The sequence below is a fragment of the Dipodomys ordii genome, unplaced genomic scaffold (genome assembly GCF_000151885.1).
Source record: "Dipodomys ordii isolate 6190 unplaced genomic scaffold, Dord_2.0 Scaffold3, whole genome shotgun sequence".
Taxonomy (NCBI): domain Eukaryota; kingdom Metazoa; phylum Chordata; class Mammalia; order Rodentia; family Heteromyidae; genus Dipodomys; species Dipodomys ordii.
Genome location: NW_012267219.1, coordinates 34,194,688 through 34,338,866, shown reverse-complemented (window position 1 = coordinate 34,338,866; position 144,179 = coordinate 34,194,688). Strand labels below are relative to the sequence as shown.

General features: G+C 40.1%; 1 protein-coding gene across 4 annotated transcripts; it reads left to right on the top strand.

Annotated features, from left to right (window-relative positions):
* Positions 1-65,034: 65,034 nt before the first annotated feature.
* On the top strand, positions 65,035-135,193 carry Igf1 (insulin-like growth factor 1 (somatomedin C)). Of its 4 annotated transcripts, XM_013020140.1 has the most exons (5): positions 65,040-65,102; positions 70,123-70,279; positions 120,581-120,762; positions 122,382-122,433; positions 134,863-134,912. In XM_013020140.1, the coding sequence occupies exons 1-5, from the start codon at positions 65,040-65,042 to the stop codon at positions 134,886-134,888; spliced, it is 480 nt and encodes a 159-aa protein (XP_012875594.1). In that variant the 3' UTR covers positions 134,889-134,912. The 4 variants fall into 4 exon arrangements, with proteins under 4 accessions (XP_012875602.1, XP_012875616.1, XP_012875594.1 ...); XM_013020148.1 differs by lacking the exon at positions 122,382-122,433 and having other exon boundaries at positions 65,035-65,102; positions 134,863-135,193; XM_013020162.1 differs by lacking the exon at positions 134,863-134,912 and having other exon boundaries at positions 65,037-65,102; positions 122,382-122,709.
* The last annotated feature ends 8,986 nt before the right edge of the window (positions 135,194-144,179 follow it).

The following is a 144,179-nucleotide window of genomic DNA, read 5'->3' as shown; positions in this document are numbered from 1 at the left end:
AGAAATTCATCCATTGCTTATGGGAACCACCTCTTCTTCCTTTTCCTCCTATCTGAGAATCTTTTTATTATGGAGTTGACAATCTTCCTCTCACTCTTCTTATTTCAGGACCATTCTTTTTTCCTCAAACTCTCTACAGAACCTGGAAATTTCCCTTAGTGACATGAAAGGCAGTTCCTTATTTGCTTGTCTCCCGGACACATACCTGCCCAAGTAAGGAAGCAGGATTTTGTTCCTTGTTTAATTGGGGGAACACAGGAAGAAAGACAATATAGAAAATGATCTCGCTACAATGGCACCTGTGTTTCTTTCCCACTGGGGAGCTATTTCCCTCAGAAACTTCTCAAACCATCTTTTCCAGTGGTCATCTTGGTTGTCTTTGCCCTGAGTGCAGGACCATAGCAGAAGCAATATAAGCATTTCAAGAGGAAGCCACAAATCTGGAATGCAGATGTGTGCGTGTGTGTTTAATTGGCTCAATATGCTCCCATTTACTTCAAAAGATAGTTCAAGTAGTTATCAATAATTTAAATCCTGCAGTTTTAACATTAAGTTAGGATATTTGTTATCTCTTTAACAAAATAATGACTCTTAGCTGGGCGCTGGTGGCTCACACCTGTGATCCTAGCTACTCAGAAGGCTGAAATCTGAGGATCATGGTTCAAAGCCAGCCCAGGCAGGTTTATCTCCAATAAACCACTAGAAAATTGGTAGTGGTGCTGTGGCTCAAGTGGTAGAGCACTAGCCTTGAGCTGAAGAGCTGAAGAACAGCACCCAGGCCCAGAGTTCAAGCCCCATGACCAACAAAAAAAAAAGCTCAAAATACTGTGTCTTTTGCACACCCATGTTTGTTGCAGCACTATTCACCCAGCAAGATTATGGATGCAGCTCAATATAATTGATGAATGGATTAAGAAAATATGGTATAGACAATATACAATGGACTACTATTCAGCCATAAAGAGGAATGAAGTTATTTCTTTTTAAGGTAAATGGAGGTCATCATGTTAAACAAAGTGTTGTATTCCAGGTTCAGAAAGACAAAGATCACATGTTTTCTCTCATGTGGGGAAGACAGACTTAAAAGATAATCATACATAGATATATGCTTTACATGATTTATTAGAGAGAGAGAAAGAGCATTTATTATAATGAGACTCTGAAATGATTAGGGAGAAGAAAAGGGGAAAAGAAAATGATAAAAGATGAATGATACAAAGATTCATTGCATCTGTAAATAAAGAGGTTTAAAATAAAACTTTGTGAAAGCTATCAAACAGTACCAGGTAGAAGAATGGGAAAAGAGAGAGTGATCAAGGGATTAAATTACAGTGTATACATTGTATAATACCATGGTGAAGCCCTTTTGGACAATTAATATACCCTTAAAAAATAAATGACAGGAATGTGAGATGGGACCTGCCTATTCTATTGTAGAATAAACTGGGAGGGAGGAGGGTAAACAGCGAGAGTGAATATGGCTGAAGGACTGTCTGTTCGTGTGTGAAAATAGAACAATGAAACCTGTTGCAATTCAACGAAGGGGGGTTAATGAGGGAGATCATAGAGGGAGGGAGGGAGGGAGTCTAACCAAGATATAGTGTAAGCAAAGATGGAAATGTCACAATGAAAACTCACATGTACAACTGATATATGCTAATAAAATGGCTTAAAAAATACTGTGCTTGTGTTTGCTAAGTGGTGATATTGGAGCTGACTAGCAGCCTTTCCTTCAGTCATACGCATGCCTTCTTTCCCATAGACCTCAGCTTGTTAGCTCCCTAATTCTAGATATATTTGGTGACAGATAACAGGTATCATGGTAATTACAATAGTATTCTATTATCATCGTTTTAAGAGGAAAAATAACGGTCCCACCTTTCATGTGCAGAACTTAAAGACAGAACATGAGTGCATGTGTACTTCAGAAAAAAGTGGGAGTGCGAATGTTTTCTCATGGATGTGAGAACTAGTGAGGCATAAGTAGACACTAGCATCAGCCACATAGTCCTCAAGGCCATATGTGATTGTGGAAGCCCATTATGTTCTTTACTTCAAAGATCATCTAGATCATCTAGGTTCAATCTTAATTAAATCTTCATCACATCTCTAAACGATAATGATCTAGATAGATTCTGTGGCTGGATTTGTCTGGGTTCTACCTGTCTACTATAGTTAAGATGAGTTCCCAGTATAGTCATATTTGAGAACCCATAGTGAAAGCATAATTCTGCAGAACAGAATAGGAATTTGAAGATAAGAAGAAGGACACCTATGCTGTCCAGTGATCACCTGATGGATAGGCAAAGAACATGTGGTCAGGCTGTTGTATTACAGTGGGAGGAGTCTGTGATTGAGAAAAGGATGTAGCAGTTCATTCAGGTGTGAGATGCTCTTGGGAAGTTTCTTTAAACAGATAACACTAGAGCTGATTCTTAATGAGTACCTAGAAGTCAAGTAAAGAAAAATAAGGAAGGCTCGTTCCAGATAGATAGGTTATTCTGAATAAATAACTTAGAGGCCAGCAAAATCATGGTGCTGTCTAGAAAGCAAATAGTAAGCTGCCAATTAGCAAGCAGGAAGAGATAAGAGATGAGCTGAAGAGACAGGTAAGGGTAAGGCTTTGTGGGTCATGACTAGGAGCTCAGATTTCCCTTCCTAATCATGATTAAGCCTCCAGAGCACTTCAAAGCAAGAACCACAGTTCCTAGTTAAAATTTTAAGATGATCTTAAGGAAATAAGAGAGAGAATAGTTTCAGGGAAACTACATAAGAGTATCACAAAGGTCAAAGTAAGAATTAGCTAGGAATTAACCTACAGCAATATAAGAACATGGAGAGGGATGGACGGATTTAACACCTGGTTAAAATAAAATCTAATAGCTTGTAGCAATTGGTTAAACAGGGAAATGAAGAGTTTTGGATAAGATCAAGAAGCCAAGGATGATTTCCAGCTTCATGAATGGGCAATGCCAACTAAAATAGGAAAGACCAGAGAGAGATGAAGAAGAATTTGGCTTCGGACATGCCGATGCTTAGATTCCTGTAGAATATCCAGATGCAGATACTACAGGTGTCCCGGTAACTTGTAAGACCTTCAAAGACCCATCATTCCTACTTCTGGAAACACCATTCCACATCATAGCAAATATACTAAAATTTAACCCACTTCCCACCTTAAATATAGCTTTTGCAGTAAAATATTTGAGAGGTTTTATAAAAATAATTTTGATTTTTTTGAAATTATTCGCAGCTCATGTCATTTTCAATTGGTTATGGTTTTCTTAATTTTCTACAAACTGAACTCTCTTAAGTAATAAATACAATTTGGTAATGAAATTGACATAATGTTATAATTTCATAGAATGCTTACTTAATTTTTCTTTCACAGAGTTGCTTTTGCATTTTGAATTTCATTTCCTTTATTTAGGTCATCCTGGCACTGGTAAACCCTTAAAAATCTCATAGGCTATAAGCACATAGCCCATGCAAAGTAATTACAAAATTGCCTTCTGAGCAGGCAGTTGAACATGTAAGTCTGATGATCATGGAGGATAGAGTTGTTTTTTTTTTTCCCCAGGGCCTTGCGTGTGCCGGGCGGGCACCCTTCCACTGGGCTAAACCCCCAGCCCCAGGATAGAGTTTTATAAAGCCAAGATACATAAATTCTAGGTTAAACCATAAGAGTGAACTTAGTTGCCCCAAGAAGAAAACATATATAGAAAAGGCAATCAGCCTAAAGCAAGTAAGGATTCCAGGATTCCTCTGCCTGAGTCAGAGGAAAGAGAATTTCACAAATGAGATGATGAGAAGAGCTGGAATATTCAGAGACGGTGAGCCGAGAAACAAGGGAGCCAAGAGGAGCAAAACCCACAACTGGGGCCATTCCAGGCCATTTTTCTGGTCTAGACTCCAAATCCTGAAGTGTAAATAAAAACGATTAAGGAATCAAATATCATAAATAATTATACAAATGGTGTCAAATGAAGAGGAATGCTCCATTTAATAAAAGGAGGAGTGAAAGTCTGCCCAGCTGAGGATCTGCAAGCTCAGCTAGTGTGGGTAGACTGACAGCATGCACATCTACATATGCTCATTTGCATATCTACCTTGGCATGTCTCCCCAGGGGACTATAAAGCACAGCAAATGACTGACTGTTAACCTAACCTTTTGTTTCGAATGTAAAATGAGGCCATTAAAGAATTAAGGGAATTTAGAGATGGATAAGATCTCTATCTCTGTCTATCTGAGTGTCTTTCTCATTCTCTCTGTCTCTCATTTTTGTGAAAAAAAACATTTCAAAGAACTGACAACACATATATTCCATAATAGTGAAAAAGAGATTCTCCTTATTTGGGGTCCAATAGTCTTTTGACCCCCAGTAAGTCACATAAGTTGAAAAAGAGGAAAAAGAGAAAGAAGATAGGAAAAAGAGGGTCTAAATCTTGAGTGTAATCATGTATGTATCCAACAAACATGTGTAGATTCCCTTCTCTATGCCAGGCCCAAGAGCTCTATGTTCCTATGAACATGATTTGATATGTAAAGCATCTCTCTCTCATTCTCTCACTCTCTCTCTTTCCCTTAAACTCCCAACTCTGAATGTTGCTGACCACTCTATCTGAAGTGTTTCCTTCCCACCCCAAAGCAAATACGAATTCAGTTCACTCTGGGACCTGGGGTTGGCTCTGGGATGGAAGTGGGTTTGGATTAGATGTGTGGTGTGAGCTACAGAAGATGAGAAATAAGCACACTGACGTGATCTTGTATTAGTCAGGAAAAATTCTAAGAAACTGTTTTTACAGAGAGAGGAGTGAGAGGGTTTTTTTCCCTTCTCTATTAGACTTATATAACTTGTAAAATAACAGGTTGCCATTTTAGAAGAGTTGGTGTTGGCATGATATTATCACGAAAATTACACAAAACTATCCTTTTTAGAAAATATTACTTCAGGTTTTAGGTTAAAATTTGATGCCAAACACAGATGACTAGTTGGTTTGTACAATTATCGCCTTTTTTCTTAGAAGTAAGGGCAAAACCTCAAAACATACCACAGCAAAACAGCTATTTCTGTCATTGGCTCATAGGGAAGGGCATCCATAAACCTTTGGAAATTAGCATCCCCAGGAAAATCTATTTGACAAAAGTCACAAGGAAGTTATTAACTAGAGTTAAGACACTGACAAGAGATATTATTAATGATCTCCTCAAAATTTCAAGCGCACTTAACTATCACATTTCAAGCCTCATTATTGATGACTTAGAGAATATTAAATTATTCTACAGTAGTTACTCGGCTGGAGATCAAATGAAAAACAACAAAGAGAGCTTAAGTTCTAGGTAATTCCATAATTCTTCAGGCGACGCAATTACAAAGTTAGAATCGTTAGCCTTTCTGTCTCCCCTCTCCCCACATCTACAAATTCCTCATAGAGTTGGTTTCTTCTCATTGTTAATTATTCTGTTTCTCTTCCAGATGCTGACACAGGAAAAAAGCAAAGTCAGGAAAATCCTCCAAGTCTTGGCTTTTCCAACAGTGGTTCAGGAAGTTCAGTTTCATTTCTGATTGGAACAGACATTTTCAAGTACACTAGGTCTTTAAGTGCCATCCCTCAAAGACTATTCCACAAGACGCAGGGCCATTTTCATTCCCACTCAAATCTTTACTCTGGGGATCTTGACTCAACTTTCAGCTTGACACTAGGTAAAAGCTACATTTCACTTTTTTTTTTTTTGGTTGTTGTTAATGCCCTTGATAAGTGGTGGAGCTTGGCCACGATATTGGGTCATACTTTTCAAAGGTATGTGTAGGTACGGGTATCTGTGTGTGTGTGTGTGTGTGTGTGTGTGTCTGTGAGAGGAAAGAGAGATAGAAAATGTATATATCTCACATTTATACATAGATTTTTACACACATACGTGAGATTATGTGCATCATTTAATCTATTGTATGTCTTTTCAGATGTATGTGTTTTATAATTTTTCTTTTCTCAATTGTAATGTGCATGGTTACCTAAGACGCTGTTGCCTTCAGAGCCCAACTTTAACAAATATGCCTTAATTGCCCACTACTCGCGCAGCACCCTGCTGTGAGATGCACAGGCTCACCTGCGAAGGTCAACTGGAGGCATTCCTCACTGTCAAAGTGCTCTAGACATCCATGGGAGCCATTCTGAGCCATGCTGATACTCTCCATTAAGAGTGGGATCAGGAGTATGTCAGGGAGCCTATGAAGCAGAGCAGAGTGTGACATTGAACTCAATGTAGAAGGAGTGAAGGGAAGAGCAAGCGAAGGTTCCTAGGGGAGGTGCCACTGGTACTAAGTTAAAATTAAGTAAGCAAAGGCCTGTTCAGCCGTGACTACAACACACAAGGGCTTTTGTACATGTTTTTCCATCTTTCAATGCCTCTTAGAAGGAAGAAACTGAGGCTAAACCTGAACATGAACTTGAGATTCTAAGTTCATGTCCATTACTATGGTGTTGTCTGTGAATCTTTCTAGGTCCTAAACTCTTTTAGGCATTCTCTCTACCCATAGAAGTATGACAAACAATTTGCTATTGCTCTCTTTGTCCCATGTTCTATGTGGTCAATGTTATGGCTACAGCATATCATAATTTTTGAAACAGATGCCCACAAGCTCAGCCCTCCTCTTACCCACAAAACATGGCACTCAATGAATAGATCACATCCTCTGGCAGTTTATTAACATATTTACTTCCATGCTAATCAGCTCTCATCCATAATGAGATAGAGAATTATTTTTCCTCTTCAGAGAAGATCAAAGGATTCTTTTCAGAGAAATACCTATGCTAGATAGGAAATGTCTTAAGAACTTGTCTTAGGATGTGTTGTAGGAATTGTGTGACAACTGGTGCTAGAGCTTCACAGAAGGAGGCTTAGTAAATTCACACGAGACAATGAGAATTACTTCTGAGATACTTGAGCATGAAAGGGAGAGAAAATGAGAGGGAGTATAGGTTAGAGAGGCAACTTTTATCTCATGATTCCCTCATCAATATGACAGTGACAATACTTGCATTAGGTGTTATGAAGAATCTACAGATGATTTATTGTATGCTATCTATAACAGAAAAGCATCTGTGGATTTGGGACCTGCCAGGGCAGGTGGAGGGGTAGGGGTTGTCCTAGAACCAATATCCAGGAACTGGAGAGATACTGAGGGACAAATGAATTTTACGAATAAACTAGAATTCTAAATGATCAAGCAACGTGGCTATAATCTAGCCTTCTTTAAGTAAGGAATGAGATGTGGACCTAAGACTTCAAAGGCTCTGCTCTTTCTCTGGGTATTAGCCTTTCACTGGGCAAGAAGAACCATGAGGCTTCTTTTGTATTCTCCCCATTGGCCTGACTAATTGTCTACTGAGGAGACTCAAGTGACTTTTACTAGGACAGCAGGAGGCAACATGTGTGGGATGCCTGGGCCATGCTCAAGTCCTTTTGGCTTCAAGCCAACTGGCATGGGAGAGCTAGCAACTTCTGGATGTCTCTCCAGGAGCCTGTCCTTTCAGTCTCTGCTCTGGCATGTGCCTCTGTGTCCACATCTTCTAAAACATACCCAAGATTTAGAATAATGGCGTTCCAGAGGGAGCTGTCGGTGAGTCTGAGCCTGGAAAGAGGTGGCCCGGCAGACTAGCCTTTGACACAATGAGCACAATGAGTAGGGAAGGACTAACATTGGGGCAAAATAAAAGAAAATGTCCCCAAATAAACCAAAATCTTCTACCACAGAGAATAGAAGCTGCTGCTACTATGAGAGAGAAAGGAAAGCGGGGACAAGGAGGAGAAAAGAGAGAAAGGAGAAAAACTGGAAGGAATAGAAAGGAAAAGAAAGGAGGGAGAAAAGTACCTCATCCCAGTTTGGAACCTATACCTGAGGGTAAGAATGCTAACGTTCATGTCTCACACTGCCCTCACCTCATGGTCTTGTACAAAACCTTGCATATTCTTCATCCTGCAATGCACATGGCAACATCTTCCTTCCCAAGTCTTATGAAAATTACATGCCATGATGGGTGTAAGACTCTAGCTCAGTTCCTGGTATGGGACATTCATATAATAACTTCTAAACATTTTGTTCCTTACCCCAAAGACATGAGGCGGAACAGAGGGAGGGCAAAGCAGGGCCTGCAGGACCTCACATGCTTCTCAGAGGCCACGAACAGATCCCTGAAGAAGTTCAAAATGCATTCTGGAAAAAAAAAATATTCTGCAACCAAAAAAACTCAGATCATTTCTAGAACCCTATCCAAACCAAACTTTCTTGAAGGTCATAACGTGTTCTGAGGTTTCATTCCACTATTTTTCACTTATACACTCCTTAGTCCCGCAAGGGCTGAGCTAGTTCAACATAGCCAAATACCACAAGGAGAGAGAGGCCCAAACCCCTTTTGCCCTGAATGCACTTCCAGCCCAACCGAGAAGTGAAAATTCTGGAAAGCTCCAGGAAGCCAGCAACCCCAGCAGGCACCTCTCCAGAGTAGTATCAAGACAATGGTCTGGGGGAGGGGGAGTGGATTAGGGACTCAATAGTCTGATTTTTCCAAAAAGGAATCTTCTTCCACCATGATCAGTTCATGGTGACAAATTCCTCAAATGCCTGGACTCTGTACTTCTTCCCAAAGTGACTGTGTAAGTGTGAGGGGGAAGGAGTAAAAGTGATGGGAACATTTAAGAACGGAGCAAGACAAATGCTTACAGAGGGAGAAAGGGAAAGGAGGAAATAGGGGGAGAGAGAGACAGAGAAAATGGGAGAAACAGATAAGAGGGTAGTAAATGAGAAAAACAGTGGAAGAGACAGAAGGAAGGAAGAGAAAGGGAGAGCATAAATTTTTTAAGGCAGACAGAGGCAGGCTATTTCCTTATATGTTAGGATTATTATTCTATGACTTAGTGGTTTTAGAACTCAAGGAAATTTGGGGGTAGATCATATACTACTTACTGGCTGGGGGACTTTGGGAAAAATAGTTAAGCTCACCAATTTTTTTTCCTTTTTTCTTTTGCAAAACGGAAATTGACTAGATAATGCAATGTTGGAACACATGATGCTGCTATATAGCAATCATGCAGTAAACAACTATAATAATAAAATTATTACTGAGAAGATTGCTCTAAAAAGATCTGTGGCTCTGAATAAAGTATTCATCACTAGCCTGGGTAGTTGCCAAGGGAAATACCTGTTCTAGAAATCTCCATACCTAGAAATCTCTGAAATCTATCTCTGATGTTCTGGATCTTACAGGTGCTCTTTACCTGCTCTCAGTCTATATGTCTTCCCCGTGAACTGAAAAAAAAAAAAGAAAAAAGTGCATTGGTCTCCTTTGTACCCACTTCTCACCACTTACTAACCCTCTCGCACATGGGCACACTCCTGACCAAAGTCACTAACCAGAAACATTTATTGCCTGTGTTCTAATCAATGGATCACAAGCATGAGGACAGGTCCTATCATGGGATAGAATTAAAGTAAGATCATGTTGACCATGACCAGTGGAAATAACTCTGAGCATTTACTCCCCTGTTAGTCCTATGGAAACTCAGAGTGCTAGGCTCTACCCAAGAGTGTCTGCTTGAGGTCTAAGAATTTGCATTTAGAGAAGATAGTGATGCTCTGGGCTGGGCACCACACATTGAGAACCTGTGGGTTAGGGATTAAAAGTGTTTACTCATGGCCATAGTAACTACCTTAGTAAGTAATAGCACTGGGAGCCACTCTACTGAAACAGGGTAAAGCTTGTCTCCTAGGACTTTAAGGAACTGGAAAAAGAGATTAACCTAGCTAATGGGTCCCTATTTAGTCTGAAGGCCCTAAAGAGTAAGGAGTCAAGTTGCCTGAAATACAGAGTCCCTTTTCCCTCTTTGCAAAATAGCATTGGGCTCCCTCCACCCCCGACCACAGATATCTAATTAGTATTTATCAACTGAATCAAAGGAAGGAACCTACCTGTGCACTGCAATCACTTAATATTTATAGAGTACTAACTTTATATAGACAACTTTGAAGGGCTGCAGCCTTCCTAATTTTTTTTTTACTGATTTACCACAACTTTTATGCATACAGATCTCTGCACATAAGAAACTCTGTTCACTAAAGTGTTTGCCCAAACTCCTCTTTTTTGCTATTAGTTCCTTAGCTCTCTCCTCCTTAGACAAATGACTTGTGGTAGTATTTTATAGAGAGATTATGAACATTTAAATGGTTTTGCCCATTATGCAATTACAGATGTATTCATCACTAGCATTCTTGTCTTTTCTTGTTTTGAAAGTAGAAGCAGATCCTTCCACCTGTCTTCAGCCAGCCCTCGCTTCAGTCTACTCAGGCAATTCAATCCACTAACAGTTTCCTTCTGTCCTTCTCAATCTGGAGCTTCTGCCTCTTGTCCAATTCCTCTTGTCAAATGTAAAGAAAGAGGGAGAGCAGGGAGGAAGAGACTGAGACAGAGATAGAGACAGAGAGAGTAAGTGAAGTATACTAGCTGACATAATGCCTCCCCTTCTTCTCTAAATCTGCTTGTAGTTTTTGCTGTTTTTCTCTCTAAGTTCCAGGGCAAGTTCTTGGAAATCCAGGCCACCCCTTACTGATTTCATTTCCTCCTTTCATCACCCATGGTAGCTGGCCTCCAGCCACCTCTCCACTTACTCTGTTCTTGTCAAGGTCAGGATGACCTCCGTCTTTACAGCTCCACACACCTTACCTTACTTGACCTTCCTAATGCATTTGGTATTAAGGGACCATTCCTGCCTTGCAAATCTTTCAATTGAATTGAGCCCACCATCCAACTGTCTCCCACACACAACTCTGCTCAGTTATCCTGTGGGCCTTTTGGGCTTCAAAGTGCCAAAACTGAACTTGTCGTTCCCTCCAAACTAAACTATCCTCTCCTATTTCTTGTTCATGACAACATCATCATCATTCCCAAACTCACCCAAACCAAAGACTTTGAAGTATAAGTCAATCTTTCTTTTCTGTCCAGATTCAACTGTTCCCTGAGTCATGCTGCCCGTATTTCCTTAGAAACTCTAGGATTCTTCTAGGTCTCTTCTGTCCACGCCTGCTGCCATTTATTTATGTATTGTGAGGATATTACAACATTCACCTGAATTCTTACAATAGTCTAAGTGGTGGAGCCATTTCCAGCCTGCCCCTTACCACCAAATAATCTCTCCTAAAGTCAGTAGATAGCAACAAAATGAAGGGGACAGACTGTCTAGGTTTAAATTTAGGTGCAACCTTTTACTAGCTAGGTGATATTGAGTGATTCATTTGTCTTCTCGGTGTCTCAGGTTTTCTTTGTCTCTAAAATGAGAATGATAAACTTTCTAACAGTTCTTCTGGTATTAACTGTCTGTATGTTATACAGAAACAGTGCCCTGAGAAACAGGTAATTTTTTTCCGTGGTTCATTATTTTTGCTACTTAATGCTAATTATCAAAACATTTTAAGCATTTAAAAACAACAAAATGAATTTGATTCAATCACTCCACTTTAATTGTGTAACCTTGCCAACATGGTCATCCAATACTGCTCCTTTCCTGATCTTCCATCTCTCGGAGGTCTGTTGCTTTTTCTACTATATAGATGTCACACAGTTCAAACCATGCACTCTCAAATTTCTGAAATTCTTATGTGATTGATCTGTGCTTTCTATATCCTTATGCTCCCCCTATGCCATGTAAACTATTCATCCCTCAAATTCCTTACATCATCTCTGAAGTCTGATGATTTTACACCACCCATAAATAGAGAAAAAAACATTAGTAACTTCTAGATGACTTATATAATATTTACTTTATACATTCTTGAGTAAGATATGTAGGCATGTGGGTATCTACATATATATCATGCTATCTTGCACCTATATGTTTAGGCATGTGTCTCTTCTAAAACATAATTCCTTCAGGACAGAATCTATCTGAGTTATCTCAGAGTAGATAAGAGTTGCCATTTAATATAACCTTAAAACACTAATGTTTTATATTCTTTTGTGTCTCATATTTTACAGAATGGTGTCAGTCGGAGAATTCAGGGCAGCTTTGTGTTTGTCAAGCTGACCAAGAAAGTATGGTAGAAGAATTGTTTTAGAATTTATAAGCCCAAGTCTTAGGAGAACTGGCAGCCTCTTCTTTATCTCTGTTTTAAAGCAGACACTATATAAGAATTCATGACACAATCAATGCAGTAACGATATTATAAGACACCATGGTGGAAATGAACTTTACAACTTGGGGTGGGGGGAGAGTTGGGGGTAGGGAAAGCAGGAGAAAACAAGGGAGGGGGTAACACTGTTTGATAATACACATACTCATTACCTTACTTATGTAACTGTAACTATTTATGCACATCACGTTTAAATAGAAATAAATAATAAATCAATAAAAATAATTCAATGATACAGACAGCCATGATGTAAGGAAACAAGAGCTTACCAATCACTGAGGACCCAAGGATACTCAAATAAGGCTGTTGTCTTCACATCTTTGTCCCTACCACCATCTAGGGGGCAAAATCACAGCCCTGCATCAGAGTTAAGTCTTTGACACCTTACTTTACCAGGAGGTACCTGAAGGTGTCATAATCTTTGTACTGAAAACCCTTCAGTTCTAGGCGATCAGGAACAGTGGCCACCCTCCCTTCCTTATAGATACCACTGTCGACACGCTCTCCTATATCTCTGGGGTAGGCCATTCAACTGTTGCCCCCCAGAGATCTCTAAGTTTGGAAAAGGATACTTATTACTTCCAAGGGTAATTTCCACAGAGAGCAAAGATTCACTCTCTTTTCTATTTCTCACTTGCAGTTAGGCCTAGCCACACGGTCCAGGACAGCTTGCCAGAGGTTATACAATGAACCCAACTAATACAATGAAGATTTTCCCCAAGTTACATAACATACATTCCCTGTAATTATTCAATTCCCAGTGAAATGAAAGCCCAAATGTTAAGCCCCAAATAGAGTCCCTTTTGAAAGCTCAAAGTACAAAAAAATAAATACATAAAATGAAAAATTCTATCCTCTCCAACTTATTTATCCCTTCAATCTCAGCCAGATGATATTTGGCTTCCTTCAGCATCTCCTGCACTATGTTTCTCAGGAACTGCTGAAATTCCTTTATCCCTTAAGGGACAGAACGTCCAACTCTGCCACACATCACCATTTAGAACCATCACATGTATATTTGCACATTACGGTGACTGTTTCTGTGAATGTTAATGATTTCTCAACCTCCTCTATGAGTAATTCAAAACTAGTGTTGTCAACTTCAAATCATTATGGACATATGCTGGTACCTGGAGAAAGAACACTAAAGGAGCTGAGATAGGGAATGGATCAAGATGGCAACTTGAAAGATCATTCCCACCTACCCGAGTGAGAAATGATAAAGTCTCATGGACTTGTTTTAATTTGGGACTCATCAGTATCCATGGAAGATGACTCCAACAGCTTGAATGTCCTCCACAAAACTCATGTTGAAATTAAATGCCATAATAAGAGTTGATTAGACAATGAGGTGTTTTAGTACCAAAATGACTTCACCATTATAATGAAAGTGTACTAGTTATTCTGAGAGAGAGTTCCTGACTCCTGATCCAATGGGTAAGTTCTACCTAGATTTTTTTCTGACATAATATAGCACAGCATAAAGGTCTTCCCCAGATACCATCACTATGCTCTCAGATTTCCAAGCCTCCAAAGTCATGAGCCAAGTAAACATCCAATGTTTATAAATTTCCCAACCTGTGGTATTTTGTTATAGCAACAGAAAATAAGTGAAGGCAATGACTGCTCATTTCCTGTTGTTGGAGGTTCATAAAATTTCTCCTTATATTTCAACTGTTTGTGTGTGTGTGTGTGTGTGTGTGTGTGTGTGTGTGTGTGTGTGTGTGTGTCCATTCTTTGTAGCCAGAAAACCCTGACTGACATATCATTCTTAGGCAATTTCTTATTAGGGAAGGTACTTTTATATACACTCAAGATGGTATTCATTGAAATGCCTGAAATATCTTTTTTTTGCCTGAAATATCTTAAACAGACTGGAGAAGCTATCAATAAAGCTTCCATTAAATGTAGTAAAAAATGAGCTTGGAGAACATAACTGGGTAGATATGAAGATTTAAAAGGATTTTTTAAACTTTAATGACTAAATTGCATTTTTACTCATCCACTTTTTAAAATGTTAATACTGTGGAATCTATAATAGTGTTTCTATTTTTAGGGGGGAAATTTCTACAGACATGAATCTGGTATGATTTATGATTTATGACATTCTAGAATGCTCTGAAGTATATCTGCCCAGAAAGACAGCCCTTTTTATGGTTTCCAAACTATAAACATGTAAAATAGATAACTTCTAAACAGTGGATCAAAAGGCATTAGTTGCTGTGAGGTTTTATTCTTGTTGTCTTAAGTAAAATAAAATTCTAAATTAAGTTAGGGATGGCAGGGGAAAGAGAAACTCCCTGTTGATATGGAGACAGGGAGTGTGGATCTCATAAATACATTTGTCCCCCAACCTATCAAGTCTCTCACCAAGAACAAATGTCATAACTGAGAGAGGCCCTTTCTCCTTCATTCACACTGTGGTCCAAGTATAGAAGTCTGAGTCTCTTGTTTGTGGTCTGCACAGAGGCCAAGCTGGAATGTTTAAACAATATTTGCTAAAGGTTCAGAAATAACAAAAAGAAAGAAAATGCTGATGTAAGCTGCAGTCCTCCTAGTCTCTTCTTTCTAGGGGAAATTCTCTTAGAATTTCTGTTGTGACACCTCTATCACCAGTTACGTGGCCCCTGCCTTCCAGTAAATATCCTGTTGCATTGCAGTTTATCAACCATCTGTTACTTCATTGCATCCATTGGATTTTACCTTTCTCCACTAGAAATGTATAGAGACTGTCTTCCATATTGGTATGGTAGATTGCTTTGTGTGTGTGTGTGTGCTAGTTCCTGCATCTTGAACTCAGGCCTGGGCACTGTTCTTGAGCATTTTTTCTTTTTTTTTTTCCCTCTTTTGTTCAAGGCGAACACCCTAACACAGCCACATCTCTACTTTTGGCATTTTGAGTGGTTATTTGGAGATGTGAGTTTCACAGACTTTCCTGCCTAGGCTGGCTTTGAACCATAATTCTTAGAACTCAGCCTCCTGAGACGCAAGGATCACAGGCATGGTATGGTAAATTTATAAGTATAATTCTGTTGAATAACACTTCCTCTCTCTTCTACCTTAACATAGAAATAAGCTGAAATAACTCAGAAATAAACTGAAGTAATAACACAAAAATCAGAAAATATAAAACACTACCCATTTTGTATGATCATAGCCCCAACGTTTGGGTCTGCCTTTACATATTTGACATCATATGGAAATTGCCACTTTGTAAAGTTGCTTCCTGGACCACCACACAGGTTTTTGGGCATCTAGACCTCAAAACCAAAACTAAGACAAGAAAGCTTAATATATACACACATAAACACACGCACACGTGTATATATAAAATATAGACACTAAATTCTAATATATAACATGTAATATATAATGTACATAACTATATAATTATATAATCTATATATACTAGATATCAATATATTATATAACATAAAACAATATATAATATATACTGTATATTACATAGAATAGGTGTATATGTATACATATTATATGCAATATATGATATGTATTTTATTTTACATTACATATGCCATTTCATTTTCTAATTATTCAATTACTTGACATTTGAGACAATTTCTTCTTCCTGAGAAAAGCAAACCTTCCCAGAGGACAAGACATACTCTGGGGGTCCCCACAAAGTCATATGAAGGTACAGCATTTGGGCCAGGCTGAAGGGCAGGTAACATGTGCATCCACATAAAGGCTGAGTTAGGGATGGCTCCCTGCTTGGGTTAGTGTTCTATAAGAAATGTCCTAAAATTCCTAGTCATGACTGAAGAAAGGGCTTTGCTTCTTTTTTGTACTGGTCCCACAATTCCTGTAGCTGGCCTTACTAAATATGAATACAAATAGCACCAATAAGAGGACATGGAATGGGTCTTGTCCTTCCAGTGGTCTTAGAGGAAATGGCAGAAACTATTTTAGTAGCCATTACTACGAATCCCATCAGATGACAGAATGGATGTCAGAACCATGAAATCAACAGTCTCTGGTCTCTCAGCCCCATAGAGAAGCGGCTGTTTTGTACAACTCTAGAAGGGTCCAGCTACATTATTGTCTAGTTTCAGCGATCTCTATCCACCTTTTCTTTTTTAAATTTTATTTTCTTGTAAAGATACCGTATAGAGGGGTTACAGGTACATCAGTGAGGTAGTGAGTACGTTTCTTGTCTAGCATTGTTACCCCCTTCTTTGTCTTTCTCCCACGAACCCTTTCCTCCCTTATCTTCCCCACTCCTCTCCCCATATGAAAGTTGTAGAGTTCATTTCCAACATAGTGTCTTGTGGGTATCATTGTTGCAATGGGTCATCCTGGGTCATTGTTTCATCATTTTGTTATTCCCCTTCACCTCCCCAAATTAGGTAAATGTATATAGAAGGTGCAAGGTACCAAAATTAAATACAGTGACAACAGGGATACACCGTAGGAGGAAGAACATACAAAAGAAACAATCACATAGAAAAATCATATAGTACATGATAAACAACAAAGAAAAACCTCTTATGTCCATATCTTGGGGTTCATTTCGCTTAGCACAATCTTATATCATCATATAAGCTTTTGAGCTTTTCTGCTCATCTGATAAGATTATCCTAGATGTATACTAATTATTCAAGTAAGCGAAACCATGGGACCTCTATTTCCTGGGGTCTGGCTTACCTCCACCTTTTCTTTTAGGTGAACCATCGCTGGTGGTTTGCCTGCCATAGGATGGATAGGTCAGTATTGGTCTCCCAACTAGCATACTCTCCCATAGCTCCACACACCCTCCAGAGCTTGATCCCTCTTCCCTGGCCTTTCCTCTCTTTCTTGTGTGCACTTAGGCAAAGAGAAGGCAAATGATCAAAGGAATTCCCAAAGAGCAGGTGCTTAGAAAACTACAGAGGTTACAGACTACAGAGGTTTCATAAAGAACAATTTTTGTTATAAATTATTTTTCATAATTCTAGTAGAAAAAAGAAAACACTAGAAAGACCAAGCTGGATGGGCTGGGAAGGTGGCTTAGTGGTAGAGCACTTGCCTTGCATGCCTGAGGCCCTGGGTTCGATTCCTCAGCACCATATAAGCAAAAAGAAAAAAGCCGGAAGTGGCACTGTGGCTCAAGAGGTAGAGCGCTAGCCTTGAGCTGAAGAGCTGAGGGACAGTGCTCAGGCCCAGAGTTCAGGCCCCACGACTGGACCCCACCCCCCAAAAAAAGACCAATCTGGAGTGTCTGGGTGGTTGGAATGGAGAGAGAAAGAATAGTGGAGGGGTGAGAAAGAGAGAGAGAAAGAGAGACATGAATGCACAGCAGTGGGAAAAGGACCTGGAAAGAATGGATGAAAAACCCAAGTGAGGAGAGAAATGACACAATTAGAGACATAATGGGCCAGTGACATAGTTATTTAGTGCCTTTATGCTCTACTCAAGGAGGATTAATTTGCTACTCAGAATTTTGATGTGTTAACATGTGGTGCCTGAGGAAAGGAACACATTGTTCAAGCTCAAGGTCATTGAAGCCACATTCAAAGGCTTTTCCCAGTAGAACAAATGAAGTCCACCTCTGGCAAGACTTTCCCTTGTATTCATGTGCAGTGATTGCCCAGGCCCTGTGGAGGCTTGGTGGTTGTTTGGGAATTCTTTTTCTACTAGAAGATTTAAAAAGGGAGAGAGAGATCTTACAAACTGAGCCCCTGGGGGTGGGGGTCACATCAGATGGGAAGTATGAATTTAGTGTGGAGGGGGAAAACAAAAACATCTGAACACTTGGAGAAAATTTGAAAACAGAACCATCTGTCACATAATCAGATCCAGTAGACTCTTCTACTTTGTACCACCAGCTGCCATCAAATAAGAGATTATGAAACCTTGAAATGAATGCTTCAATAAGCCTACTTTCTTGTTTCAGGGTGAACTTGGGGCAGAGCTGCAAAACTGTTGAGGCTGAGATGCTGGAGTCCTCTTACACAAGCAAGCTTTCTTTCCTTGCATATGCCTCCCTTTCAACTTGGTCATCCACGGTGGATATGGAAAGGACCCTAAGCCCAGACATGAAGTTGGAAGGGAGAAAGAGAAGCAGTCCCCACGGCATCTCTGCTTCTTTCCTGTGAATTGTGACGTTGACTCCCACCTACTTTACTGTCCATTCCCTCACCTCCCCCTTTTGGGTCCCCCATGACCCCAAAGGCAGGACAACTTCCCAAAAGACATGGAAAGAGAAATTGCAGCCAGGACTGAAATGAGCACTAAGGGTCAGCATCCTATGGCTCTTCTATTTATTTCTGATTGCCCAACTGATGGAAAAGGGGAAATAAAGGCATAGAGAAGCAATCAATAGACCAATCTCAGTGAGAGGACAGAGGGAAAGAGAAGAGATGTTCTTTCTACTCTTAACCTTTCAACTTTTCTGATATCTTTGGTCCATCTGTAGTTCTCAGTATTTTCAATGGTGTTGTGTTGATGAGGGCTTGCTCATTTTGGTAACTGAACTATTTTTCGATGTGGGCACATACAAGATTCATGTTGACCAGAGTCTCACAAGATAGCACCGACCCATGGGAATCTGCAGTGCAAAGTTTGATCCAAGTTTGATTCTTGCGGAAAAAAAAAAAACTAGTAATCTCTCTCCCTCTTCATTCTTGTCTGTTCTTCTTCTTTCTTCTCTTCTCCTCTCCTCTTCTCTTTTTCTCTCTTTACTCACACCTAATCCATCTACAGGTGTTTCTGCCTCTGACTCCAAACATAATCCTAAACTTCTCTCCACCTTCCTCTTCCCTATCTCCTAACTGTATTTGCCCTGCCTATTCTTGCCTACCGCATTCCCATCTCCATCCAGCAGGAGGGGGTTCCTGGAGATGCTTGACTTGCATGATGTCTTCTCTTTCGAACTGAGAACAGAATGAAACTCCACCACTTCCAGTGTGATCTGCCCTTCACACAGACGTCAGCCTCATTGGTATTGTTGTCTCTCATATTCACAGCACTGCAGAGACACAGGCCTTTGTGGTTCTCAAATAAAGCAGGCTGGTTGGTGCTAGAGGTCATAACACCAGCAATCTCTATGTCCAGGATGTCCTCCTCCTGAGTGGATGCTTTCCCCACAGTTTCCTCCTTGTGTTGATCACTCATCAAAGTAGCTGTCACACTCGCTCCACATCATCTTGCTATGCCCATCAGAGAAATATTGAAGGCATGGTGAAAATAAATAGCTTATTTATTTGTTGGTGCATTGTCTGCCTCCCTCACTAGAATGAAATATCACTGAGGCCCAGCAATGTTTCAGAATTATTCACTCCTATGCCCAACTTAATGCTTAAAAAACTTGTGAATTGAATAGTTCACCTGGCTGGTAATTAGAGATTCAAAGCTGAGTACCTCACCCATCCTATTGGTGTAGAAAGTTCAGTGGTTTCGGAGCACTATACGAACTTGGTTGAGTAGGTCGGGTCTGGGTTTTATTTTTGACCATTATGCGTGGAAATGCTTATTAATAAAAATGATTTTCCTGGATCATGTAGAGCCCCTCTTCTCACTGGCGTATCGTAATGAACACAGCAACAATACCTGTGTGCTTGTGACATGCCCAACCCTTTCTAAAGTGTACCCACCTGAATGGCGATCTTTGCTCCTTTTGCAGCAACCCATTGTAGCTGTCCAGAGAGAGGCTTAGTGACATTAGCTGACTTCCCATAAGGGTCCAGAGACAAAGACAGAACTTCAGCTAGGCGCGCTTTGGCTTCCATCTCTGCCAGATTGTTTGTCTCCTTATCTCTTGTTTCTCTCACTGCCCCTGGGAAGTCAGAAGGGGAGGATCAAGATCCCAGTGACATTCCAATGATGTTTTTGGATGATGCACATGCATGCCAACCCTGCCTGGGAAAGCCCTGTGTGTCTGCCCAGCTCAAACAGGATCACATAGAACTCGCTCATGCCACACAAGAGGCAAGAGGGCTCTTCACTTGTTGCCTTGTAGATGGCACAAACCAAAGAAAGACCTACCTACCCTGGTACCTGAGCTGGGACTTTTTGAGGCTCTCTGACTCTTCTCCTTTGCCCATCACCCTCTATCTACTGAGTCACCAAGGAGGGCCAATTCACCAACCCAATGTTATGTCTCCTCTTGGGCCATAGTTCATTCTTAGCTGCTGCCAGACTGTTGTAATTGGAATCTCCAGGCTACTATTTACTAAGTGATGTGTGACTGTGACAAATTATCTAACTCCCTCAAGTCATAGTTTCCTAAGCCCTCGAATGGGAGCAGTAAACGAAACTAACCTTGTAGACTGTCGCCAGAGTTCAATTTGTCCATGTGTAAAGCTCTCGTAACAGAGGAAGTATGGAGCTATGAGCCATAATTATTATTCATATTCATAGGTCCTTAACAACCCTGCTTTACATTGTTTTATCTCCTAATTATTCTGTCTCTAGTTTTGTCCTGAATTCTTTTTGTTTGTTTGTTTTTGCCTTTTCTCTATCCCATCCAGAGAAATCTTTCTCATACATAATCCCAACTGTGGGAGCGTATTTCCTGCTCGAAAACCTGTCTTGATTTCCAGCTCAAAAAGAGGTAAGAATTCAATTTGCTACTCCTGCCCCCTCCAACCCAAACCACCCTCCTTCAGTTATATTGAGTTACACCCCTTCCCCAGAGGCGTTAAGTCCTAGCACATACCTTTGACTTGTTCTATTCTGTCCTTTCTGCTGAACGTGTTTTCCCCTCCCAAGCTTTTGCCTGGGAGACCTGTACTCAAATTCCAAGAGTGATTTAAATGTCATCATCTCTGTAGGGTCTTTACTCACTCCTAACAGAAAGCAGTCCCTTGCCAGACACAACCTTACAGATGCCTGACATCACTTTCTGGAGGCAACAGTTGAACACTCTTCTCCCTGCTCAGCTCTTAGCACCACAGTGAGTGGTACTCAGTAGTATACAAGAGCCAGAAACTAACGAATGATCCTGCATTCTCTCCTCATTCTTACCACTACATCCAAACCATTTCTATCCATCACATCAATTCTGGCTCTCACATATATCCACATGCAACTAATTCTCTTCCTTGGTGGTTATTAGGCCACCATCTCTAATGTGGACACTCTCCACTGCCTTCTAACTACAGTGCACTTGCCAACAAAGAGTCTCAACAAACAAAGTGGAGCATGTCACTTTGTAGCTTAGATTCCTCAGTGGCTTTCCATTGCCCCTTGAGGGAAATTCACTTTACTCTGGCCCACAAAGCCATGAACTGGCAGGGTCTTAGATCCCCTTCTTTTTGTTTACTCCTCAGGTCTCAGGTCAGTGCACTCTTCCTTGTCTATTTTTTGGGGGGAGAGGTCACTCGCATCAATAATGTTCTGTTTTGGCTCCTCAGTTGTTTCCTGAACAACATTAGCATGTGTCTTCAGTTCTTTGCTCACTCTTGTTGCTTCTTTCTGTCTGTACATAAGAAACTTTCACAAAGCCAATTACCATGTCTGTCTTTTCACAGCAGTAGAATTTAAGAGCAATATCCAGAAGACAGCAAATCCTCAATGAAAATTTGTTGAATGATTATTGAAACTAGCACTGGACTAAGCAGTACTCTCAGCTCAGGCCTAGAGAGATGGATTCAAATGCCAGTGTGAGAACTCTATAAACATTTGTACTTCAATCTATAAAAATGTGTAGTCCTGACCTATAGGAATGGCCTGACCTTTAGGAATGACATACATCAGTACAACTAACACTGTTCCTGAACCTTTGAATTTCATTTTCCTTGTAGTATGTATACAGTGTCTATTTGAGAAAAAATAAGTAGCAGAGAAAGGGTTTCAAAGATGCTTTAAAGAATCTTGATTTGAAATTTTTATTGCTTAATGTCTCAGAGAGAGGAGAGAAGAGGAGAAGGGGGAGGAAGAGAGGGGAGATTAGAGGAGGGGAGGGGAGAAGAGAGGACGGGAGGAGAAGAGGAAAAATAAAGATATTCATAAGAAAACCCAAAAAGAAAGAAATGATGGCTGAAGATATTTAAATGGCCTAAAGGATTAAGATATTACTTATGATTTTTCACTAAAGAGGAAATTAAAGAGGTCACATTCTATTTTAAAATGTTTAAAGGAAGGAAAAATAAGTTCTACTCAAATTGATGTGTTGCTCAAAGGTGAAGCTGTAGCAGTATAGTGTGTGTGTGTGTGTGTGTGTGTGTGTGTGTGTGTGGTGTGTGTGTGGTGTGTGTGTGTGTGGTGTGTGTGTGTGTGTGGTGTGTGTGTGTGTGTGTGTGTGTGTGTGTGTGTGTGTGTGTGTGTGTTGGGAGGCTTGAGAAAAAAGCAGAGTGTTTGGCTAAACAAAACCCCATCATACAGAAGTATACCTTTGCTGATTGGCCCATGTATGTTACATATTTCTATAAACTTCTAACTCCAGCAAAGAGCCATCTAGATTAGATTCCTTCCTTCCTACTTTTTCATCCCTCCCTCTTTCCTTCCTTCCTTCCTTCTTTCCTTCCAGTCTTCATACCTTTTTTCTCCCTCTCCCCTCCCCCCTCACTTCTTCCTTCCTTTTACCCTCCTTTTCTCCCTTCCTTCTTCCCTCCACAAACCATATCAGCCACTATTCAATCAAGGTGATAAAGACATAGTTAATCACTAAATCTATAGACCAATATCACTGAGCCCACAGCTGCACTGCTCCAGAGGCAGATTCAAAATATAGCACCATTGCCACGAATTTGACCTATGGTGGATCACAAGGGGACAAGAAGAACGGCTTCTCGTGGTGACAACAACTACCTTAGATTTGGAGGTGACTTGGAGTTCAGTGCACAATCAGATAAGAACAGGGATTCCAGCAGAAGTGACATCCACTAGAGAAATACAAAACAAAGAAAGGCTTCCCACTGGAGGGCAAGTTTGAAAGGGGTGTTGATCCAATATTCTGTGTTTCTAAACTGCTTTGTTAAATGGCAACCCATTGGTACAACTACTTAAAGATAATGTTTTTTAAACACTGAGAAAGAAGAAAGAAATGAAAAGGATCAAAGTACCAGAGAGAGTTCAAAGGATCTTAAAGCCCCAACCAACCCTTTAGGGATGGATGAAGAAGCAGGCATTGGAACAAATTCGGGGCATCCAAACTGCATCGGCTCTCTTCTCTTCCATCCCACCTTTCTCCTGAGCTCTACACAGTCATCCTGCAACTCCTCATGGAAGGAAAGTGCAGAGCTCTCTCCAACAGCGAGTTCAAAGCTTGCTGGGTCACAACAAGCAAGTACCCAGATTTTTCTGAATGCCGTTCCTCACTGGTAAAAAGAAAGGGTAGGCTGGGCACTGGTGGCTCACACCTGTAGTCCTGGCCACTCGGGAGGCTGAGCCAACCTGGGTAGGAAAGTCCTTAAGCCTCATCTCCAATTAACCACTAGAAAACTGGAAGTAGCACTGTGGCTCAAAGCGGTAGAGCGCTAGCCTTGAGCTGAAGAGCTCAGGGACAGCGCGCAGGCCCTGAATTCAAGCCCCATGACTGATTAAAAACAATTAAGAAAGAAAAGAAAGGATAGACATTATCCAAGGTAAAAGTGGTATGAGCAGAGGGGGTAAAGCTACACATGAGAGGTCTTGTCACAAAACCTGTATTCACAGTGTCATGACTGCTCCAGGGTAGCTGGCAAGCTCAGAGCCATCCTACCTCACCTAAATGGCAGGGTCCATCCTGCCAGAGAGATTGGCCTGTGGCTCTGCCACTCACGTTTGCCACACCCCCTCACCATGCAGCACTCTGCTCTGACACAGGCCGACTGAGACTGGGGTGGACGGCTGGCTGGCTGGTCATGCTGCCCTGCCCTGCTGTGCATCTGCCTAGGCTCAGGAAGATGTCAGCGGGAAGCCGCTCTGACTTCTTCTCAGGCACAACCTGACACTGGCGTTGCTTTCACCAGCTGGTAGAGGAAACATGTGGAATGAATTAACAGAGCCAACCAGGAAAGCAGCTGCCATAGGACTTCAACAGGGTCCCAGACACCCCTGTCCAGAACTGCAAAGGATTCCTCGGATGCACAAGAGCTCCTTTCCCCACCCCCAAAAGAACTGCCCCTTGGCCAACCCCTGGGACCAAGAAAGGCAGGATTTGAACCCAGGCAGTGTGATTCACCACCGAGGAACCTTCTGGGAAGGTCATGCTCAGACCTCAGCTTCAGGTTTGCAGGTCAGCAACTTATACTAACATTCTTTCCAAAGCTAAGGGTGAAGAGGGAGTCAAGGTTCAGAATATCTGTGGATGTGGATTACTCTTGGAAGCATCATTTGTGTGTGTGTGTGTGTGTGTGCACGTGTGCATGCATACATACACGTGCATGCTGGTCCTAGGGCTTGAACTCAGGGCCTGGGTGCCATCCCTGAGCTTTTTCACTCAAGGACAGCACTAAACCATTTGAGCCACACGTCCACTTCTGGCTTTTTGGTAGTTAAATGGAGATAAGAGTCTCATGGATTTTCCTGCTCAGGCTGGTTTTGAACCACAGCCAGCTGAGTCACTAGGATTACAAGCACAACCCACCAGCCCCTGGCTTCTATTTTGAATGCAGGGTATCATTCTACTAGGCAAGCCCTTTGCTTGGGTAAGTTATTATTTGGGGAGAGCATCTCAAATTGTTGGTTTTTTTTTTTTTAGCCTCAGACCATGATCCTCCTACCTATGCCTCCTATTGGTAACTGGAAACAGCAGACATTGCAGGTATGCATCACCACACCCTGCCTAAAGTACCTTCAACACAGCTGCACTTTCCCCCGATGCAACAGAATCAAGCTCTGCACTCGATACTAACTCTTTTTCTCCTTCCCTTGGCCAAACTGTTCCAGCTCTTCAACACAAGCTTCTCTCTTGCGCTGGCCTCCCTGGCTAAGGGTGGGTTTTCCACAGAGGCACAGTGTGCTTTGCCAGGTGATATCCAGGTTGGGAAGTACAGACTGTGCTGTGCTGACAGGCATCTGCCAGGCACTCATAAACGTCCAATGTAGAACATCCTCTCCTTCCCAGGTACATGGTGCAAGGGGCTGATTACAGAGCAAGGAAGATGAGAGACAGGGAGTCCCTGCATTTAACAAGGCACTTGAACTGCAGAACAATGGGAGCTCTGTTAGCTCTCTCTCTGAAGTGGAGATTGCTGTCTCCGATCTATCTGGCTGCCAGCCACACCTAAGGTTCTTTTTGTACTGGGTGAATTTCTTTCCTCCTTGAGGAAAGATAGCATTTAGGCACTGGACACGATCGCAGAAAGATAGATCCAGGTATGGAGATGCCACAGTGAACCCATTAATGTATGCGATTAATGTGTATCAATAATGCTAATGCAATAATGGTCATATCAGTATTGTCAGAATACAAAGAAAAAAGGAAGAAGGCGAGCAGAAGTTTGGAAGAAGGTTAAATCCAACCAGCTCTCAAGTCTTGGATAACCTTTGGAAATCCCCGTACAATTGGTACCTGTTCCCTTCAAAGCTCCATACTCCTCTTTCCTGCCACAGTGGGCTTCGAACATTTTCCCCAGCTCCACTAGGTTCCCTCCAAAGGTGATGCTCCCCTCCAAGGACATCTCCATAGCCAGTCTCTGTGATTGATGGCCGCCATCTTCTCTCCTCCCATAGGGACCTCGGAGTCTGGCAACCCTTAATTGGGTTGTGAAATCATGTGGAGGAAAAACACCAGGAGACCTGGGGGTACCGCTCCAGGATCACGGAAAATACTGATGCTGTAAACTGAGGAACATAAAGGTATCCACAAATAAAAAGTTCCAAGATGGGTGTGGCCCTAGACTCTGGCAAAATCCACCCCCCCCACACACACACACCATCTTCCCCAGAACCAGCCACTGGTAATAGTGGATTCCCAATCACACAGAACTTCCTTTCTTGTACTGTCCTAAAAGGACTGTAAAATACATATAAAATTACCATATTCACCCTTTATTTTGTGCTGGTACTGGGGCTGAAACTCTGAGACTGGGTTTTGTCATTTAGCTTTTCCACTCAAGGCTGACTCCTTACCACTTGAGCCGCAGGTCTACCTCTGGCATTTTTTCTTGTGGTTAATTGCAAATAGAAGTCTTTCTTTCCCTGCCTGGAATGGCTTCAAATCATGACTTTAGACCTCAACTTCCTGAGCACCTAAGATTACAGGCAAGTGCTACTGGTACCTGACCCATTTTAACCATTTTTCAGTGGACAGCTCAGTAGCAAAGACCCTTTTCATCTTCAAGTGAAACTCTATATTCATTAAGCACTGTCTTCTCTCTTCTCTTCTCCTCAGCCATCACCAAATACTACTCTAACTTCTACCCCTCTGACTTTGACTAATTTAGACCCCCATTTAAGTGGAAAATCACATAGTATTTGTCTATCTGTCTTACTTAATTCAACATGTCTTCAAGTCCTATCCTTAATGTAACATGTGTCAGACTTTCCTTCCTTTTCAAGGCTGGATACTATGTCATTCTATGTACAGACTACATTTTGATTACCTATTCATTAGTCAATGGATGCTTGGGTTGTTTCTAGCTTTGGCTACTAGGATATGCTGTCAATTCACTTGGGGGTATACAATCAGAGATAAAAATAATAAATCATATCACAATTCAAGGATCACTTTTATGAAGAAAACTATATATTTTCCTAGAAGCTGTATGATTTTACATCCTATCCACGATGCAAAATGATTTCAGTTTCTCTGTGTTCTTGTCAATACACATTATTTTCTAGTGTTTATTTGTTCATCTCATAATTGGCCTTTCACTCTTTTGGTTTTCCTTTCAAATGGGCAGGTTTTCTTTTCCAGTGCAAAGAATTAACCATTACTCTTACTGTTTGCTTACCATCTAGTATGTCCCTTTGGGTGACAATGGAAGTTTTATAGACACTCTGCTTTGTGATGATCACAGACTCTATAGGTCTGAGTAAGAACCTGGGATGCTTTTTTCCAGAACTCAAAGGTTTAAGGGAATCCAGATCTCTTCATTAAAAAACATACAAGTGGCAGTTATTTCCACTTTTGCAAAGGACAGCCATTTCCCATTAGAAGGAGGGAAATAAGATGCCAGGAATAATGTAAGGAAGAGGATGAAAGGCAGACCTTCGCAAACTGTATTTTCTCTCTGAGGAGTAGTTGTGGCTTTGTGACCTCTGCAGCCACGAGGCTCATGGAGCCTCAATTCCTAAAATCAAGGGAATGGTCACACATGTGTCATGTCATTGGTGTTACACTTATATTCAAATATGTAATATATGTAATACTATGCACATATATAATATATGGAACAAGCACATATACAACAGATCCCTACAAATCAGTACACACACTTAGGATCCATACATAGTTCCAAAACTGCTTGAAGGTCATCAAATATACTGAACTTTTACCTGAGTCTTTATTTTTTCACTTTGGATTCTTTCTTCGCCCTCTTCAAACATGCAAACATTATCCCCCTTAGAACCAATGTAGCCCCTGTGAACTACTTCGTAGATATTTTCCCTACGCTGATATGACCACATCCATAGACACAGGTTCCGAGACATATGGACAGTTGTCACAGCCCTGATAAAAAGTGGAATATTGCCTATACTTTCCAGTATCTTGACTTGCACACTCACTATTGACTCATCGAATTCCCTCCAATTGTATTGGCAAACTCTGAGCCAATCTTTGTTAATGGCTCAATACATGACTAGACTGTAATTTTAGCTGTAATTTATTCAACCAACCACCTTTGATGGTCCTTCAGTTGTCCTGTTCTCCACATGGTAGCTCAAGTGTGACTCGTAAATGTTGATTTCCTGCTCACTGCTCTCCAGAGATTCCATGTCTCATGAAAAATAAGATTCAAAGGCCTCATGATGGTCTCTAAATCCCTAGATGATCTGTGAACTCCTGTTCTCTCAGGGTGCCTTCTGATGTAGTATTATCAGCCAAACCTGCTCTGTTCCAGCCATACTGTCCTCATTGCTGCTCTTCACACACAATCCTCTTGCTCCTATCTTAAGCCTTGTATTTGTTATTCCCTCCAATCCAGAACACTCTACACAAGTATCACATGGCTCACCCTCACCTCTTCCTGTAGTCTACCTCAGCAAGGTCCTCCCTGTCTTCCCAATCAACAAGTAGCACCTCTCCCCCACTACTCTCTGTTTTTCTTCTATACTTCATTTTTTTCTCCCTAGTACTTAACACTTGATCCATTAGATCAGGCATCTGTTTACTAAATTGTATACCTCAATTTCTAAAACAGTACCTGGGACTTGATATGTTTCATAAATGTCCATTGGAAGAATCAGTGAATACATGAGTAAATGAATGAAAAACCAAGTTGGTAGGTCAATGTGGTAGGGTGTGAAACATCACAGGATACAGAATAGCATCAAAGCAGGATTAGAACAGACAGCTCTCATGACCATACCCAACCCAAATATCTCCAAAGTCCTAGTGAGGATGTAACACTGAAATTTATAGTTTGAGAGTTACCAATCAACCACAGACACACATACATTCTTAACTCATGCAAAGCTCCAGCCAGAGGGTATATCAGAACTCCTGTGTGAATGACTTCTTTGTTAAATTCAGACACAAATTCAACTGATCCCATAGCAAAAGATCTCAGTGTAGTAAGTTATAAAGGAGTAACATTGGTGGCAATATAGCATGGTAGCTGAGAATGCTGGCCTTGGAGCCTGATTCCCTGGAATTAAATCCCAACTGTCTACAATTTACCTCTGTGCAAGTATAGAAAGATAGCTTAACCTCCCTGAGCCTCAGCTCTCTAGGGGTCAAATGGCAATAAGAAGAGAATCTATATTAAAAGATTGTTATAGGAGGCAACAGCAATCACCTCTGTTACAGTTAAGAAGAAAGACTCTAGAGATAGTCTACCTGGGATTAGATCCTGGCTCTTCAGGGTATTAGCCTGTGATCTTGATGAAGTCATGTAAGGTCTCTACAACTCAGTTTTATCACCTACAAAAAGAATAATGAGAGAGTTGATCGTGTTGATCAACAATCACTAAGTCCGCAGAAGTACTGAGCAAAGAGAATGCAGGCTTCGCCCAGGGCCTGACATGCAGTGAGCAATGGCAGGAAGGAAGACAAGTGCATTTGGGATATTAAGACAGAACAAAACCTAGAAGGGTTGGTGAGGGGTCTGTGGTAGGCTGTGCTACTAGCATAGGGAAGATTATACTTGTTTGCTTTGTAGATGGAGGACTGAGTCATTTCATTTTGGCCAACAAAATGTGACCAGAAAGCTATGTATGACATCAAGAATCAATGCATGGTTGTTTCATGATCTCTTTTCCCTGCCCTCAGCAGGTTGTGAGATGGCATTCCCATCATTCTGTGATGATCATCTTCCTTTTGCTAACTTGCTATTGATATCCCATGCGTGAGAAACAAACTTGGTGTTAATTGCTACGCTCTGGAAGTGTTGCTTGCTGTGATACAACCTGACCTAGCCTAACCAATGCTGACAAAGGCAAAGTAGCCTTGGAAAAGATGAGACTTCGGTTGACACTTCAAATGTCGAGCTAGTTAAGCAAAGAAGGTGGCAAGTCTAACACACACACGTACGGAGAATAACATGAGGACAAGGCTGAGAGGCATGAAATAGAATGAGATGTGCAAGGTTAAAAATCCTTTGGCAGTGCTAGACCCTCAATTCAAAGAGAAAAGTTCAGGAGGTGAGTCTTGTGAGTCAAATTGAGTCCTTGAGTGCTAAGGTGTTTCAGGTTGGGGAAATGCTTTAGCCAAACCCATTACCCTTGTGGGGCTCAGGCTCCAGGACATGTGTTTTGCATGGTATCTACTCAAGGGTCACAGAGCAACAACTAGATCTGGAGTACGGAGGTCCCTTCCTTCTAAAACATAATCTCATAACTCTTCCACCTGCTATTTCAAAACCAAGGTTGAGCATCTTTAATCTAGAAATCTGAAATCCAAAAAAAAAAAAAAAACTGCTCCACAATCCAAAACTTTTGAGCAACTACCTGTAGCCACAAATAGAAATTTCACACTTGGCATCCTATGATGGGTCACAGACAAAACCAGGCTCATCAAATTCTTTGAGGGTCATATTGAAAAGATACATTGTACTCATACACTGACATGTTGAGTTATAACCCTTTTGGACAACTACATAAAGACTTTTTTTAAGTGAATGAATAATAAATAAAATTTCCTTCAGGCTAGGTGGGTACGGTATATGTGAAACATGAATAAATTCTGTATTTAGATTTGGACCCAATCCTCAAGATATCTCAATATGCATATTTGTGTGTGTGTATGTGTGTGTTATGTATGAATATTCTAAAATCTAAAACACTTCTGATTCCAAGCATTTTCGTGAGACATCTATTTGGGCCACCCGATTCTAAGCCTTTGGTAAGTACTATTCTATTTAATCATCACGGCAATTCTTTATGGTAGGGATGGTCAGGATTACTCCCTATATACAGATGAGGAAACTGAGACAGAGAGAAATGAATGACTTGCTCAAGGACTCATAGCTAGTTCTATTCTAGATGTGAGGTAGGCTGAATTCAGAGCCAAAAGGCTTGTGTGCTGCCTAAGCTGCTTCTGTGTCACACACAATGGCTATCTTTCTATCTCCTTCAGTATATCAAAGAACCAGATTGTCCTAGCTGTGATCCCTCCAGGCAAACAGAAGTGAGGGGCCTGTGCCCATGGACATGAAGGCCTGGGAAAGCCATCTTGCTTCCAACAAACAAATGTAGATGCTTCTTATCTAGCCAAGTCATTCCCTGCTAGTGCTTCCTTTCTTTGAGATTCAGAGGGTGTTATTGGGAGATGATGGTGTCAACCTAGATCAGCATTTTTCCAGTGGGAGTGGTGAAAACACTGCAAGAGGAGCTACTGAGCACATAGCTCCAAGGTCCAGCAGGAAATGCTGTTTCCCCTCTCCCTCTTTGAACACTCATAAGAATGTCTTCAGTATTAAAGGCTCTGAAATGTGGAATGGTGAAGATAATGCTTGCCCTAAACACAAAGTTTCCCAAGCAGATTTTTTTTTTGGTCAGTCATGGGGCTTGAACTCTGGGCCTGGGCACTATCCCTCAGCTCTTCAGCTCAAGGCTAGCGCTCTTACACTTGAGCCACAGTGCTCCTTCCAGTTTTCTGAGTGGTTTTTGGGAGACAAGAGTCTCACGGACTTTCCTGCCCAGGCTGGCTTTGAACCATGATCCTCAGATTTCAACCTCCTCAGTAGCTAGGATTATAGGCGTGAGCCATCAATGTCCGGGCTCCAAGAAGATTTTTTAGCAAGGGAACTTCCCCTCATCCTTACAATACAAGCTGAGCCTTCTAGTTCAGGAGCTGGAGAAGCTTTCTAGTACTGATGTTATCAACTTCCTGCCATGAGTTCAGATCCAGTGACAACTATGTCTCCCGTTTTGTTCTCCCTGGATATAAGAGCAGAGGTACTTCTGGATATTCTAAGACTTGGGGATTCTAGATCCCATATTCTTCTGCCTGTCCAGTTACTTATTCCTATTATTTCCACTTCCCTCTCTTATGTTTCAAATCAACACCCATCCTTATACCACCACCATAAACCATTTAGACATTGTCAGCTGTCTTATCCTAAAGAAAAACTCTCCCTAGCCCTTACTCCTCCTTCCAGCTATAACCTTCTTCTGCTTCCTCCAAAGCCAAACTTCAAGACAAGAGTCTATTTTGTGTCTCACATCTTTTCTCACATATTTATCTACCATGATTCTTCAACCTGGCTGTGGACTCCAAAACTCTACTACTTCCAAAGTATCTCTTGCTGGGGTCATCCACAGACTCTAGGTCGCTAAAATCCATCTTCTTGCAGCATGCCACATTGCTGATGGAGCCTTCTTTCTTGTTGTTCACTCATACTGTGGTTTAAGGAACACAACCCTCTTGGGAATTCCTTCCTATTCCTCTGACAGCTCCACCCAAGATATGTATCTCTGTCTCCACCATAGAGCGTCTGAATCTCTCAAAGGGAATTCCCACTATACCCACAGCAAGTATAGTAAGCAAATCAGAAGCCCATATGTCATTCTTACTATCTTCATTTCCCTACTTTTTCTTTCCTTTTATCCCCAGATTATAAGTCAAGCTCTAGTTTCTATTTATTTCTTACATATATCTAGGTCTCTCTGTTCTGACTTCATGCACCTTAGCTAAAACCACCCTCAGCTTTCATCTGCTGGACTATGACATCTATTCCCCATTGCTTCTCCTTCTAATCAATACTAGTTCTTTCCCTGGACCCAAGATTGAATTATCCTTTCCTTAAAACCCTTTGGTAAACTCCTGGTAGTTTAGGCTGAAAACTGAGGTCCTTAACATGGCCTACAAGATTATGATCCTGGATTATCATGGTTTGGAAGTGGTTTAATTGTGTCCTCTCAGGGTTCATGTGATGGAGGCTGGTCCCCATTAGGTCAGTGAGAAATGGTGAGGTCTTAGGAGACAGACGTAGTAGAAGGTGCTTAGGTAAGTTGAGGGCATTCCCTCAGAGGAGACTGTGAGACTCCTAGATGCTTTCTGTCTGGCAATGCAATCTTTTCTTCATATGCACACTTCCACCACAGTGTGGCACAGCCAAAGGGCCCTCACGAGAATTAAGCCTACACTGGTGCCAGGCTCTTGGACTTCTAGAAGTGTGAACTAAACACATGTCTTTTCTTTGTAAAGTTAACCATCTCTGGTATTTCATAGTAGTAAAAGGAAACAGACCAAAACACCCATTGAGTCCCTGATCCTCCTCCCAGCCTTACCATCACCCTGGCTCTTGGCTGTGATGGTAAGTGATGAATGATGACAAATAGTCTGCCAAGTGCAGGACCGTCTCCATAGCAAAACCTCTGTTATCCATCGTGCCAAGGATGAAAACTCTGAGCTAAGCTAATAATTCTCACCAACTCCTCCCCCAACCTGTTAACAGTTGGTTTAAAATTTCAGGCTTAAGCCAATCAGCATAAGGCCTCCACCTGGCCACTATTGGTCTATGGGTGAGCACATGGTCCAAATTAAATTGGACTTCAAAGATTCTCTCTCTCTCTCTCTCTCTCTCTCTCTCTCTCTCTCTCATACACACCCACACCCTCCCCCCCACAAAACAAACACACACCCTCAAGAAAGCATCCCACCCCACATACTAATTCTTGGAAATGTCTCTGGATATTGGAGTATAGGAAAAGGGCATCAACGCAGAGAGAATTCAGTGAGGCAAGAATTTAATTCTGTAGAAAGACATCCTATTGACAGGAAACAAGTAAACAAGTAATTAAGTGTGGTAGGTGGGCCAGTCCACCCAGGTGTTAATCTTAATGGGTTATTGCCCCTCAATCGGACAGGTTCATGGTGGTGTGTGATTGGCTAGTTTGAAAGGGTCAGAAGTTTATCTGAGCAATCAATCAAAACCAGGACAACTGATCAAAGCTGAAACTTGTTAGAAATTCTTCCAGCGTGTGTGTGTATGTTTGTGTGTGTGTGTGCGCACGCGTGTGTATGTGCGTGTGTGTGTGCGTGTGTGTGCGTGTGTGCGTGTGTGTGTGCGTGTGTGTGCGTGTGTGTGCGTGTGTGTGCGTGTGTGTACGTGCTGGTCCTGGGGCTTAAACTTAGGGCCTGGGTGCTGTCCCTGAGCTGTTGTGCTCTAGGCTAGCCCTTTAACCACTAGAGTCACAGCTCTACTTCCAGCTTTTTGGTGATTAATTAGAGATAAGCATCTCATGGATTTTGCTGCCAGGGTTGGCTTTGAACTGAAATCCTCTGAGCTCAGTCTCCTGAGCTAGGGCTACAGTCATGAGCCACTGGTGCCTAGCAGGAAAACAATTCTTACTCAGCTGGCACTTTAATACTTGAGTCATACCTCCAATCTCTAGAAAAACATTTCTTATAACACGATGACGCTTAACTAAAATAGCTTCTTGTAACATCATAGCTACCCTGAAAATGGCGGTGCTTATGTCCAGCAACTGCTTTAACAAAGAATATTCTAACTCCTACATACTAACAAACATCTTTATTTTTTTAAAAAAAAGAGCCTACAAACACATGTTTTACCATGGTTGGTAAATAGCACAAACAGAAAACCTCAACTCATAGCATTATAGAGCTTTATCAACCAAATCAGAAGCTTACCATTCTGGCTAAACTTCTTATTACATGAGATTAATAAACCTCCTGGCTGTCTACATTAGCTCAAATCATATTTTTGTTACATGAGATGCTATCAAATTGGTCTTTATGGTTCTTTTTAGTCCTTATATTCAGTGGGCTTATGATTCTACACATGATCCTTGTAGACCCAGCTCTCTTAAGAGGAAAGGGAAATAAATCTAGTTGAGTGAGTGTTGGTAGAAGAGGGCAAAATCTCTTTTCATCTTTCCTCCTTAGGGAAGCCCACATGTTCTATTCTTTTCAGATCTATCTCAGATACATTCAGGACACTATGGAAGGCATATCATTTATTTTACTAAGAGGCTGGCAGGTGTGTTTGTGACCCCAGCGACCTTACCTTCTGCCTTTTTCTCTGGTTTCAACCTCAAACAGATGCTTCTTCATCCCTTGTGGTCACTGAATAGTCAGGAACCATCTCTCCATCATGCATCATTGTCCGCCCTGGCTCTAGCCACAGTACCAGATAACAGCCAAAAGACAGATGCTGCTGTCACTTGTTTTGGGCCATTAGATGATTAATTTGGGGACAAGTTAGACTACATGGCTGGGTTCTGTGTGAGAAAAGCATTTGAATCCTACCAGTGATGTCTAGGATTCTCCCGTGCTTATGATAACCAGCACTTAGCAGCTTTTTACATATGCATCTCGTTGAATCTTAGCAGTCACTCCCTACCCACTCCCAGCTGCAGACCTTCTTAAAAAAAATCTTATTTTCCAGATGAGGTAACAGGCCAAGAGAGGTTAACTAATTTGCCAAAGTCCACACAGCTGGTAAGTGAAACCCTGTTTCCCAGGTCATAGAGAATCAAGGTAGAAGCCCCTGTGATTTATTTTGCTTTAATTAAATCGGTCTTTTCTAAAAATTTCAATTAAAAGTAATAGATATGAACGATAACCCAACCAAAAGGTGTAGAGACAGAAAGCCTCTTTCCCTTGGGCCTCCCTTTCTAGTGGTCCCCTCCAGGCCTGCAAGGATTGACATTGCTAGAAGTTTCGGGAACAATTTTGTGAAAGCTCTCTTTGAAGTGTAAAGATGTTGTTTCTCCTTTTAAGTCATCTTTTCCTGCCTTACTTCTTTCTCAGGGCCTGATTTATCTCCCTCACACAAATCATCTCTCTGCCTGGCTGCTGACTCTTTGAGACCTCCCTGGACCTCGTTGCCTCTTTCCAGAGGGCAGGATCTGCCTGTTGATACTTTCTGCACAGACTGTGTGGGCACATTCAAGGAGGAGGGCTCAGCCACCAGCATCTTGTGATGAAAGACCAACAAAACAAAACAAACCCCCCAAAAAAGAACCCTGAAAAGCAAATGTTTCCTAAATAGTCCTTCTTGTGGCCCTACTAGGCAGCTGCCCTTTCTCCTGTCTGAGACATCATCATAAATTTACAAGCTCTGCCTTGTTGCTGAAATGTCAGGGTGAACCTTCTGCTGGACAGTTAAATAAAAGCACCAGGTCACTGGCAAGGAGAGATGTTCCCAGAACTCTGAGTTCTGGACCTCTGTAAGTGAAGACAAGCCATGGGGTTCATTTGGGGTTCCACCCTTTGTTGTATTTTTCTTGGGAGCTACATAACTTTGGTTGTTGTTTAAATGTAGTTATCTCAACAAAAAAAAAAATCTCACCTTTCCAATAGGGTCTTACATGTTGGCACTTACAAATGCTTATTCTGTCTGCAAGTTCCATTCCATACTAATCCCAGTCCCAATACCATCTCTCCACTGCACGTCAGACACAATAGCATCAGCCAAAGTAGAGTGCCAGAGTGACAAACTTGTGTGTGTGTGTGTGTGTGTGTGTGTGTGTGTGTGCCAATACTAGGCTTGAATTCAGAGCCTACATTTTTTTGCTCAAGACTTGTGCTCTGCCACTCAAGCCCCTGATCCACTTTTAGCTTTTTCTTTTTCTTTTTCTTTTTTCGGTGGTTCATTGGAGATAATAATCTCATAGACTTTCCTGCCTGGGCTGGCTTTGAACTATGATCTTCAGATCTCACCCTCTTGAGTAGCTAGCGTTATAGTTTGAGCAAGGGGTGTCTGACTAGTGATAAACATTTATTCCTCACAAATCCAGATGGACATTGGGTGGTGGGTTTGGAGTCTCTTCTGAGCCAAATCAATACTGTTCACATCTCAGAAAGAAGCCAGGCTGTGTCCCGGGTAAATGGAATGAGTATGCTGAGTACACACTTGCAGGATTTGGTGAATCCGCTCATAATCCATTCTGACTTTGACTAAGTGATTAAAGTCGTCTTTCCAAGATAAAGTATAAAATGTAAAACTCTAATCTTGTTTTAGATTCTTCTGTCTCCTTCATCACCTCCATTTGAATGATGCTTCTTTCCTCCCTGGTCACACTCTACCATCCCCTACCACCAGAATCCTTGCCTTCATTTCAAAATTTAGACTTCAGCGGCCTCATATCCATTTACTCTTGGGCCTTTGTGAGCACCTGGAGAAGACCATGTGTTACTCACTACACTAGTTTCAAGAAGAAAAAGAGGGTGAACAAGTGCAACAGTGGTACTCACTAAACACTATACACTATACAACGTGTGGGTGGGGAAAGGAGGGGAAAACTGGGAAAGAGCAAGGGAAAGGGTGACGTTGTCCAAAAGAAATGTAGTCTTTACCTGACTCATGAAACAGTAACTCCTCTGTATATCAGCTTTATAATAACAAAAAATAGGAAAAAAGAAGAAAAAAGCCAACTGTAGCTTTACATAGAACCATGACTACCCAATCACAGACCTACCACTAGAGCTGCTTGCCCAAGTTCAGCCTAGATAAGCAAACCACACTGAATCTGAGAAAGTGTTAGCAAGGATGCATGATTATACTTTAAGCTATAGAATATTAGGGTGACTTGTTATGCCAGTATCACACTCCTGGTCCATATTCTTGACCACTGATTAAATTTATACACTTCCAGGATATTGGGAGATAAAAAGAAGGACCTTTATTTTTTCCTTTTGCTTTTGTGAGACTTCCAGGTAAAACATCGGATGTCCAGTTAACTGACATTTCCAGTAAACACTGAATATTTTTAGTATTAGTATGTAGCAGGAAAGATTGCCAAGTATTTGTCCAAAATTCAAATTTGACTTGGCATTCTATATTGTTTGTTCAGCATGACAGTTCTGTCCCTGTAATAGTAACTCTGGTTAATTCTGGAGAAACAGATACTCTACCTCTTCCACTTTATGCTTAAGGTCATATTCTATCACTTCATGAACGTTACTTGCACTGAATGTTTAGCCCACTTGTTTTGGTTTGGTTTGAAGTGCCTGCCCTGTGAATCTTTTTCTCCAAGTTCCAAATCAGCAAGATGAGGGATGGAAGACACATAGAGATGTTCGTGTCCCACATTCAGTAATGACACCATTTCTTGTGAAGGATGATTTTTTAAAAAATCTACTTTCAACATACTGAAGGTAAACAGAGTAACTTCTACCAGCGTACTGAGATTACAATTGGCTTCTTACCATTCCTTAGTTTGTGGCAGGGCTATATCTTTTATTGTCAATTTATTAAAGGCTTCAGCTTCAAAATAAAACTCATGTCCAAGGGGGTCTCTCATTTTCCCTTTGATAAATGGGCATAATTCACTTCTCTTTAATGTTATTCCAAATAACATTGAGTTACAATGGGGTTTTTGTGATTTAAAAAAAATAAAACATTTCTGAAACTGTTCCTATCTTTCCAGGCTCTTACTAACAGTTACCACAAGCAACATTCTCCTGGGCACAAGTTTGCCTGTAGTATAGCAAAGATTGAAGAAATAAGTTTTGTGGCCTCTACTAGTTGGATTTGAGGGAGGAAAGGTAGCACCTAAGTTCTTTTGCACAAAAAACTTCATTAAAGAAATGGCTGATTGATGAGTGAAGAGGAGAAGAGCGGGCAAATGTGGACAAGAATCCAATGTATATCCTATAAAATACATAAGTGTGGGGGAAGGGGTGGATAGGGATAGGATGGGTGGCAATGTTGAAAGGGTGACATTGCAGATATATTGTATTCATAAATGGCTTTGTTAAGTGCCAACTTCTTTGTGCAACTATTAAAGTTAATAGAAACTTTTTCTCTTTTTTTGTCAGTCATGAGGACTGAATTCTGGGCCTGGGTGCTGTTCCTCAGCTCGTCAGCCCAAGGCTAGTACTCTACCACTTGAGCTGCAGTGCCACTTCTGGCTTTTTCTGCTTATGTGGTGCTGAGGAATCCAACCCGGGGTCTCATGCATGCAAGGCAAGCACTCTACCACTGAGCCACCTTCCCAGCCCCAATAGAAACTTTTTGAAAAGAAAAATTAATAGATAAATAAATACATGGCTAAAACATAGCATAGCAACTAATTCATTGTAGATTCACTAGGACTTTTCATTTGTGTGTTGGTTTTATTGCTTGTTTTGTTTTGTTTTTGTGCCAGTCCTGGGTTCACTGTCTGAAGCTTTTTCTTGAGACTAGTGCTCTACTGAGAGAGCCACAGTTCCACTCCTGGCTTTTTGGAGGTTAATTGGAAAGAGTCTCACAGCTTTTCCTGCCTGGGCTGACTTAAAACTATGATAAGCTATAACCTTCCTGAGTAGCTAGAATTACAAGTGTGAGCCACCAGCACCAGGCTACAGTTTTTTTTAATCAGCATTTTGTGAATAACTACTATGTGTCAGGTAACTCATACATGTTATAGTTTGGGTCTAAAATGTCCACCCACAGTCTTATGTGTTGAAGGTTTGGCCTTCAACACAGCAGGGTTCAGATATGAACCCTTTGGGGAGTGAGTGGATCTCAAAGGACTTTATCAATGGGAGAATCCACTGATGGCTTCATAACTTAATGGGGGTAGTGAAAATGATAGAAACATTAAAGGGTGGTGCACAGTGGAGGAAGTAGGTCATTGGATGTCAGTGGGCTTCACAAGTAATTCTTTCAAGGTTATATTTCTTCCTACCTTGGGCCTGAAGTCTACTTCCTGAGGTTGTGTTTATTCCCATATCTAAATATGTATGCTGTTTCTCAGGTCTTAGGTAGACTATGCCTTATTCTCTTCTCTTCTCCCACATTCCTCCCATCTGCAGAATTTGAATTCTGGTCCTTCTTCTGGTTCCTGGGACCGGATCACGCTGCATGATTCATCACAGACCTCATCTGGATGCACCCTCATATCTCACCATCAAAATAGCTCCCATTCTCCTCTCCCCTATCTTCTCTGAAAACAGCCAGAACCCCCAATGGTGGGCTATAGTAAGTGCTTCTACATCAAAAGCAAGCAAAACTTGGCTTTGCCGATCCTTTATCATAGAGAAAAGGGTGTTTACAAGATATTGAGAAGGAAGAGCAAATGGTTCATTCTCTTCGCAACACCTAAAAAATAAAATATAAATATACATTAGCTTTTCATATTGGAACAATTTAGTTAAAGCACATGAAATCATAGGCATGCTACCTACCCAAACCTGAACTTCACAGCAGCCTAACATTTCATTCAACCTGCCTCTCCCATGAGAACATGATGATCAAAGGTATCATAGACTGCGGGAGGAAAATTTGGAATTAAGGAAATATGACATAAATTAAAAACTTTAAATAAAGATTAATATTATAGCCATGGTAGAAAGCAGTATAGAGATAGATGTGCAAAGTAAATGACATCAATATATCAAAGAGATACTTGCATACCTGTATTTATTGCAAAACTATTGACCATGGCCCAGATCTGAAGTCAACCAAAATGACCAAAATGTTCATTGGCAAATGAGTGGATGGAAGGGGGTAGAATGTGTGTGTGTGTGTGTGTGTGTGTGTGTGTGTGTGTACAGAATGGAATATTATTGGGCATAAAAAGGATAAACTATTGTTGTTTTCAGCAGTATGGACAGATGTTAAGTAAAATTAGTCATGCTTTAAAAAAATACTGCACTTTCAAACTCACTTGTGGAAGCTAAATAGTTGATCACTGTTCTGCTAGAACAGAAAGTACCCAAGGCTGAGAAAAGAAGGGCAAAAAGAGAGTGGAGAATGAGTATCAAAACACACAGAGGAAAAGTGGTTGAAATAGCATATCACTCCAAAGGGTTACAACTGTCTACAGCCATCCTGCATTTCAAAACGAACAGAGAAGAAGAGGTTGGGTCCTCACACAGAAGTGATCTTTGAAGCTCTAGACATGCTGATTATCCTGATTTTATTCTGATAGTTTGTGTGTGCATATTTGAAATACTGTGTCCCATAAGTAAGTACAAACATTTTTAAAGATGCAGACTGGGACCAAACAGCTCTGTGGAGGACAACCTTTGGCCAGCTCCTCTCTTATTGCTGAGGATACTGATGGCCAAGGAGAAGAAGGACAACTGGGCACACACTTGTTCACTCCTTCAACAAAAGTACGTTCAAGCCCTGCAGCATGCTAGGCATCGTGATGTCAACTTTTAACATTATTTTGACACCTAACACATAATCTCTGTCCCACCCTCCATTTTCAGGAAGGTCTTTGGCAATCATGGATTAGCTCCCGGTTTTGTTTTTTTTTTATTAATTTGTTGCATGGCCCTGGGAGACATTTCAGATGCTCTCAGAGTTATCAGTTTCTGCACTGATAAAATGCAACCTATGGCATGAGTTGATTCAGCTAGCAAGTGCCTCACTATAGGCAGACTTCCCCCAATTTTTTTCATAAATGCTTTTCTTACTCCCTACTGGCAGCCATGGCCCCAGAGCTCATCAAATGTGCTCAGGTGCAAGAGATGCTTATATTAAGTGGGATGAGTCATGGGCATCCAGTTAAGATTTCTGATCTGATGTGTGCTTAAACACTTCAGCACTTCTGGATGACTCTGACCCTGAGTGATCAATGCTACTGTTTGATTTCCTGTTCTATTTTCAGATGGATAATAAACACACCAACATCACAGTGTAAGATCAAAATCGGACTGTCACACTGGACTTTGCCACCTCCCAAAGGCCTTGGCTGATCTAGTTACTGGTTATCATTATTTGCTGACAAATCTGCCAAGAGAAGGTACTCTCTTGCCTTGATAGAGGAAAGAAAAATTGAGAACCATTTTTGAAAGACAATGTAAACCATCTCCCAATATGCATGACATATCCCCTTAGAAATTGACCACTAAGAGTATCTGCTAAGAAAGCATTCTGGATTCAGAATATCTGGTAAGGAAGTAACTTATTAATTGCTTGTTTATTAAAAATTTGAGAGAAATCCTCAATATCCAACCAGAGAGTCTTGATGAAGAACATTTTAGCTACCCATAAAACAAACCCAAGTGATTACTGGACATCTCATAATAAAATGAAAAGGTTTAATCCATTGATGAGTGAATATAGCTAATAATGAAATAGCATAATACTTTTTAAAACTAAATATACTAAAGGCTTAACCACTGTAATAACTGCATGAAGAAATTACCAGTGACCTTTGTCTTCCTCTGTGCCTTTATATAGTCTTTTCCAAATTTTCTATTAACTTTGTAAAGTACTGATTCAAAATTAAGGACAGTAGCAGGATGCTTCTCTTTTTTGTCTCTGGGTAGTTGCATTCTAAATAACCCTTAACATGCTACCTGATGACAGGGAGGATTTCTGGGAATGATGGAGTCACTGATGGCCATTGTTGCATCATGGTTAGGAAAAGTCTAAAGATCATCCTTGGTGCTTCACTGTTCTGTATTTGGCACAGGCATCTAAGTCTACTGGTAAAGGATTCCTTTGACAGACTGCATTCAACTCAGTACACAGTACAAAAGAATATCAAAGCAAGAAGAAAGAAATGTTAGAATTCATTGTTCACCCCTCCTGACCCTTTTCTTAGCTGATGCATCCAAGCTCAGAGAAACCGAGCACTGTCCTGGGTGTCAAAGATACCCATGACTTTTATACATGCTACCCTGGAGCAGTACATTGGGCTTCTTATGACGAATGGGAAGACACTATCACAGACAAGCAGACTGCTCACAGAGCAACAAGGTGGTATAGAAAAACAAGCAAGATTAAAACTAGCAGCCAGCAATCCTCTTTGGAGAAGCAGTCTGTTTCAAGGGATGCTTGATAGTGCCTTTGGAATAGAAGCTTAGTCCTTGGAGCCATGAAATGTCTGGTGTAAATGGTTTGAGGATGGGGTCAGAATCTCTCTACATAAAATTATGTTCACTCCCAGGAGAGGAAAGTATAGAGAGAGAGGGAAGAGATTTGAAATATTGGTTATAAAATGTTAGCAAATAAACATTTTTTATGTGAGGTTCATGACTACTTATTCTGGAGATGGAGTCTATTAGCATAGACTTTCCTGCCTAGACTGCTTTCCAGCTGTGAACCTCCAGATCCCAACATCCTGAGTAGCACCCAGATTTTCTCAGGGTTTTAAGGAAAATTATTCTGGAGGAAGAACTGTCAATTTGGACTGAAAAGTGCTGAGACTATAAAAAAATTATAAACAGTGTTCAGAACTGGGATGCAAACTGAGCAAACACAGACTATAGTTTAGAGGACATAAAGGGTGATTGAGTGTGTGGAACCAAGAGGCAAAGGAAGAACTGAGCATGCGGGAAACCATTCCTAAGGAGGAGGAATCTCACCGTGCCAGGCTGATTTCAAACTTCCTGTGACCCCATAATAGTTGAATGTCTCTCCTTTTCCCCTCTTTGAAATGTGGATAAGGATTTCTCTGTATCTGTCCCATATTATATATATATATATATATATATATATATATATATATATATATATATATATTCTTAAATATACTCTAAATATATATTCTTAAAAAATAGGAAAATTGAGGCAAGGCTGGGGTTGGGAGAGATGGGTAAGAATGACAAAAGGGATGACATTGATCAAGATTTAATGTATTCAAAACCTCCTTTGATGAATGGCAGCTCCTTTCTACAACTACTTAAAAAGATAAAAATACAATGTATAAAGATGCTACACTCCCCAAATCCCAATTCAGAACTGCAAAGATGAGAACCTCAAATACTACAACTGTTGCCCACTGATAGCTCTCAGTTCCCAGGTCTCTAGAGTGATTGCGCTTGACTGAAAGAGCCACTGGGTTCAAAGTCATTTTCCTTCTCAGGGACCATCTACATTCATGGGCTCCTATAGAGACATAAAAGCTCAAGTCTCTTTATTCTAACTTGGGCCAACCCTAAAGGACTGCCCCGGCTTCAGAGCTCTCTGTGGCTTCAGCTAAAGCTTTGTTGCAACTGAACCAGAGACCAACTTTCCTCTTTTGCTTCTTTCACTTCCTCCTGGATCCCATAGCTCCCAGAAAACTTCTGCATGCAAATCTCCATTACTGCGTCTTCTGAGTCTTTGTGACACACCCAAACTATAGCACTATTCCTGACCAGGATGAAAATACTGATACTGGAATGAGACATTTGCAAAAATGGTGACCTGGGAGCATTCAGTCATAAGCACTTGGCTGGAAAAAAAGAGTAGAAGGAATTTAATGCATATAAACAACCTTTATTGAATGGGTACTGCTCGTTGTGGATAAAAAGATAAGAGTCTATTTATATATTAAAAAAAACATCATCTCATAAAGGACATAGGTGCTAGGTATTGGTGGTGGCTCACGCCTGTAATCCTAGCTACTCAGAAGGCTGAGATCTGAGGCTCATGGTTTGAAGCCAGCCCAGGCAGGAAAATCTGTGAGATTCTTATCCCTGGTTAACCACCAAAAAGCTGGAAGTGGCGGAGTGGCTCAACTTGGTAGAATACCCACCTTGAGCAAAAAAAGGGAGAGTGCAAGACCCTGAGTTCAAGCCCCACAAAGAAAAGAAGAACAAGGAGGAGAACCGAGGAAAGGAAACCTCAGAATGAAAATGCATGCAATAAAAGCTATAATAGCAAAAGATTTTGACAGGACTGTAGGAATTCATAGCACCAGTATCTCTGTGCTTGGAATTACAAGAGCCTGTGAACTACATAATGCAGGTCAGTAAACGTTGATAAAAATACTGAAGTAGGGGGAAATGTTAAGTGATGTAGGATATAGGAAAATTAGGTGCCATTGAAGGGATTCAAAAAATGGACCATCAGAGTTCAATTTCCCATTTTGGCAAGATCACTCACTACAGCTACATTTTTTAATGTGATTTGTAGAAGTTGCATGACTAGAGACAGGGCGATCACTCAGTGTGGACATTGCAATAATCCAAATGACAATTATGATTTGCCATTATTTTTCAGTGACAAGGAGAAAGAGGGATTGTGTATCTCTTGCCCTCCTTCTTGCCAAAAATGAAGCCATCTAGTCTGGGCATTCCATGCTAAGTGTGTCTGTCTCTACTGAATAAATTGAGCAATTAACTGATTAATCTCATTTGCCACTGAGAGGCTGAGACAGCAGAAAAATAACAATTCACCAGTTTCAGAAGGGCAAATTCGTTCCTCTACCTTCAGTTCTCCAGAGAAAAACAGTTCCTCAAAATGAAGATATATGCTAATTAGGCACTTCTATGACAAACCGATGACCAGCTACATGTCGAAACATTCTGGGCACCCCTACAAGAGAAGCCATCCTGCAGGCTAACAGTGCCAGGACCACTTCAGTGGTTTGGCAAGGATGAGAATACTTTTATTGGCCACATGTTATCAAGAACATCTAGTATTTCTTGAGTCAAACTTTATTTATTATTTGTGTTTGTCTGGACATGGATCTGCTACTGTGTCTTTGACAAAAAGCAATAGAGAAAGACAAACACCTAGAGGGGGTCACTTTCATAATTGGCTTGGAATGGAATAATCATAATTCCAGGAGCATCTGAAAGGGGAAGGGAGGCCTGTGATTCCATTGGATTCAAAGGTAGGGAAGAAGGGAGGGCCTATCTTGTTACAGCCATTATAATGTACACACACACACACACACACACACACACACACACACACATACACACCACAACTGCAATTCACTTAATGTATCAACTTCTTCAACTATATATAAACATGTTAGAATGAGATCACACAACCACTTTTAGTGGGGGGGGGGGTTGAAGTGTTTATCTTCCACCCTCTCTTTCTTCTAAGTTCCTACATCAAGGAAATCACTGTTGTTGGATCCTTTGAGCCATTCCAGTATGTCCTACTCACTCATAAGATATGGATGTACTCACAGGTAACTGTATGCCATTCCATTATTATGAATAATCATCTTAATTTTTTAAATTTATTGTTGAAGCCCCTTCTGTTAATACATGTTTATCATTTAACCAGCTCCTTACCGATAAGCATTAAGATTGTGTCCAACATTTTGTGGCTATCATAATTTCTGCAGTGAATACCCTGGTGTTGATATGTATATAGTTATCAAATATATAAATTTACGGAGTGTGGAATTAGAACACGCAAGGGTAAATGTCTTGAAATGTTTGGAGGATACTGCCAAATTGGCCTTATTATTTTGCTCTTGATACCCCACCATTCCCCTTTCTACTTGTAACATCTTTATCACTGTGCTTCAGGGATTTTCCCTAGCAATTGGCATGCACCTGAAGATCTGTCAGAAGCTGAGGACTGATGTTTCATACCTGTAATCCTAGCTACTCAGAAAGCTGAGAACCGAGTGTCATTGTTCAAAGCCAGCTTGGGAAGAACAAAGTCCATGAGACTTTTATCTCCAATTAGTTACCAAAAACCCAGAAGTGGAGATGTAGCTTTAGTGGCAGAACATTAGTCTTGAGCAAAAAAAATCTCAGGGATAAGGCCTAGGCCCTGAGATCAAGCCCCAGGACTGGTATATGTGTGTGTCTGTGTGTCTGTGTGTGCGTGCGCATGAACACACACACACACACACACACACACACACACACAAAGATACATGATATATGAATCACCCAGGTCCTTTGCCCTTGGGCAGGCCACAGGTCTGTGTTGTCTCTTAAAGGTACCCAGTGCGATTGAAAGTCTGGTCACAGTGCTAACCTCCTTATTCATGTTATTAATGCACACGTTTGTCACTGTCTTCTCCTCCTTCCTCTTTCTCTTCCCCACACCCCATTTCTTTATAAGGATTGCTTCATGCCTGAGATCACCTCCCAAATAAATTACTGCTGTCATCTGAGTGTGTCACCAAAAGAACTCATGTGTTGGTAATTTAATCCCGAATGCAGCAGTGTTGGGAAGCACAGCCCACTGGGAGCCCTTGAGACCACGAGCCCCTGCCCCCACCATGAAGGCGCATAGACCTATCAAAATGGCTTACTCTCTCACAGGTTTGCTCTCCCACCTTGTGCATGTGAAGACACTACAAAAAGGCCTCACCAGACATTACTTCCTTAACCTGGCGATTCTCAGCTCCTAGAATCATAAGAAACACATTTCTGTACTTAAGAAGTTACACAGGCCAGGCACTGGTGGCTCATGCCTATGATCCTAGCTACTTAGGAGGCTGAGATCTGAGGATCGTAGTTCAGAGCCAGCCTGGGCAATAAAGTCCATGAGATTTTTATTTCCAATAAGCTACTCAAAAAAGCTGGAAGTGGCACTAGGGCTCAAGTGTTAGAGTGCTAGCCTTCAGCCAAAGAAGCTGAACAACACCCAGGCCCTGAGTTCAAGCCCTAGGACTAACACACACATACACACTCCTGCGCGCGCACGCACACACACACACACACACACACACACACACAGAGGAAGGTACTCAGTTAAATTGTTCTGTTGTAATATTACAAAATGGACTAAAATAACTACTCTATTCAAATACTGTCTCAAATTCAGCTTCTGGGGAAATTCAGCTAAGAGGTACCCTTCAAAAAAAGTAATAATAATTTATACTTCCTGCCACAATATCTGTTCCCCATCCCTGCCCTAATTCTATTGCTACTCCAACTCATCACCATTCATTCATTCCTTAAATGTCTGCTGAGTAGTTTCTGTACCAGTCACTATTCTGGCCTCTCAGTGCAATGTAGACACTGGAGATGACATATTCTTTCTCTACTGGCTGTACTCCTTCCACAGTTAAGTTGACATCTGTCTTAGTCCATTTCATTCTACTACAACAAAATACCTAAGGCTTAGCATTTTGTAAAGAAAAAAAGTTCATTTAGCTCACAATATTGCAGGTTGAGAGTTCAAGATTTATTAGCCCCTCTTGTCTGCTACTAGCAAAGGCCTTCTGTCAGGATCAAAAAAAAAAAAAAAGAAAAGTAAAAAGACAGATGGCATCACCCACAAGAACAAGTATGAGATAGATCATATGGCAAGAAGGGAAGTGAGAAAGTAAGCCAAGACATCCGAATTTGCTCAAGAATAATGGCTTTCCTGGTAAACAATCATGTCCATCAGGATCTAAACCACTTCCTGCAAGACAAGCATTAATTCTTCCAAGCATGCTGCCTCCGATGATCTAATTATTGCCTCTTAGTAAGCCCCATCTCTGGTAGTTTCCACTTCCACACAATACAGTCTCCTTGGGAACCAAGCTCCCAGTACCTGTGTCTTTGGAAGACCAGTTCATATCCCAGCCATGGCAACTGGGAATGTTCTTTGAAGGATGGAAATTTTAAGAGTCAGATCAAGGGCAGATCATGAATTAGGATTACCAGCAAGGTGTCATCAACAGCAACAGTACTGCCCATGGATTCCTTCCCAGGTTTGCTAAGACTCAGACTGGGGAGAAAAAGCCATGAGAGACCTTTGAAGTAGGTCCAGGGGACCTGGAACCTAACATAAAGCTTCAGAGATCTCACATGTAGATCTAGACTACAGTCTGGTCCAACACCAAAATGAATCTGCACACCAAACAATGTTGTCATAAGGCTACAACTGTTCTGCTGTCATGATTTATGGACATGTTTGTTGGGTTTTTTTCACACTGCTTGTTTTCACAATAAAGAACTATTCCCAAAGCTCTCATTAATGAAGGCATTCTTGTTTGCAGAACAAAAAAGAAAGAAAGAAAGAAAGTCACCCCTACTTTGGAGAAACCCCGATTCTGCCTTCTGTGTTTCCAAACCAGGGCTGCAAAGTATTTTGGGGGAAGTCCTTTGTCAGGACTTCATCTGCAGCTGAGCTATGGGTGGTCTAAATAAAACTGATGTCTAGTCATGCTTTCCTTATTTTCTCAGCAGCCATTATACACTTACTCTTCTCTCTTGAAATCCCTTGCTCTTCTACTTTCTCCCTGGCTCTAAGCCCTGGAGTCTCTTTTTTATTTTAAAGGAAGGGGAGGAAAAACTGGGCAATCCAAACATGGGCTCCTCCATCCATAAATCTCTGCACAACTGCCTCCAGCCCTGCTCTTCACAATTGGTACCTTTTACCTGCAAATCTGTTTTCTCTGGTTCTTCAGCTTGTTGTACTGGCTTCCACTTCCCATTCCTCCTCTATCTCCTGCTTTTATGACTTCACTGCACTTCTCTGTCTGGCAGCATCTAGTATCCACTCTGCACCAGCTCTGTGCTTGGTTCTGAAATACAATCGTGAGCCCCAAAGTTCCTAGCTTAATGGAGCTGCAATTCCAGAGGAAAAGGGAGATGTAGATAATAAATTGAATAAACACATGAACAAATAAGCAGACAAATATAACCATAGGAGTATAAGGTGGTGAAGAGTGATGAGTTTCCGGAAGGGAAAACAGGCTGCTCTCCCAAGAGTATTAGAATGTGTTAACAGACAGCTGGATGAATTCTGGGTAGGCAGAATTAACAGATACCCTCCAAATTTCCTGGTTCTACCTTTCTAACCATTATCGTAATTTGTCTTTTGGATCCTGACATTTAATATGGTCATTGAAATGTCTCAAACTGATATCATCATATCCCTTACCTCTTTATTTCCTAGTCAGTGTGCTCAGTAAGAAAAATAAGATGTTTATTATCTTCTAACTCCTCACCTCGGAAAGAGTAAGTAATGAAAGGTAGCGGGAAGAAGCCACCAAAGTAGGAATGGAATTAAGATTCAGAAACAGTATTTGAGAATGCTGAGGGGGGAAGCCTGTTGGAAAAAGATGGTCAAGGTTCATAAAAATGTCTTCTGGGTGCTGGTGGCTCATGCTTATAATTCTAGCTATTCAGAAGGCTGAGATCAGAGGATCGTGGTTTGAAACCAGCCAGAGAAGGAAAGACCATGAGACTCTTAATTTCCTGCTAAGCACTAGAAATGGATCTGTGGCTTAAAGTGATAGAGTGCTAGCCTTGAACACAAACACTCAGGGACAATGCTCAGGCCCTGAGTTCAAGCCCCAAAACTGACAAAAAAATAAAAAATAATTAAAAGTAAAATGTCACTCAGGCCAGACAATCTGTGAGACTATTAACTCCAAATAACCACCAGAAAACCAGAAGTGGTACTGTGGCTCAAAGTGGCAAGTGCTAGCCTTGAGCAAAAAAGCTCAGGGACAGCGCCCAGGCCCTGAGTTCAAAACCCACCACTGACAAAAGAATAAGGAAATAAAAATATCCTCTTACAAAAATCTCCTTTTAGAAGAAATCCTAGTTAAAATCCTCAGTTTAGAAATTACAATTTGTCTGTTTCTTCTCAGTTCCCCTGATAGTCCATGCAATAAGCAAGATTGATCGTCCAGTTGTTCCTGTCAAATGTCATCTACATTTAAACACTTCTCAAATTTATGTACATTCCCATGGTCACTTTTCTAATCCATACCCCTACTGTTTTTTAAAAATCTAAATTTCTCATCTAGTTTTCTTGCTGCTAGTCTTGCATGTGCTCTCTCGCTCTCTCTCTCACCCTCTTTCTCTCTCTCCCTCTCTTTTTCTCTCTCCCTCTTTCTCTCTTTCCCTCTCTTTCTCTCTTGATATCGTCCATGTTATTTCTGGAAAGATCTTAGATTGCTAGTAGTACTGAATGCTAACCTGTTATTCTGGTCATAACTTCTAAAGTGGCCAGTGGCAGGTAGCTCATGCCTGTAATCCTAGCTACTCAGGAGGCTGAAATCTGAGGATCGTATCCTGTGTAGGAAAGTCTGTGAGACTCTTATCTCCAATGAATCACCAAAAAGAAAAAAGAAAACTGGAAGTAGAGCTATGGCTTAATGGTAGAGTACTAACTTTGAGCAAGAAAGTTCAAGGACAGCACCCAGCCCCTGAGTTCAAACCCCAGGAATAGTACATGTGCACGCATACACACACACACACACACACACACACACACACACACACACACACACAGTATCAAGGACACCTCTCCATGATTTCTTAACACTGCTATGCATGATACACAAGAAGGAAAAAGTAAACCATTTCTACAGAGAGTGCTTGACCAAGTTAATAGACTAGATAAAGGGTTTCTGAGCAAAAAGAAGTAAAAGAGAATGAAAAAACGGGTGATTTTGCTGAGGATGTGCTCTGCATTCCAGATGGCTCAGCAGAAGCAGAGGGTTTGTTCAGATCAAGAGACCTGCAGAGAAGTATAGTTTCCATGAAAGGATGTCCAGAGGGGTCCAAGGCATGTAGGACTGGTCACAGTTGTCTTTTAGACAAAAGTGAGTAACAGTTCTGACTGCCTCCTGTTTGAGCTTAGTCCCAGAAGCACCTTTCAGCGTAGAGGTGGGAGGTATAAGAAGGCAACCATCATGTTAACATCTGTATGAAAAGCTCCTTAGTGAATTCTAGCTTTCTGGTACTGCTTATAATTTCAAGGGGAATCATTTTCTAGAAGTAGACAGAAGGAAGGGCTTTTGAGCCTCTGAGGCTTTCCTTCTCTGAAGCACATTTAACCCTCATTTTTGCATCCACTTCAGCCAGCTAATCACCTAGACAGCTAATCTATGTGGGAAGTGCAAGGGGGAGGAATGAACTAGAATTAAGTTGGGAGAAGGTCTACCACATGTGTATGATGATAAAAAACAAGGTGATAGAGAGTCAGCTAAGAAGCAGGAGAGCTGGGAGGCACTTCTGGAGAGAGATCCTCGAAGAGGCAGGAGGGATGCGAGTGGAGAGTTCGGAGGAAGGACCTCCATCTCTATTACTCCAAAGCAAAACATTCTATGTGTGGAGTAGGAAGTGGATGGGTGATTGTGTGTGCTGCAGGGGAGCTTACAGAAGGCCTCATCGGACCTGTAGGGAGGGATTGTACAAATGATAAGGATGACAGTGGAGAAATGGGTGAATGGGGGAGAGAATCAAACAACTGAACCAATATCTACAACAAAGTACGTCAACAGAAAAGGGAAATGGGGCATAATTGCCAGGAAGGGCCCAGAGACCCGTCATTCCTCTGTGCACCTTCACAATAACCATGTAACAATAACCACATACCTTTGACATTGATCGTGAACTCAGTCTAACACTGGAGGGTCTTATCACCTCTACTTTCTTTATGTGTCCTACCTTTTAAATAAGATAGTGAGCTCCTCAAGGTCATCAGTCATTTCTTGTATTTCTGGGTGCCTAAAGTGCCTACCAAATGGCCCAGGAACATAGCAAAGGTTCCATCAATACTGACTACATTCAATTAGAACTCCCACTGATACTTCTCTTGAATCAGAAACTGACTTGGCATGATGGAGCTCATAATCCTGTCGGCACTGAGAAATAAGGTTGGTTGTGAGCTCTTTGGTATTTCTGGCCTGAGGGCCATGATTGGGAGGCTTCCAGCTGATATATAAATATCCACAGTGGAGTGTGGTCTGTCTGCCCCAGGTGGACTTCAGATTACACAGGTCACTTTGGAAGACTTTACATGCGTTCATGATGAAACTTTATCTAGCCCATGGCAGAAAGTAATAAAATTTTTACTACAACTCCTAAGGAGATGAACAATGTGATTCAGCTTGTAGGTCTAAATTTATTCTGCCAGGTAAGAAGTTTGAGGTAATTTGACATGGTAGCTTTTAAAAAATCATTTGTTTCTGGAAAATATGAATATTATCAAAGTATTATGAAAGGCAGTGCTTACATGTTCTATTATTCTATTTTTTTTAAAAAGAACTACTTCTAGATTCTTGTATTTCTAATCTTATTACAACTAAAATTACCTATTACTTCTTAATTCTAGCCCATTCTCCACTTACATGTTAAAAAAAAAAACTGGCTTGGGTTCAGGTTGCCCAGTCAACAGGCAGAGAAAACCCTTTCTCTTTGTGTTTCCAGAAGCCATATGTCAAGGTAGATCTATGCCATGATCAACTAACCCAGGTACTAGGAAGAAGAATCCAGGTGACAGAAAGCTACATCTCTACAAACATGCTGGTGAAAGGAATGAGGCTCAGTACTCCCAAATGTGGCACTTCAGAGACATTTGAGAAAACTGCAGAAGTAGGAAGGTCTCTCAGACTGCCCTCACCCCTTTCTCTCTGAATAAGGTTAACAGAGCCCTTCCCCCACCCTGTATCTAGAGGTGAGTAGATTTTAAATGGAATTAGTTCCTCCACCCTGTGTCTGCACAGGTCATATTGACCATATTTTCCATGACTGTCCATATCTACCGTATCCAAATTTATCCACAGAGAGCTGCATTTCCTTACACAGATTCCTTAGTCATATAAAACATGTGTTAAGAAAACCAATATGCTTTTGTTTGTCTGGCTTTGTTATAGGAAATTTATTCATAAACCTGTGACAAGGGAGGAAAAGATCTGTTGTTTTCCTCTTATACAATGCACCTACATATGCAATAGAGGCTTTAAAAACAATCATGGAAATGAAACAGAAAGAGGTCCTTCTTCTCTACACAGGGTCATCTGAACTCAATTCCAGTTCTCAGGTATGTGTCACTACTACACTAGTATATTTAGAAATACCAAAAGCTGTGCCTCAGTTTTACTTTATTATACTTTTGAAAATTATCTTTTCATCATACTCATTTCTTAATCATGTGTTGGAAGGAAGGAAGGAAAGAAGGAAGGTCAGATAAGTTGATGTTAGGGGAATGAACCCCAAGATAAGTATTCAAATGGTTTTTTTGTGTTTTTTTCTTTCATGCAATTGTTTCTATCATATTTATAAGATGCTTTCTATGTTGTTTTGTATGTCCCTCCCCCACAGTATATGCCATACTTTCACTGTTTTTGATGTTGGTATAATTTGTGGAGGGGAAAGGAAAAAAAACAAATCGTTTAACTAGAGATGCAGGTGGACCCATTGCAACAATGAGATGTACAAGGTGTTATGTCGAAAAACGAACTTTACAACTTTGGTGGGGGGTGGGGGGTTGGGGATTGAGAGATAGGAAGGGATGGGAAGGGGAAACAATGAGGAGGCAACAATGCTTGATAAGAAATGTACTCGTTATCTTTTGTTGTTGTTGTTTTGTTTGGGTTTTTTTTCTTTTTGAATTTTTCTTTTTTTATTGTGAAAATACAGTACAGAGGGGTTACAATTACATTGGCAAGATAATGAGTACATTTCTTTTTTTTTTTAGAGTTCAGATAGACAATTTATAATGCTTTAGTATGGCATGTCCCGAGAATCGCATTAAATACAAGCATCTTGTGTTTTATCCGGCACCCTGATCAGGAACCAGCACCACTATCCTCCTCCTTCTAGCCTCCAAGTTAGTGGTTTGATCCAGTGCAATGGTGGTTGAGATGAAGAGGGAGAAAGCGATCAGACCTGACCTCCAGTACTACTCCACTAACTTTGATCCACCGTTTGCTCTGCTTGCTCCACTGGGCAGGAATACTTTGTTGTTGTTGTTTCAAGAGTGTGTTGCATGCATGTGTGTGTGCACGCACATGTATATACACATACACTACCCCATTTCTGATACCTTCTTCTTCTTCTTCTTTTTTTTTTTTTTTTTGATCGAGGACCAAAGTTTCATAGGACTTCCTTGACTGGGCTGGCTTGAAACCATGATCCTCAGCACGCAGCGTCCTGGGTAGCTAGGATTACAGGCGTGAGTCACTGGTGCTCAACTCTTCCTGTGTTTTTGCAATTGCCCATGGCCATCTATATCTGACAGAGAAAACTGTGTCTGGATCCTCGTTCGGAGACCTTTCCACCGGTAACAACACTCCATCCCACAGATTCTCAAGCCTGCTGTATCTGCGCCTTCTCTTTCTTCAGCTTCCAGAACTCAGCTGGGAGCTCTGGAACCAGGGGAAGGAATCTGGTTCTTCACCAGCGCTGGGAGAAAGGCCTGCGGTGCCGTGGATGTCACTGTCACCACTGTGACTTCAGTCTCAGCGCGGTGAGTCCCCGCCAGGAACTCTTCAAAGTGTGACCCGCGTGCGCCCCGCCAGCCGCCGCCCACAAGAGGTAAGTGGGTCCGAGAGCCCCAGAGTGCCTAGCTCGGGGCTTCGGGACGAACATCAGCATTGTAACCTCTTCCTTTGTTTCCCCTTCCCGTCCCTTCCCATTCTCCCCCCCCGCCCCCCTACCCAATCCTCCCCCCCAGCCCCCCCCGTCCCCCTCCCGCACCAAAGTTGTAAAGTTCGTTTTCAACATAACGACTTGACTTGTACATCTCATTGTTGCAGTACTCGTTATCTTGCCCATGTAATTGTAACTCCTCAGTATGGTATTCTCACAATAAAAAAAGGAAAAAAAAAGAGAGAAGGAAGGAAGGAAGGAGAGAGGGAAGGAAGGAGAGAGGGAAGGAAGGAGGGAGGGAAGATAAAAGAAAAGAAAGGAAAGAAGGGAGACACAGATGGAAAGGTCTGAGCCTCTATGGCTCTGCCTAGAACTACGGGAGATAAAGGTATGTGCTGGATTAAGTATGCCCATAAGAAACAGACACTATGGCCAAACACGAAAATAGCAAAATCTGTGCTACCCTGAGCAAAAAGTTAGCAATACCCAGCGCATCATTAGGCAGGGCATGCTGTTATGTGCATATCAGTCCAGCTATGTCAAAAGTCTGAGGCCCAGCCTAGCCAAAACCACTACACCGTACGTGAAAAATAACTAGCAAAAAGTGTTGGGAGCATGATTCAAGTGGTAGAGGCTCAGTGTTCCAATCCTAGCACCACCAAAGAGAAAGAGGAGAAGGAAGGAAGGAAGGAGAGAGGGAAGGAAGGAGAGAGGGAAGGAAGGAGGGAGGGAGAGAAGGGGGGGAGGAGGGGGGGGAGGGTGGGGGGGAAAAGGAAGGGAGGGAGGGAGGGAGGGAGGGAGGGAGGGAGGGAGGGAGGAAGGAGAAACAAGAAACACAGATTAACTACTCCCACCCTTTTGTCTATGCATTCTCAACTCTAAGCAAAACTCCCTATGTCTCCTTGCAACTTTGTCTGTATTTTGGTCAGGTGCCTTTATGCATGCCTTTAAACCATGAACAAATAGCAAAATAGAACATCACTTTCATTCAGGGATTGTAGTGCAGCCACAAGTATCCACTCCCTGGTATGATTATTGGATTAATGACTATCTCTGTGCACTAGATAGGAAGTTTTATGAGAGGAAAGATGGTGTGTGTTTTTGGCATTCTACTCCGAGTTATCAATGCATTGCCTATTATGCTCAATAACTATCTCATGAATGGAAGAACAGTTGAATATATGAATAAGCACATACTTATTTACATATGTGAGTACAAAAAGGAAAGACATGACACGTTAATAAGGGAGTGCATACAGATGAGCCATTCCTTCTAGGTGGTGCAAAGGTCAGGGGCACAAAAGAGATGCCACCATGATTGAAGAAGGCCAGATGACAAATGTGTTTGACTTTTCAACTAAAAGTATGGGAGACAAGGTGAGGATGGAAAGCAATACTTTTGTAGAAGTTAAAGGAACAAACAACATAAAGCATGTTAGGGTACAGTAAGCAGCCCAATGTAGACAGGAAGACAGATGAAATTCTGTAATGCAAAAGGCTCTGATCAAGATGAATTGTAAAGGATTTGGGATGCTGTAATGGTTCTACCATATTTAATGACAACAAACAAACAAATAAAATGATGTGATTCAACACATCACACTCTAGGGAAAAGAATATTTTGAAGTAAGTTCTGAGGTCAAAATCTTTTCTAAAGGAACTTACAAGAAATTGCTTAGAACGAATTCCTCTGAGAGGAAATTCTGAAAATCTACACAGTACAACAAACAAAAGTATCTCTTTCCAATAGTGCAGGTCATTAAAGGACCTGATTTTACCTAGGTCAGTTATGCACTAATACAGTTGATCTGATTCACATCTGAATTTGTGAATTTGCTTTGCAATCCCTCCCCATTCCCCAGAAACCTTTTCAGCAAAAACATGGGAAGAGGCACGGTGTTGTAAAGTTGAACTGCAAATAAAGACCTCAGGTGAAAGGCTTGTAGTACCCTATTGTCTAGTCTTGCTTGATTACTTGCTGTCTTACTTGCTTCCTTCTTTTTCTTCCTCTCTTATTTTCTTTTTTCTTTTTGCCAGTCCTGGGGCTTGAACTCAGGGTCTGGGCACTGTCTCTGAGCTTCTTTTGCTCAAGGCTAGAACTCTGCCACTTGAGTCACAGTGCCACTTCTGGCTTTTTCTGTTATGTGGTACTGAGGAATTGGACCCAGGGCTTCATGTATGCTAGGCAAGCACTCCACCATTATGCTATCTTTGTTTTGCACACATACAGTTAACTAGAACTACGGGATTCAGCATTCTTATTCAAAACATATCAAATATCAAGCATGTCTGTTTCAGTCACTAAAATAAATCTTCCTGGGCAAGAAGCAATCCTCTGCTTTGCTGCTGGAGACTGGTAGGGCTTTAAGGCACATCTGGAAGGTATATGTGGGTTCTTCTTATGATTACTGGTAGGCCTAATCTCATTGTGTTCTTCCAGGATTATAAAACCCCTTCACATAGTCACCTCTAACAATTGAGCTAGTTTGCCCAAGGCATGATTTTACCACATGAGCAGTCACTTAAAAAGCCAATAACAGCCATATTCCAGGTGATTCTGTCCTTCAAGGAAGCCATATGAACAGAGCCTGGCCTTTCTTGACCATTTTCTGGTCTTCCTGTCAACTTGTTTTATATTGAGCTGCACAAGCATATTCTCCTCGCCATCTAGGTGATTAGTTCCAAGACAATGAAGTTTTGACCCCCAATGATGAGTTACATGCTTGAGGAAAAGCTTTCCTCCCCCAAAGAAAAGCTCACTGTGTATGATAAATGAGCATAGGCTCTGGCTTCCCGGCACCCATGTGCCTTTGGAAAAGATTTCAGGTGATCCTGTGGAACTGTTATTTACAAATGGAGAACATGCCAATGTGCTGCATGCTGATGCTACTACTGTCTAGTTGATGGTGACTGCAGTTAGTGTCTCCATTCATCCCTCCACTGAAGTGTCCCCTCAGACTCCAGGAGCTGTGGGGATTTGGGGTTGTTGGAACAAACAAACCTTTTAAACAAACCATTTAAATAGGGATACGGGTGGACCCATTGCAACAATGAGATGTATAAGATGCTATGTCCAAAACACGAACTTTACAACTTTGGGGTGATCCTTTTGCAACACAATTCTTCTCCAGGACTTCTCCTTTAGCCCTGGGTTATAGCATAATTATGGTCTGTCACTGCATTCTTACTATGCCCCTCCCCAACTATACTAATCTCTGGTTTTATGTACCAATCTTTAATTTCAAGAGAAGCAGGAGGGAATGAAAGCTGTTTCTCAGCATTTCAACTATTGGAGGAGGTTGCCAGCGGGGAGAGAGGCGGGGGTGGGTGATCGAGGGTCTCCACGTGCAGAACTCTGAACATAACCTATAGCCTCATCTCTCACATCACGCCAATACTAGGAATCTTTGGGATCCTATGGGAACCTCCTGGCTCTCCCCATTCCTCTGCAAGGAATAATATTGTTCACCATCTTGGGAGTGATCTCCCACTTCAAGGCCTAACTCAAGTGTTCTTCTCTCTGTCAAACCTTTTTAACATTTCCAGACTCTCTGACTGAAGGGAAAAAAAATGAGCCCAAAAGGCTTCTACACTACCTATAAATGTAATTAGCACATTTATAGAGTGGAATTTTTAAAATATACAGAAGCTTTGTTCCCGGCCTTTACGTTGTGGCTCTGTATTTGTTTTTCCATAACAGTAGCCTATTATATAGCAGGATGCCCAAATATCACTTACATATTATCATAACTGTTGGTTGCTCTAAATATATCTTTTTTTTCTGAAAATGGTATTTTAAAGATTTAGCTACGTATGTTTTTAAAACTTGCTTTAAAATATTTATTTTAGCTAGGGCTCTATCTCCATGGTAAAGCATTCATCTAGCACAGACAAGGCCCTAAGTTTGGTCTCTAGCACTGCAAAAAATATAAAGTGAGATATATATATATATATATATATATATATATATATATACATGTGTATCTAAATACAGAGTCACATCCCAAAGAAAAGGTTATTCATTTTTAAGAATTTTTTTTAAATTTTGATAGAAACTGCATTTGTAAAGTCTCAAGGCTTCAAATCCATTCCTGTGTGTGTGTGTGTGTGTGTGTGTGTGTGTGTGTGTTGGTCGGTTCTGGGACCTGGAACTCTTGCTTGGCTTTTTTGTTCAATGCTGGTGCTCTGCCACTTGAGGTATTCCCCCACTTCTGGCTTTTTGATGGTTAGCTGGAGCTAAGAGTCTTATGAACTTTTCTGCCTGGGCTGGTATCAAACCTCAATTCTCAAATCTCAGCCTCCTGAGTAGCTAGGATTACAGGTATGGCCCAACAGCACCCAATTTTGGTCAACTTTCTTTTAATTTAAAAAGAAGAAGAAGAAGAAGAAGAAGATGATGAGGATGATGATGATGCCGGGCGCTGGTGGCTCACACCTGTAAACCTAGCTACTCAGGAGGCTGCGACCTGAGGATCACAGTTCAAAGCCAGCACAGGCAGGAAAGTCTGTGTGATTCTTATCTCCAATAAACGACCAGAAAACTGGAAGCGGCACTGTGGCTCAAGCGGTAGAGCACTCTCCTTGAGCTGAAGAGTTCAGGGACAGCACCCAAGCCCAGAGTTCAAGCCCCATGACCAACAACAACAACAACAAAAGAACAAGAACAAGAACAAGAAGATAACTAGGTGTTGAAGAGCTATTGGAAACACTAAAACCAGACTTGCCCTTTCTCCTTTGATAGAAAGAGAATTACAAATGGTATTACTAATATTCTTATTTAAATGGTTCTGAAATGCTATGGTCTTTTATCTTACATGTTCAGCCACATTTTCTACACTGATGTGGTAGAATACCTGCAGAAGAAACATAAAACAAAGAAAACTTTGTTTTATGGGATTCATCAGTTTTCTACCCAACAGCCTTTTCTTCCTATTTCATTTCCCTTCTAAATCAAGCACGTTGGTCATTTTACTCTTAGAGACTTTATGAGTTTTCCTATTCTACATTTGATATTATTTGTTTTCCACACTTCTTTTCAATGGGAAAAAAAAAACATTTTTCAGCCCATGTAGGAGTTAAACTTCGGTATTGTGGGCCTGAGGAACACATCCACGACATGACTTCATGAAGTTTATGGTCTTTCTTTTGCCCTTAGCCCTCTTCCCTCTTTTAGACGACAGTTGGTCAAATATCTCTCTGCTTTATTTAAAGACTTAATAAAACCAAAGACAAGTGCTTAAGTGTGGCTTTTATTTAAATTTAGAGCTTTTCCAAAGCTACCTCCCTCCTCCACCCCCAGACCACACATCGACAGTGGCGGCGAAGATGGCAGTGTCAGTTTCCCAGAAGCCCACTAGAGGGCGCGCACATTTTTTCGATTGCCAAGGAAGGCGCTGTAAGTTGAGTTCCAGTCCTGAGGTTTGAGACTCGTGTCTCCTTGCCCACTTTCTATTCAACATGGGGTAACTGTGGTGAGCTCTCAAGTTCTCATCCTTGCCCCATGCAGTGCCTCCTCCTCTTGCCATCACGAAGAATTTCCTTTGCTCACAAAACCACAACAATTTCGTTTCTGTTTCCAGCATTTGTCCTTTTGACATTTTAGAAGAAATAGGATCCAAATTTGATGTTGAAAAGAAAGCACTGATTTCTTTAGAGAGACAGGATTTCTCCTCCTTACTCTCATTTTTCCCTGGCGGTGGGGAAAATTATTCCCTTAAGCAGTTAGAGCAGCTCCTTTGAGAATAGCAGAAGCCTTCTGAAGAGATTCTCTGAAGCTCACAGTACACCCCTTTGCTCTGTAATAAGTCGCATGGGGGGGCGGAGTATGGGGGACAGATACAGTCTTTTCCTTCAAGCTTTACATTCTGCATCAACAAGCTCTTCACCTCAAACACTGGAGAATGCACTCCTGGAACGACCCTCGCCACAAATCAAGATCCAAGACAAACAGTGGAGAGGTCCCCTCAAGTGCTTTGTCTTGAGCCTGTACCCTGTGTGAGATTCCTAAGGTCTTTCACCTCCCAATCTCCACTCGGTGCTCTTTGTCCAGGGTCAACAAAGGCATGAAGGACATAAATTGTGGCTGTGCCCTGTTGCCCATGACTTTCGGGTGAGCTCCTCTCCACGGGACCTAGGAAGATGGAGCCTGGCTAGAGCAAAAAGAGGGGCTTACTGGGCCTTTCTCCTCACCCTTTCTATGCACCTCAGCCAGCCTGCCCTTTTCTGGAAATGAACCGTTTCCGTTTATTTTTATTTCTTTTAAAAAGGTGTCAGAAGTCTTCTGAAGCTGTAGCTTTATGCAGATCGGCTCTACAACACAAGTGGAAGGCTTTAGGGGAGAGTTATTTATATCCCATAGGCATTACACATGCAAAGGGTGAACCTGTGAACCTCTGAATCTCCCATGATGAGTGCATTCTTGCAGGTAGCTATTTTTGTGACACACAGTTCCTATATCTAACTGTCAGATTTTCTTTTCTTTCTTTTTCTTTCCAGACAGGAGACTGCATAAGCGCTCAGTAATTTTAGAATTACCCTGGATATTTCTCTCCAATGAGGTTTCCAGACCTGGACTTTTCCTGAACATTAGATTTACTACCACCATACAAGACTCTAGAAATAGAGCCACTCAGTCATTAAGATGTAATAATGGGTCCACCTGTATCCCTATTTAAACCATTTGTTTTTTCCCTTCCCCTCCACAAATTATAGCAACATCAAATACAATGAAAGCAGGGGTTATACCATGGGGGAGGGACATACAAAGCAACAAAGAAATCATCTTATATATGTGTTAGAAACAATCGCATGAAAGAAAATACATTTGAATACTTATCTTGGGGTGGACCCATTGCAACAATGAGATGTACAAGTTGTTATGTTGAAAAACTTTACAACTTTGGGGGGGAGGGGGCGGAGGGGGAGATGGGAAGGGATGGGAGAGGCAACAATACTTGATAAGAAATGTACTCATTACCTTGCTCATGTCATTGTAACCCCTCTGTACGGTGTTTTCACGATTAAAAAAAAAGAAGAGGTAATAATGGGCTGAACACTGGTACCTCAATCCTAGCTATTTGGGAGGCTGAGAGCTGAGGATCATGGTTTGAAGCCAGCCGGGGCAGGAAAAACTTATAAGATTCTTATCTCCAATTAGCCAGCAAAAAGCCAGAAGTGGAGATGTGCCTCAAGCAATAGAGTATTTTTTCAAGAAAAAGTTAAGGGAGAGCAGGCTAGTTCTGGTTCAAGCCCTAGTACTGCACTCACACATGCACACACACACACACACACACACACACACACACACAAATAATAATGTGGTACACTTACTGTCTGCTCATTTTCAAATAGACTCCTAGAAGTTACTGCTCTGGTCCATTACCATCTTGTCTTCCTGTGAAATGCAGACAATTTTCTCAATCTCCAAATTGAAATAGACATTTATCACCCCTCCAAAACTTGTTTCCCCTATTGGAAACTGAGAGCTCACCTCAAAATATTTCCATAGCACAGGCAATGACAATTATGACTCACGGAAATGTCACTTTTCTTTGATTGTGACATAAACACTGGGGCCTAAATTAAAACTCAATTAGCCATAAGGGTAATTGGGGTTATAAAACCGAGAGAGTGGGTAGGTTGGTATTGCAGGAGATGTAATGACGGATGGACTGCTATGTGCTCTGTCCACAGTGCAGCTTCTCAGATGATATGATTGAGTGTAAGGTAATCTATGCAGAGTACATGCCAGGAAAGCATCCCAGGAGGTTGCAAACATGGAGATATGAAATGAGCCTCTTAAAATGTGTTGGAACCATTCAAGTAAGCCTCAACTGCAAGAGAAAGGTATAGGGCAAAGTGCTGGCTCACCTGCTGCTGAATTCATCACCAAGACTCAAAACTGACTCTCTGAGCTTACAAACCAAGGTCCTTTCTCACCTGGGAGAGAGAGGCGAGATCAAGTTTGGGGTTCCATATCATCTACATCATTAAAGTGCCTAAGAGGAGGTTGGACTGTTTTGTGTTTGTTTAACAAAAGGCATAATCCATAAGAGCTACAAAAAAAAGGAAAAAGACATGGGGTAAATTCAGTCATAAATCAAGTACGCAAGACAAGCCTGTGAAAGGAAGCTTTACATTATTTTGTGCCAAGGAACACTTGCCCAACAGCAGATGGCCATGGGGTTACTGCTTTGGTGATGCACTTAGTGTGTTCCTTGGGTCAGATCTGATCCACGGAAACTCTCCAACTTCACACTCCAAGCCTCTCAACACATAGTCCTTCTTCCCGTGTGTGTGTGTGTGTGTGTGTGTGTGTGTGTGTGTGCGCACGCGCGCGCGCATATGTGTGGGGGGGTACCCATCCTGGGGCTTGAGCTCAGGGCTTGAGCACTGTCTATAGCTGTTTTGCTCAAGACTAGCACTTTACCACTTGAGCCACAGAAGCTCCCCTTCTGGCTTTTGGGTGGTGAATGGGAGATAAGAGTCTCACAGAGTTTCTTGCCTGGGCTGGCTTCCGATGAAGATCTTTAGATCTCAGCCTTCGGATTAGCTAGGATTACAGAAATGAGCCACCAGCATTCAGCCATTCTGGATTTTTGAAGGAAAAACCAAAAGGTTTCACTTCCCTGCCTTCCCAGAGAATTTGTTGTCCCCTCCTACTCTCATTTATTTAAAAAGAGTCACATGACAATGACATCTTCTTGTCTTTCTGTCTTGTCTCTGTTTCTCAAGAGATGTGTACAGCTAAGCACACAGTAGGTGCTCACAAAATGAAGCTAATGCCCTGGAAGGCAGTACAATTCCAGATTTCTGACTTTTATTTCACTGCTATGTGGGATTATCTACATAGAAGACTGGACAAAACCTAGTTCCTCGCCCCCCCCCCATCCCTTGCAAAACCAAAAAGGTTTTGCTTTGAGGACATCCACCTTTGTAAACACATTTCTGGCCCTGGGAAAACATGAGGAGGTAGAGTAAGGTTTCCAGCAGAGTCCTGCGTTCAGCTGACACATCAGTATCCTCACATCCTCTGATAATCACGAGAGGCAAGGTCCAGTCTCCCCCCTCCCTGCCCCCTACCCCCTGGGAAAGCATGCCTAGAAAGACAGCCAGGAAAAGTGCTACATCTAACCTGGGCTTTTGCAATATTTATTTCCCAATCTACTGTCTTATCTACTGCCTCGAAAACCCAAAAAGAGACAGGTACAAATTGTATTGACAAAATAAATAAAAATCAGAACTTGATTCTCCGTAGCAAAGGCAAGTATACATTATAAATAGCAAAACAGCTGGCTTGGACCATATTGTGGGTCACTTACCCAATTGAGGGATTTGAATGACATCATAACCCTGGAGAGGGTATTGCTAGCCAGCTGGTGTTATTTAGGATACACAGAATTGGAGAGAGAAAACACACACACACACACACACACACACACACACACACACACACACACACTGATTATCCAGAAAAATATAATAGGAGAATAGCTTGCCCTCCTCTGGTGCTTTCCCTGGGGTCTGTGGAGGTGATGGACAGCCAGCCTAGTAGAAGGATTTTGTTCAAGGATTTTATTTTTCAGTTGGTTTTACAGCTCAGCAAATCTTTGCCTTGTCTCTGGCATAAAGCAAGAGCCAGTATGTAAAAAGAAGCCCATCCACTGCTGTAAGTTCTAGGAAATTAGATCATTCCTTTCAAGTTGGCAAGTAGGACAAGGGGTCAGCTGAGGGCTGGCTTCCAACCTCATTCAATCCAGTCACTTCAGGGTTAAACTTGTAGGGTTTGCTAGCGATAGTCTTTGTTTCTTTTCTTTCTTTGTTGTTTTCTTTTCTTAATAAAATTTTGCATTTGCTCTAAAATATAATTGCTCCCCTAGCCCATTCCTATGACTTTGATTCTGAAAAGGTGCATTAGCAGATGCATGTGTCTCACTGGATAGAAAGTTAATCAGAGAACAGATCATAATTTTCTATGGCAGCCTAAATATTTTAATGTCCGCTCTCCGTGTCACTAATGCTCATTTTTTAAAGGGGAAAAATAAAAATGCTTCTGTGCTCCAGTTTTAAAATGCAAAGGTATGATGTTATTTGTCACCATGCCCAAAAAAGTCCTTACTCGATAACTTTGCCAGAAGAGGGAGAGAGAGAGAAGGCAAATATTCCCCCAGCTGTTTCCTGTCTACAGTGTCTGTGTTTTGTAGATAAATGTGAGGATTTTCTCTAAATCCTCCTTCTCTTTGCTAAATCCCACTGTCACTGCTAAATTCAGAGCTGATAGAGCCTGTGCAATGGAATGAAGTCTTCAATTGAAATGTGACATTGCTCTCAACATCTCCCATCTCTCTGGATTTCTTTTTTTCTCCTTTTTTCTTTTCTTTTCTTTTTTTTCTTTCTTTTTAATTTTTTTTTGCTTCATTGTTTCTGCTAAGCAATTCATTTCCAGACTTTGTACTTCAGAAGCCATGGGAAAAACCAGCAGTCCTCCAACTCAATTATTTAAGTGCTGCTTCTGTGATTGCTTGAAGGTAAATATTTCTTCTTCTTTGAAGTGATGGGAGGGAATTTTCTTCAGATGGTATATACTCTTTTTTTTTCTCCTGCTTACAACCGTTATGCACTTTAGGATTTTCATTGTTTCAGAACTGGAAGTTATTTCTAAATTGCTGAATGTGCATTTCTGGGGGAAATCGGACAAAATAAGCTAGCTGCCTTTGTACAGATACCTCTATGAGCAGAAATTACTGCAAGGTACTTAAGTTAATTCCTTTACTTCTGCCTAGCTTTGGTGGTATGTGACAGAAAATTCCTTTAAGTCTTGACTATGGTTAAGGGCTATAGAACATGGATATAAACTTTGGGATTTTGCAGGTGCAGATGTTTAATTTTTTAAGATCACATGTGTGTGTGTGTGTGTGTGTGTGTGTGTGTGTGTGTGTGTGTGTGTGTGGACAAGCGCGTGCACAATCTGTCAAGACTTTCCTTTACAAGGCATGCCATAGTTGAAGTGTTATATGTTAGATGATATGAAAGATTTTACAAACACAGCCTTTGGAACTAAGGATCCAGAACTCACTACACTTTTGTGTTCAGAGGATCAAAGTTGGAGTGACGTTTAATTTGCTCTTCAGAAAAAGCACTCTCTAACAACTCTTACTGTCCTGACTAGCTGTATGATTTAAACAACTGCATGCTGCCTATGGAACGCTAGAAAGTTTCTAGCAGATGCTTATCTAACTTTTCTCATTGGAAGAGGACTTTCGGGGTAAAGTTTGGATTCGGAGTTGTGTGTTGTAAAATCTTGATTTTTTTTAATCCTCAGAGTTGTCAAATCTTTTTAGGTAAAAATTGGCTGCTGTTGTCAATGCACCCGACTTCTCCTTTCTGATCACTGGCCCCAGTTCAAGTTTCCATTCTCAGCAAAATTATATCCTGCAAGACTTGTGTTTTTTCAATTTGCAAGCACTTTTTAAGCCGCTGTCACTGGGCTCCTTGGAGGGGATTGCCAGAGGGCTCAATTCATAAAAGCTCCCGGTCACTGACAGCAGAATTCAGTTGCGCTTTTCAAAATGTTTCACGGCTAAGACTTTTCTTAGTCCAGTAAGTAGCTTGGGAGTTTAGGTTACAGCGTTGTGAGGCACCTGACTCTGCTGTCCTTGAGATACTGGCACCCGAGGGCCCCCTGGCTCTCACAGAAATGAAGTCAGCGTCTCATGTACCCTCTGTTGTCTGGGAACTGGCGGGGTTTTGTTTGTTTGTTGTTGTTTTGCCCCTCTTTTTAGATGATCATCAAAGAGATGGCAGGAGGCAATCTCCAGTTCATTCAAAGATGGGCAAAAACTGTCTCCCAATGAACTTTGCAGGCTATGTCTGCCAAACATTTTCAGAAGCTCAGCTAGCAAAGTGTCCTTAACTTTTTCCTGGACTTGCAGCAGGAAGTGATTGCAGAGAGATGTGTGGTCTTTCCAGTGTATACCAGTGAGCCGAGGGGGTCCTGCCCAGGGGCCCTGATGATATTGGGAAATCTCAGCTCTGTTTCTTGGAGCTTGAACAGGGAGAATGCAGGAAGGGAGGGCAGGAGGGAAGGAAAGAGAAGCCCGGGACTTAGATCACTGTTCACTATTCAGGACAGCTACAAGCGGCACACAATAGAAATTGGTGTCTTGACAGAAGGAAAAAGATTGTCTGCACTGGCAGCGGTGTGATTTGCTCATTGTCTGAATGGACAAAAGGCTCCTAGCCTACCTGCCTGGGTGTCCAAATGTAACTAGATGCTCTCCCAAACCCCACCCACAAAGCAGCACATGTGTTTTAAGTCTTCAGTTTTCTCTTTACATCAGCCTCATAATACCCACCCTGACCTGCTGTAAAAGACCTGGAACAAACACAAATGATCACACCTCCAGTGAGTATTTTCCTATGACTATTCTCCTTCCATGTTAACTGGTCATTTGCATGATGACCCAGATACCTGGAATCAATTAATATACCATGTATTTAAGATTAAAAGAGAGGTCTTTGAAATGTGGATTTGTGAATAGTTCTCTGGAGGAGGAGAGTTCTGAGGTGATTTGGAGTTCTCCCCACCTCTTCTCTTGGGCTCTTTCTTCTTTCTTCTCTATCCTATCTTTCCTTTTTTTTCTTGATTTGTTTCTTTTGTGGTTGGCCAAAGAAAAGGCCAAGGGATTCATGAGTCTATGGGACCACTTGCATTCAAGTTTTAACCTCTCAGCAAGTTTGTTGGTTATTGTTTTCTGGTTTGGTAGCATAATGTGATAAATTCTCTGATTTTCTATGGGTGTGCTGAACTGTTTTTCTGAGTTAAAAGAACATGTACCAGAGATTCTGTTATGTTCTAGAGTTATAAGTACTGATATTGATCTGACAATGTAATTCTGTAGTGGTGGGGGGGATGGGGAGAAGAAATAGAAAAACTATGGAAATAATATTAAATGCTAGAGGTTGATGTGCATTGTTGGTCTTAAATGTGTTATGCCAGAAATAATTGTGAATGGCACAGCTTTGACATTTCATGAAGTTCTAAGTTCACACAGGGTGTAACTTAGAGTTTTCACAAAAGCTGAAGAATTTAGAGGCATCTATCATGGCAGGTGCTGGTCCTTCAGTGTTATCAACAAAGAGAAAGGTGGAGAAAAAGAGAGGGAAAGAGAGAGTCCCATAATATTCCCAGTTAGACTGAATTTGCTCTGATTTCCACTGGAAATATTGAAGAAGACACTCCCTATTCCTTTTTCTTACTTAGAAAAAAAACAAGGACTGGATGATCCTTTGCCCCTAGCAGTCCTTGTGGCTTGGGCTAGGTGGGGAGGGGGGGTAAAGACTTTCTAGGCTAAGGTGCACAGAGAAAATTAGATAAATGTTCAATTGAGCTTTTGCCTCCCCTTCTATTTTATGTCTGTTATTTATGATGATTTGACAATAGAGGGTGTTTTTTTTCATCTTTAGCTGTTTTGCAAGCATGGACTAAATATTGACCTTGTGGTAACAAGAATCAGGGAGTTAGGTTTTCTTGCTCTTTAGCTTTTCACCCAATTGCTGGTCTGAAGATCTGGCCACTAAATTAGAAATCTAGTTTTAAATGAGGATGTAAACTTTAGCAGTGGCACAGAGCCATTAAATTGAGAGTTCCCCTGGGATGGAGGGAGTAGCCAGAACGTGAATAAGCGAGTCTGTTTCTCAAAAAAAAAGTGATGTAGTTGAATGGATGAGTGAGGTTCAAGAGAGCCTTTTGCTAAAATTATGACTCTGGTATGACTCTATAATTCTTTTAAGAGTCTTTCACCTGACCGCCTATCTGTGGCTCTTCCCAATGCTGATGAGCACACACGTATCTCTACAAGCAGAGCTGATCACCTTGGGAGCCTTCCTGGAAGAAATCACATTTTGGTGTCACAAGTATCAACATGGAAAATCACAGTGATCATCTTTTCTACTTCTTAGGGTGAGGGCACAGACTTCAGCCGGAGGAATCCTGTGACTCAAGACACAGCTGTCTTTTGGCTTTGATCATTGACTAAGTCATGCTAACCAATGGATCCATTGGTAGATTTTGCTATTAAAAATGGATTTGATGACACCTAAATGCCTTCAAGAGCTGAATTCAGAATTCCTGTGATTAAAAAGAAAATACTTTTGCAAGTTTTTCTCTTAGGGTCTTATACATGGAAGGGATTCTCTGCCAGTGTTTATTTAAGATTGGAGACTTTCGAATTCAACAGTACCATTGATTTAGTGTTGGAGTCTCAGAAAGTGATATCTTAACAGTGTGGTTCTTTAGTATTCTAAGTACTTTAGACTGAAAGGGAAAGTTTCTCTCTAACCCTTTCCTGCCTTCCTTTCTCCTACCTGCCATTCTTCCCTTAAGGTAGATCCTAGAAACTAGAAACTCTCTTTCTCATAGGCAGCCATAAATCCTATAAATCTGACTTTAATCTGCCCCCCCCCCCCAGCCTTTCTGTGAAGCAGCTAACCATAAAAATAAATTCTTGACCTATCTTGGCTGCTAGTAGGGCATATAATCAATCCTTGTTCTGGGTGGGGCGGGGAGGGGGGTGGGGAGCAAGGATCCTGCTCCATGCTCAGAACACAGAAGAACCAAGAAGAGTCAGAACAGAAAAGACTTCCTGTCTTTCCCAGCTCAGTCAACTAGCATGAAATCCTATCATTTTGTGCAGTGACATTTCTTACCTAGCTGTCCATACATCTCCATCCTGAAGGCTCCCTCATCATATACAACTTTCATTAGTGTATTGTACCTTTCTCTCCTTATAAGGTGTAAGCTATGACCCTTATGCTGGGTGAGGAAAGGAATCCTACCTTTCTGTTCTGACCACAAAAGTCAATTCCTAAATCCTCAATTTTCTTCCTATTTCTGTTTGGTTTATTTGTTTCCTTCTATTCGCGGTTGGGTTACTGCTGATAGTCCCAGGTAATAAATCTGTGCCTGCCCCCCTCTCTTTCTCTCTCTCCCTCTCCCACCCTTCCTCTCTCTCTCTCTGATTCTGTCTCAATCTCTCCTCATCTGTCTCTGATTCTCCCCCCACTCCTCTATAAAGATATAACATTTTTCACAAGTACTTTTTTAGTCACTGAAAATGCTAATGAATCAGAATCCAGGGACTGATACTCAGAGTTTAATATTCTGGTCAATAATGAATGAATGTGCCATCTGTGGAAGGCCAATTTTTTTGGAGAATTTAAATTATCAAAACACATTTGGCTACAAGCCTGCATTTAGCACAATTTAACCTTTGATATTTCAAACATTGTGCCAGGATCTCAGAGTGGTGTGTGATCCCACTGTCAAAATAATATCTTTCATGTACATGTTTGAAGAGCTCTTAGCCTGTTTCATTGCAAGAGGGAATCTATAAAGAAGAGGTTTGGGAGGACTTTTCTCTAAGGTTCCAGTAGCAAGGGGTTTAAGCACAGGCGGTTTGATACTAAGACATGCTTAGTAGTCCCAGACTCTAAGTAGTCCTTCATGTGCTTTGTAGAAGTCTGACCTTCCTTCTGTTTCTTCTGCAGGTCAAGATGCACTTCATGACCTCTTCACATCTCTTCTACCTGGTCCTCTGCTTGCTCACCTTCACCAGCTGTGCCACAGCTGGACCAGAGACGCTCTGTGGGGCTGAACTGGTGGATGCTCTTCAGTTCGTGTGTGGAGATCGGGGCTTTTATTTCAGTGAGTAGCTCTCCCTCTCCTTACACTGCTAAAACTCTAAGGTACATGGCTCTGTAGAGAGTGTGTGAAGAGCTGAGTGGCTGCCAGGGGCTGGCAGCCATCCCCAGTCTCTGAAAGGCTTCATGTAAGCTTAGTTTTCAGTGGGGCTTCAACAGGAGATTGAGGATAGAATCCTCTTTCTTAATGTTCTTCTTAGCCTGCTTTCTGTTGATCCTTCCTTCATATTGTTATAATGTTTTCTAACAGGTGGATGGGGACTCTGGGGTATTGAGAATTTGGGGTTTGAGTTCTATGGGTATAAAGGAAACATAGGATTGTTCTGCATGCTATAGCACTTGTAATGAAGTAATAAGGACTTTAGAAATGTGCCCTTGGGAAAAGAATTAAGGGGACACATTCACAAGATCACCATGCAATACGGAATCACCATAAACAGACAGAAGATGAACTTTGCTTAAAGATGTGTTTACAAATATACAAGATTTCTGTAAATTCATTTTGAAATGTCATACCCTTTATACAAGTTGACCCTGATTTTTTTTGGTTTTGGTCATTGCTTACCTTTGACATAGCTCTTCTCTTCTTTCCATCTGGAAAAGGGTGGTTGACAAGATCCAAGCTATTTATCCCATAAGTTGGTCTCAGACAATGGCAAAGTCAAGTATAAATGACAAGCAGTTAGCATAGTCAATCCTTGCACACAATAAGCACAAACAAAAGGCAATAGTACCTAAGAGAATTGATCACTTAAATAATCTACCTCACAGGTATGTGTCTCACTATATACTACAAGACAGGGAAAAACTTAAAGCCAGATGCTTCCTCTGTCTAGTTCTTTGAACTATTAGAGAGTTCCAAGAAATAGAGCATGAATCATTCACAACGGTTTATGTCACTCAAGTGAAGACAGCTCACTTAGTTACCTATGAAGCTCCAAATAGATTGTGCAATGACTCACACTTGAAGTCTCTCCCATTTTCTTCCCAAATGCCAGCCTCTCTCTAGGCAGGTGTGTGTGTGTGTGTGTGTGTGTGTGTGTGTGTGTGTGTGTGTGTGCTTGTAAGACTAAGGTAAAGGGTGTGTATATATGCCAGTCAGGTGATGAAGATGGGAGACAATGAGGAGACAGCAGATGGAGAAACTGGTGATCTGTACTATGGATTTGCCAAAATAATAGTAGTATCAAGTTACAGAGCCTCAAAAGTGCTAATGTTTGAATGAACAAATTCCCATTCCACGCCTCTCACCAGTGCTTTCCTTGAGTGAATCCATTTGTTTTTCTGGCAATAGACCTTTCTGTTACAGGAAGATGAATGAATTCATTGGGTAGATGTTTTTCTGGTAACAAATACGTTATACCTTTAAAGAATCCCATGGAAGGTAAATGTGGGATGTGGATATGGTTCAACAACAGGTTGTAATAGTTTTATAATTTGCTGTTACCAATCCACATTTTGTGAAAGAAAGAAAGAAAGCGGTTCTCCCTTATGCTTGAGAGGATTTCTTTTTCTGCCTTGGTAATCCATTTGTGTAATTTCCTTCCATCCAGTTCACTAGGTAACTGCCAAGCCTGCAAATGCCTTCTGCTATGTGCCAGGTTGAATTGTGATGATCATTCTGACATGCTCCAGGATTTCCATGCATGGTGTATGGAAACTGGATGCTTCTATACCCATGATGTTAGCACTGGATGATGAGAAATTAGAATGGAAAGAATGACTTTAGTCCCAAATAACTTCTCCACACTTAGACCCAAAGAGTATTATTGGACAATTAATTATAATGGAAACCAATGTCAAGGCACTGAGAAGATTCTTTTGTTGGGTCACTACCATGATTAAAATTTAGCAATGGATATAGATTTCATTTTTATAAGTTGAACAAAGACTGTTATACAGAACAGCTCTCGATTTTTAGAGTATAATCTTGGATAGAAAGTGGTTCTGTAAACCATGTGTTGTCAATATTGTTGCTGAGAGGTTATGTTTCATATGTTCTGCCTTACAGAATTCTATCACTCAGGTTGCTCCCTTCTGACCTAGTTCTTCAAGTGAGCAACCAACCCCTTTCACCTAAGAGAGCTTAGCCCCTTTAAATGGTTGTAATTTACTTCGAAACATGCATGGAGCAACTGCTGTGTGTCCTAAACATGAAGGTGATGCCTAGAAGTGACTTGAGAGTCTGACCTTGCCTGTAAGGGATCCACAATTTAGCTGGAAGGGTAAAAAAGACAGACACCTATGCATTACCAAGTGTCAGGTGAATGAAACAACCTTGGAGGCAAGATTAGATCCTTACTGCTTTCTTAAAATATTTTGTATCATTTTTGCCAGGCTCTCCCTTGCCATAAATGAACAGAGCCCTCTCAACAGGCTGCGTGGTGCCAAAGGCCATGACTATTTCCCTTTGAATCCCAGGGGCAAGTTAAGTGCCTAGTCATTTTTTTATGGCTGAAAGGATCCAATTGAATTCGATGGAATTGCTTATTTAGGGTCTTTAGACTCACTGAGAATTAGTTTGTCAAATACTTTGGACCACACTTCTTACTGCATGCTGCCTAGTTACTTAATAAAAATTGCTTTTCTTTCTTTCAATTAAATATAATGTATGTATACTAACAACAACCTAGAGACTATATTTTGGCCATCCCAAGCTATAATGACAGTCTGTTTTGTGTCTGAGCCAATAATTCTTGCAGGCATGAATTGTTGTCAACAAATGTTATTGTTTCCTTTTCATCCCCCTGAGATTTACTGGGGGTTGGGGGGGGGGCTGGCACACGAGGGAGGGGTTGAGGGCGGAGTCAGCTCTAAGCATTTAGTTTTCAAAATACTTCTTAGAAGCAAACATTCTTTCTCACTCAGAAGCCCTGTCAGTTGACACTTAATTGTTTCTTACCCTTATTTTCAAAGGTTTCTTGTGCCTTTGCCTTTTATTTTAAGCAACACTATTTTGGAAGTTCAGAATTTTTTTTCTCAATAGTGTAAGGCACTTTCCAATCCTGGTTCTCAATTTAAACATATGAAATAAAATTGCCTCCACCTCTGCCTTTGGCCAATGGAGCCTTACATAACAAGAAGATGTTTTAATGCTGTTAAAACCGTCTGGAATTAAAAAAAAAAGTGTAGTGCTTATGTTTTCTGGAGTAACCCTATCTTACAAATGAGCTCATCTTCCCCTTCAAGCCCAAATTCCAATGATGGACAGTAGAAACAACCTTGTAGATGATCTGTTTTGTGAACATCTTCCCAGCGTAAGTGGTATAGTTCATCCATAATTAATGCAACTTCCCCAGACAATTTATAAAATGAAAGATCCAGAGAAGAGCTAATTACAATTCTTCCCTATGCATCATTGTAAGAGAGTCTATCAACCAGCCTTGTGTTTCCATAGTCCTTGAGGAAAACAGTGGTATAATGGAGATGAACGTGTGTTGGGAGAGACCTAGCTATTATCTTACCAGATGGATGGAGCCCTTATCAAGGGTGTGTCATTATAACCTCATTTTGCACAAAACACAGCAATAAGTAAAAGAAAATGGGAGAAGACCAGCTTGCCATGGGTATAAGTTTTTGACAGTCATGGCCATTTTTACCCTTTTAATGTGTTCTTGAGAGGCTTGTGGAATTTTTCTTCTTGGAGGTATTTTAGGAGCTAATGGACAACCAACTGTCTTGGATGGTTTCAATTAAGAATAACCAAATGAAAGAGAGTTTCTAGGGTCCTTTTTAGTTTTAAGAGTCCATAAACAGTCCCTTAAATAAACTATATTTGCTTTAGTTTGGGCAGTTTAAGCAAAAGGAGAAGTAAATCAATTAGAAAGGAAAACTGGATATCCTTTCCACCATTCCAGATTTATGGCTTTTGTAAAATATACTTCCAATGCATAGTTATTAAGAACAGGTCTGAATAAAAGAATGACATTTGTGTTAAAACATAGTGTTTTTAAAGAGCTTAAGTGAAACTCTGCAATCAACTTTCATTGTCAGTGATTGCATAAACCGTCCTAGGTTTGGATTATTATTATTAACTCAAACTTCTTTCCTTTGATACATAGTGCTCCGAAAACTGCTCTGAGACCTGTCATTCATTAGTTGAATGACTTTGGCCAGTGTTTTTAAACCTCTTGAGCTTAAGCATCCTTGTCTATAAAACAAGAAGATTTTGTTAAAGTAAATGACCTCAACTAACTTTAACAGACTTGTAGTCTAAGTTGTAATTAACAAGGATCTGATGCTCTTCAAGAAAAGAAAACACTGGATTTAAATAGTGACTCAAAAGCTCTTAGCTTCCTTTATTGTCTTTGAAAAATGGAAAGAAGGCCCCCAAAGATAGGAGCTTCACCCATTTAAAGGAAAGCAAACGAAGCCAGGTGCCAGTGGCTCACACCTGTAATCCTAGCTACTCAGGAAGCTGAGATCTGAGGGTCACATTTCAAAGATAGCCCAGGCAGAAAAGTCTCCATAAGACACTTATCTCCAATTAACCAGTCAAAAACTGGAAGTGGAGCTGTGGGTCAAAGTGGTAGAGTGCTAGCCTTGAGTAAAAGAGCTCATGGATGGTACTCAGCCCCTAGTTCAAGCCCACAACTGACTGAAAAAACAAAAATGAAACAAAACCAAACCAACTTGAGACTGAATCTCTCAAGGATCATATCAGACCTCAGACATGACCAAATTTACTCAGATTATGAAAGCAAAGGAATACACACTTCATGAAAACAGAGTGGCATTTTCCAGAGAGAAGAAGACTATCTGACACTTCTGACCTTTCTACTTTCTTGGCTGTGAGGAAAAGTGAATAGGTTTGGTTTTAGCTGTACTTTATCGAGTTACCGGAAAGAAATAAGAATCTGTAGGTTTCTCAACTTTCACCCAAAGTCTTTTTCCACTAAAAGAACATTCAAAGATACACTTCCCCATCATAAGTACTGTTTTGAACCAGGCTGGAAGTCAGCTTAACCATGGCATTCCTGCATTTAGAGCCTAATAAATGGCCAGGCGTGTATTTGTGCCACTGCTGGTCAAAGTTAGGGGTGGGAATGGTAACTAGCTGTGGAAAATCTATTCTCTTTGAAGCTAATTGGCACATGTGGAATTTGACTTTATGACCCTGGCCTCATTAGAGCCACAGGACTAATGGGCCATGGACACTGTTAAAAGAAAAGCACTTGTTTTTGTTTTTGTTTTTCAACAAATGCTCAGCTCTATTCTTTAAGCATACCCAAGAGGACCAGTCTCTGTCAGTAAGAAAATTATGGTTTCTGTGCAAAACTAGAAAACAATTTGCATTTTTATGACATGTTAATACTCTCTAAGGCCATCTTCTATCTGTTGGAGAATTATAAATAGGAGAGTGAAGGGTACAAGATCAAGGGCTTGTCCTCTATTGCTAAGTATCCAGGATTTGAAACCCAACTCTGCAACTGACATGGGTGGGTGACCTTGACAATCGTAATTGACCTCATTGTTCCTCAATTTCCTCATCTGTAAAGTAGGGCCTGCTGTATAGTGTTGGTATTAGAATTAAATGGATAAATGGATTATAATTGATTAACTTAGAATGCCTTCTGACCTAAAGGCTATGCCTGCCACATGCATGTTTGCCATTACATTCATTTTTTTTCTCATCTGGAATCATTTGCAGAATTCACCCTAAAAGGAGAAATAGATGAAGAAATTAACTAATTATACACAAATTTTGTTTCCTTAAGGGTAGCTGAGAAACACTGTTACCAGTGGTAGCGATAATATCAGTAATACTAGTATTAAAAAGGCAAGAAGAATGTCCTATGCTTGTCTATTCCATTTACTTTTTTCAAAATCCAATTATAAGTGGGGCACTGGTGGCTCATGCCTGTAATACTAGCTACTCAGGAGGCTGAGACGTGAGGATCGGGGTTCAAAGCCAGCCCGGGCAGAGAAGTCCATGAAACTCTTATCTCCAATAAACCACCAGAAAACCGGAAGTGATGCTGTAGCTCAAGTGGTAGAATGCTCGCCTTGAGCTGAAGAGCGCAGGGACAGCAGCCAGGCCCAGAGTTCAAGCCCCACAACCAACAACAACAACAACAAAATCCAATTATACTGGTTCACATATTTTCTCTTTACCTCACTCTTGATGGGCAATATGAATTTTTACATTGGACAAGTAAGGATTGTGTGTCATAGAGATTTTTGTGACTTAACCTCATAATGGATACATAACCAAAGCCACGCATTTCTTGTTTAGTAATTTGCATTGTTTAAAAGCCTAAATGTTGTACCAGTCCTTCTACAATAGATAGGAAACGGGAATCCTGATAATTGTGAAACGTTTCCTCAAAATGAGGTATGAGGGAATAATGTATGTAATAAGGTCTTACATTGTACCTTTTGGAAAAATTGAGAAAATCCCAATAGAACAGAACTTCCTTGGGGTGCAAAAGAAGTCTTCTTAGGGTAGCTGCTGTTATTGTACAAAGCCTCCACAGAATCCCCTGAGACAGAACATGGCAGCTCACGTGTGACCTGAAGAGCTTCTCCGTTGGCCAACTTCAAATCTGCTTTTCTCTCTCCTAACAAACCTTTAGTGCACTATTTCTTGCTATTCTTAGCTTTGATGTCTTTCCCAAACTATCCATTATAGAATAGCTGTTTAAAGCACCAAGCATCTCTTTGGGGTTTTGTAAAGTGGAATATGAGGTTCCATGATGCAGGTAAGCCAGGTAGGAAGACACTTCCCCAACTTGACTGTGAAAGAAGAGGTGAAGAGGTGGAAGGAGCAGGGAGAGAGGGGGTGTGATCTGGGTGTTAAATACTCATTCAGTTGTTTGCAGATCATTGGTACTGGACTGGCTGGAAGAGTAGACATTTAGGATCCCAGAGAAAGTTTAGTACTCTGCAGCTTCGGTGGGATTCCAAATGTCTGGTCCAGACATGATGCACATGACAGCTGTCCTTGGGTGCTCCATTAGAGCCAATCACCTCTCTCCAGCATCCTTCCTTCTGCTTGCATAGCCTACACCAAAGAACCAGACACACTAAAAACAGGCATAAGGTACCTCCCAAGAAGACATTGGAGACAATAACAGGCTGCAAAATCTTTGCCCCTTTTATGTAGCCAGTCTTCTTTGACAACCACGGTGGCAAAAAAAAAAAAAAATCATTTTGCTGACCTGGCAAAGTTCCATCCTACACCTCTCCATGAAAGATCAACAGGCTATTACATCCCAAAGAATTACTTTTGGTTGCCTGGAAAGTTCAAATCCCTTATTAGCTGTTAGACTAAGGAGATGACAACAGAGCATTTTGTTTGTCTTTATCTATATGTGAGATCATGTTTGAAACATAGCAAAGAGCTGTTATTTGACATGCAGTCCCCTAACTGCAGTAAGCTGCATGCCTATTTAATGCATTGTTTAGTCTCACATTGGCTAGAGCCACTTAAAGAAACACTTGGCAAGCTCTTGGTTTTCATTCTTGGCATAGCTGCCCCTCTTCATTTTTCACTGAACCTTAAACACCAAGAAAACCCCTCTCTTTAAGCTCTCACTGTATATCTGGCATATTGTTTCATGTAATTTGCCAGAACCATTGCACGTGGCCCTCTGCATTTGTCCTATGCTAATTAATGGCTTTGCAATATTTGATCAGCAGAAGCACAGATACAAAGAGAAATTGTGCAAGCAGTAGAGACCACACAGTTTTTAAATTAAAACCTTTTGCCTTAAATGCTCAGCCTTTCTGCACGGATAATGGTTTCCATTCTTTAAAAAATATAAAGTTGTCTTTCTGAACCCAGTGAAAAGATACCCAAGAACCTATTTCTACCTCCTTAAAACCACCTGATGGTGAAAAGGAAATATCACTGAAGATTACTACAACTTTGGAAGGTCTTAGAAAATAGTCTTGTCAAACACCAAGACTGACACACTCGGGGAGAAGAGCTGTGACCAAGGTCACACAGATAATTAGGAACAGAAGTAGAAGGATATACTGTTGATTCTGTTTTCTGATCTCATTGAAGTGTTTCTCCATTTAATGATATCAAACCATGCCCATGTCAAAGTTACCTAAAGTGCCCCGGAGAGGCTCTAATCAGGTTCAGCCATATGAGTAAGATCTCAGTAGATCCTCCAAACTATAAAATATCACCTGATCTGTAACAAAATTAGAATCTGCCTGCAGGAATTTTCACCTTAAAGTGATTCTCTACCTGTTCCAAATGCACTTAAGGCATTTCAAGTCCATTTCAGGTCAGAATTTAGACTATTATTATATGTTATATTATTCTGAGTCTCTGTCACTCTCTCCAATGTTAACTTTGGTAGAACTGCTTTGGAATGACTTAGCAAAGCTGTGTTCCTGGAAAATATGAAACAGCTTGACCAGTTGTTGGATCAGCTCTTTTTTTTCTGGAGATTTCTCTGATGATCTCAAGCCAAAAGAAATTTACACCTGATGACTTTGCAGACTCACAAGCAAATACTCAGGATCTCTCCTGATTTTCTCCTTTCATTTGTGGCCTTTAGGTGGTACTAGAAAGAATGTTGAGGGGCCTTTTTATACTTTGAAAATCCATCAGGCTATGACAGAACTGCCAGGCCATTCTGAGAAGATGGCACTACCTTTGTGCCATTTACCCTGATGAAATGGGTCTTTCATCAGAAGCGAGTGATTTAGAAAGACTGCACTGAGCCAACCCACAGGCAGCCAACTCCTGATTATCCATGAAACTGGGTAAAGGAGCACAAGAGCTAGAATTCTGGACTGCACTGATTTGAACACTGTAGATTTCTTTTCTCTCTCCTCCTACCCTATCTTCAACCCCTTTATGAAGCCAGGTGGTTTCTTTTAAGATCCTTCTTCATGTGCATACTATGCACTTATCTTTCCAAGAAGTGCCATTAGCAATAGGACTTTCAACCTCGCCATGTTTGAAGTTTGGAGCCATATAATTTATTTTTGAAGGAGACAGCTGTCCTGTGCATTATAGGATATTTGTTACTATGTTGGCCTCTATCAACACCAGTAGTCAACTTGTCTTACTTGTGATGACCCAAAATGTCTCAAGACATTGCTCAATGTTTCCTAGGGGAGGACAAAATCACCCCCAGTTGAGAATTTCTGAACTATATATGTCTCAAAAAGAGAAACAGCTAGAAAGGTGATGAAAATCAAAAGCTCTTGAAGATTTCCTAAGTGGAAGATCAACTCAGCCATCGGTCACTGATTAATCCAGAATTTGTGGCCCATTGCCTGGAATTAGCAATGAGAATAGTGCTTGTGCTGTTGAAAACTTCCCTCTGAAAATACAAAGCTCTTCCTATAGGCTCTCTTATTGAACTCATTATGTTAGAAGTAAAGGCAGGCAGAAATGGCCAGGTGCAAAACTTAGGTACCTGCTTAGAGGTTTGGTTGTGACCACATGAATCGAAGGAAAATGAAGGGCAGCTCTTTGGCCTCGATATTTGATGGCAATCCCTTCTTAGTCCTGTCTCGAGTCCTTACCTGTAAAAAAGTTCAAAAGGCAGTAGCTACAACTTTTCTCCTTCTTTCTCGTGATTTTCCTATCTGAGTAACATCATATTCATTTTATTACCCAGAAACATTAAGCAGTTCACTGTTTGGGCCTGACTCAGTTCCCTGACTGAACAGTATTGTGATCTTGGAGAAATCATTTCATGTCCTTAGGCCTCTCATTCTTTCTCATAAAATGGAAAATAAGAATATTTTTACCTCAGAATTGTTCTGAGACACAAATACTGGACTCTGGAAAGTAAAAGTCTATCCTGATATATCACTGGTAACTGATTGAATTGGATACTTTGCTTTGTGTATTTACTCGCTAGCCACAAATTAGCTCAATAAAATCTTCTGCAATAATTATAGCCTAGGAAAGTTAATTTGGTAGTATAGTTTCTTAAACTCTGTGTGTGTGTGTGTGTGTGTGTGTGTGTGTGTGTGTGTGTGTGTTGGTCTGTCTGTCTGTCTGTCTGTGTACCAGTACTGAGGCTTAGAACTCAGGGCACCTTACTCTCATTTGTCTTTTCACTGGTGCTCTACTACTTGAGCCACACTTCTACTTCCCACTTTTTGGTAGCTAATTGGAGATGAGAGTTTTGTGGACTTTTCTTTCTGTCTGTCATACTTTTTAATTAAGAAGAAAAGCATCTTGGCATCTTAGAGTCATATATCACTTTTGCATTTCAGCTGCCTGAGAGTTAATGAATGGGTTATTCGAATGCTTATTCAGTATGACCCTTTCCTCTCATTGGCAGAAGCAGAAAACAGAAGCAGCCTATTACCTATTACCTTACCACAATGAGATACCTGAAAGTTTTTGTCTCCAAAGAGGTGATGGGTAGTTACTGAAGAATCATACAGAAGCAGAAGAATCTCATTCTCCCAAGTCAGCTCTTGATCACTTCTGCTTTGCCTCAAAACACAGCGTTCAGCTGCAAGAATATATTACTAATCAGAAAAATATCTTTGCTCTTTCAAATCACCTATCTAAACTGCTTTCTTATCTGAGTCTGACTTGAGAGATTCAAATATTTTTTCTTTGGGCATGTGTACAACAAAATTCAAATTGTGAGTTTTATCACCAGAACCAAGTAGTCCACTCTCAAGAGCTTCAGTCATAGCCAATGTTAGCCATGGGTCTTGAACTCTGGGCCTGGACACTGTCCCTGAACAATTCAGCTCAAGGCTAGTGCTCTACCACTCGAGCCACAGCACCACTTCTGGCTTTTTCTGTTCATGTGGTGATGAGGGATCAAGACAAATCCTCTACCACTGAGCCACCTTCCCAGCCCTAAGAGCTTTGATGGAAGGCACACTTGTAATCCCAGCTACTCATGAGGTGAAATTAGAAGGACTGCACTTCAAAGTCAGCCCCAGGTAAAGTTTGTGACACATCATCCCAATGCACAAACCAATCATGGTGGTGTGCATCTATGCTTCCAGCTACATAGAGGCACAAATCAGAGGATTTCTACCCAAGGCCATGCCTAAGCAAAAAGCATATGATGATACCAGAAACAGAGCTAAAGCAGGAAAGGGCTGGGGCTTAGATGGAAGAGTACCTATCTAACGAGGATGAGGCCCACAAAAGCAAATACTGTTTACTGCTGTTCCGATTTTTTTGTTCCATTTTATTTTGAGATTTTCAGGAAAACCAGAGATTAAATTTTCTGTCCTCCACAATAACCAGTGTGGGACACTTGATAAAACCCCTTGGTTTAATATTGAAAAAGAAGTCATTCAAGATCTATTTCCTTCTATCAGTTCCCAAAATAAGCCCCATTACATCACTGTGGATTGTATATAAAATAAAAACTCAAATCTACTTGAGATATCAACTCTTGTGAACCTTTCAGTGAAGAGCTCAATAAGTTCAAGAGTAAGCTTATTGTAGTTAACAGAACTTTTCTAGTCTTTTGCAACCTTATCACTAGGTCCCATCTATTTTAAAAACAGAACTTCTATTCTTTTCTCTATCTCCCTCTGAGTTATTTAAAAAGAGCATTTGTGGGCAAGGAAGATGGGCAACTGGCATATATATCCCTCATCAATAAGTTACAGAAAATGTACCACAGATAGACTACTATCCCTTAGAGAATACCACAAGCACTTCCTATTTGCCAAAGCTGAAATGAAGAATTCCTTAATTAGAAAGACCCATATAGAGAAATCTGATCCAGAGAACCAAGTTTCAATGAAAACCATAATGTGATTACCATCATAAAGCATAGTAGTGGGAAAATCCAGAACTACAATTCAATCAACTTCACTGGGAAGAACTAGATACATTGAACTTTGAAGAACTAGATACATTGAACTTAACTTTGATAAATTCATGTACAAGTAATCCTGGTAAATATAGTCCAAACACTCAGAGTGAGTGAACTACTATCCCACATTCTGCTGGTATAACTCAACAGAATATTCTTTGGAAATCCAAGCTCTTAACCATTTATAAAAAAAAAACTTTGTTTTCCAACTTCTAGCACCTATTGGATAGTTAAATGTCAAAACTGATCAGCCTAACGATTGGATCCTGAATGTTCATAAACCCTAGTGATTTGGTAGCTTGGGTAGTTGGAAGAAAGCAAGAAAGGAGGGAGGGAGGGAAGGAGGGAGGGAAGGAGAGAGGAAGAAGGGAGGGAGAAAGGAAAGAAGGAAGGAAGGAAGGAGGGAAGGAGGGAGGGAAGAATGGAAGGAAAGAAGGAAGGAAGGAAGGAAGAAAGAAAGGGAGCTAATTCCATTTTAGTTAATTTTATAAGCTAATGCATTTGGAATTGCTAACTCAGAAGATAACCATAACAGGTATTATCAATGCATTTTCTGCCTCCACATTCTTGACTTGTTAGCTTCCATGAAGGTCTTCCATGAAGAAGCTTAGATTTTCCTACATATTTTGAGTTTTATGTTTCTTTCCATTAACGTTTCCAGCCGCTCATAGACATATTTAGTTTGGCAGAAGGTAGGGGTGACTCATGGAATGAAGAAATTTGAAAGCAAAGCTACTGAAAATGGATCTAATTTCTTTTTAGGGTAATTTGGAAGCGAGAAATTGATAATTTGTCTAATTTTTTCTGGTTTCATCAGCTGTTACACTGTCACATATTTGTTCCATATGGATGTTTTGTTATTTTGGAAACACATAACCAATTTCAGCTGCAGCTATATCTCATATGGTCAAAGAGTAAAACTATTGCTGGCTCATAGGCTCATTATGATTGGTTGGACACCCTTAATCAATAGCTATTGCATGAGAAAAAACAGGAGCAAATTGAAAGAAACCTTATTTCTTCCTATGGATCCAATCATTTCACTTTGGGGTTGCAAATGTTCTCTACTAAAGACACAGTGATTTTTTGACATAGATAAAACTGCACAAAAAATAGGAAATAATTCTAAAATCAATGGCACAGTCATACGTTAAGCTTCCTTGATGATCAAAAGTCTCTGGGTCCTAAGTCATAGGAGCCATAAGACTTGTGGAAGGCATCATACCCTAAACCTAACCAGCATTTCCTTAAATTATTAGTGTGACTGCTTTATAGAAACCTCTCTTACCAGATAAACCACGATTCAGTAAATGTGCAAAAGTACCAAGATGTGAAAGCCAAAGACACAGAAGGGCTTATTCTGACTGGTTCTGAAAAAGATGTTGACCACTTAAAGTCAGCGAGTTAGTGGTTTCAATGTAAATGATTCTGATGATTGCCACTACCACCTATAAAACAACAGTAATGGGGTGGGAAGGTGGCTCAGTGGCAGAGTGCTTGCCTTGCATGCGTGAGGCCCTGGGTTCAATTCCTCAGCACCCCATAAGCAGAAAAAGCTGGAAGTGGTACTGTGGCTCAAGGGGTAGAGTGCTACCCTTGAGCTGAAGAGCTGAGGGACAACGTGCAGGCCCAGAGTTCAGGCCCCACAACTGACAAAAAAAAAGAGCAATATTAAAGAACAAAAAATGTTCTGAGAACATACATCAACATTGCTTAGTTAGTGTGTTAAGATAGTTCTAGAACCTTACTGCTCAAAACAACCTAAAGAAGGGAAATTTTAAAACACCTAACAGCTTAGGAGAAATGCCTAATTAGAAGACTCTCCTAAAATGAACTAAAAAATGTATTTAAACCAGATTCAGAGGCATTTATTATTACGCACAGTAGGATCTGTGGAAAATATTCCCCAGAAAATAATGGGTGACCCTCATTTCAGAGGAGAAAAAATAGCCAGGCACCAGTGGCTCATGCCTGTAATCTAAGCTACCCAGGAGGCTGAGATCTGAGGATCACAATTTAAAGCCAGTCCTGGCAGGAAAGGCCATGAACCTCTTATCTCCAATAAAATACAGAAAACCAGAAGTGGCGTTGTGGCTCAAGTGGTAGAGTGCCCTCTTGAGCTGAAGAGCTGAGGGACAACACTCAGGCTAAGAGTTCAAGTTCCATGACCAATATATATACATATGTGTGTGTGTGTGTATGTACACACACACACACATACACACACACACACACACACACACACACACACAGAGAAGAGAAGAAATAGAAAATCATGGGAGCTCAACTTCCATTGAAGATTTAGACAATGGCTTTGGAGCCAGATCTGCTTGTGGTCATTACCAATAAATAAGGTGATTTTCTGTACAGAATTCCCCTTCCTTCAAGATGACAGCACCTCAGAGAAAATATAGAACTGTTCTAAAGATAACCCCTGGATTGACTCTCTATGAACCTGAAATTGGAACTCCCAATTGTTTAAGCGGCAATTTCTAATCGCATCACTAAGGTCAAGAACTGAGCTCAGGAACTGAGCTCTAAACCTTAAGATGTTGCCCAATTTCTTTTCCAACAAATACATTTTCAAGTATAGTCAAGCTAGAGGGGCTTCAACATACATGTGCATTTTACACCTCTCCCTTTGCTGCCTTTGTCATGACTAGCCAGGGTCTAGTAGCCTTTTTTATGAGTCTGAATTGACTAAATCCATTACAGCTCCAATCAGGATTTAAAAGAAATCGTTTAAAATGAGAAAAATTTATTTCTCTATCACCTGTCAGGAGGTAAAGTATAAACTTAAAACATGCAGAGAATTAGTCCCTTGTAACTCCAGCTTGGATTTTTGCAACTGGTATTTCAGAGTTCTTTGGGCACTAGAGTGGAAGGACTTGGAAGGGATGTCTTCATCTTCTCCGGAATACTGCTTAGCACAGAAAAGATGCCAAGGTGAAGATTCTACAATTAAATTGCTTATTGATATAACTTCCATACATTAAAGTACCAAGCAAAAGCTACCAAGGGAAGAATGCAATTAGCTCCATACCTAATTCAATTTCTTAAAATGGATTTTTAGAAATTTCCATGAAACAACATTAAATGTCCCTTCTAGAAAAGTCCTTGGAGACTGTTTTGCTGACATTAATTCAATAGATATAGGGCAAGGAGTCAGGAACATCACTGTAATACAATAATGTGGGCTGAGTATAAATGAAGCAAAATAAATAATTTTGTGCTAAGTTGGCTTTAGCATTCCCTGACCTATGCCACTTCTGCTTCTGATATCTAGGGTCTCTGGATACAAACTATCCATCTTTCTCTTTTATTTAATCCAAGATGCAGTTATTGCTTTTGTATTGTCACCTACACACTAGGATAATAACCTCTGGCTCAAAGGAATACAACAAACTTTGTCTTTCCAGAGCTCTTCCTCAGACACAATAAAGATACAATTCAACTCAAATTGAAAAGATAATCACCTTCTTCTAGTAAAGCAAGAACCCAGATCTGGAAAAGAAAAAAACCCACAAGAAACAAAAAAAAACCTGAAACTTCAATAATGTAGTGATCATCAAAGGGACATTTCTTCAAAAGCAAGTGGAAGTTTGGGCCAGTGACCTTGTAAAGCAGGAAGGGGCCAGGTTCCCGACCAATGTGCTGGGTGGTTTACACAATCACTCAGACTGTTTAGGACAGTGCAGACAGTCAAAACCAAGTCTTTGGACTAAGTGAGATGTAGCATTATAGTTTGTTTTGCACCAAGATCCAGAACAGCTGTTAGCAATTCATGGGAAGATTACACGTGTCCCTATTCCAGTCCCTTCACTGTTGAAGTCCTTCCCATCACTCACCAAAACAATTGCAACAGCTTCCTCCATGATTGCTCTGTGTCCAATCTTGCCTGACACCAGCCATCCCACCCATGAGATTAATCTTCCTCAAGCCCAGTTCTGATCACTTCATTCCTTTTCTAAACAATGCCAGTGACCGTCCATGCACAGGCTAAAGAGAGTCTCAAACTTGACAGCAAGACATTTTATGGACAGCCTCTAGCTGACTTTGTGACTCTGTTTCCTAATGTCTTCCCCACAGCAGAGCTTACAAACCAACAATCTGTAAGTCATAGCCAAGCTTTTTAAGTATTTTGTTTGGCAAATACAGTGTTTTCATAAAAATGTGAATCATTTTTCAATATTTACTAAATGACTCTTCCCTTCATGTTGGCACATGCTTTCTTACTTTACCAAAATCTGCACCACTTTCTATTGCCTTCCTCTGCCCACTTCACTTCCTTGTATCACCTGCTTCAGGCACTGAATCATTGACTCGGTGGACTCATAACATTTACAAATGCCCCCCACGTATTTCAACATCCAACCTCAATGACTTACTACCATATGTTTTATTTTCCTAGACTTGCCTTCTGTTCTCTCAAATGTCACCTTCTCAGTAAAGCCTTTCACCATATGTCAATTTTCTTTTTCTGAAGGAGAAAAACCATCATATTACTCTTAAAGCACTTGTAATCTGCTCTATTTTGCTTTTTGTGTGTGTGTGTGTTCATACCTCACACCATCTGGTTAACTCTGAGCTCTTCGGAGGTGAGGGCTATGTTTTTATTAATCTCTGAGAGATCGCCCTCACTCTGTCATACCCAGTAAGTCAACATCTGCATGGAATTCATTAAGTTCCCCATTTTCCTTTGCACTCACAAGCCTAGTCTAGCTGTGTGTGTGTGTCCGTAAGAAGGCAGTAATTCATTTGAAATGCAGACATGGCTGAGTTGGAAGGCCCCTGTGGACTTTCAGGCATTTTTCAAGTAGGGAGTGAGAAATGCTGTATCTAAAAGAAACTACTGAGGGAATTTAGGTAAACAGAATCTGATCCTCTGTGTTGGAAGCTGGCTATGATCTCTAGATTAAAACATTCTTCATACCTCACAAAGAGCATCAGCAATGCTTTAGTATGCTCAACTTGTGTTAGTGTTCTAGGAGTGAATATATTCCTGAAGCTTCCACTGAGCCATTGCCAGGTAAAGCACAAATATCCCAGAAAGAAAGAAAAAGAAAGGAAGGAAGGAAGGAAGGAAGGAAGGAAGGAAGGAAGGAAGGAAGGAAGGAAGGAAGGAAAGAAGGAAGGAAGGAAGGAAGGGAAAGATAGGAAGAAAGAAGGAAAGAAGCAAGGAAAGAAAAAGGGAAGGAAGGAAGGAAGGAAGGAAGGAAAGAGGGAAGGAGGAAGGGAGGGAAGAATGGAAGGAAGGAAGGAAGGAAAGAAGGAAGGAAGGAAGGAAGGAGGAAGGAAGACAGGCAGGCAGGCAGGCAGGAAGGCAGGTGAAGAATTCTCCCTGCTGCTCTGAGTAAGGACTTAGAAAAGAACCCTCATGCCTATTTGCCTTTGTAGGAGGGCTGTCAACAAGTCACAAGGTTACAGATTCAAATTTCAGCTCTAAAAATGGATCCAACTTAATAAATTTGGATTGGAATGACCAGTTGTAAAACATTGACTAAAAAGAAGAAAGTCACTCTTTTCAATGTAACTAAATTCAGCAATATTTTATTGACCACTGTGTATCTAGCATAGTGTCAGAAGCCATGAGATAGCTGAAATAAGAAAAGCAGAGGACACATTAATATTAATGAGTACCTATCATGCTCCCAAATGGGAACATAAAAGTGTTGTCTGAAGGTCCTTCAAGCTGATTTTAGAAGGGACACTTGTCCATATGTAGAAATAATTTCCATAAACTTAAAGCATTAAAGAATATAGTATATTTTTAATGATTTTTTAAATTCTTTCCTGGACATGGGAGATTTCAAAACATGCCATTGAATTTCTAAATGAACACCAAGCATATTTTGTTTTCTTTCCTTCATATACAATCCTGTAATGTCTTCCACTGATTAAAAGTCATGAAGAATTTGTCACTTCATTTTCTGCTTAAGAAAGGCTAGAAAGATGATGTGACAAAGTTGCTTTGATTTTGAGTTGATGGAAAGCTTATGACAGAAATCCTTCTCTTTCTGAAGTTGCCAGGGCCATCTTTCCAACTCAAGTTCAAGGACACCTTCAAATTCTACCGGGAATTAAAAGGTTCACCTCCCATCTGACCTCCAAATCCCATAATCCAGATAGGATCTGATGCCGAGAACAGCAGCGTTCTCTGCTACTTTGCTTTCAGCACAAGTACTCCTCAAAGCACAAGGAATTTTTTTCTCTAAATTAAGCAGAATTCCACCTGTGAGTGACTGGACCTGTTGGCATAATATTTATTCTCCTATTAGAAAAAAAATATTAGGTATCAAGAAGTACTTTTCATCTGAAGTGAGGAGATCTGGATATCTTGACTAGGTTTGAATAAACTGGTTGTAAAACCAGAGCACCTTTCAGTCATTCTCTCTTTTACAACACAGGTACAGACACTCCTGACTGCCTAACAAAAGAGGTTTTTGTGAGGAGGGAATGGGATAATTCCAAAGAATCAAGACTCACTACCAGCTTCTAGATAACTTGAGTGAAGACTTCTTAGAGTCAAAAAGATGCTGGGCCAAGAAGATGTCCTGAAAGCTGAAAGTGGGTTAGAAAATGCATTTGTGCATCTTCCTCTAGACCTTGGGGACTGCCTTTTCTTTTTATTTTTTGGGTCAGGTATGAGTTCTGTGGACCAGAATGACAAAGGTAAAAGGAGGAGTCGCTATATTATTGGTCAGTAGTTTTCAGATTTCTCCATCTCATGAGCAGGGATAAGAGGTTAATTAAATACATCTCTCGGGCAACAGAAATGATCAAGGCTGTCCCTGCAAGACAGTTGCTTCAAAAAGTAGGCTTTTGTTTCAGGGGAAAAGAAAATCTCCCACAGAGAAACATGGAAAGCCGACGTGAACTATAAATAGGACTATCATTTATGTCAATTATAAATAGATTTGTTCCCTTTTTGATTAGAAGATTAATGCTAGCTAAGTCTGTAGTTGAACAGAAATGAGGGAAGAACTGACAAAATCTTGTTCCAGGCTAACAAATTTGACACCTTTTTCCTTCCTGTGGTGTTTTCTCTGGATTTACCCTTAAATGTTGGGTTTAGAATTCAGTATCCTTTTTGAAGTACATTTGCTCATACTTCATCTGCTCTCCTTGCCTTCTAAAAGAGATAAGACACTTCTTGAAGAGGAAAAACATGAATACATCAAAATGAAACAGAACTATTTCTTCAGATGCTCCTGGAGTGGCCACAATGTCCTGTTACAATCATGCCTTCCAAGAAGGAGAATCTTTACCAGATTTCTCCTATGTGCAGAGCCTTAATAACCACATAACTGCATAGTGACCAAAAGAATACTGGAAAAAATATCCATGAAGGGAAAGTCAACATCTCATAGGCTGTTTCAACGGAAGGCTTATTAGGTATAAAAGAGTGTTCCTTTCACTCGAGAGGGAGCACTATGTAGAGGGATCTCAGCTCTTCAGGTCTGGTTAAGCCAACTCCTTGTCCTCTGATCGTGCTCATGACTCATCCCTTCCCAGGGCCAGAAAGAGAAATGGCAGCTTCTCATCCAAGCTGTCTACTAGGTTCATCTTGGGACAAGGAGTTGAGGATGGAGTGGCAAGGTGTCTCAGTTCTGTACGAGGCAAAATGGAATGCAATGAAATATCTCCTTTCTGCTAGAATGACAAGACAGTCCACCTTGCCCACTATCCAGCTAGTGCTGTGGAGGCTTTGGATTGTAGCTATCCCAGACTTACTTGGCATTAAAGAAAGGGCTATAAATAAAGATGTCTGCAAGGAAAAGGAGCATCAGTGATTAAGGACCCCTCTAGGAAATTGCTCCTTCACCTGACATACCTTAGTTGGGTTTTCCTGTGGGATCTTTTTAAAGAAATGTAACTTGTCTACTATAAAGTTATGGTTTGATCTGAGATGCAAGGGTGATTTCTGCGGGGGGGGGGTAAAAAATACTGGAAAGCTTAAGTCCTCAACACATAAAGAAATACATTGAATACTTTTAAAGATATAAAATTCTTAGAACTGTTGGACAGGCTTTCTGTTGCCTGACCTCTCTCTTCCAAGTGGCATTGCTCAACAGCCCAGCTCTCATCAGAAGGCTGACATCACTCTGTTGTTGTGCAACTCGCAGCCAGAGCAATGTCACTTTGCTAACTGCACTTGCTGTGCACATTCAGTGACTGAAAAGCTGAGCGGCTTTAAGTTTTGAGTCAGAAGTTCTAAGCAAGATCATTCCCCCTGAAACCCGAGCCCTTCGTTCTTCCAAAAAGTCAAAATGCATTTGGATCTTGCAAATGGAGAATGTCAGAGCCAATATTTTCCTCTTTAATCAAAACCTAGGACTGGCACTGTGGGTGGCTGGGGCCTTGGCCTCTTTTTCCGTTGCTTCCCTTCCCCCACACTCCCAGCCCAGAATTCTCTAGGCTTCTGAGGGCTCTAGTGACAAAGCAGCTCCAGGCATTGTAGGGGCAGTCCTGACTTTCTAGTGGCAAGGCAGCCCCAGGCATTGTAGGGCAGTCCTGACTTTCTCTGCCCACCACTGCATTGGCTAATGGTGGACTCTGGCACAATGGAACATGGAGATGGGCCTAAGAACAACAGCTTGGTTCCACACTGAGAGTTTAATGGTAAAGAGCAAACGTGTTCCCTCCATCACTGTGTCTCTACTCCCGACTCCCCATGAAAACATCATTTGTGTCTATGTAGAAGGGTCCAACTCTGCATCCAATGTTGACTTCTGACTCGGTTGGAGAAATCTTCCATCTATCTATGCGGGCTCATTTCTCTAGCTTCTTCTATGAACAGTATTCAGAGGTGCAGATTATGAGGCCCCTTTCTCTTCTTATGTAGTAGCCTGGCCTGAGTTTGGTGAGGAGCTTCCTGAAGAGCACCAGGTTCTGGCTTGTTCACAAAAGTAGCAGTGCCTCTCTGACTCGGTGAAGTCAAACATTGGCACATGCAGGCAACCAGTGGCTATTAGTGTTTATCTTGTTCTTTCTTAGTGTTGTCATCCTTTAAGGAAATCTAGGAAAAGCAGAAAAAAAAATAGTATCTGCCCTTTCTCTTGGACTCCTGCTCAGGGAGGAGCAGTGAGAAGCCCTGTCTTTCCACTCTGGAGGAGCAGTAGTAGCTTTTGTTCATAGCAAGCTCCAGGAGGGGAGTTTGCAAAAACTTGTCTCATACACACACACACACACACACACACACACACACCTGTGAAATGCAATGTGGATTCTCAATTTTGTCACAGTGAGTCACAGCGAGGCTGGGAACAGGTAAGAACTTTACAGGTGAAGAGATTCTGAGCAAAGAAAGAAACTTAAGAGGAGAGGAAAATGAGAAAAATACATAAAAAAACATAAGAAAATCAAGTATGAACAGTGTCTACAAGTTCTAGAGACATCCAGCCAGTCATTTGGTATTATGTTAACGAGCTAGACTGCAAGATGAGATTGGAGAACAGGACATTTACGTTGATGAATACCAACTACTGCATTCTGAGCTCTTACTGTATGCATGATGCCATTTAATGGACTTAGGTGAATTATTATCTCACTTAAGCCTCAACTCTGCGAAATAGGAACTGGCATTATCCTCACTCTGTAAGTACAGTCTCTAAAGTAAAGCACAAAGATGTACAGAATATGGGTGCCTAACTTCTAAGTATGTTCTAAGTAGGTTCTGAACTCAGGCATCCAGAATACCTGATAATCCTCACGAATACTCCAGGTAGCATGACTTTGTTCTTTGTTCTTTCTTTTTCCTCATCCCTAGCTGAGAAATTGCTAGATAACCTCTCAGGCCAAGTTCACATAATCTTGCCATAATGTATGGTCTTACTCCTTTAGTAAGAGTTGGTCATTATGTGCACCATTTATCTTGACATAAAATCTGCCTCATTCATCTTAACATCAAGTAATTTGTCCATAGAATAATTTCCCCTAAATTTATTTGAGTTAAATAGATATTTTCGTGTGAGATTCTTCTAGGCAGAATTGCTCTCACAGTCTTCTTCTTCTACATCTCCAGAACAACCTAGGACAATGTTGCTTTTCTACAAAGTATTCAACTGATATTGCCTGACATGAAGTAAATCACACAGGACTTCATTTAGTTAAGGCTCACAGGGAAAAAAATAAGTTCCCAACCCTTACTATAAGACTTTCAGATTACCTTAAATAAACAAACCAAAATGTTTAAAAGTTTAAAAACCTAAGAAGTGCTGAGCCAATGGGAGAACTTTCCCACTGCTAAAACTAACAAAACAAACAAACAAACACCCCTACAAACTATAATAAAGGAAACCATTTGCAAAAGCACCATGTAGATGACCCCAGGCCAAGCTCACCATTCCAGGTCTAGCTGCACAAGGCTGCACAAACCCAACGCTGCCTTAGAAGGCAAAACTTCAGCCATCCTGGGGATGAAGTGTCTCACCAAGGGCTGCACAAAGGGTTCTAGGCTTTCTGAGAAGTCTCCTTCATGCTAAAAGAAAAAAAAGTTCTCAGCTTCTCCACACCTTCCCCACCCCCTACACCCAAACCTGAACTCCCCAGGGTGATTCAGAAACACTCAATTTAATTAAAACCTTTCTCTTTTTTTCACATTCAAGTCACAAGTTTTCACAGGGTATAACGTGTTGCTAACCCAGCATTTTCCAGACTAGCCTGCTCAGCAAGGAGGGGGCTGATTTCTTTTTTAGGGACCATGTCCTTAAATTGCTTTGTTACATCCATGTCCCTAAGCACTCAATCTCTCTGGCAAATTCCAAACTAAGCTCCCCTTTTGTTCACTCTGTTCTTTTTCTGGACCCAAGATTTCTGTCTCTCAGAGGTGAGGTCAGCCACGAGGAAGACAATGTTGTTTTGCTTAAGTATACTTTTAATATCCACCATTAGCTATCGCCAAACTCAGAGACGCTGGTAACAACCTTAACACTAACACTTCAGCTTAGGAAAGGACATCAAAAGGGCATGTGGAATGGCCTACAATAGTCTAATAGTCAGGGCCCACCTAACACAGTTTGAAAGTTATAGATATGCAATGTTGAGTGCTAAAATGTGATCGACAAGTACAGGAATACATTTACTGGTGGCGAGCTCTATAGCAGGTACTGGGGTTATGATACTGAACTGAACTGCCAGGGTTCCTGTCTTAGGTGGTTAGAATGAGTTAGAAAGATACAGAATGGGCAAAGACAAAGAAGGGAGAGACCCCTGTGCCTTGGAACCACCTGATAATAGAACTATACAGTACAGTTTCCAAGGTTTGGTTACTCCCCAGTTGTCAGAACAATCTCCCATCTTTTTACTTTTTCCACCCATCACTCTCTACAGAGTACACTGTTTTCTACTGACTCTTGTAATCATTGGTTTGGAGTTCCTTATGGGAAGGAAGCTTCACTCTTGATAGATTCTTTTCTTCAGCTAACCAATGGAGGTCACTAAAGTGGTTTGCTTTGTTGATCTCCATCTGGAATTGGGCACATTGTTCTTCTCTGTTTGCCTAGACACTTTAGGACATTTCTGGCATGTTCTATTTTCTTGTCCTCAAAAGATCCATAGTCCCTGAAATGTCATGTTAAGAGGAAAACACAAAATGTTCATGGCTCTATATTTTAGTACCTTGAGCTCTAGGAAGTGCTGATTTCCTGAAAGTTCATTATCCCTCCCATATAAACAAGTGAAACAGAGAATGACGGAACATCGTCGTCATTCTCACATTGTTTGTTTCAAAACACTGAAGTACTCTCCAGATGAATGAGTAAGAATCTCATATCCTTGAAGATCAAGTGCATAAAGAAATCACAAGGTTTCATATCTCTATCCAGAAACCAGCTGATCTATCTAGAAGAGTTCTGGGAATATATGAGCTAGACTAGGGGCATGGAACCAGTCACTAAATTTCACCTATGAAACTTTTACTCACTTGATATAGCATTAAAGTGTTTTGACCTTTGCTTATTTTCTCACCAAAGGGTTTTCTGGATTTCCAAAAATCCTCCTGCTTGTCTTTTTAACATCATCAGACTAAGCTACAATATCTTCTGAAACCACTTTCAATGCTGAACCTCCATAGCACTGTACCCCTAGATTCCAAATCCCAACTCCAACAGAGGCTGAGACAAAACTACCTAAGGGCATTCTTCAGAAATTCCACCCATGGGATCGTGAAGCCTTATTGGAACTGGAAAGAATGAATCAAAACTAAATGCAGAGATGAAAAACTATTGTGTCTGCAAATAGCATGATGTAGATTGGAGAAGATGGAAATTTTTTTTTAATGTCAGGAGCAGGTAAAGTATGTCAAAAGAGGGGGAAAGAAAGGCAAATCTGTTCTTTATCTATATTTACCAATGAAGAGACTTAGAATATAGCCTTATCCTTGAAAAGTCCAGAAAGGCAGCATTTTTACCAGGTCTAATTTAGTACCAAAGACATCCCTCATCCATTGGTCTTCAAGCGGAGCATTGTGTGGTGGCCATGTTTCCATTAATGGCAGAACCGTTAGTGGAGCCCTCAGAACAAGAGTGCTTCATAAAGAAAGTTGGAGAGCAGGGCCGAAGGGCAAACACAGTCCCTGTCATATCCAAAATAGTTCACTTAGCTCTTTGTGCTACTTTCTTACTCTTTCATGGAGCAATTTCTAGGAGAGTTGTGTAAAAGTCAGAAGACTTTTTTAGCTTTGAGCAGCAAATGAGTAAACTGGGCACGGAGAACATGAAATTTAGTAAGGAGCGAGAAAAGGATTGACAGGGGAATAATATAAAAGCCCTGGAAAAAGAGTGCTTTCCCTTTAGAGAATCTACCCTGTGAAAATCCACATCTATAAAACATGCTCTGGATGGATTTTTCTCGGTCCAGAAGAAGCTGTCACGTTAATAAAATGCTTTTTAAGTCTTCATCTCCTGACCTCACATTTGACATGCTCGGGTTCTTCCTTCTTGGAAAGCTCACCCAACCTGCCCTCCACAATACCTGACAAGATAAAAGGAAAGCCTGTGATGCGGGGGCAGGGTCTCTCTACATTTGTGCTTTACTTCTGCCCAGTTGGACATAACACCACAAACTTCAGAAACCACAGATAATCCAAAGGGTAAGAGTTTATGTCAAGAACAGAAGCAAAAGTACCAAGCCAGGCACTAGTGGCTCGTGCCTGTAATCCTAGCTACTCAGGAGGCTGAGATATGAGGATCCTGGTTTCAAGTGAGCCCAGGCGAGAAAGTCCATGAGATTCTTATCTCCAGAAAATGCAAAGTGGTGCTGCAGCTCAAAGTTGGTAGAGTATTAACCTTGAGCTAAAAGAGCTCAAGCCCTATGATAGATCAAAAAAGAGGAGGGGGGAGGAGGAGGAGAAACAGTATTAAAGGTTTGACTTTCCAACTCATAAAAACCTGCTGCCATATCCTGACAAAGGCCTGTGCTAGAATTCCTCCAACGATGGGAACTGGAAACAACTCTGCTGTCTCCCCTCTTCTGCAAACATATCTATACCAAGGGGTATCATACCAACAGGTGAGATGGATGAATGAGGGCTCCTCCTCTGAATCTGAATCCCTGTTTGCACCTGCTAAGGCACTTAAGCTTGCTCTGCTTTGTATGTTAGTTATTTGCAGGGTATCTCATCTCCCTGCTGGGTCATAAAAACTTCCTGAAGGCAGAGGCTTTGGCATACCCATCGTTTTTCACAGCACGTAAAGTAGTGTTTTAAAGATGGCAGGTAACCAATCGTTTTTTTCTCCCTTTTCAAATTTTTAAACTGACTACCCGCTGAGCTGTTCAAGACTCTAGAAGTTATGTCTTGACCGTAGATTTTAAATTGCCTTCCTGTGCCTTCCCTATTTGATCTATTAGAAAGTATGCCTGAAATGTCAATATGTAGGAAATAAGTATGTTGAATAAATTCATGAATGAAAACCAATGAATCACTGTTCCTGGCAGGTGCTATCCTTTTTCCCATATGAAGCTGAGCCAGTGTGGGAAGAATGCTTTATTTGACCCTAATTCTTCATCTTTCACTCTAGTATTCCTGATAGAAAGATATCGCCATCGCTGTTAATCCAATGCTGATGCAACTTGAACTTTTGTTGTTCTGTGTAATCACAAATCTGTGGTAAATTATTTAGAAAAGACAAATGCAAAATTCTTAAGTGGCAAAAGATACCAAACTGGACCAAATCTTTTCATATTGTTGAGAGCAGCACAAAGGACCACCACAGAATTATCTGTTTTGTGCCCCTTGCTCCATCTACTCTGCTATCTTCACTCCAAGAAGCTCTACATAGATATAGACTAATTCAACAGGAACAAAAGTGCAATGGAAATATTTGAGGTATCAGTAACCATCCAGGGTCTAGTATTTTGTTCATTCAAGAAGAGAATCATAGAAAAATGCTCTGTGAGTAAAAGAGCTCTAGAATTACATTGGTTTAAACAAAATGAAGATCTATTTTTCTCACACAGTAGTCTCAAGACACATAGTTGACAACTGCTCAACTAGCTGCTCAATCCTCAAAGACCCTGCTTCTGTAGCTATTTGTTTTGGCAGCCTTGTGTAGTAGGCCTCATCTGCATGTCTCAAACACCCTGCTGGAGATTTAGTATTACATCCATCTTCCAGTCAACAAGAATATTTTTAAGTAGAAAGAAAAGATGCATTCTGGTAAATCTGCTAGGAAAAGATCCCAGGACCTATCATGTGACACTCTCAGTTATACTCTGTTGTCTAGAACTTGAAAAACAGGACATGTATAGCTGCAAAGGAAGCTGGGAAATATAGTCAGCTCAAAATTAGGGTTCCTGTCATTACAGAGAGAGGGAAAATGAATACTGGGAGATGAGTAAGGATCCCTATTAAACATCTCTGAGTTCTTCTTAAGGTGCATCTCTTGAGTACCCAACCCCAAGGCTGAGCTCTTGGCAGCTATATCCAGACATCAGTCCTGCTAGCATTATTTAGTGAGCTGTGAACCATTTCCCATTCAATCAAAAATGGAAACAATGCTTCCTTCTTAAGTCCCTGTAGGAGGATCTGGCATAAGTAGCAATATTCTGCACTGTGAAAGGTGTACGGTGGACACGTAGACCCCATTTATTGCAATTATCATTCTGTGTGAATATGACTGGCTCCACTCCAAGCTTTAGATCAACTTGGGCATGAAAACATTAACAAAGCTCCTGGTGGTCATGTTTCTTGAGCGATTTCACACCCTATCCATTAGCCAGATTCGTTAGAGCAAATGAGATTATTCTCATCTGCCCCTCCCTTTCTGTCTTTGTGGGACAGTGTCAAATAAGACAGAAACAATTAATATACTTCTTATTACCATAAAAATATCAAATAGGATCAACAGTGGACAAAAAGGAGCAGATGATAAAGATTTTTTTCACTTTCTCCCATATATCAGGTCAAGAAAATTAATGTGGGAAATTACTGAGGGAAAAGGTAAGGAAAAATTACCTTCTTAGGTATATCTATATCCTATATCTAGTAAATGGATTAAGAAGTGTACGGGTTTTTTTAAAAGTAAAAAAAAAAAGAAGTGTACTGGTTTATTTTGCATTCTTGCATGCTAAACTATTCATTTTTAAAGAGTTGAGCAGTTTTTTTTAATTTTTTTCTTAATTTTGTTTCTTTTGTACTGAGGAATGGAACCCAGGGCTTCATGAATGCTAGGCAAGCACTCTACTACTAAGCCACATTCCCACACCCTAAATTACTTCTGTATAACATCCTCTAAGATGCATGAAGCTCTTCCCACTGATTTCTGTGTAGGCAAGAAGTTTCCATTCGAGGTGGAATGATAAGGTGCTCATAAAGACCCAAGTTTGAGTCCTGGCATGACCACTTTATAGGTGGATGACATATATTAGTAAACTTTTCTAAGTTTTGGTATTTTTCAACAATAAGTGGGATAATAATGGTGTCCATTTCATGGGACTGTTGAAAGAGCTACATGAGACAGCACAAGGATAACTCAAGAGCCTTCAAGGTTTCCCAGGCTCCTATAGTCACATTCTCTCCAAATTTACATAAATTAGCTTGTGAGTTCTTCACATATTCCCATAGGAACACCAGGCTTTGATTAAGATCTCTGGAGACTCAGAGCATCATGCTTCTCCAAGTGAGTCTACTTCACAGCGAACATCCTAATTATTTTCCATTCTTTGTTAACATTCTTTGACACCTAACACCTAGATCTACCATCCTCTGTCACATTCCCCCTTAGCTCACCCAAAGGGTACAGAAAGAGTGGAAAGAGGAAAATCATGAGTGGTTGGAAATTTTCAGAAGAAGCAGAAATGGACAGTAAGAAGGGATCCTGAGACCTTGATAGTGGGAGATAGAAAGCAACATATCACCTTCCTGAATAAAGGATAAAAGAGTAGAAAGTTGTTTTTTAAAAAGATGACTGTAAGATTCTGAGTCGTGGCAAATGAGAAGACAATAATTAAGACATGGCAAGATGAGAGGAGGATTTGACTTTGGTCAAATGTTGGGCTATGGATCATAAGTAGAACATTCAGAAGACAATTCTCGTGAGTACTTAGAAGCTCGGAGAAAGGGCAATACAGAAAAATCAGCTTGAAGGTTTCATTATAAAGGTGATTGTTGATGTATGCTTTTCCCTTTGCCCAGCAAACATTAAATGTGTGAATTTTTTAAGTAGAGAGATAAGAAAATTATTATTTTAATGGGAAGGGGAAACAAAGGAGGAGGCTACGATGTTTGATAAGAAATGTACTCATTATCTTGCCCATGTAATTGTAACCCCTCTGTATGGTATTTTCACAATAAAAAAAGAAAATTATTATTTTAGAATCTCAAAGGGACTGAGCACCATTCAATCATGCCACACAAATGATTGTCAAAAAGCTCATTCCTTTAGACCAAGAACCAAGTTTCTCTTTCCATTACTAGTAGCACTACTAAAATTTCAAATCATAGAATCAGAAAGTATTACAGTTAGGATAAGCCTTAAAATGGTCCAAATACCCCACCTACTAATGGAGAAACTGATCTATTAGAGAGGTGGGAAAACTACGCTCTTTTTGCTCAGGTGGAAAAAACTACTACTCGAAGTTCTGCTATTAGAATTTCTCCTCTCCCTGGTTCATTATTTCACCTGAAGTCTAGCTCCTGAATATTGTGGTGTCAGATATTTTTTTTTCTCTGCATCCTAGAAGTTTCCCTCCAACTGAAGTACAAACACAGATAGCAAGGAGACTATGTAGAATAAGGAGCCAGAAGTTTGGAATTTTAGTCATACACACACACACACACACACACACACACACACACACACACACAGGCTGCAGAGCTACAGAGTCATTTTCACTTTCCCAAGTTTTTGATTCATTTGTGTAGCTGGAGGATAAGTCTAGACCATCTCTGAAATGTTTGGTGGATCTGACAGTCCCCAACTGTGTCTCGCTGGATCCATCTTCTAATCCCACACAAAATGGAGACGCAAGCCCATCCCAGCATTTTGGGATCTCCGTCAGGACAAAAGCTGGCCTCTCTCTGTGGGGGCCGAAGAAGGGAAACAGCTGAAGCAACACTCTCAGTTTCCTTCCCATTCAGAAGAGAACAATCAAGCCTCTCCCAGGGGAAACCCATTCGGATTTGGACAGTGTGGGGTCTGTCTTCTACCGGGAATGGAGGATCACTGAAGAACGTGGGTGCTTAGTGGCCATGATTCTCAACACAGAATCAAAGATGGAAGGAAAGCCAAGAGGTCCTTAGGTCCAGACCCTGCCTCTGTCTAAACTTTCCAAGGCAGATGGCTGTCATCCTATGTTTAAAGATCTCCAGGGTAGCAATTGCACAGCTTCACCACAGCCCTTGGGTCTGTGTGTTCCCCTCTTATAATCAAGAAGCTCTTCCTGATGTTTAAGTGGAAATACTTTGAATGCATCTTGAGTCTGTTTACTCTTGTCTAGTCCTCGGTGGAGTTGAGGGCGAATGTGCTGTGTAATCATAGGCCTCTGTATACCTGCTTAGAGTCATTAAGTCACCTCTCAGCCTTATCATTTCTGAGCCACATCTTAACTTCATTTACCACCCAGTTAATCATTTTCTTTTTACTCCTTGCTGGAAAGTTTCCAGACTTTCCAAATGAGTCTTAAAATAAGAGGCTGAAATCTGAGTACCCACTCTAATTAAAATGTCAGCAATGCCAAGTTTTGAGGAAAGATGATTCTCTGGGCTTTCGTTTTATAACTACATACTCCTGTCTTCTATTTGCTCATTCAGGGCCCACAATTCTTTGGCTATAACCTCTGTCTCTATCAAACAGAACTCATTCTTGTTCATGTTAAACAGCCTGCTTTAATGACTTCCCTTTTCCAATTTGTTTAAGATCTTTCTAAATTCTAACCCTACCTCCGAATCTTTTGAAGATCTTTTCCCATCGCTGCTGCGCAATCTGCAAAATACCCTTTTCTATTAGCTGTCATTGAAGAAGAAATGACAGTTTACAATGATCCCAAAACACTTTGAGTATTATTCATGTCTCCCATTACTCGCAAGCATGGTTTGAGCCTGAATAACAGTGCAGACTACCTTGGTGTTCCAAAAGATGTTTGGGAATCAGTGGCAGGCACTGGGAATGCAGGGATGAATAAATCAGTATCTCTGTACATTTATTTAAAAATGTATTCATTACTCTATTTGTGGCTGGTGTGAGTGCTGTGGCTATCACTGTGAATAAGGAATAGAAAACTCTAGCCTCCCACCGAGCGCACTTTCCAGCAGGTTTGTGTGGAAGGGAGAAAAAGGACAAAGCTGTCCGTCAGTAAATGGGACCATGCCAAATTTAGATCAGTACTTTGGAAGAAACAATAGGATGGTAGATTTAGGTCATTTGGGGGGAAATCTACAGACACACAATTATACACCATGTAAAGGGTCTATAGGCCTCCTGCCAAAACATATCCATGAACTAGAAGATTTCTAATGCTACCAGTTGAGTAAACCTTGATTCTTGGACCAAGTTGGTCACTTAGTTATGTTTTTATTATCCTGTGTGCTCCTTGAAGACCCAATATCTTACTACCTCTGTGGCTCCATTCAGCCTTGCTGGGATGCTCAACATAGGAAACTTAGACATACTTCTGTGCTAGTGGAAGGCCCTCCCCAGAGGACTCTAACAAGGCTGCTGTGTGAGCAACTGCTAGGGGGCATGGGCAGTCAACACAGCGGCACCACCCAATCCTGGGTTACTCCATTGACTTCTCAATAAAACAATGAGATCATTTTCTATTTTATCTTTTTCCAGAAATAGATCCCTGAAGAAGACATGTACTGAAAGGACCCAGGGAGGCCAAGGGAAGGAAGTGACTAGAAAGAAAATCATTAAAAACTCAAGTTCTTCTTAAAAGGGAAATGGAAACAGGGACATGAAGGAAAGTTGCAATTAGCAAGCCAGCCATGGCCTCTGCCTCCTGTCCCCATGCAGCCAATATGGGTTTTCTGCCTGTGGGGCACTGTGTGATCTAAAACTATGAGCACCTCACACGTAATCTCATGAGAAACTAAATAGAATTTCATTCGCCCCCTTCTTGCCACCTATATATAGAAACAGTTTGATTAATTAATCCCATTTCTTCAGCAAAATCAATCCTAACACTTGGCTAAGAAATGCTAGTGATTACGTATGGCCTGACTGACAACCAATCATAATTTTTCTTTGTGCAAAATTGAATATCCCCATGAGTTTTGAATAACCTACAAAAAGCTGTTATGATGATGTGGTCTTGAAGGTTTACCCCAAACGCGCCCCTACTTTTTTGGCTTCTCTGCATTACCATAGAACCAGAAGAGGTAGGTGTAGCTTTTCATGAATGTCTGTTTTCTGAACTAAGTTTTATATGAGGCAGATTGGCTATAATACCCACCTGATTATTTTGAAAGCTTACAAATGAATTGATCTTAGTTGAGCAACAGTGGTTCACGCCTATAATGCTAGCAGCTCAATAGGTTGAGATCTAAGGATCATCGTTCAGAGCCAGCCCAGGCAAGAAAGTCCATGAAAATCTTATTTTCAATTAACCAACAAAAAAAAGATGGAAAGTAGAGTTCTGACTCAGGTGGTATAGCCTTGAGCAAAACAAAGCTAAGGGAGAATGCCTAGGCCTTGACTTCAAGCTCCACTACCATAACCCCTTCTCTCTCTCACCCTCATACACAAATATTCACACATACATACACAAATTGAACTTGGTATTTAGGAAATGCAGCTTTCAGTGATCCCAATGCATGTGGCTTTCCATTTTGCCAGGGAGCCTGTTAGATCTAGATTTTCTAACCTGAGCCCTGGCTTCTTGCCTTCAGGTTGCTAGATGGAGTCCAGAATTGACACTGACTGTGAACATTAAAAAAATGTAAGGAAGGGGAAATAGCTAAACATGCATTTTTTTGTTTCTATTCAGTTTCTTGCTTTGGAAGATTATGATTTTTTTTCTCTGCAGTCAAGTTAGTTCTGCTACCAGATTAACATACAGATAACCTTTATTAGGCAGTTATCAAAGGAGATATAAAGGCTTCCTGGTTTTTCCCAGGACTGCAGTCCTCATTAGCTCTTCCCTTCTCTCAGGTGCTTGAGTACTTGACCCCATATTATACACACAGTTGGGAAATGAATTTCACACTGTGGTACTGATATCAATCAAGAGAGCTTTATGGAAATGCATATTTGCATGCACCTGCCCAGACCTATAAAAATGGAAAATCTAAGGATAGGGACCATTGGTCTGGGTTTTAACGATCCCTTCAGGTAATATCAACCAACACAGGATCAATTTTAGAAACCACTGCTGTGTGTCCTCGTACATCCACCTACCCCAGGATGTATTAGTCTTCTTGGACATTGGCTGCATAGTTTCATGTGCCTGACATTCATCCTGTTTTGGGGCACGGAACACAAGAAAGTGAGTAGAGATAAGTCTTAACATTTAAAGGAAAGGAACTTCTAGATCCACAAGCCATGTAAACTCTATCTGCTGATCTATACAATGGGAATAAGTCCATCAGTGTCCAGGGGGTTGTTGAAATAGCTAAAGGACAGAAGGTATGACCATGATTTGTACTGCCACGCACTCTCTGGAGTCAGCTGTGGAGCTGACTCGTGTGGATCGATAATGCTGACGTGCGTTATGAACTGAGGCTCCTGGGGCGGGGGATGGAGGCAGGTACTATCTGTCTTCTTTGTCCACTTCTGCATTCTGAGCGCGGAGGTCACACGGCTAGTAGCCAGTTATTGGCTCTTTGGTGAATAATGTTAACTAGCATTTGTTAAGTGTTTACTCATGAATTCCTGACCAGCACCTTGTGAGGTGCTGACACCTAAGAGAATCAATCATTTACCCATGGTCATATAGCCAGCAATGGAGAAGCCGGTGTCTCAGTTCAAGAAAACTGGCTCCTAACCACGTCACCATACACACTTGCACTCGAGTGGCAATGGTAACACTGGAGAGGATTATGTGAGATGGTGTTCTGTGAGTGCTTGCCAGGTGCTGTAGGCTCCTCCACACTCTCTGTGTCTCATTGCTAATAATCCACAGAGGTAAGTATTCTTATTTGACTCCTTTCATGAGAGAAGAGGTAGAGACACAGACACTGGCCCATTGTTTTGGTTGGGTGGTTGTCTGGTTAGTTGGTTAGTTTTACTTTTTTAAAAAAAAATTGTGAAAATACCATACAGAGGGGTTACAATTGCATGGGAAAGGTAATGAGTACATTTCTTATCAAGCATTGTTGCCTCCTCCTATATTTCCCCTTACCATCCCTTACCATCTCCCCCACCACCCGTCCCCGGGTGCCCCCCCCCGTCCCCACCCCCGGCCAAAGTTGTAAAGTTCGTTTTTCGACATAATGTCCTGTACATCTCATTGTTGCAATGGGTCCACCTGTATCCCTATTTAAACAATTTGTTTTTTTCCCTTCCTCTCCACAAATTATACCATCATCAAATACAGTGAAAACGGGGGTTATACCACGGGGGAGGGACATAGTTTTACTTTTTTTAATATTTTTATTGTAAACATACTGTACAGAGGGGTTACAGTTACATGAGCAAGGTAATAGTATATTTCCTATCAAGCATTGTTGCCTCCTCCTTTGTTTCCCCCTACTATCCCTTCCCTCTCATCTCCACAACTACACTCCCCGCCCCCTGGCCTAAATTGTAAAGTTTGTTTTTCAACATAGTGTCTTGTACATCTCAGGGTAACCTGTTTAAGCATTTTGTTTTTTCCCTTCCCCTCCCCAAATTAGATAAGTGTATATACAAGATGCAGGGCACTGACATCAAATACAGTGAAAACAGGGGTTACACTGTGCAGGGGGGAGGAACATACAAAGAAACAAAAAAAATCACATGGTATATTATAAATACATTAGAAACAATAGCAAGAAAGAAAAAAAACTACTTGTGTTTCTATCTTAGAGTTTATTTCACTTAACATCATCTTATCTGGTCATATGTACATAGCTTTTGACCTTTTCTGCTTGTCCCAGACATATACTAGTTATTGCAAATAAGGGAAACCATGGGACCTATGTTTCTTGTTTGGGGAGGTACTTGGTTTTTTGTCTTGTCTTGCTGTGCTTTCCTTTGCTTTGTATAGTGTTGGGGATCAAACCCAAGTGCTCACACATGCTGAGCAAGTACTGTACCCCTGAGCCCAAATGCCCAGCCCTTGATGTTATCTTTCTTTTCTCATTGCACCAATCTTTCTTTTACATAGTGCTTCTATCTGTGACTGTTTGTCTGCAGATGGATTGTGCCCCCAACCCCTGCCCAGAGCTGTGCATCTAGACAAGGAAGCATAGAAGCATGAAATTTCTGCCCTCAAAGATACCTAAAACCAAGTGAAGGGGCGGGGGGAAATGGGCAAATCCTCATGGAACAGAAGTTAAGTTGGAGTTGTTGATGCACAAAGTAATTATTTCACTTGTTCAAAGAGGTTAATAAAAAGAAGCTGTGGGAGTAGAATGTTCTCTGACACCCAAAAGAAACTTCTCTTGGTAGACTCAGACTTCAGCTCTTGTTGTGAGCAAGTGTCAGCAAACCATTCAGTTCATTACCTGGCACTACACTTTCCACTAAGGTGCTATAATAACCAAAGTCATAAGGGGAGACTAATCTGTTGTCGCATTTGTGTCTAAAACAGTGTAGGTGCTCAATAACTATTTGTGGTTGGGTGATTGTATGCATGAGAGGCAGCATGTGGTGAAAGAGGGTGAGAATAGTTAGCCAATTTGGGGCTGGATAGGTTATCAGGGATGTTGTACCTCAAAGAAGGTTGAAAGACACCAGACTGAGCAAGAGCTAGGTTGTCCAGAGATGACCTGAAGTCAGAGGGATCAAAGAAGGAGAGCCTGTGTCTATTGAAGTCTTATGTTATCTTGGCAACTGTAATCCTTGAATCCACCCTACAAAAGGAACTTTATGGGTACTTGATGATTTTGAAAACTGAGAACCAGGACCTCTTGTCATCCATTTCATTTTCCTAGATTTTTATTTTTATTTTTCTTAGCAAACCTTTGAAGGCCAAACCTAAGTCTCTGTTACAGCCCATGTTTCCTCCCGAGGAAACTGCACTAGTAATTGAAAACAGAAATTGGTACACTTACTCTAATTCATGGGACACAGGTAAGATCCTTGTTTGTGTTCTGCCCTAACTTTCTCGTTCCTAAGTCTGGATATAATTCCCTGCCTTGATGATTAACTTCTTTCTTGTATTTATGCATGACTGTGGACTTTTAGCAAAATAGACTCATCTGCCAGGTATGGTGATGCATGCCTATAATCCCAGGAGTTGGGAGGCTGAGGCAGGAAGATTCAAGTTTAGGACCAGCTTGGGCTACACAGTGAGAATCTATCTCAAACAACTAAAAGCAATTTTGTGAGAGAGAATTCCACACGCAATTTTTTTCATATAAACTATTTATGAGTAGGATTGTGATCTGTATAAACATATTGCTATATTCCTAACATTCAAAGTACTACTAATAGTAGTATTCCTGCTAGTTATAAGAAACTGGATTTTTTTTTAAAAAATGATAGTAAATCTACCCAATAAAACAGTCTGCAGTTTTAAAATGACAATTAGAAAGATCATGTAGCGATGTGGGAAACACTTGCTATGTAAGCATTAAGTGCCAGAAATACAACACATTCAATTTAGGCTGTAGCTATATCCAAATATGATGTGCGTCTGGATAAGAATAAGAAAAAAAAACATTAATGTGTTGGGATATCAAAGTTTTGTGTGAAATATTCTCAGTCTGTTCAAGTTGTTATAACTTTATGCAATTCACAGTTACTGGAAATGAGATTATCTGGCTACATGTCAGCTCTGACTGCTCCATCTGAAGCTGTAAGGGTCACAGTGTGCTGGGTGGAATATGAGCCTCCAGTGTCCAGCCATGTCCTCAACTGCAGAAATGAAATGCACAGACTTCTGTTTCAAGGGTGAAAGCCAGGCCTGACATTCCTTCTGGCAATCTCCAGAAGGCAAAAATCTGTGTCTAATACATATGCTTGATCCTTAGGGTGGAGGGGTCCACTTAGAAGAGCTCACCTATATCTGTCATAAGCATTGTGCTCCCTTGAGAGTCACAATAAAAGACTCAGCTTCAGAGTTTTTCATCATGGTGGCCTGACTTTATGACTTACTAAATATATGACTTTGGCCAAGTTACTGCTTAATTTTCCTAAGTCTCAGCTTCTTAATATTCACAGTAGATATCATCATAATGTCCTCATCACAGAGAGGCCACAAGAGTATAAATAAGAGAAGACATGAAAAGTCACATTTACATGAAAAGTAATAAGACATGAAAAATGATAGTTTAATAGAAAGCACTCAGTAACAATGTGTGTTATTGCAAAGGCTCTGAGTTTTCTCAATGTCAGAGAAAGCTGAATAGAAAAGTTTCTGGGCTCATGGTGGTTGTATCGTCGGGTTTTATTATAATGCTTTCCCTTGTCATTAGCTTCCTGTATACAAGCCTTCTCACCTGTTGCTCACACGGAGGGATTATCTTCACTACTGTGTCAGGGAGCTTAACTAACCTTCAAAACAGATTTGAAGAAACACAACATTTCAGGTAGAAAGCTGGGAGAGATACCATGGGAGATGACACAGATGACTAACCCAGATGGGGGAGACAAGAGATTTGGGAAGCCAAGAGCTACAGCCAAAGACAGAAGAGGAATTTGGTCTGAAAGTAGAGTGTTAAGACATCAACAGCCTGGAAAGAGAAGTTCAGGGTGATTTGTGGCCCATTGAGTACCAGGGGAAAAACAATGTGGCAAAAGAAGGCACAGATGTTCTGAAGAATGTGAGGAATTTATGACAGTTCATAGTCCCACTGAGGGGAATGCCTGCCAAAGACAAATCTCAGAAGACTGTGTGAGCATCAGTTCACCAAGGAGATACAAAAAGATCAGGATTTTACAAGTGACCTTTACCAGAGCATCTTTCTGAAGGAGGAGGAGGAGGAGGAAGACGAGGGAGGAGAAAGAGGAGGTGGAGGAGGAGGAGGAGGGAAGGAGGGAGGAGGAGGAAGAAGAAGAAGAACATCAAGATGATGTTGTTTGAAGAGAAAAATAAAATAGCAAGCATTTAGAAGTAGATTCCATTTTTCTTGATCCAGCAGCTTCCATTTTTTAAAAACTATGCTTTTCTCTAAAAGTCATTTTTCAGTGTCTCAAACTGACAGTTCAGGGACAAATGCTAGGACCTGGGTAGGACTCGACCCCAGAGACTCATCTACCGAAGGAAGGCTGTTAAACAGCAGTGATGGTGATTGGATCATGGGGTACTGAGTTCACCAATAGATGAATGTATGGGAGGAATTCATAGCTGAGTAGACTATCAGGAGGAGGAATCTGATTGGAAGTTGTCGGTCTCTGGGGGTGTGCCCTTGAGGGATGTATCTTTCTGGATACCCTTCCTTTCTCTTCCCTGCTTGCTGACCACCATGAGGAAAGCAGCTTTCCTTTATCATGTATTTTCTGCCATGATGTTTCTGCTTTGTTATAGACAGAAAAGCAATGGAGGCAGCTGATCATGGACTGAAACTTCTGAAACTTTTAGGCTAAATAAATCCTTCTCCGCTTAAGTTGTGCACATGAGGTATTCTGCAACAGTGATGACACACATGGTATAGTTTCCTTCCGTACTCTCTACTTACTCTACCTTTTTTATATGGAAGGTGCTACAAAATCTTAAAAGTTTGAAGGTGCTATAAAGCCTTGTTTCTTTTCATCAACCTAAAGGTTTATATATGCAATGCTTACATAAATATGCTTTATGGGCCATAGCGCAGACTATGGCAACTATACCTACCAAGAGATAAATGAACTTTCAAGGATAAGAAATTTCACATGTAGTTATGAGGAAGAAGGTCCTGGAAAGAAGACAGAGGGGAAAGAGAGAAGGGAGGTGGGGGGAGAGAGAGGGAGAGAGATTGAGAATGGAGGCTTCCCAAATGCAACACTATCCATCAGAAGAGAGCATTTAGCCTCTGCTTAGGCTGCTGGAGTTAGGACAGAACTTCACTATTAGCATAAACAGTACTCACGGAGTTGTCCCAAACCCTTGTCTGAGCCAAAGAGAGCAGACAGAAGGCAAGCATCAGGGGAAATAAAATGGCCCACAAACCAGTCATCCTGGCCTGGTGTCTCTTCTCCGAAGGATTCTCCCCAGCTGTGTGTCACATTAGGCTCCACATTGCTTGTCTTAAGGAGTCCAACTAATTCTGCAACTGTGGATAAGTTTGGGGATGAATTGGAAAATGACTTCTGGGGCAACACTTTCTAGTTCTCTGAAAGGAAATTCACAGAAGTGAATGACTGCCCAAAAGACCAAGATGCCATTGCTTCAGAGCTGGCCCCAGGGCAGAGCTCTGTGGCCACTCACAGTATGTTTGAATGTGAAGAAAAAAATACAGATAAACAGACTATGATATCTCCAGCCAGTATCACAGCCAAAAATATTGTTTCTTCACTGAATTTAGTAGGGTAATTAAGAGAATTGGAGGGTTTTTTTTTCCTTGGTAGATAATTATATTTGCTAAAAAGCATTTAATGAGGTTTGGGATGTAGGCAGGATGTTGGTCCCAAATGAAATAAAGATGAGAACATCGTTTATCTTGGATTCAAACTGTAACTTAACCATCTCACATTCTCAAGTGCTTGCTCTCTCTCTTTCTCTCTCTCACACCACTTATAGTTTATTTATTGAATAATAGTCATATTGGAGGGAATATAGTGACTAAAAGCTAAGAAGTTCAATAATTGCCATAAAATTACTAATAATCCACTGCAATTGACTTTGAGGCTGCTATAACAACCAAAGACATAAGAAACTCTAAAATATAATAATTTAGGGAAAACACTTAAGTTCTCTTGATCATATTTAAGCAAGTAAATACTATGGGAAAAAGGGAAACACTTAATAGCAGCAAAATTCTTTATAAAAGAAAGAAGTAATAGTCCAATGCATCCAGATTTTATCTGAAATTTTCTGACATAATATACTCTAACTGAGCCATTCACCTCTAGTCCATATACCTGCTTGGTATTTTCATGAATAATACTGCATTGTGCTTAATCATAATGTCCACTATCATAATGTCTGTCCACTAATCATAATGTCATTATTGTATTCCTAAAATCAGGATAGCATTTAAGAAATCTACGTTTATGAACTTTATCTTGTGATTTTTTTTTTCCCTTGAGCACATGTTGAGTACTAATGATAGGTCATGACCTGTCTGGAAACACATTCACATGCAATAATATGAGTGACAGTTGGACATTTCCAAGGCTATTATGCATTTGTCCACCTGAACAGAAGTGATTATCACATGCAGGATTCATAAATGATTGACAGACACCAAGGAAATCAAAAAGATAAAACATTGGCCTACATTGAGCACTAAACGTTAAGTGTTCTGGTTAACAATATTGATAACCCTCATAGGGCCAAGCATTACTTATGTGTCTTTCAAAATGTAGCTCTGTGAAAAGTAAGGGTGAAAGGTATTTTTAGGGACACTTCTTTAATAAATCTCACTTGCAAATACCCACAAAAATGAGAAACCATTATATTCTTTCTATTTTTTGGTGGGGGGGAGGTCAATCATGGGGCTTGAACTCTGGGCCTGGGCACTGTCCCTGTGCTCTTCAGCTCAAGGTGAGTGCTCTACTACTTGAACCACAGTGCCACTTCCGATTTCCTGGTGGTTAATTGGAGATAAAAGTCTCACAAACTTTCTTGCCTGGACTGGCTTTGAACCACGATCCTTCCATCTCAGCCTCCTAAGTAGCTAGGATTACAGGCGTGTGCCACTGGTGCCCGGATGAAATCATTACATTCTTAACACACTGATTTTTACAACAGCTCCAGTAAATGGCTGGATTCAAAAAGTGGGTAATGCGGATTGGAGATTTAGCTCAGTGGACAAACACTTGCCTGGCAAATGCAAGGCCCCAAGTGCAATTCTCAGCTCTGGGGGAAAAAAAAAGTGAGTAGCATACCTATGCAGATACGACTGAGAGCTGTGTCTTGCTATTACTCAGTCCTTTGGCTATCTGTATGAGTTTTGGATGACTTGAGAGTCAATACAAAGAATCTGGGGCTGAAATCCAGTGTTGTTCTCATGATACCATAATGCTCTTCTTTTTTCTCTTTCCGATATGCAAATGGCATGGTGTTGTGAGCTATAGAAACACTCCCCAGGACCTTTTGATCCAAGAACAACATTGTCAACACACCAGAATGAAAAGGATGCCACACACAACCCAACTGGCATTCAAGTGCAAACCAGGCAGTAATTTATAATCGTGTAACATCCAAACCATCTCCTCTAGCTCACCGCTCTCCCTCCTCCTCCCTTCTCTCCATGTGTTCAATCGTCTCTGACTCTAGCTGCTGCCTTCTCTGCCACATAGTACCAAGGGCTGTTTCTGCTGCTGGGGCAGCTATCTTCCAATACTTTACACCCTGATGCAGGCCCGGATGCCTTTCTGTACAGGCATTTACCTCCCGATACTCTCCCTTCCTTCAGACATGCCAGGCTTCCCTGACAGCCATCACCCCTTCTTCACCTGCCATGGTGACCCTGTCATACCCACCCCTGGGAAAAAGTCCGCATAGGCTCCAGGCAAAAAAAAAAAAAAAAAAAAAAAAAAACACCAGAGGCCTGAGTGAAAAGACTGATGGGGCAGGGCCCCTAAGAACACAGGGCAGGTGCCAAAGTTGCAAACAAAAGAGAAACCATAGACTGTAGAGTGAAACTAAAAATAAAGAAACTGTGCTTTCATTCTCCTCTGGCTGGTTCATCTTTCTAGATGAACTAGAAAGAGGTGTGTTGTCCTCTATTCATAAATGCCTTGTGTTTTGCCTACTAGGCCTTTCTTTTCACACCTGAAATAGTAAACTAACAATCATAGTGTAAGCATAGGAGATAGATAATGCTGGTGGCAAGGCTACAATCTCTAGGTTGGAGCCAGACTCTGCTTATAATTTTCATCACAGTCATGCGCCAAAAAAAAAAAAAAACACGAAAAAGAAAGGAAGAAAGAGATTCTTCAACATCCTTTCTTATCCTTTCTCTTGTTTATTTTGATTCCATTCGGTCCGGAGTCCAAGATGGAGTAGTGATTAGCAGAGGCCTGCTGATACTCTATACTTGGTGTCTGCTTATTCCCAAAACAGGCCTGGCAAAAAAAAAATTAAAAAGAAAGGAATTCATATCTTCTAGTACATCTAGAGAGAGAACTAACTTCTAATTCCCAGCCTACCACAAACTCTACAGGGCATGACTTGTACTCTACATCCATTAGTGAGGAAAAAGAATGTCACTAGGTATCAATAATAGGATTGGAGAGAAAAGCAGGTTGGAGTGATGGGGAAACGGTTGTGAAGCATGAAGTAGTCAGAAGACAAATATACATGCTGTGTGAATGTAAGGGGACCACTTCTGACTATGTATTTTACTCACCTCTATCTTCTGCCTCATAGAGTTGTTCTGAAATAAGACAGGTGGATACTGAAAGGCAATGATTTTTTTTTCTTAACCTGTGGGTTATTTGGGGAACAGACCAAAGGTAACAAGAGGTCAAGGAAAGCCCACCTGGCATTGCCTAATTGAACCTAAGGATCCAATCTCATAGAATACGTACCTTAAAACTATTTAGAATGATACATGTCACATAACATTCTATTGTGTGTGTGTGCTGGAGCTTGAACTCATGGCCTAAGTGCAGTCCCTGAGCTTTTCGCTCAAGGTTAGCTACAGCTTTTTGGTGGTTAATAGGAGGTAAGAATCTCACAGACTTTTCTGCCCAGGCTTGCTGAGAGCTGTGATCCTCAGATCCTAGCCTCCCAAGTAGCTAGAATTACAGGCATGAGTCACTGGTACCCAACTAGGAATGCATTTTTAAGGGTGAGATAGAAAAAACCTGCTTAGCAAGGTATGCTGAGAAACTTGACTTCATAACACAAATAACCAACATTTAGTTACTGATAGACAGATACTGTACAAAGCACTTCACATACATTCTTATCTAATTTGCCCAAGAGTGCTAGGAGGTGTTTTTGGTATGTCCATCTTACATGTGCAAACACAAGTCCTAGAAAATTTGGGAGCCTTTTCTAAATCCAAGGTCAACAGTGAATCTAGAACAGTCTAACTCAGATTCTATAACATGTTGCAAATAATAGAACTTGCCTAACTAGAAAATGGTAGCTAACTTACATAGCAGTCCCCATTGAAACAATTCAAACATAAAAATGACCTCTTGGCATTTGATTATCTTTTCCCCTAGCCGTTGATAAACCAAACCACTTCCTGAGGATGACATTTCTGTGCAGCACAGCATTTCTCTTTCCAGAATATAATTTTCTTGGCTATCTCTACCTCCTCCAAGCCCTGGAAAAGGACCTAAGCTAGTAAATTCTGCTGTCCTGGCAAGATGCTCATCCTCTAGGGCACTGTATAAGGCTAAAGTAATACATCATGCTGCTTCCCACTCGGTTGGTCCATCTCTCCATAGAGTCTTAAAACAGTCATGTTTCTGCTTTGAATCTCCAGTTGTCTAGGCTTTGCATGTTAGCTCCTTGGCCTTAACAATCAAGGTGGGCTGAGCGGTAACCTTTTCACACCTGTCCTTGCATTGGGCTTCCAAAAGAAGACAAGACTGTCCAGAAAGGGACAGCCCCAAACACTCTGCTTCATTCTTTTTAGACTCAGAGATATATAAACATTGACTTGGTCAATATATAAACAGAAAGACTTTGGTCTTCTGGATTCTGGGGATTTTGTAGCTGAGAAAAAGCTACTGAGGGGGGTAGAGGTGGTGGCAGGTTATACGGGGCCACGATTCCTAGAAAAGATGACCTCCTCCAGTTGAGAGGTAGTAGGACCAGCAAACATTGCCAATTAAAAATTAACACAGGCCAAAAGTGAAATCAATGCCTAAGTTTGATAGGTTTTCAAGAAAAGTTTATGACACCCAGTTCATAGAAAAGGGAACATTTTCTCAGTGTTCACTTTTACAGATGCCAAAGGTCAATCTTACTTGGACAGATCCTTCCACAGAAAAGCAGAAATGTACAAGGGCCACTAGCAAAGTATAAGACAGGAGATACATACATACATATATACATATACATGTGTATATAATATCTTTAAAAACATAGATTCATAAACTCTGATACTGATAGAAACCCACCTAATTTTCTGATATGTGCCAGAGAATATATATGTCTGTACCCATATTATTCTAAGTGCATAGTGATGTGACCACCAATACAAGTTGTTTTATATATTTTTACTAAGTACATGGCTATGTGTATTGCAATAGTTTTCTTAAATAAAATATGATTTCCACAGAAAGCTCTTTGAATTCCAAGGAATAAAACTATTCACTAGAAGTTTGCTAGTGAACGAATATTCCAAAGTGGATCATTTTTAAGAAAGCAGGACAGAAGAGGTGTAAGATCATTCAAGATGAGCTTTTAGGGCTTTTTTACTAGAAAATTCTCAATTATATGTCAAGTAAAAAGCACAAATGGGATTCTTAGCTAATAAATGAATTTTCACTTAACTTTAACTGAGGATTGATTGAACAGTTGGGTATCATAATTAAAATATGCAGAAGCCAGAAAATCAGGTTTCTTCTACCAAATATTTATTTCACATATCTCAACACATTGAGATTAATTCTCAAAGGGGTTTAAGTTTAGGCAATATTTGCCCATTCCATATATTGTATTTAAAGTCTGGATAATCGTATTATCATAATTTTCTTTCTATTGGAAAGTTATGAAAAAAGTTGGTCTCTCATATAAAGCCATTAATGTGGGGAAGATGGGGAAGTAACTTCTGTTTCTACGAATGAACATCAAAATGATTCTGTAATCCCAGTCCTTTTAAAGCTGAGACAGGAGGACCAAAACTTTAAAGCTAGCCTGAGCTAGCTTTATAGACCTTATCACTAAAAAGCAAAAAAGAAAAGAAAAATTAAATACTAAAGTGTTTGGTGTGGGGGAAGAGTCCAATGGTACACTGCATATGTAGCCTGCACCTGGGTCTGAACCTTAGTACCACAAAAAAGGGCTAAAATGTAGACAAGATCATGAGGCCCTGAGTTCAAACCCCAGCACAGGTTAAAAAAAAAGATTACCCATATTTCCTTACAACTTTTCTACTAGGATCCCTTGCCATATTATGTCAACTTAATTATTTTTAATAGATAAGATGTGCCACAGAGAAATGTAGCTACAAAAAAGCCAATTATTCTAAATTATTGTAACTTGTCGATGTGTTGAGATATGTGAAATAAATAATTGGTAGAAGAAACCTGATTTTCTGGCTTCTGCATATTTTCATTATGATACTCAACTGTTCAATCAAACCTCAGTTAAAGTTAAATGAAAATTCATTTATTAGCTAAGAATCCCATTTGTGCTTTTTACCTGACATATAATTGAAAATTTTCTAGGAAAAAAAGCCCTAAAAGCTCAACTTGAATGATATTACACCTCTTCTATCCTGCTTTCTTAAAAATGATCCACTTTGGAATATTTATCCACTAGCAAACTTTCTAGTGAATAGTTTTATTCCTTGCAACTCAAAGAGTAGCAAGTATATGTCTTCAAAACTAAGTATATCCCTAAATATCTAAGTATTGGAAAACTTAGTATATAATAAGTAAAGCTGTTTACCTTTCTATAAAGTATGTAAGTATTCAAAAATGTTTGCAATTGTCATTATTTAAATACTGGTTCTTCAAATGAATGTTTTCTCTCTCCAATGGCAAAAGTAAAAATAGTTTAAAAACCCTTCTCACAAAGCAAGAGGGGAAGTGTCCAAGAAAATCAAAGTCAAGTAGTGTTTCTACTTCATTTCCAGAAACCAATGCAATACCAGTAGAGGTAGATAGATTTACCAGTGATGAACAGCCATCATTCTTCGCTCTAGAAGTGATGAGTCCAGTTGAATCTCAGCATCATTTGCATTTCTCTTCAGCAATGAAGAGTGCGAATTGCTTGCATCCATGACAAAATGTGAGACTCAGCTAATCGGTGTGGTTTTGATGATGCCACAATTCTGCCCCAAACCCTTGTAACTAGCAAGTTTACCCTGAAGATTATCGAATTACTCCCCGACCATGCATTATTCAAAGGGCAGTGCTATTATTATAGAAGCTAGTTGTTGAGCCCTTGGAATTCTGTTGGCCAACTTTCAAGATATAGCAGTGTGTCATGACTAAATATTATGTCAACTCATAGGAGAGTCAGAGTCTAGGTTAACTGGTGGTCAACTTGTCTGCTAAGTAATATTTTGGTCTACATACTAGGAAATCTCTGAAGCAAAATTTTTGACAAAACAAATAAGTATGTAAATATTCAGTGCTAGGGCTTTGTCAGCAAGAAAAACATCTGTGGAATGTTATACATGCTTGTTTTCTCTAATATTTGAGTGAGTATGTAGTCATAACGTCAGTACAACTGAACTCTGTGCCTGTACCTCATTTTAGAAGGGACTGCCCCAGCCCACCTGTTGTTTACTGTTGCATTGAGTAAGGGTAAATGAACACTGAAGCATCTTAGAGAATTCAAATGATAAATAGAAAACAAATTTTTACCACCTAAGTTTGAAAATATCTGAACCTCTATCTCAAAGCCAAAGCAAATGGCTTCCAACCATAGCAAATATTTACCCTCGAAGAGTTTTCTCTTCCATATCTTCATAGAATCTCTGGAATAGGAAAAACCACCACAGACATTCACTGGGTTTAACACAGGAATCTGCTCCTAGAGACTATGATAGGTGTTCTTATGGCCTTTAGTTAACTGCTTTCTGCCAGGGGCTATTCATTACTTTTGGAAGAAGTCTGTCCTGTTTTTAACATGGGTCTGTTAAAAAACTTTTTTCCCTATATTAAGCTATTATTTGTTTCCCTATAACTTTCCAATCTTGATTCTGCCTACCAGAGCAGTTATATAAAGAGGGGGAGGGTTTATTTTTTCTTTTAATATAATTTTTATTATTATTATTATATTATATTTCATAAATCAGATAATGAAAATAATTCTTTTTAGAAAACGTCATCCCTTTCTTTGTTTTCCCCCAGTTCCCCTTTTCAACCTTGCCCACAAATTGCATAGTTTGTTTTATACATAGTGTGTACTGAATACCATGATTGCATTCATTCACTCTTCCTCTGCTTTTTTATTTTTGGTTCCAGTCATGGGGCCTGAACTCTGGGCCTGGGCGCTGTCCCTCAGCTTTTCAGCTCAAGGCAAGCACTCTACCACTTGGGCCACAGCACCACTTCTGGCTTTTTTCTTTTTGCTTATGTGGTGCTGAGGAATCGAACCCAGGGCCTCATGCATGCAAGGCAAGCACTCTACCACTGAGCCACCTTCCCAGCCCTTTTCCTCTGCTTTTTAAAGGCAAGGATGGAACGATTAAATTTGTTTCATTTAAAAAATAGTGACTAAAATTAGCTAAAATTTAGAAGTCATTAAAATACCACTTTTATCCAAATAGACACTCCATCAAATTATTTTATTGACTTTCCAATAAACTATATTGTGTCATGCTTCTTGTTTTAGCCCATAACAGGAAATATTTTTATTGTGGCTCTGGAGAAAAAGAGGACTGTGAAGCATTTGAAATGAAGGACAAAACATTGTCCCACAGTTATTTTCTGTCTGTTAGTGAGAAACTCTTATTGTTTATCAAACATCCTAATATTGAACTAGAAATCAAGCCTACAGGACTCTTCAAAAGATGAATTAAAACTTGAAAAGGCATAGGTAAACACTTGTCATATTCATATATTTTTGAATAGGGCACAATGAGTCCATTGTAGGCATTATGAATAGACAAAGAAAAAATCTCTCTCTAGAATTATGGTAGCTAGTGATAGCTGATAGTTGTGTTTATGGGAAAATACCACTGCGTCAATAACTTTTCAGAAAACAAAGATGAACCTAAGATCAACTTTCCATATGGGACATTATGTTTTGTAAGTCTTAAAATTATCTGTTCCAAAGTTTACCAGCCTATGGACTAAAAAGCATAGTATTAAAAACCCTGGACTACAAGTTTCTTTAAAGACTGAGCCACATCAAACTCTGAGCTCATTTGAAAGAGACAACAAAACAGGTGTGCGGGGTGTGTTATTTTTGCTGTGATGATAGATGATTGCTATCTATTTCACAAGAGGAAATAGATCCGCAGGAAGTTTCATGGCTCTTGATAGTCACCAAAAATGAAATACGCAATGCACAGAAATACTCCCTGCTGCGTTGGGACGTGGCTCAAGTGGTAGAGTGCTTGCCTACCAAGTTCAAGGTCCTGAATTCAACACTAGTACCAACAACAGAATTTTCTCTGTCATACAAAGAAGAAAGTTGATTCCTCTTGCCATAGTAAGAATCTTAGAAACAAGATTAAGTTAGAGGTACTCAAAATGGAAATGGTCTTGGAATTCCCAAATCTCTGAAAAGCTCTCTGTTTTCAACTCATGAGCCCAAGTTTCGAAATCAGTTGTTTCTGAATTGGCTAAGTTTGAAAGTTTCTGGAACCACTCCTACAACCCCACCCCAAACATCAAATTACCATAATCAACGAATGTCTCCCATTTGAAATTTCTAATCGCAACAAACAGCCCTCATCACCTGAAAAAGAGACTAGCAGCACACTTGCAACAAAATAGGCCAAGTCACCTTTTCCTTTCTCCTTACCCCAAGAGAAAAACCCAAGTATAACCTCCACTCTTGAATGGCTACCAGTTAGCAAAAAGAATGTAGAAATCCTTTGTGGATTACAAACAACCATGTAAGCCCATTTGTAACTTTCCTCTAATTTATAGTCCCAGGAAAAGATTATAAAAAAGAAAAAAAACAACAACATTGTTTACATTGCTCAGGGGACCAGTCCAGTCTCTGCTTGCCAGCCCTGGCTGGCCAGCAAAAGCAGAGAGTCCACTTCTGAGCTAGACTTCCCTCCAATGGCCAGTGCACACACTGCTGAGGCTCCACTTGAGGCCAGCTGCCTAGTTCCTCCCCAACCAGGAGAGAGCAGCAGGGCCCGCCCAGAGAGACCACAAATGAACCCTCCTTAAGTTACTACCTCCAGCTGCCCTAAGAATGACAATAAACCTGCCTTACTGGAGGAAGCAGCTATGAGGCTCCTGTGCCAAGCATCAGGAAAACATTTAGGTTCTTAGAGAATGCCACGAATGATTGGCCTTTCCACCATCAAGGAAGCCAAGGTAGTTTGGTAGCAAGCCATTACTAGGGCCCTGATCTCCCCCATTGAGGAAGTTCAAAATGCCTCTGAGGATTTTGACTTTCCAATCCCCATCCTTAAGAATAATAGGTATTGTTAAATGGACAGAGGATTGTTTTATTTAATGCTGTTTGGGGTTAGGAATTAAGATGGATGATGTGTCCGACTGTGAATTGGATGCTTCTAGATGGGGGCTTCACACATCTTCTTCCCTGAAGTCTAGACATTGCATGTCAGTGGAGAAAACTTAGGCAGCCTACCAACAAAAGAGAAGATGAGAATGAAGCAAAGATCCAGATCCCCTAACCATGCCTGAACTAGCACAGCTTCATGTTTTGTCTGTTTGCTATACTTCAGTAGAGGCAAGATTGGGTTTAACCAAAGATCTCCTGTGACAAAAAGTTGGCAAATAATTGAGGTGTATGTTAAGTTCCACATGAGCTTGTTTTGCCCTTTCTTTTAGCCTTAGAACCAGTATGCTCAAAACAAAACAAAATAAAACCAAACTAAAACTCACTTGCCAAGAGGCCTAATTGATTTGAAAATATCAAAAGAAACTTGATTCATGGTATTCCCTCAGGGCAATTAGAATCACATGAAAGATGAACAATGATTTAGTTCATTCTGTCTCCGTGTACTAGTAATTCTATAAGAAAACAGAGACAATGTTCCAGTCTTTCTGTGGTGAAGGAAGAAGGGCACTAGCCCATTGGTATTATTATCATTTCTAAGTTCCAAGGCTTCTGGATGAGTTTTCATGGACCACATAAGACTCCACAAAGGCTATTTAAAGGTGAAGCAAATCATCATTTACTGAAGACCTAGTAGGTTTCAGGGATTATTCTAGGCACTCTTCATAAATTTATGTTATCTAATACGTTTCATGTCATCCTCAGTTTTGAACAGGAAGATGTTATTAACTCCACTTGACAAAAAAAATGGAGAAACTAAGACCTCAAGGTTTTGGTGACCTGTCCAAAGTTATGTATCAGGTCTTTTGATGATGCACTTGGAGTTGGTAGCAAATATACCGAAATTTAAGCAAGTCATTCTGAAAGTCTGTTTTCATATAAATAAAATGAGGAGTAAAATCTTGGAGACTTGCAACCTCTTCCATACCCAACCCTAGAAGCAGTTAGACAAAACAAACAATCAACTGGGCTGTCCTATATATAAAACTACACATATTTGCTAGAAAGATTAAGGACAACCACTATTCTCAGTACCACTTATTGAACAGGATGTCCTTTCCCAAATGTTTAAGGAGACAGATAAGCTAAATATCCTGATAAATATCCTGAGATGATCTTGGTACAATGTTCACCCATGCCAAAATATAATCCTGTATCTTACAAATTTTAAAAATGAAGTAAACAGGCAAGTTAAAAAAAAAAACGAGTCCAATATATAAGCAAAAGCTAGGGTTGCATAGAAACAAGATTCTTGATCACAGTTTACTAGGAATGTGGGGAGAATTAACAGAAAATAAAGTGTGCAATGAATGAGTGAATGAGTGTAGGATAGATTCCAAGAGCTACTTGAATACCAAAGTATCTGTGGTGTCAGGCACGGTTGGGAAAGTTTCAAGAAGATGAGATGACGGAGGATGTGTATGGACAATGTAAGAACAGGAGGTGTCAGGCCGGGCTGTCAGACAGATTGCACTTTAACAGCAGGCCACTATGTCTGATCCTTACAGACAAGCCCACTGGCTATGGCTCCAGCAGTCGGAGGGCACCTCAAACAGGCATCGTGGATGAGTGCTGCTTCCGGAGCTGTGATCTGAGGAGGCTGGAGATGTATTGTGCTCCCCTTAAGCCTGCCAAGTCTGCCCGCTCTGTCCGTGCCCAGCGCCACACTGATATGCCCAAGACTCAGAAGGTAAGTCTCCATAGGTGGGATCCAACCATCTCCAAGTAATCTCTGTCTTGGATGAGCCAAACAGAAATTCAGCACCATAGTTTTCCTGGCTGAGGACAAAAAACATCTCCATTCCCACCAACAAGATGGATTATCTGTCCATCCTTATGATTATTCTCTGTTGTACTGCTCTGGTAATCTAGGAACTAGAAGATGGTTTAAAAAAAAACATTGAGTAAACATAGGCTTTGTATGAGACAAATCCTGAAGTCACCTGCTGTGAGGCTCCTGGGCCAAATAACTTATCCTACCCAAGATTCAGTTTTATCTGTACATAATGACATCTACCACAACAGAATGTTGTCAAAATTAACTAAGTTAATGTGTATACTTCAATATGCTTTTCATATGCTTGCACAAAATTACTATTGGGAAGGGATTAATATCTGTCATAACTGACCTTAATAACAAAACATGTCAGTCTTGGGATTCTGCAGTGGTGCCCAGAGAAACAAGAGTATCTAGCGGAAATTAACTGAAATTGGCAAATATCATTTAAGCTCATTGATAATAGAATTTTCTGTGATTTAAAGAACACTTAGACCTTTCTAATAATCAAAATTTGCAGAAGTCTTTTTTTCCACAAGTGTGACTTTATACCAACCTGGGAAGTACCAATGATAACAGCAGAAACACATAAAACATATGATATACATTGGTCATGTGACAGGCTTTTGTTGAATGAGTGAGCAAAATAAATGCATATCAAGATCAAAATAAAATGTTAATCTTCCAGAAGAAATAAGAGCTAAAGAAAAAGAGAGAGAGAAAGAAAGAAAGAAAAAGAAAGAAAGAAAGAAAGAAAGAGAAGGAAAAAGTAAAAGAATATGAGTAAAGAAAGGACACTTTAGTCTCTTGGGGGACTTTGTTAAAGAAAAATAAAAAACAACATATGGTATTAAACTTTAAAGCCAAAACTAACATTGCTCAGAAAGTAGTACATAAGTTAAGGGTATAGATGGGATTGGTAGGGATAAGGGACAACAATGAAAGTGGTAACAATGGTCAAGATCGCTGCATTGGACTCCTAATCTGATTTGTTGAATTGAAACCCATTTGGTACAACTACTTAAAATCAATTAAAAAAATAAAGACAAGACACCCAATAATTCGTGACATCTGTGCTGCCTCCTGGTCCTAAATCACAGCGAAGGCTGAAGAAGGACCATGGAGGCTTAGTGGCAGCATCACCCTAGGGCTTACAAGGGGACCACTTAGGGCCTAGAACACACAACACACAATACCCAACAGTGAAGCAGTAAGCAACAGCCACAGAAGAAATTGGTGTAACCAGGCAGGAAGGTGCACAAGAAGAGGCAAAAGCATGTTCATTTTTTCTGTCCCCATATGAACCTGTGCCTCTCAATGTCTAGGCTGGGGAGGAAGTGGGTGTCAGAGATGAGTCCCAAAGTTCTGGAATGCCAGGACTCATGACTAAGGTATAGATCCCTCTTCAGTGCCAATGCTGTCTTCTGCTACCTGTGGAACCTGGGCATCCTGGGCTGACTCAGAGACTCTGTCTTCAGGGACACCGTGGGAACGAACTATTCTCAATGCAATTGTTTTTGTGATGTTTACAGTCTCAGCCCCCATCTTCCAACAAGAAAATGAAGCCTCAGAGGAGAAGGAAAGGTGGGCCAAAGACACACCCACGAGGGGAGCAGCAAGAGGGGACAGAAGCAAGTCAGCCTATCAGAGGAAAGAAGAAAGAGCAGAGAAGGGAGACGGGAGCTAGGAACTGTGGACACAAAGACACAGAAGGAAAATGGAGGACAGAAGGACTAAGCAGACAGAGACCAGGATGAGAGAGGAACAGACAGCAATACAAAAAAGCAAGAAATATTGGAAAGGAAATGAAGAACAGTAGCACTGATGAAGCTAGATGATGCATGTTTTGAAGTAGAAGTAACCTGTTGTTGAATCCAGCTAATAAACATGAGGAAACAAATGGAACAGGAAAATTGAATGCCTGAGAAAATGCAAAGAATGTAGGGAGGCGGCGAGGGGGGGGGAGACAAAATCAAAAAGAAAACAAAATTATAAAAGAGGCAGACAGACAGACAGACCCTTCCCTTTTCCTTCCACCAAAATAGAAAGAACTCAATAAAAATCAAGGCTTCCATGTGCTTTTTAAATTTTTATACAACTCTGTTATAGAAGAAATGGCCCATGTCAATATATGTTCAGAGTTAAATATTAGCCTTAAGTTCTCAGCAAGACTGAGTTGTGTCATGGAAGTTCCCAGATTTCCTTCCCTGCAATGTCACTAGAGGCTGCGGTTTCTTAGTCAAGTCCAGGGTTGAGGCCAAAGGGCATCAGGTACTTACATAAAGGCCTGTGACGTAACCTCTGAGAGGCCACTGAACTGTTTTCGCTTTATCTCTCCACGTTTTCATATTCAATGTACAAGGCGTATTCATTTGCTAAGGTTACCATCACCAAGAACCACAGACTAAGTGACTTCAATCACAGGAATGCTTTTGCTCACAACTCTGGAGACTGGAAGTCCAAATTCCAAGTATCAGAAAGGATGTGACTCAAGTGTTTCCTGAATCTCTGTTACCTTCCCTTTGTTTATCTCCCTGTACCTAAGTATCTTCTTTCTTGGACATCAGACAGACTGGGTTAGGAGAGACCCTCACTTAAGGACTCCTACACAGACCCTATCTCCATGAAATATGAAGGGTGGAACCTTAATTGGGATGGGGTGGTGGGAAGCAGACACAATTCAGTCCATAAAGACGACTTCTGATGTCCAAATACAGCTCTTTGATTATGTATCTGAAAATCCACTCCTTTGCCTCTCCTCCTCTTTCTCCTCCACCTCTTCTTCCTCCTCTTCTCTCTACCCCCACCACACATACTTTCTTTTTCTCTTTTTGACCATCTTCTCACTTCTCCCAGCCCCTTCATATGCATACAGACTTAGAATACTTTATATCTACAACCTAAGAGTTTCTATTTTCTAAAAGACCAAGGCTGTATTGTTAGAGCTAGAAGAGGCTTCAGAATTCAATTGGCTTGATCCCTTCATTTTAAAGACAAGGACACTGAGCTCTCGGAATGGGTAAAGATGTTCTTAGACACTAAGCCTGTTTCCTTCCCACCAGCAGACAACAGCATAATCAAAATAAAATCAACTAAGAGAATTTCAAAAGGAAAGGAGGGGGAAGAAATGGACATATGAAGTCTGATGAAAATGATTTGACAGTTTTCTGGTGGAGAAATAAAGGAAGTGAATAAAACAGGAATTCCAGTTTTCCCTGAAGATGAAGAAAAGCAAAGCAGAATCACAGAAATTAGGTTGTAGATAGCATCTCCTTCACTTCCTTTGACTTAAACAACTGGAGATGAATCTTCATAGAAAATGAACCAAAACCTCTCAGTAGCATTCAGATTGTGCATTGTAGGTGCTAAGAAGGAGTACAAGAGAGAAGTGCTCAAGGAAGTAAATGATGACACTTGGGGATGAGAAAATGGTGCAAAACCAGGCAAAATATTTCACCCAGGTAGCCCACATTGAAGAAGTCATGATATAAAGAAACGTCCTTCATGCTCCTGCAATGCGTTCTACTTCAGGATGCTCCTTCTTCAATGCCTCACTGACAACCTGGAATCTCTCCAATGTCATGGCAATGCCCAAAGCTCAATCCAGGAGGAAGAGATACAATGAAGCGTGGCAAAGCTTATATGGGAGCCAGACTACTGCAGCTCTGTTTGAGAAGTGGATCCTGCTTTCTCAGACTAGACAAAAGCCATGCTGCTATCATCTGGCCAGTCATCTTATTCAGAGGTTGAGTTCCATTAAGAAAACATGCTTTGGGGGCTTGTTTCAGGCACAGGCTAAGAGTACATTTATCACCTTCGCAGAGCCTGCAAACACATATGGCTCTTCCAGGGACTACAGCTCATCAGAAGCATTCAAAGTGTATGTTCTGTGGAAAGGTTTGGACAAACTATAAATGTTATTCAAGAACTTGAACAAAACAATAGAACATTCTAGTTAGAGCCCCTTTAATCCCAAACAACGTATTAAAATATACCTCTTCATATTGTAGTTTTTCTCAACTCTGAAGCAACTCTTGCAGACCTGTACATGATCATCATATAATAGGAACTAAAATTCCAAGTGCTAGTGGCTCCTAATTGTAATCCTAGCTACTTAAGATGTTGAGGTCCAAAGGATTGTAATTTGAAGCCAGTCTGGACAGAAAAGTCTGCAGGAGTCTATCTCCAAAATAACTGGCAAAAAGCCTGGTTGGAGGTATAGGTCAAGTGGTAGAACTCCAGCAGGGTAAGCAGGCCAAGCAAACAAGGCCCTTAGTTCAAACCCTGATGCTGACAAAAAAAAAAAAAAGAAGTAGAGTAAAATAGCACCTTTCATCTCCTTTCCATTATTGATATCATGTCATAAGTCTTGGGTCCATGGAATATAATACTAAATGAATAGATACATAGATAGATGGGAAGATGGATGGATGGGCGGATAGATGGCTAAATGACAGATAAATAGATGAACAGTGGGTGGATTAAGGGGTAGGTTGACAGATTCAGGCAGATGCATCATGGTAGGAAACAGATCATAAAAATAAGTCACCTAGCTAAGATAAAATAATCCTGTTCTTTCTTCATAGGATAGCAAAGAAAGTACAGAATAAGCTAGGAAAGGCAAAGGAGATTTGTTAACAGAAATTTCATCTGTTTGAAATGTCCTTCTCTAGCCTAAATTGAAATTGTTCAAGGACCTACCCCAACAGGTTGAAGCTGGCTAAACACTTTATATTGAATGTTATTCATTGATTAGTCCCTTCAATGTTTTATTGAAGTGAGTTGAATATTAATAATTATTTAAAATTTCTCTTTCAATTTCAAATGCTTCTCTTAAAGAAAATGGATGATCGTGTATAAAGCTAATTGGGATATATATATAGTTTCATGATCCTGAAATAAAATTATTGGAAAATACTTTTACTGATCATCTATAATATGAAAAACAATGTGAAACATGAAGGAGCACTGTAAGTATTTGAGAAACAGTACAATATAGTCATTTAAAGAACGCAAAAGTCAGACTGTCACATAATATAGAATCCAGCTGCCGGAGTTTAAGTCATGGATCTTTCACTAGTTAACTAGGCAAATAATCTAACTTACCAATACCTTGGTTCCCTCATCTGTCAAACTTGGGTAACAAATAGACCCCATAATAATTGTGAGGCCCTAAGACATATATATATATATGTATATATATATAATTTATATTTATATGAGTGTGTATATGAATGAAAAAGTGCATATGCATACACATATATATGTGTATATATAATATTATATATGTTCTACTGAAGTACTAGCTAATCTTATTGTAGTTACTTTTGAAATGTAAGGCTCTATGAAAAAGGAGTCTCCTGAAGTAGAAGTAAATCTCATAACACCAAAAAGGTCAAGCCTAGCTTGCCAACACTTTTTGGTGTTTTGGTAGTAGATTCTCAAGCACATGACAGAAGAGAACTGGGTGATCAAAGGTCACGATCACTTCCAACTTGGAGAACCCCTAGTTCTTAAATAATTTTAATTTAAATCATAGTTTGTGTCTCCCACATGAAGAACTGGTAACATTTTTATTTTGGGGGGTCATATAATGAATTATTCAGAAAAAAACCCACCATTTTTCTCAGCCAGTTAAAATCAAATGTAGTATGTGTTTTCATTTCATGTTGCTTAGGGAAATTTCAATGGTAGCATGAACTCCAGCTCTTACTAGTTTTAAGTAGAACTGCCAAAATAAGTAGAAAAATGGGATATTTCCAGGCCCACATTGCTTCCGGGACACTTTAGTTTCTAGGACCGCCAATCCAGTGATATTTTTTTCACAAGCATTTGATCTACTTTCAAATATCAAGTAAAAACAAACCAAATCTCATACAGCTTCCAATGTATTATTGGGGTGCAACAGTGGAAAAGGAAATTGCTTTACCACCATCCCCCCTCAAAAAAAAAAACCTCTTCTCTCTCCAGCATCTCCTGACTACCTTCTTTCAAACAAGAGGGGAACAAGGCTTTTTTAGGCAACATATTTTGCAGGTTCTCAAGTTCAGTAGCTTCTATGGGAGAAAATGAAGTCTATTTACCTGCCCATTTGAGGTTTTATTGGTAGCAATAAAAAGATTAATAGTTATGGATCAAGCAGAATTCTTTTTTACGAATTTTAGAATATGCACTAAAGAATTCCTTGGTGTATAGACTTGCCTTAAGGCTGAAAGCCCAGTTATCAATTCCTTTGACCAAAACAAAACAAGCCTACCAATAAAGAAGAAATTGATGAAGCTAACTAACAAAGCTTCTTTAGGGTCTACTCAACTTCCAGACAATACAAAGCCAGGGATTAAATTCCTAGCTACTTGGTTGGCAGAGATTGGAAGAATCACAGTCCAGGCTGGCCTAAGCAAAAAGAAAAAAAAAAGCAAAACTCTACCTAAATAATAACCAAAGCGTAAAGAACTGGCTCAAGAGGTAAACACCTCATGAGCAAAGAAAAAAAACCCTAAGTTTAAACCCTAGGATCACTAAAAATAAGTTAATTCATTTTTAGAATAAAATAAAAATTCAAGTTCTCCACCCTCACGGGCCTAACTAAAGTCAGAATTTTTCCTTGATACCCACACATTTGTTAGGCTTTCTTTAATGGGATTTCTTAATGCCTATCATCTGCCTCATTTTCATCAAGTAACTAAAGCAGATCATTTAAAGATGCAAACTTTGATTTGAACTCCAGAAGACAGAACTGTAGACAATTAGTATGACAAGACCAAAAGAAAAAAAAAATCCAAGTAATTAGGAACTACCATGGTAGGCTAAGAGTCGGGGAGCACTTCTATTCATTTGGCAGCTTTAGACTAGGGTCTGTGCAATATTCACACCTAAGCTGTTCACGAGGGATTTCACTACTAGAAAAAAATGAAAAACATAATGAGTCAATACACGCATGGCCTCTTTGTTGTTATTTTGTCAGTGTTGGATGGCAGAGCCACTATTAACTGCTTTGTTTTCTTTCTGTAAATAATACTTGTTTCCACTAGGGTGGACGTGAAGGAGCCTTTGGCACACTATAACAATTCTGATTTTTGAAGTCTGTATGCACGCAGGAAGCATGACTGGTTCTTGCACCATTTTCTCTCTTGGAAAAGCACTGGCTGGCACTCTGTGTGTTTACTCTTAGATGCTGAAGGCTCCCATCAACCTCAAACAGATGCAAATCACTTCAACTTGTCATAGTGTTATTTTGTTCATCCTAAAAGTTCAGGGGAGTCCTCCAGACTTCCAAAATTTCTTTCAATTCAGTGAGGAGGAAAATTCAGAGCACAGAGTTGGAATGTTCTGCCCAGATTTGTTACACACGAAGGCTGAGTGGAAGGGAGCAACACCCTTTCCTACTAACCTTGTGAACTCATCACTGTTGCATTGAAATGACATCAAAAGAAAAACCCTGGGCCTCATGTCTCTTAAGGACATGGTGAGAGAAATAGCCACATCCACTAGTTTAACTCTAGCATAAGTCATTACAGTGGCATTTTAGAGGTGTAAGAGAGAAACAATAATCAAATCTAGTTCTTTAGGTAAGTATTGTTGAATCCTCCACACATATCTATATAAATGTCAACCACTCCAAAATTAGCACCCTTTGAGAAAGGTAGTATGCTTAAGCTTTTTTTGCTAACTTTAAAAAAATATAAGGCAAATACAAAGAGCTAACTAAACAAGCTGCCCATAAAATCAACACTCTGAGCAGCCCTGAACCCTTTGCTGTTTTACAACATCCTCCAAGGTGATTAAAGACAACATAAATATCTCTTGCCCGTGAGGGATAGTATCTGTCAATATTTTCTTTATCTTCATCTTCTCTTTTTCCCTAAGATTTTAAACCATTTTTGATAGCGATTTCCTATATTGCAGAAAGAAATACTTGAAAACAGTCAGGTGGAATCCTTTGAAAAGTAAGAAAGTGGCTAAATCAGGATCATTTTGTATCAATGGTAGGATAGATATGAACTCCTTAATTCCTGGGGATTCTTAAAAGGTATGTTGATCACCAGGGGGTAAAAAGAAAGTAGGAGCTATAAATCTGCTCTCCTAACACATAAGAGGATCTCTGGAAATCCAGAATGTAGCTAATTTTCCCCATACTCAGCCGGAAGAAGGGTAGCAAGCTAGCATAGAAAGTGCTTCAACAACAATAACTACTTTTCAAAATGTAATAAGAATGCCAGTATTTATTCTCTCCATACCCTATAGTCAATTATCTCATTTAATCCCCCTAAGTCTGAAGGTAAATGCTATAATTATCCTTGTGGTGCCTGTAAGAACCTTCAGGCTAAGAAATGCTAAAGGTCTTGCCAAGGTCTTGCTCTAGCAGGACTCAAAATCAGACTACAAACCCAAGACGCACACTAGTGTGGTCAGCAGGTATTACACGTCCTTCTGCCCTTCTCTCTTGATATTTATTACACTACACCCTGCCCTGTGTCAGTTTTCAGACAGGAGAGGGCTCTGGGATATTTTTCCTTTATGAAGCACAACAGGAAGAAATTGGCTTTACAACACCTGCTGTGAGCTAGTCTATCACTCCTACAGGAAATTTACATCAGACGTTTGGGTCCCAAAGGATACAGAGGTAAAGGAAGCATGTGACCTCCTTCAAGGACTATACCTGTGAGTGAGTATGACCTTTAGGGCCCTGAGAGCAGGACTGCTCATATACAACTATCTCCATCTGCCAGGGAAACACATAGGGGTGTGGCATTCTTTTGTAAGACTCTGTGAGGTTGCTGCTGTAGTTTCAGAGCAGTGAATGTTGATGACAACAAGATAGTAATTGTCAAAGCTCCTGCAAAGGAACTGGCATCCAAATTAAGCCTGTAAGCCCAGGACTTCTGAGAAAACAAGAGCCGAAATGGGAGCCTGATGAGCAATTATTTTATTGGGAGGATTGCTTTGTGAAAAGACATAGATAGGCGGGTATTTAGAAGCCTGTGTATAGCAACACAATATTGACCCCTAGTGAAAGAGAGAAGAAGGATTGTGTGACAAGGCTGTGCACAGTGTTAGGATGCAAGGAAAGTACCACAATGAAGTCCTTGAGCCCCGGCTGGCCAGTAAAGAGTGGGTTCCCCAGGAATAGCTCTGCCTAGGTATCCCCATTGCACTCAGTCATTGGCTTATAGGAGGCGCCAGTTCACTCCGACCAAAGGTCATTCAGAGGGCAAAATAGTCAATTCCACCACAAGAAACGTGCTATGAGGTAGTTTCCAGCAAATAACATGGAACTAAGACAGAACTGACATGGCTTTCAGTATGTACCTCTCACTTGGTTAGAGAGGCTGCATAGACAGGAGGAATACAGGATCCTCTGGTATGTACCTTGTCCTTTGGCTTTATAGCCACATCCTAAAGTGTTGAGGAGATCATATGACACTCAGCTTGGCTCCTAGAGATGAAAAGCTGACCTAACCCTCCTGGAATTTGAACTTGTGATTGCCTGAAGTTAACAAAGATATCAACATGGACTCTGAGACTTCTAAATCATCCTCTACAATTTCATATGCCCCCAGGTCAACTCAACAAAAGAGCTATAACACATCTTCTTCAACAAGAGAAGAGTCGATGTCTGGGCAATTTTTCAATCATTCACTACTCTTTTCTCTCCCTCCCCCACCCTCTCTCATTTTGCCCCTTTGCGGAAAAGGTTAATGCCAAGTTAGTATTTTATACTGTACAACAGGCTGCCACTATTCCATGCTAGACAGTATTTCCCCAGTCTTTTCTTATAGGATGCCAAGTTTTTCCTAGACAATATCACACAATACTTTACTTGTTTGTGGAGTGGGTGGAGATGGAAATATAGTCTATTGAAAATAACACTGCTTCCTCCTTGAGATTTCAAGAACCCATCTTTCTTTTAGACTGTCTCTCCGGCAAAAAATCTCATAAAGACAGGAAAAGGAAAAGGAACCATTTATGTTATCTAAAAGGCTTACTTTTGCTAATAGAATACTGTATCTAAAGTATCACACAGATAGGGTCCAATTGACATGGGATATAGGAAAGACATTCACCCTTCTAAGAGTTTCCTTTGCACCACTTTCCTCCCTAAACCAACATCTGCTACCAGCCAGGGTCATGAATGCCTTGTGATATTTTCAACTCTTGCTATTGGAAAGAGATTTGGATACTGGGGCACTAGGCCTTTCCTTTGTCTAACTCAAATAAGTAGCAGAGGTATCAGAGTGGCTAATTGATGAGCTGTAAATCCAATGAAACAGGAGAAAAATCCAAACTTCTATCTCATCTTCACTGTAAAAAACCAGGCAAGTTTGCTACTTGGTTTCCAGGTTTCAGAGTTCTGAAAGCTCAAGTGATAAAATATATCATTATCTAAAAATCTCCATCTCTAAGAATTAAATAAGGAAATGTGTACAGTGATAAGCATGAATAATTTAGACCCAGCATGCAATAAATCCTCGCAAGTCATAGTTCTATCAACATGCTACTATGACACCTCGAGGCTATCAAGATACCTTATGAGCCTTCACTTGGAAATGGGATTGGTGCAATGGCACTTCACTAAATGGGCCTGAGAAGCCTTGACATGAAACGTCAAGAATGATTCTTCCTATTGTCATTGTCTTTAGCCTTCGGTGATTTTCTTCATCTAAAATTTCATGGATATCGTTGCAAAGGAAAGTTTGGATCTGGAATGAGAACCAAGACAACTTTAGGATGTCCATAGACAAAGTACAACAATTGCTTATTGCCAATCAATCTCTTCTTTTGTTTATTCTCTCATGAGTCTGTTAACCCTTCTTCCTTCAGAAGGATTTTCTTCAACTCACCCCAGCTACTAGAAGACCATCATTTTTTTTTCTTTAATCCTCATACCTTCTCTGGTATCAATAGGAAACAGTATTTACTCACTACTGTTTTTCTTTTCAAAAATCTGTCTAGTTGCATACTAGAAACAGTTTCAGCTGGTTTGTTTGTCTTGGACAAGTTGTTGAAGTGAAAAGTTTTTGCTTGGCTGAATTCAGGACAGTTTCATAACCCTGGAAGAAGTGCATGGAACGTGGGTGCCAGCTTTGAGGCCGCTGCTTCTAATGTGTTTCCACTTGCTGCCCATTGTCAAGGCTGGCTAGCCGTAATTAAATTAAGACAATGAGCAACGCAACAGATGCAACTGAGACCACATCCCTGAGTGCTTTTGTTTTGTCACTGTCATTGTCTGCAACAAAGAAGTCACATGTGACAGCCTGGGAAGAGAGCCAAACGCAAACCAGACGATGTTCCAGCTGGTTTTGAATGGCCTGTATGTACGTGTCTGTGCACATAGGAACTCTGCTACTTGCAGCAATGATGGATATATTTTGGCCCAAAGCTTTGCTATGATGCTGATGTCTCACAAGAAAAAGACCAGAAAGGGTGGGGGGAACCTCTGCTCAACTTTATACTTTTGACCTTTGGCTTTGAGAAAAAAAGAAGGATCAGAAGATAAAGCTTGGTGGGATTGGTCAAATGAACCTTGCATGAATTTGAAGAATGAAGCACAAAGGATACCTGAATATTTTTTTCCACCAATCTGTAATTAATCCAGCCTGACAGAACAAATGGGATTGGATAGCTTGTGAGGCTTTCTTTTCCTTGTTTCTGCTTCATTCTTGAGAATTTCCTTAAGTTGGGAATTTTCAATTCTTTAAAGTCTTCTTTGTGTCTACAATGGTATGCATCTTCAACAACAACAAAAAACAAGCAAACCTCAAGTATTCTGCTACTGATTAGTAGTTTGGTAGAAAGGTGGTACCCTAATAAGAGGTATTTTCAGTGTTCAGTGGACCACATAGCAACAGCAGGTCCACACAGAGATGTCTTCAGTGTGTCTTCAGATGTCACAGATGTCTCTGTGACCCTATGCGTCCTTATCTTTCTAGAAAAAGCCCATAGGAAACCAAGAAGTAGGATTACTGGTAGATTAATGATAGATGTTTTGCACAACCACAAGTGTGTAGGAGCCAGAGCTGGTAAAAGCCATATGCTTTTTGAGAGAAAAGTGCCAGGATTTTAAACAGATGGTATTTCCAACTATTCTATTTATAAATACCAAGTTTCTTCTCACCAGTTTCTTTTGTGTTGTTCACTTAGCTAATTGTTTGAATAAATGTTTTTATACACTGATGCTACCTTCCTTCTAATCCATGAAGACAGGAAATTCACCACCAATCTATACAATGTTAGCTGCCTTTTGTGGTAAGAACTAAACAACACATATAAGAAACAAGTATCAGTTCTCTGAGTCTTGGCCAATAGGTATTACTTCAAGGAATGATGGTGGGCTTCCCCCAGTTTCAAGATCAAATCCTTGCTAGCTCTGTGCATTCTGAAGGTCATTAGCTCCTAACACTGTTGTGACTGGGTGGGTGTTCACCTTCACCAGAGGGCAAGTTTGGAGGTTCTAGCTATCCTAGAGAGAAATACTGTTTTTGGTCTTATTGAAAACATTCTGAGGGTTGCACCACTCTGTACCAATAACTGCCCACTACATCTTCTGGATCTATGTAAAACCAAGCAAGAAAGGACCTCAAGTATGTGACTATAAATGTCATTTTTGCTTCAAAGATAAGTCCCTGATCTTGTAGAGCTTCTATTCTAAACAAAACTCAACATTCCTTTTATCATAACCTTGATTGTTGAAAGACTGATAGCACTAGCAAAGATCTCAGGATTTGGGACCTTGGGATAGTTATTTTCCAATAGAGATGATAGCAATTAAACATCAATTTGAGTGGAATTGGTAAGACTTATGTGTATCCTGTGTCAGGTCCAGTGTTTGTACTTTTATGTACATTAATTTTAAATATTTAATCCTCTAAACTAATTGCTATAGTGGTTTTTTTAAAGCCCTAGAATTGGCATTATCATTTGCATAAGTTTCCATTGCTGGAAAATGTTAAGAGCTAAGATTTGAACTCAGTTCAGGATCTCTGTAGCTTTACAAAACTTCCCAATCTCCTATTTCTAAAATGCTGCCTCTCTCCAGAGAGGTGGGCAAGGGGAGAATCTCTTCTTTACAAAAATTACAACAGAACCAATGGCAATAAAACAACCAAGAAGGAGCCCAAAATTGGATCGATTTTTTTTAATTCTCACTAGGAAAAGATTCCATAGAACAGAAGGATAACAATGTTGGGATTCTCTTTTTATTAATAAGTCTGTGATAGAGGCAGATGGGTAACAATACATCTCTGTGTTATTACAAAGAAATTTGTGCTATATAGCCACCAAGCGTACATAATGTAGCATGAGTAAGTGTTAGCTGATGAATGCACCAAAAGCCTATCCACTTAAGTATGTATTTCTCAGAAAAGCTAATGTTCAAAGATCTCTTTTAGCTTGATTAGCAAGGCATAAGATACAAAAGATTGAGACCCAATGTTAGAAATAGACAGGCACAGTTAGATAGGAGGAGTTAGTACATCTTCCACAGCATAGTAGGATAATTACAGTTTATAATATTTTACTTAAACAAAACTGAAGGTAGAATAATTTTCAGGGAGATTTTTTTTTGTCGGTTGTGGGCTCAAGGCTAGCGCTCTACCACAGTGCCACTTCCGGCTTTTTCTGCTTATGTGGTGCTGAGGAATCGAACCCAGGGCCTCATGCATGCAAAGCAAGCACTCTACCACTGAGCCACCTTCCCAGCCTAGGGAGATTAATTTTTAATGTAGAAATGCTATTTACTCTGTTTTGATAATTATATGTTGCATATATATATTGAATTATCTATTACACTGTATTACACAAAATGGGTGATTTTAAAATAAATTATTTCTTTTAACAATTTAAATCTTAAAAGGCATGGCTCGTGGGGTAAAATATCAGCTATGAGTGAAAAAGCCTGACCGAAAGCACAAGGCCCTGAGTTCAAGTCCCACAGCCAGCTCACACACAAAATAAGCACATCAGTATATATAAAACCTCACCAGACTAATGATGACCTTTCTCCTTTATTTGTAGGAAGTACATTTGAAGAACGCAAGTAGAGGGAGTACAGGAAATAAGAACTACAGGATGTAGGAAGACTCTCTTGAGACGTGAAGAAGAATATGTCACCATTGGATCCTTTACTCCAAGGGAGTTACCTATTAAACATTGGAACACCTACCAAAAAAAATAAGTTTGACGACATTTCAAAGATGGGCATTTTCCTCCAACGAAATATCTAAGTAAACATTCCAATGTTGTCTTTAGGAATGATTTGTTAAGAAGGCTTTTTTGCACTTTGCAAAAATGGTCCTGGAGTTGGTAGATTGCTATTGGTCTTTTATCAATAATATTCTATAGGAAAAATATATATATATATATCTTAGTCCCTGCCTATCAAGATCCACAAATGCATGGATGTTGTATAGATCCAGTTGCACTAAATTTTTCTGTGAATCCTGGCTGCTGAAGCCATTCATTCAGCACCTTGTCTAAGTGTTTATGAAGTGTTTTCTTAATTGTGATCTTTCTATATAATATAAACCGTTGGTTTTGGAGTCTGATGATCCCTCTTTATGACATTTGTTTTTGTTGAATTTGGCCTCTTCCAAAGCAGTAAATACCAAGTAATCAAATGGCCCACTAATTTTTAACTCACACAATTCCACCTGTGGCATTTATACCAAATATAAGTTTGATGCATTTATTCTAGGCACAAAGCTTCATTTTTTCACATCACACTACAAAAAGAACATATATATATATATATATATATATATATTGCAAATAGTTGCAACTTGAGGCCAATCATTTTTACATGTATGTTCAAAACAGAAAGTCTCCTAAAGCTCTCAATGGTTTCTTCGAATGAGTTAGTATGTAACCTGATTAGTAACTTCTCTCTTTTCACTTCTCCCATATAGAGCACTATGTAAATTTAGCATATCGATAATACAAGATATATCAAACAGTATGTAAAACTTTGTTGGTTTTTTTTTAGTACAATGGTGCTATTTTGTAGTTTGTTATATGAAAGAGTCTGGTCAAAATGGTAAATGGTGAAAGCAAAAACAAAAGGGAAAGCATGAGGATGCCAAAAATGACCAAAAGAGAAAGGAAAGTGAAAAACTGACCACTTGGGAAAGAAGGTAAAGTGCCCCAATTATGCCTTCCAAGAGGAACTTAAGATACAAAACCCACTAATGCACATTTGACAGGCTAGTCCAAAGAGGAAGCCTTAGCATGGAAACCACAAAAGGTAAGACATTTTTTAAGTCTTGGTTTCTTTTTTCCTCACTGAACAAAGTAACATCTGCCAGCTCTGCCAGGGACTCACCACTGTGTGACCTTGGGCAAGTCACTTCACCTCTCTGTGCCTCAGTTTCCTCATCTGCAAAATGGGGGCAATATGTCATCTACCTACCTCAAAGGGGTGGTATGAGGATTAAAAGATAAAGCTTCAGATCTTTACTCTGAGTCCCTAGAAAGGTGGAAGATCAAAGCCCTTGCACTGATGAATACTCACAATAGGTTTTGTAAACAGCCGCAGTTACACACAACAGAGCTCACAAGTTATAAGCCACATGCTTCTGATAACCCCAGTTCTTTTCAATGAAACTATCCAACTAATTAATTTGTCTGGCTAATTGAGGAATGTTCAGAATGCAATCTCTTAAAATACTTTCCGAAGTAAGTGACAAACATGTGAGTTATAGTTTGATTTTTAAGTCTTCATGTGAACTTTGGAATATAAAAACTAAAAAAGAGGAAGGAAAAAGGTAGAAAAATAAAACCATTTCTTCAGTGAACGAGTAATTACTGTTAGCTCTGGGTGTTCCAGGAAGTTACTCTCTTTTAATTTTATAATGATAATCTATTCATTTTGAAAAACATGCTTTCCTTCTCTTTAGATAACATATGAATATAGCCCAAGGGTTCAAATTCTGAAAGAATACCTAATTAAAAGGTCACAAAATTTCTTTAGGGAACTTTTATATTTGATTTATATGCATGTACTCACTTTTTTGTCTTGTTAAAATGTGCTGTCTAGACTTGTGAGCTGAGAGTCAAAAATGTCCTTCTCAACCCTTCCTGTCTGCTTAGAAAAATGGCCCTTAGCTTTCTGATACATTTGAGGATATTCAAGAAAATTCAGTGATGAGGACAAGTCCATGTGTTAACCTAAACCTGCCCCCTATCTCTGGATCAAGATTTTTCTTTTAAAACATTGAATCACCCAACGTTCAGATCTTTTTGATCTGCCTTAGACTTACTTTGTGTGAAAAATGTGCCGGTTTTATGATCTTATGCAAAGTTCATATAAAAAAATTACATCCTGAATTTTTCTTTCACTGAGTTACCTAAAGGTACAGAAGTGGGGATGGGGGTCTTCTTGGACCTGCATCTTTGACTGAGAGCAAAAAACATACAAAAATAAGGAAGGAAGGAAGCAAGGAAGGAAGGAAGGAAGAAAGGAAAAGAAAAGAGAAGAAAAAAAGCTATTCAGTTAGCAAGCATCTTAGCTCTCAGTTCTCAGTAAGTGATTTCAGTTGAGCCCCTTGGCATGCTGGGAAATATTGTGATTATTATGGAGAAACAGAAAAGAAACTAGAGGTCAATTTTACCTTCTGCCTGTTTTCCAGACAGGTGGTAAGAAGGGAGGCTGGATGCTCTCCCCAGGAGGCCACTTCTGACTTTCACTTCTTGTTTCCAGTGTGTACCTTTTAAAATTGCTGACTCCCTTAAGAAAACCTTACAGACAACTCTTCAGACTTACGGGTTTCATGACTTAGTTGGATATAGTAGTTCTGAGGCTCTATTCATTTAATTCTAGGACACAAATCTCGTAGCGGGGAAAGCTTAAACGTGCAATATATGGGTTTTTTTCAATAACTTTTCCAATGCATAATCCTCTCTAACCAGATTATAAATCAATTAATAAAAGTCAATTATGCTAATCCACCATTTTACCTTCAAATAACTATGAAGACAATTCTATGTAAACTCGGGAAGTTTTATGGAAGAATGACCTGTGATGGTTAGAAAGGAGTACCTCAAACTTCACAGTTCTAAACTTTACAAGCTTTGCTATGGAGTTACATTGTTTTAGTGCTTAGAATTGGGGCAAAATGATGATAAATGTAAGATTTGAACTAGTATGTTTATCTATGATTTAGTTGATATCGCTCAATACCTAGATCAAGTTTTGGTCCCATTAGAGTTCCACTGAAAGGTAAATGCACCACTCCATCAGAATACATGCCTCTAAGGTAAAAAAATATTCTTTATATTCATCCTAAACACAGACAGAGACACAGACAGACAGACAGACACACACACACACAGAGGGACAAACATCAGCTTAAGTATCCAATAGAATATAAAGAAGAAATCACATCCTTCCTTGCAAATCTTATTTAAAACAAAAATGAAACAAAATTAAATTTTTAAAAAAGATTCTTAAGCTTTTTTAAGAATCTCTCCTCTCCTTGGATGTCAAATTTTGTGCGGATAAAACCATCTCATGCTCTATAGCTTAAAATTTTTTCTTACTAGCTTGTGTACTGGGGGGAATGCTAGGCATAGAAAACGTAGCATATTTTTGCTTTCCCATTTATTGTTTGGCCAGCTATGCCAGTGGTGCTATTGTTTCTTTAAGAAAGTACTTGACTAAAAAAAATAAAAAGAAAAAAAGAAAAAAGAAAAAAAAAGAATGCATAGACATATTTTTTTAAAGTATGAAAACAACAATTCTATAGATAGATGGCTTAATAAAATAGCATTAGATCTAGCCACCTCCACCATCTTTCGATGTTTTATCATTTACAAGTATTATTCACTAAATTGTGAGTTTGGAGGTTCAGGGGCAGAAAATGGAAATTGCTCAAAAAAATTAGAAGGCTCGATTATTTTGTTGGCTCTTGAACTCAACATAGCAATATATCATACAATCTGAACACTTTTATCAAGAGCTTGAAGTAAAAATAAAAAAGAGGGGGGCAGAGAATAGGTGTTACTGGTAAACGGCAGAAGAAAGAGAATTAAGTTGCATATTGGGTCTTGTGTGTATGTGTATGTATGTGTGTACTCTACTTAAAAATAAATATTCAGCAAGTGGAGAAAACAAAAACAAAAAAGGATAGATTTTTCTTCCTACTAAAATATAGCTCTTGCCACATCCTCCTTAAGTATACTTTCCTGTTGACTGGTTTATAGAAGATGGTCTCCTTTCCCATAAATATCTGAAAGAGTAGTAGCTCATGTATAAAGCAATCACTGATCTCAGTGGAAAATGTTGGAAAGTATCTCCTTATGAGATGGGGTTATCTATTGTTTTAAAAATGAAAAGAGAGAGAAAGATTTATGAGTAATTGTTGAAATTTGAAATGGCTAACAATCTGTGAAGATATTTGGGGGGTTTTGTTTAGGGATTTTTTTTCTTTATAGAATCTTTATGAATATCTTAATGTTCAAAACAACTTCATCTTTTTTTTGTATTGGAATGAAGGATGGTGAATTGAACCACTTCTTTAAACCATAGGCTAGATAGAAATGTAGGTTTCACTTATGGAATCAAACTATTTAAAATTTTTTGCTATTTTTCCATTTTTAAAGACTGTTCTAATTCATTACAGTAGAATTTTCTGCGCACTCCTCACAGTGGGGGAAAAGAGAAGAAAAGTTTTCTCATTCCAATCACATAGACTTTCCTATCAGGACTTTTTTAAAGATAAAATTTGTTTATTTTTAAACAAAGTAGAAAAATTGCAGATTATCATGTGCCCCCCCACTTGAATAAGAAATAAAAGGAAGATTGCGTTGATGCTTTTGTTTTTGTTTTGTTTTCAATGCTAGTGTTTAATCAATCCTATAGTATATATTTGCTTATTGCTATTTTAATATTCTATAAGATTTTCCTGTTAGGTATTAGAAATTGATACATAGATATCATATTTTTGTGATTTTTCTATTTTTTTTTAAAGGAGACTGTCTGAAGCTTTAAGTGCATATGGTACAGGATAAATAGAACAATTTAATTACCAAGTTGTATCTGGAACAGTCTTTTTTTTTTTTAGGAAAAGTCTTGCAGATAAGTCATAGGCCAAGGGGATTTTATAACCATCTTTATTCCTCCAAGTCATTTTTTTCATTGTCTTCTCAGAACTTTACAGAGGGCTAAAACCCTAGAATTAATGAAACCTCTTTTAAAAAAAACCTATATTACAAGTATTTTCTTGTTATGTATAATTACATTGGTCATAAATATAGCCCACTTTCCTTAGTTTTCCACCTGTGATTGATATGAAAATTTAAAAACAGAGAACACAGAGTCCAGATGTCACTGTCCAATTAAGCTAAGTTGGAAATCATTTCTCCTACTGAAAGCCCTAAGGTGAATCACCTTCAAAATGACCTTTCACAATCCTTCTAATTCACCTTTGTTTAAATTGTCCAGGCCTAAAAGCAAATATTACTCATTTTCTTTGCCCCAAAGGTACTGATGTAACATAAAAAAATGGAAAACAGAATTCTAAAATCCCTCCCAAGACACCCACTGACCCCACTCACAGACTCAGAGCAAAGCCACTTCTGCTGACACCTTAATCTGATTTTATTTGGTTATTTATCTTGTACCTGCTGCTAAACACACTGCAAGAGGGACTCTGAAACCTCAAGCTGTCTATTCATGTCTCCTATTTATGTATACGTATCATTAAATTGTCTATCCAAAATAATAAAACCTTCCAAACTATGCACAGCTCAGATTCGGTTTACATAAAAGCCCTAAATACCAAGTCAGATCTCTTCTTGCTAAGAGAGTTAATGAACTATGAGAATTGGGATTCGATCATGTACTTTGCTTAATGTATTTTTATCACACTTATAGGCTAAGTATGATAAATAAACTTATACTTGCTGAATTAATTTGCCCTGCTACTCTGAAATCAGGAAATAATGATTGGTCATCATTGTATCTATTTTAGTTCAAAAGCAAACTTTGTATCAAATTTATTCTAATTGTATTTGAAATTATTATTCAGTTCATTTATGGAAGAGAAATATCAGTCCTAATGACTTCTAAAAAATGTGACTAACTGAATCATTATCGTACATTTACTGTTTAATAATCATTTTGAAAATGTATGGCTAGAGTGTCATAATAAAATGGTATATCTTTCTTTAGTAATTACATTAAAATGAATCATGTTTGATTAATTGATTCTTTTGGATAATGTTGGTGTAATGTGTCATTCCTTAAGAAGTCTACTGTTCTTTAGCATGTTTATTCATTGTGGTCATTGCATCAAATAAACACAAAAACTTACCCAGAAAAATTAGCCTAATCATATGATAAAAATGACAATATCTCTCAGAATTTACAGATTATATTTTAAAATGAATACAACTCAAAGGACTTTTATAAAGTATGTATAAGTAAATGATGTGTGGATTGTATAATATATGCATGAACAATAAAGTGGGTTTAAGAAACTGACCCCACTCACTGTGACTTGACAGTGAGTTAGTTATAATCTATTGTGCAAAGTATTTTGGAAAAAATGTTTATTGACAAAAGAAACATATCACAAAACATATCAGATATCATACCCAAGACACTAAGGAACACTTAATACACACTGATCTCAAAAGATTTCATAATATGCCTCAGCATTGAGTTTTTATTTCAATAAATCCTCTAACTCTTTGCTGCCTAAATACTGCAGATATCAAACAGGCATCAGCATTAATAGAAAGCCCAAGATGTAATTGCAAAGAAGTTCTATTCATTTAAAACATCTGATTCTACTTCCCTTTTCATAAACCCACCAGTAATGTAAAACAAACCAAAAAGAAAAGCTCACAAACTTTTTCCCTCCCTCAACACTTCTGAGACTGGTCCCATTCTTCATCCCTTCCCTTCCTCTTCCAAAATGTCCCATTCACATTCTCAGCATTCTGCCTCCTGCACTTGGTCTTCTACATAACTTTTCTCCACCTTCCACCCAGGAAACTACAATATCCCTCCATCTAAACTTAACTAATCTAGTTTTGTTAAATGCTTTGTAGATAACAAAGTGAAAGAAACTGAGAAAATAGTAGAGCACAGTTTCCAATTCAATGTTAAACCTCACTAGAAATCCATCAAGGAATTTCTGGCTGCCCACAGGCTTCCTGTGGGCAGGAACACACCCTTTACTTTCACAGTACCTCCTATCCAACTCCCTTCCTTAGAGAAAAAAAAAACTTGCAAGAGAATTCTATTGTGTTCTGCAGAACAACCTTCCTTGCTTGCCCATGGTAGCCATGAAGTCAGGCTTATTACTGAATAGATCCAAAAGGTGGATTTTTTTCTTCCAGAACAAAAGAACAATTCTATCCTTCCTTCAAGTTCATCTAGGCCAAATGACTGCCTCTCTTAAAAATAATGTGTTTCTTTCCTGTTGGATTTGTATTGGTGATAATGACCACTACTATAATAATAATGATGGCTAACATTTGCTGTGTACTTACCATGGATCAGTCCCTACACTGTCACATCCAGCCAAATACACACACACACACACACACACACACACACACACACACACACACATTTCCTATGCATCAGTCACTATTATGAACCCTCTTTTTAAAGACTACAAATGGAGGCCCAATTACATTATTCAACAAACTAAAGGTGACAGCCAGGTAAAGAAAGGTTAAATCTGGATCTGAGACTTCAAAACCCAGCTGCTCACTACCTGACTGACTATTCATGTCCCACCCCAGATTTACAAGCATTGAAGTATACTCACTCCAATTTTGTTTTATGCGCAAAAAAATGGCCAATTGCATCACTGAGTGATAAATTACATTTGAGTAGCATAGCATTGAAACAAATAAACATTTCTGCACAACAACTTGTGTACCTAAACTAAGCTGCCAACAATTCTAGTGCCCCGCCCTCCTCCCCTCACTGCTTAAGATTGCAGTGTCTTTTCTTGACCGCTTCACACAGCATTTCCGACATTTGAGGATAAACCAGTCTCAGGAGACCACAGAGAGCTAGGCTATGTCTTGGGCCCCCATAGAGTTCAGGAATAAACAATTTCCACATGAGTGAAACTGCAAGTTAATCATAAAGAATCTTAGCAAGAGACTTGGCAGGAATCCACCAGCTTTTCCCTTGACAGTTTATCAAAGTCAGGGAAATGGTCTCAAGGGAAATGGTTGAATCAGAGGTTCTGGAGGGAAAAAAATTATATATATATATATATAATCTCCACAGACTAGAGTTTCATGAGACCCATACTCCTCTGTCTCTGTCCTTCAAACCAACCTCAGTCAGCCAGCCCACACTAGAGGCTCCCAGTAGGAATAGTGTTGGCCCTATATGTCTTTTCGAGAACATGTGGGGATCATCATTCATGCAATGGTTGTGCAAAGTGTTACTGGCACTTACTGGGCATAAGCCAAGGCTTCAGACTTCTCATGTAAGTGATAACCCTGTATGTACACTGAGAACTGGAATATAACCCCATTTTATTTATATTAAGTTCAACATATTTTTCCTTGACTTTAACCTAAGCTGAATTTTTCAGGAATGCAACTACTCTATAAACTAAGGGAAAGTTCTGTGCTTTTTTTTTTTTTTTTTGGACATTTACCACGTGTTGTCTGCCATCTTGGAAACTTGCATCAACAATGGTAATGCTTATTTTGCTGCTACTGAAACTCTTCATTCTGTACCTGTGGCAACCTACACAAGAGCCTTCACTGTCACAATTCTCCACAGGGGTGCCAACATCTGACTTCAATATCTTTGCTAGTAGAATGCTGTCTGAGGGTTTCTGTCTTGTAATGCATGTTATTTCACTCTAACCTGTTTTTATTTTATTTCTCCTTGATATACAATTCAGGCAGCAGTTCAGTGAGTTTTTTTCTGTTGAAACTGCATGTTGACAGTATTTTTGAACTTCACTTCGGGACATTAAAGAATGTATCATAAAATATTCATTGTAAAAAGAGAGGTTTGAGTATGGTAGAATTGACTCCAGACATATTGTCTATTGTGACTCTCTCTGGATCACAGGGAGTGATGGATGGCAGGACTTTTGCCATCTGAAAAAGAAGGAATACTAAGTATTGGGTTGAGCTGAAAACTGGTCTTTTTCTCACCTGTTTATGGATAAAGATTAAATCTCTTTGGGAACCAATAAAGGATAATGGTTATGGTTAATACAACATCTGGTTTCTAAATGTTCTTTTCCTTCACCCTTTGATGGCATAAGGCGACTTTGAAAAGAATAAAGCAATCACTGAAAACAGAAACAGATGTAAATTGAATTTGAGATAATTATAGCAGTGCA

Bases quoted from the DNA above. Each gene is read 5' to 3' on its own strand.
- Igf1 (XM_013020162.1), top strand. From the start codon at position 65,040: ATGGGAAAAACCAGCAGTCCTCCAACTCAATTATTTAAGTGCTGCTTC. The intron at 65,103-70,122 runs GTAAATATTTCT...TTTCTTCTGCAG, and splicing joins GCTTCTGTGATTGCTTGAAG to GTCAAGATGCACTTCATGAC. The intron at 70,280-120,580 runs GTGAGTAGCTCT...TGATCCTTACAG, and splicing joins AGATCGGGGCTTTTATTTCA to ACAAGCCCACTGGCTATGGC.